General features: G+C 34.4%; 2 protein-coding genes, 2 long non-coding RNA genes and 2 pseudogenes across 8 annotated transcripts; 4 read left to right on the top strand and 2 right to left on the bottom strand.

Annotated features, from left to right (window-relative positions):
- Positions 1 to 33,073: 33,073 nt before the first annotated feature.
- On the bottom strand, positions 33,074 to 39,394 carry LOC117926531 (mitogen-activated protein kinase kinase kinase 1-like). 5 transcript variants are annotated; one of them, XR_004653150.1, is made up of 6 exons: positions 39,337 to 39,394; positions 39,041 to 39,115; positions 35,475 to 35,632; positions 34,169 to 34,630; positions 34,021 to 34,080; positions 33,539 to 33,860 (listed from the first exon to the last, which is right to left on the bottom strand). XR_004653150.1 is itself a non-coding variant. In XM_034845651.1 (5 exons), the coding sequence occupies exons 2-5, from the start codon at positions 35,103 to 35,105 to the stop codon at positions 33,267 to 33,269; spliced, it is 252 nt and encodes an 83-aa protein (XP_034701542.1). In that variant the 5' UTR covers positions 35,106 to 35,632; positions 39,041 to 39,166; the 3' UTR covers positions 33,074 to 33,266. The 5 variants fall into 5 exon arrangements, 1 of the variants encoding a protein (XP_034701542.1); XR_004653152.1 differs by having other exon boundaries at positions 34,169 to 34,225; XM_034845651.1 differs by lacking the exons at positions 33,539 to 33,860; positions 39,337 to 39,394 and adding an exon at positions 33,074 to 33,308 and having other exon boundaries at positions 34,169 to 34,225; positions 35,013 to 35,632; positions 39,041 to 39,166.
- On the top strand, positions 39,350 to 53,669 carry LOC117926530 (annotated as a pseudogene).
- Positions 53,670 to 56,317: 2,648 nt separating this feature from the next.
- On the bottom strand, positions 56,318 to 81,934 carry LOC117926529 (disease resistance protein RUN1-like). The gene is given in 10 exon segments (XM_034845650.1): positions 56,318 to 56,726; positions 57,918 to 57,986; positions 59,170 to 59,205; positions 59,207 to 59,904; positions 59,986 to 60,542; positions 60,966 to 61,608; positions 61,701 to 62,084; positions 62,189 to 62,727; positions 62,730 to 63,283; positions 81,320 to 81,934. Coding segments are annotated over 10 exon segments (4,005 nt in total). The 5' UTR covers positions 81,823 to 81,934; the 3' UTR covers positions 56,318 to 56,704.
- LOC117926532 lies at positions 64,229 to 64,606 on the top strand. The gene is made up of 2 exons (XR_004653153.1): positions 64,229 to 64,280; positions 64,463 to 64,606. It is a non-coding gene; the product is annotated as an uncharacterized LOC117926532 (long non-coding RNA).
- On the top strand, positions 77,136 to 77,513 carry LOC117926534. Its single transcript, XR_004653154.1, has 2 exons — positions 77,136 to 77,187; positions 77,370 to 77,513. It is a non-coding gene; the product is annotated as an uncharacterized LOC117926534 (long non-coding RNA).
- A 28,166-nt stretch (positions 81,935 to 110,100) lies between the features above and the next one.
- LOC117925945 lies at positions 110,101 to 122,031 on the top strand (annotated as a pseudogene).
- The last annotated feature ends 22,148 nt before the right edge of the window (positions 122,032 to 144,179 follow it).

Raw genomic sequence — 144,179 nt, 5'->3', positions numbered from 1 at the left:
GGCTGTGTGAACTGTCTAACTGGCCTCGACGGAGGTGGTGCTCTATACTGATGGAACTGCAAGGGTAGCCTCTGGGATGCCTGTGTAACATATACTGGTTGTGGCGACAGATGTAGATAAGCAGGCCCTGCTAACCTAATGGGATAGCTGGCCTATACTGATCATGTTGTATCATCTAATAAGAGATATCTGAAAACTGCCTCTAAGTTTGAGGCCGATGCGGGGACCTATGCCCCATCATACCAATGGTGCCAACATCTGATGGCCTAGGTCCTGACCCCGGCTTCTTCCTTTTTGAGTCTGAGGGGGAAGAATTTGCCCATAATCCTCTAGATATACCTCTTCGATGCCATAGATTCATGCCTAATTGGTGTTTCAGCTGATTTGTGTCCAGCTGGTGCTCCTTGATGGCGGGAGTAATCAACAAAATTTTTAACCTATAACACCATGAACTAGGGTAGCAAATAAAAAGCTACTATAGCATAGTGGCTCTAGGATCGTTCCACTGGGAAGGGTACTCAAGTTGAAAAGGATACTAATTCAAAGTGAATTGGTGCTGTTTCATTTCAAGATTAGCTTAAGAAATAAAACACAAACTTTGGTTGGAAAAGGTTTGGACTTAGATTAACAACACAACAAGTGATGAAAATAACTTAAGAAGAAAAGCATTCCTTGGAGATTCAGGTTTACAGGGGAGGTTCCTCATGCAAAAGCATAGCTCCGGTCAGTTGGTTCAATTCCTCACATTAGAGAATTAATGATTACTACCAAAAAGTGCTATTTTGTAGACCTAATTATAATGGTTTTAAGCACCTTTGTGTAGTAATCATATTCATTTAACCCAATTAATTCATTAAGGTCCTTAGTAATTGGTTTTAACCATTTTGTGGCAAGTTTACATGTTTTTATCAGCTTATGAATCAATTCAAGCATGCCAAATGATGGAGGAGCTAATTAGACAAGTTAAAGCAAGGATTTTGGAAGTTTACAGGCTTGAATTTCAAGTGGAAACACGAGCACAAGCAAAGAGAATGCAAAGAGGAAAAACAAGCAAAGTGAAGAGGAAAACAGAGGACAGCAGCTGCAGTCTTCTTTCGAACTTTTGGAGCACTTCCCGAAGTCCATTTTCTACATGCTATATACCATTTCAAAGCTCAGGAAGTCAAGAATCCAACGCTTCAAACCGTGTACAATTTGGAGCTGAAATGAGGAAGATATGGCCTTCGGAAGACAACTGCATCAAATCTTGTGAAATTTCGCAAGGTGAATTTCTCCTTGCGAAATTTCGCAAGGAGGATTTAGGCACATTGCGAAAATGCCGAATTTCCTCTGTTTTTCCACGCACGCACCACCGACTTCCCATATTTTTTAGCTTGATATTTTCTCATGTAAATTCCTTTTGTAACCTTGTAATCAACCAATGAAAAGGTTGCTTTTGTATTAGCTTTTGTAATTTAGCTTGTTATTGTCTTTAAATAGAGGTGAAGAGCCTTAGACAAAGGGGAAGCTTGTAACCCGTAACCTTAGAAATTATAAGAGCTCTTTTGTTCAAAAGCTTCTTTTCTCCTTTCTTTCTCATTTTCTTAGTAGCCAAACATCCCCCCCAAGGATGAGAGGCTAAAACCTTTTAGTTTCTTGAAGTAATGGATGCCATGTGAAGCTCCCGTGTGAGGATGGAGATTTCCAAGCCATAAATGTAAGTAGCCAAGCATCATAAATGTTTTCATTCAAAGTAAAGCTTTTAATCCCTCTGACTTGCTTTGAATGGCCAATACTTGATAACCTTTTGGTCTCAGTGGATTCTTATTGTTAGATCCATTGACGTTCATTAGTTATCTCCTACGAGCCATTGTATTGCAAGGGGAGGAGATGTCCTATATCAATAAAAGAGCATTTATGAGGTTCAGCTACCCTTTTTGTAAGTTTTCAAGGACTAAAACTTAGTTGTTAAACTCATACCGGTTCGGGAAGTAAGCATCACCTTAGTTGCTTCCCCAACTCGAGGTGAAAAGTCCCAAAATCTCCATTTTTACACCGTGAGTTAAGCATGGCTATCCAAAGCTTTGAGAAACTTCTTTTTCCATCTTTTAACCTATTTTCATGTTAGTTTAGTTTACAACACCTTCATCTTTTTATGTTTTCATCTTAACCTAATTTTTATTAAGAAAAGTTCACTCCATCCTCCGAACTTCACCAGTTAAAGTAAAAACCCATCCCAGTGTTCGATCCTAGAGCCACTATACTATAGTAGCTTTGCTACTTTAGTGTAAGGACGTTAGGTATAAATTTTGTTGATACCCTTACATGCCAAGCTACCAAGAGTCGGGTTATCAAATGGCGCCGTTGCCGGGGATGGTGCTACTTCACTGTGAATACATCAGCCGGAGGTAACTTGTGAGACTTCTCATGAGTAAGGTGAATTCTATCTCATTTTTCATTTACTAGCTTTTTATTTTAGTTTTAGAGCATTTTTAACTTAGTTTAGATAAGTTTCTTTTAGCTTTTAACTTTCATTTTTAGTTTATTTTCATACTCTGTTTTTCCTTCCGCATGCTCTGTTTTTTTTTTCTTTTTCTTTGTTTTGTTTATTTGTTTTGTTCCAGCTGAATCCGTGCATGCCCTATTGGATTAGAGACCAAGAGGGAAGGTTAGTGCGGATAGAGACTCCACGAGCTACTGAATTAGAGATTATTTTGAAGTCATGGAGAATCAGCCAGAGGACCAACATTCACAACACGGGCAGGGGAATGATCCGAACTTGTATAGGTCCATGAGGGACAGGATGCACCCTCCGAGGATGAGTGCACCATCTTGCATCATTCCTCCTACAGAGCAATTGATTATCAGGCCACACATCGTGCCTCTGCTTCCTACTTTCCATGGGATGGAAAGTGAAAATCCATATGCGCACATAAAGGAATTCGAAGATGTGTGCAATACTTTTCAAGAAGGGGGAACAGCTATTGAGCTTATGAGGTTGAAGCTCTTTCCATTCACATTAAAGGACAAAGCCAAGATATGGCTCAATTCTTTGAGGCCGAGAAGCATAAGAACATGGACAGAACTTCAAGCTGATTTTTTGAAGAAGTTTTTCCCTACTCACAGAACGAATGGATTGAAGAGACAAATCTCCAACTTCTCAGCACGTGAGAATGAAAAATTTTATGAATGCTGGGAGAGGTATATGGAGGCCATCAATGCATGTCCTCACCACGGCTTTGATACATGGCTTTTGGTGAGCTATTTTTATGATGGCATGTCATCTTCAATGAAGCAGATATTGGAGACAATGTGTGGGGGTGATTTCATGAGCAAGAACCCTGAGGAGGCTATGGATTTCCTAAGTTATGTCTCAGAGGTTTCCCGTGGATGGGATGAGCCCAATAGCAGAGAAATGGGGAAGAGGCCAGTTCAGCAAACGTCAAGAGGGGGAATGTACAATCTGAGTGAAGACATGGAGATGAAAGCCAAGGTGGCTGCCATGGCTAGAAAAATAGAGGAAATGGAGTTGAGAAAAGTTCACGAAGTCCAAGCTATTTCAGAACCTCAACAACAAGCCAATCCTTGCTCCATCTGTCAGTCATTTGAACATATGGTGGAAGAATGTCCCACTATTCCAGCAGCAAGAGAAATGTTCGGGGAACAAGCTAACTTGATTGGCCAATGGAAGCCAAATTCAAATGCTCCTTATGGCAACACGTACAACTCTAGCTGGAGGAACCACCCAAACTTTGCATGGAAGCCAAGGCCAAACCCATATCAGTCACCAGCCCAATCAAGCCAACAGAGTCAAGGTCAATCCTCAGTTGAGCAAGCACTCGTAAGCCTTAGCAAGGTTATGGGTGACTTTGTGAGTGAGCAAAAATCCATCAACTCTCAACTAAATCAGAAGATTGACAACGTAGAGAGTACATTGAACAAGAAGATAGATGGGATGCATAATGAGTTGTCTCAGAAAATTGACAACATCCAATATTCCATCTCAAGGCTCACAAATTTAAACACTGTCAATGAGAAAGGGAAGTTTCCCTCTCAGCCTCACCAAAATCCTAAGGGGATACATGAAGTGGAATCCAAGGATGAGGATTCTTCAAAGGTGAGGGACGTGCAAGCTATTATCACTTTGAGAAGTGGTAAGGAAGTGCATCAGCCGGAGCATGATCAGAGGAAAGCCAAAGAAGACAAGGCTGATAGAAAAGAAGAAAAGAAGAAAGAACAAAAGGGAAAGGAAGTTCAGATGAAAGAAAGCATCATTCCTAGCATGGGTGAGGAACCTCAAATTCTTTTAAAGGAAGGCATGATGAAGAAGCACATGCCTCCTCCATTTCCTCAAGCCTTGCGTGGGAAGAAACCGATCAAGAATGCTTCTGAGATTCTTGATGTGCTAAGACAAGTGAAGGTGAATATTCCTTTACTTGATATGATCAAGCAAGTACCCACATATGCAAAGTTTTTGAAGGACTTGTGCACTGTGAAAAGAGGACTCAATGTTACAAAGCAAGCCTTCCTAACCGAGCAAGTGAGTGCTATAATCCAATGCAAGTCTCCAATCAAATACAAAGATCCGGGGTGTCCTACAATCTCAGTCAATATTGGAGGAACCCAAGTGGAGAAGGCATTGCTTGATTTGGGGGCAAGTGTTAACTTGCTTCCATACTCTGTATACAAGGAGCTGGGGTTGGGAGAACTCAAGCCAACATCGATCACCCTATCCTTAGCTGACCGATCAGTGAAAATCCCCAGGGGGGTAATAGAGGATGTATTGGTTCAAGTTGACAAATTCTACTATCCAGTAGATTTTGTGGTGCTTGATACGGATCCCATTGTCAAAGGGATCAACTATGTTCCAATCATCCTTGGAAGACCATTCCTTGCAACATCCAATGCAATCATCAATTGTAGGAATGGGGTCATGCAACTCACTTTTGGGAATATGACATTGGAACTCAATATCTTCCATCTATGTCAAAAGCACATCCATCCTGAAGAAGATGAGGGCCCAGAAGAAGTGTGTATGATAGATACCCTGGTGGAGGAGCATTGTAATCAGAGTATGCTTGATCAGTTTGAAGAGAATCCAGATGAAAGCCATGAATATCTTGATGATGGGTTAGCTGAACCCATGGGAATGAATGCCGTTATGTCAAACTGGAGACAAAAGCCAGTGATCCTCCCTTTGTTCAAGGATGAGGAAGAGATGAAAGAAGCTAAGGATGCAATCCTTAAGCTTGAATTGAAGACCCTTCCTGCCGAGTTGAAGTATGCTTACTTGGAGGAAGGCAATAAAGCCCCGGTGGTAATTTCTTCTTCTTTAACCGTTTCACAAGAGGACAATCTTCTAAGAATCCTTAGAAAGCACAAGAAGGCCATCGGATGGCAAATTTCTGATTTGAAGGGGATAAGCCCATTGATTTGCACGCACCATATTTATATGGAGGAGGGAGCTAAGCCAACTCGTCAGCCACAGAGGAGATTGAATCCTCATATGCAAGAGGTAGTAAGGGCTGAAGTGTTGAAGCTTCTTCAAGCGGGCATCATTTACCCCATTTCAGATAGCACTTGGGTGAGTCCAACCCAAGTTGTTCCAAAGAAGTCCGGGATAACCGTAGTCAAGGGGGAAAATGGGGATGAAGTGTCCACACGCCTCACAACTGGTTGGAGGGTGTGCATTGACTACAGGAAGCTGAACACAGTAACGAGAAAGGATCACTTCCCTTTACCTTTCATGGATCAAGTCCTTGAGAGAGTATCTGGGCATCCTTTTTATTGCTTCTTGGATGGGTATTCCGGGTATTTTCAAATAGAGATTGATGTGGAGGACCAGGAGAAGACTACCTTCACTTGTCCATTCGGCACCTATGCTTATAGGCGGATGCCTTTTGGATTATGCAATGCTCCTGCTACCTTCCAAAGATGCATGCTTAGCATTTTCAGTGACATGGTTGAACGAATCATGGAAGTCTTCATGGATGACATAACTGTGTATGGGACTTCTTTTGAGGATTGTTTGTCACATCTTGAAGATGTTTTGAAAAGATGCATAGAGAAAGACCTCGTACTCAATTGGGAGAAGTGCCATTTTATGGTAAATCAAGGTATTGTTCTTGGGCACGTAATCTCAAAGAAGGGTATAGAGGTAGATAGAGCTAAGGTGGAACTAATTGTGAAGTTGCCACCTCCCACCAATGTAAAAGGAATAAGGCAATTCCTTGGGCATGCCGGGTTCTATAGGAGGTTTATAAAGGATTTTTCCAAGATTGCCAAACCTCTTTGTGAATTATTGGTGAAGGATGCCAAGTTGAGTGGGATGATAAATGTCAAGGAGTTTTGAGCTTCTTAAGCAATCTTGACATCAGCGCCCATTGTGAGAGCACCAAATTGGGAGTTGCCATTTGAAGTGATGTGTGACTCAAGTGATTATGCATTGGGGCTGTTTGGGACAAAGAGAAGATGGTAAACCTTATGTGATTACTATGCAAGCAAGTCTTGAATGATGCTCAAAGGAATTACACCACCACTGAGAAGGAATTACTTGCTGTGGTGTATGCTTTGGATAAGTTCAGAGCTTATTTGATAGGGTCTTCCATTGTGGTATTCACGGATCATTCAACTTTGAAGTATTTGCTAACCAAGCAAGATGCCAAGGCTAGGTTGATTAGGTGGATACTTTTGCTTCAAGAGTTCAACCTCCAGATCAGAGATAAGAAAGGTGTTGAGAATGTGGTAGCTGACCACTTGTCAAGGCTCAACATCGCTCATGACACCCATGGACTTCCCATAAATGATGATTTCCTGAGGAATCCTTGATACTTGTGGAGGAAGTGCCATGGTTTGCACACATTGCCAATTACTTGGTCACGGGAGAAATACCAAGTGAATGGAGCTCTCAGGATAAGAAAATTTCTTTGCCAAGGTCCATGCATATTATTGGGAGGAGCCTTTTCTCTTCAAGTATTGTGCGGACCAAATTATAAGGAAGTGTGTGCCTGAACAAGAGAAGCATGGGATCCTATCTCATTGCCATGAGAATGCATGTGGAGCCACTTTGCCTCTCAAAGACGGCGATGAGAGTTCTTCAATCGGGTTTTTGGTGGCCCTCACTTTTTAAGGATGCCCATGAGGTAAGTAAGGATGTGATAAGTGCCAAAGACTAGGCAAGCTTTCAAGGAGAAACATGATGCCTTTGAACCCCATCTTGATAGTGGATCTTTTTATGTTTGGGGCATAGACTTCATGGGACCTTTCCCTATGTCTTTTGGCCACTCCTACATCTTGGTAGGAGTTGATTATGTTTCAAAGTGGGTTGAAGCTATACCCTGTAGAACCAACGATCACAAAGTGGTTCTCAAGTTCCTAAAAGAAAACATCTTCTCGAGGTTTGGAGTGCCTAAAGCAATCATCAGTGATGGAGGCACTCACTTTTGCAACAAGCCCTTTGAAGCTCTTTTGGCCAAGTACGGAGTTAAGCATAAGGTAGCTACACCTTATCATCCTCAGACGAGTGGCCAAGTAGAGCTAGCCAACCGGGAAATTAAGAACATCTTGATGAAGGTGGTGAACACCAATAGGAAAGATTGGTCTGTTAAGCTCCTTGATTCCCTATGGGCGTATAGGACGGCTTATAAGACTATCCTTGGGATGTCACCGTACCGTCTTGTTTATGGCAAAGCTTGCCATCTTCCCGTTGAGATTGAGTTCAAGGCATGGTGGGCCATTAAAAAGCTCACATGGATTTAACTAAGGCTGGGCTAAAGAGGAGTTTGGATTTGAATGAGCTTGAGGAATTGAGAAATGATGCCTATCTCAACTCAAAATAGCTAAGGAAAAGCTAAAGAGATGGCATGATCAGTTGGTGATCAACAAAAATTCTTCAAGGGACAAAGAGTCTTGCTATATGACTCTAAGCTTCACCTATTTCCGGGAAAGCTCAAATCAAGGTGGGTAGGGCCTTTTGTCATCCACCAAGTACACTCACATGGAGTAATTGAGTTACTCAACTCAAAAAGTGAAAAGACCTTCAAGGTAAATGGGCAAAGACTCAAGCCCTACATCGAGCCATTTTCCCGTGACAAGGAGGTACTCATCCTCCATGACCCATCACATCCTTGAGAAAGTGTGGTAAGTTGATGAGCTTAGCATGAAAAGCTAAGTGCTCATCTCTTTTTGTTTTAATTTTAGTATTACATTCTTGTTTACTTTGCATTTTTAATACTTTTGCACATATTTTGTTTAGGTTTCTTAGTTTTGATTTTGATTTTTTTTATGTTTTTAATGGAGCTTTGATGTCCAATAGCAGGTACGAAAGCTCACAAGCTCACAAATGTGGAGAGAAAGGTGAAATAGGGGAGAAATATATCTAAGTCCAAGCTTAAAACCCCATTTCGCAACTCAACAAGTGAGTTGCAAAATTTTCGCAAGGTGAATTTCACATTGCGAAAATTTCGCAAGGTGAATTTCACATTGCGAAATGCACATTTTGGCAAGATGCAAAATGCAACCTCTCGGGATTGCACTTTCGCAAGGAGAGTAACCAGTGCGAAAATTTCGCAAGGTGAATTTCACATTGCGAAATTGTTTTCAAAGCAAATATCAAAATGCAACCTCTCGGGATTGGTTTTTAAAGGGGAGTAACCAGTGCGAAAATTTCGCAAGGTGAATTTTCCCCTTGCGAAATTTTTTCTTCATGCTTACCAAGGATTTGATTCTTTTTAAATTCATTTTCAAACTTCAATTTTCTAGTTTTAACACTCCTCAGTTCATCCCCGTACTTAGACAAAATTTTCAAAAATTTTTCATGGCCAAAAACCCTTTTTAAAGCCTTCTCAACTTCATTTTTCATGTGCAAAACACTATTCACCTTGCATTTCCTCTCTAGGCCGCGTGCTTCATAGTTCCAAGGTGAGTAATTTTTCACTTTTCTCCATTTTTGGGTCCTTAAATTGCTTGTTTATGTCATTTCTATGTTTTAGGAACCATAAACATGCATTTTCATCCATTAAAACCATTTCAAAAATCCATTTTTTCAAATCAAAGACCCATATGGCCGGCCACCATTTTTCCAAAAATCTCTATCTTGCAATGTGTTTTAGGCTCCCAAACTTACTCCATTGCATTTAGAATCATGTTTCCATTAAAACCATACCCTTTTTCTGAATTTTAAACCATTAAAAATGAAAACTCAAATTCAAAGTAAGCATTGGAGAAGAAGATGAATAGTGCTGCGTGAATAGTGCCCGTTGCCAAATTTAGCAACCACTATTCATGCCTTGCAAATTTTGCACTGGTTACCATTTCAACTGTATTTTTGACACTTTACCCCTGGGATGCTCTATTTTTCGTGCTTTTCAGTCTTATTTCAGTATTTATACCATGGCACGGACACGGGGGGCATCCTCTTCAGCTAGTCAGCGTGGGGCCCACTCACAGAGAGGTGGTCGTTCTACACCATCTCACCCTGCCCAGACCCCAGTTCCCTCTACTCAGCATAGGTACGGGACTAGACGATCATCTGGGTCTTTTAGGGCACCTGTGCCACCCCCTGTGAGCAGTCCTCCACCTAAGAGGACTCGGATTTCAGGACCAGGTGAGTCCTCCAGAGCCCCTCCATCACCGCCAGCATCTACTATCCCAGGCCCTTCACACCTAGCAGAGGTCCTCAAGCGGCCTATGATAGCAGGGCCACCCCTCCCAGGCAACACGGATATCAGAGATAGGCCATTTCACGAGGAGATCTGTATGCAGCATGAGACTCTCCGCCTATTACCAGAGCTACAGGAGTCATACCGCCTTTTGCAGAGGTACCACATCGAGCCATTTATGACTCCTAGGTCCTTCTATTACCCTAGGGTAGTCTTAGATTTCTACCAAACTATGACTACTAGAGGCATCCAGGACCCCATAGCCATTCATTTTGTGATTGATGGCCGGCATGGTATTTTAGAGGCCCGAGATATAGCCGCCTCTATGCATTTTCCGCCTATCCCTGAGGACCTTGGTTCCTTCCGGCATTGGTCTCCGTATTCAGAGCCCGACATGGTGTCTACCTTATCAGGAGGTCGAGTCACTCGTAGGACCATTTTGAGGAGGGAGCTTCCTCCACGGATGTTACTTGTGGATTTGGCGCTCCGTACCAATCTTTTTCCACTCCAGCATGTCGTCCAGAGGAGTGGTGCTATCCTAGATGCGCTTTACCGCATCTCTGAGGGATTCTACTTTGGACCCCACCATCTAGTCATGGCTGCTCTTACCTATTTTGAGGAGAAGGTGCATAGGAAGCGCCTACACAGAGCTAGTACTATTCCACTCTTATTTCCGAGGCTCATCTCTCAGGTCTTAGAGGATATGGGTTACCCTTCTCAGCCCCACCTAGAGCGTCGTCATCATTGTCGAGAGCTCTTTACCACTCAGAGTTGGACCCAGTTCTTAGATCGCTCACGCATGGACCAGGGTATCCCTAGACCATTAGCTCCCGCGCCTCCAGCTTCTCCAGCGCCTCTCGAGTTTCCAGCAGCCTCAGCACCTACAGTACAGACATCGCCAGAGCAGGACCCACATACCACAGAGCCTTCTTCTTCAGTTCCTGCTCCAGTGACTTGTGCTACTGATACTCTTGCACCACCAGTCATTCCTGCTCCAGCCTATGCTGAGTCTTCAGCCGGGCCATCCATCACTGTCTCAGCTACAGAGTTCAGAGCTCTCATCTCGTCCTTTCACTCATTGAGCGCCTCTCAGGCCACCTTAGTCCGTGAGATGCAAGCCATCAGACGACAGATGGATACCATACAGACACATCAGGCTCAGCATACAGCTATCCTGGACCAGCACTCCGCCATGCTCTCTCAGATCCACCATCACTTGGGCATATCACCTCCTCCACCTCAGGAGCCACATCCATGATTGGATATTTCTATCTCCATTTTGTATATCTTTTTTGTATATGTACATGTTTTATATTCTGAGATTGTATGTACCTCATGCTTATATCTTGTACTCAACTCTCTCAGTTTATATAAGCATTTTTTTTTGTATCTTATTTCCTCTCTCTCATTTCTTATGGTTTTTGAATCATGTGGATGCACTCACACGCTTTGAATACCACATCACCATAAGGTATATCATTCCTTCCTCGTCTTTTTCGATAGAAACATTGGGACAATGTTCATCTCGGTTGGGGGAGAGTTAAGGAAGTAAGTATTTCCTATTTTAGTTAGTTATTTTGTTGATTTAGTAGTTTTTGCCCTTTTTCCTTTTTCAAAATTTTTTTGTTTCATTCTCTATGGTTGTTTAAGATAATTTCTCAAAATAAAATAGGATAAGTCGAGTTTTAACTTAATTACTTAAGTCTTAGAGTTTGTTTTATGCTTTCAAAGTTGATAATCTATTGAAGCCCTCTTTGATTTCGAACTTATTTCTTCCATTTCAAGCTTTACACACACCGTGCACATTAGATCCCGGATATATGATGTAAAACTTTCTCACCCTCTAAGCTTAGGAAAATTTTGACTTGGTTCATTACTTAACTTCTTTTAATAGTGTTGGGACACCTCAAAAAGACCAATGAGTCTTAAAAAAAAAAAAAAAAAAAAAAAAAAAAAAAAAAAAAAAAAAGAATAAGCTTCTATTCTTTCCTTGAAACCTAAGCATGATCCGAAGGGGTGGCGAAAGCCTTTAAAACCCGATGCCCTAAACCTTGATTGGTTGGGAGTCATCGATCCTCTGCTTGCTACATAGGTGAATTGGTTAAGTTTAGTGAGTAAAAAGAATTGTGAATAAGAAGGTGCGTTCCTAACCTATTAAGAGTTGGTTAATTTTTCCAATGTTCGAGAAAAGCTTAGGTTGGGGGGAGAGGATAGTTGTCCATACTATATCCGGAAGCTAATCTCATTAACACTTAGCTCATTATGGAAGAGTTTGATCCGGAACCTTGAGAGTGGAGATTCTTTTGACACTTAATTGCATATTCTCCACTCTTTATACTTTTTGTTTAAGTTTTAGCTTTGACAACTCCTATTGCATTTTGAATCTTCATATCTTTAGTTCACCATGTGAGATGTGTTTTGATATCAGTCATGCCACTCAATTATTTTTTGGAGTGATTTGCATGATCCCTTTTATGTATATTATTATAGTTTACTTAGTTTTTATCTCCTCCATTGCTAAGGGACTAGCAATGAGTCGGTTGGGGGGTGTGATTACTACCAAAAAGTGCTATTTTATAGACCTAATTATAATGGTTTTAAGCACCTTTGTGTAGTAATCATATTCATTTAACCCAATTAATTCATTAAGGTCCTTAGTAATTGGTTTTAACCATTTTGTGGCAAGTTTACATGTTTTTATCAGCTTATGAATCAATTCAAGCATGCCAAATGATGGAGGAGCTACTTGGACAAGTTAAAGGGGGGATTTTGGAAGTTTACAGGCTTGAATTTCAAGTGGAAACACGAGCACAAGCAAAAAGAATGCAAAGAGGAAAAACAAGCAAAGTGAAGAAAACAGAGGACAACAGCTGCAGTCTTCTTTCGCACTTTTGGGGCACTTCCCGAAGTCCATTCTCTACATGCTATATACCTTTTCAAAGCTCAGGAAGTCAAGAATCCAACGCTTCAAACCGTGTACAATTTGGAGCTGAAATGAGGAAGATATGGCCTTCGGAAGACAACTGCATCAAATCTTGTGAAAATTTCGCAAGGTGAATTTCTCCTTGCGAAATTTCACAAGGAGGATTTAGGCACATTGCGAAAATGCTGAATTTCCTCTGTTTCTCCACGCACGCACTACCGACTTCCCATATTTTTTAGCTTGATATTTTCTCATGTAAATTCCTTTTGTAACCTTGTAATCAACCAATGAAAAGGTTGCTTTTGTATTAGCTTTTGTAATTTAGCTTGTTATTGTCTTTAAATAGAGGTGAAGAGCCTTAGAAAAAAAAAAAAAGCTTGTAACCCGTAACCTTAGAAATTATAAGAGCTCTTTTGTTCAAAAGCTTCTTTTCTCCTTTCTTTCTCATTTTCTTAGTAGCCAAACATCCCCCCAAGGATGAGAGGCTAAAACCTTTTAGTTTCTTGAAGTAATGGATGCCATGTGAAGCTCCCGTGTGAGGATGGAGATTTCCAAGCCATAAATGTAAGTAGCCAAGCATCATAAATGTTTTTATTCAAAGTAAAGCTTTTAATCCCTCTGACTTGCTTTGAATGGCCAATACTTGATAACCTTTTGGTCTCAGTGGATTCTTATTGTTAGATCCATTGACGTTCATTAGTTATCTCCTACGAGCCATTGTATTGCAAGGGGAGGAGATGTCCTATATCAATAAAAGAGCATTTATGAGGTTCAACTACCCTTTTTGTAAGTTTTCAAGGACTAAAACTTAGTTGTTAAACTCATACCGGTTCGGGAAGTAAGCATCACCTTAGTTGCTTCCCCAACTCGAGGTGAAAAGTCCCAAAATCTCCATTTTTACACCGTGAGTTAAGCATGGCTATCCAAAGCTTTGAGAAACTTCTTTTTCCATCTTTTAACCTATTTTCATGTTAGTTTAGTTTACAACACCTTCATCTTTTTATGTTTTCATCTTAACCTAATTTTTATTAAGAAAAGTTCACTCCATCCTCCGAACTTCACCAGTTAAAGTAAAAACCCATCCCAGTGTTCGATCCTAGAGCCACTATACTATAGTAGCTTTGCTACTTTAGTGTAAGGACGTTAGGTATAAATTTTGTTGATACCCTTACATGCCAAGCTACCAAGAGTCGGGTTATCATATCCCCAACACGAGAAGAAGATCTAGAATCTCCCCATTTGTCTAAGAAACCCAATCCTAGTGACCTAAAGCTCCAAGAGATCTTTTCTTTATAGCTAACTTCACTTATTGTTTTTGCTTAACTTAAAATCAATCTTTGCAACCACAATTCCATTTTCTTTAAAAGCTAATTTTTCATAAGAAAAAACACCATTTTATTTCCTTCATTTAAGTCAACTGTATGATGAAAACTCATCCCTGTGGACGATCATAGAGCCACTATACTATGTTAGTTATGCTACCCTAGTGTAAGGTGATTTAGGTTTTATAAATTTTGTTGATAACACCCATCTGGACCAGAATCAAATGGCACGACTGCAATGGGGACGAATCACTTAAAATTCATGGTAGGGATGGCTTTAAGCGATTCTTCAATTGTATTTCTTTGTTGAACTGATATCACTTTAGTGCTAACACTGTCCATTTTGATTGATATAGATAAGGACAGAAGGGGCCGACTGGTCGAGTGGGTGGAGAAAGCTTCGTTCGGCCTACTAAACAAGCTATTCATGATCACTTCCGATAAAAAGAACCACCAGACGCTTTTGACTGCCTAGAATTTGCTTGCGGTTATCCGTGAGTCCCAGCCTTATGTTATCCCCATTATCCCTAGGCAGCTCCTAAAGGTCATAGTGCTCAGGGAACATCATGTTTTGAAGGATCTCTCCTTCTACGAAGAAGCACACGAGGCGGACGCTAGAGCTCACCAGGAGCACCTTGATCAGAGGGAGGAGAAAAGACAAGAGGGGAAATTGAGGAAGGGTCGTAGTGAGAAACGCCATATTTTATCTTTCGTAGTCCGCCATCCAATTAAGAAGAAGAAGTCTTCCACCAAGGTGGTTAAGGTACTAGCCCCGGTATCTGAATCGTTTTCTGCTTCTACTTTTTCTGTACCTCTATAGACAAATAACTCTGTTCCAGATTCAGAAGGTGACTTAGACCCTCCAAGGTTTGAACGGAGTGACTTGGATCCTCAGAGTTCCGAATTCGAGCCTGTGATACTCGTCATCATATACAAACCGGAGGTGGAGGAGGATACGGAGACCGAATTGAGGGTCGGGCTTCAGGGAGAGACAATGCAAACGGCTATCTGATCCTATTCAGGTGGTTGCTTCTCCTGCCAAAAGATCCTATCCAGAGGAGGTTCACGAGGAGCCTATCATAGATGCTTCCTAGACGCCAATGCCCCATCTGGATGCTACAGGGTCCAACAACGCACTAGTTGCCGCGTCTCTTGCTAGGAATGAGACTTGTCCTGTTCAAGATGGGGCATTTGACGGTCCGGTTCCTACCAAGGAGGACTTAGACCAGAATGATGCCCCTACTTCCGTTCCTCTTCCGAGCTAGGAGGAAATGATAGAGATGCTGAGGCGAGTGCCTTGCTTCATTGATGTTGAGTCGCATTCGACAAAGATGTCAGATTTTTTTTCTTTCACTAACCAGGTTTCGGTGAGCTTAGGCGGCGACCTCCTCGTCTCTGTCACAACCCGACTTCCACTCGGAACGCCTGACTCTGCGGTTTCCCGTATTCAACTATTGCAGGATTGCATGACTCAAGAGACTGCAAAAGTGGTAAGCTACTATGCCTTCCTCCTTATGCTATAATGTGAACTTTAATCCCGAGCTTACTCTATTTTTGTTATCGCCTTTAGGTGGTGGTCGGAGTTCACAACCTGATGCGACAACGCGCTCTACTTTTTGAGCGGTTGGAGGTTGCTGAGGCTATGAGGGCGTTCATCACCCATCGCATGGGTGGCGGTGAAGAGCTCTGCATTAAGCTGGAACAGGTGGAGAGCGACCTTGCCACTGCATAGAAGGCTGTTGTAGAGGGAGCCGAGGCTTTGAAATTGGTGGAGGTGGAGAAGGAGTTGGTCCATGTTGAGGCTGATCGGTTAAGAGAGGAGGGCAACGCCGCTAAGGCCAAGTGCAAAGAGGTCGAGCAGGAGAATGCCCAACTGAAGAAAAAACTGGAGGAACTCTAGGCCGGATTCGCCGATCAAAAGAAGGAGTTGGAGGAGGAGTATCAAAAGCAAGTGGACGAGATGTTCTTCTATGGCTATCGATGTTGTATGAAGAAGAACGACATCACACAGGATACTCATTCCTTTCCTTCAGACGACAAGGGCGAGGTACCCGACGGTTCTTCTTGAGGAGATGAGATTCTTCCTATGGCCGACTCTTCGGTCGAGCCATAACACACATTTTTATTATTATTATTAAGTCATTTGTATTTCGCCGTGATTTGTCTAGCCAACACTTGTAAAGAACAATTTCTCACTTACGAATGTGAATGCAATATTTCACTATCTTTCTTGTGCACTTTTTCTTCTTTTACTTTACTGATAGTATTGTCTTAGGTTAGCTTGTTGTAATATGTGAGTTCAAGCTCTGGCCAAATACCAAAGATGAATTTGGCCAAGCAAAATTATTCTTAGTGGTGCTTTTGAATCTCTAGATCTAAAGTCAAAGGGGGATAGACATTCAACTCTTCCTACATGTCCTTCAATTCTAAGTAATAATGTAATATTGTTAGACTGATGCCTTTTTGGGTAAGCAAGATATTTGTGGAAAAATAACACATCTCTACCAATTACAAATATCCTTACTAAAAATGAGATAAGAGACACAATACCTCTAGTTCTATGTTGTTCCAAACACAAATCATGACTAGTGCATCCCTTATTTCCTAAGTTTCTATCAACTTTGCATATGTAGATTTATGTTACCAGATACAAGAAATCCTACCACATGCCTTGAAGAAAACCATGGAAGATAATTAGATCCATTTCATTTGAATGAGTCATAAAGCCATAGAAGAGTATGTCTTTAGTTGGAATGTTGTCACACATGATGTCTGAGAAAGAAATAAGTTTCAAGATCCAAACAAGAGATCAAGAAGAGGAATAGACATCCAAGAAATGAAAAAAAAAAAGCCGTGAAAAATAACATCAGCATAAGGAGACTTTAAGATGATAGTGAATAGCAAGGCATGAAGGAGGACTAATGACTTAAATGTGAGGGTTGAGGGTTAAGGACTGACAGATGGGAATAAGATGCTAGCATAATTAGGATGGAAGGATGGCAGCTGTAGGGCAACCATTCTTTGATACCATATTGAAGGCAAGAAAATTAATCTCATGTTCATGACGTTTTGAATGAGGTTACAAGGATATTTATAAGCCTATAACAATATGAAGAAAAAAAAGAAATAAATCAAAATATTCCTATAATCTCTTTTATAAATTTTCCTACAATCTCAATTGCATCCTACATGATCCACTCTAGTTGAAGCCCTAATAACAGGCAATTAAGGTCATATGCCAAAATTATAACTCAGAGCTTTTCCCTTAAAGAAGTCTATAACTCAAAAATGAAAAATGAAAGCTACAGATAGGAATAGCATGATACTAGCCTCTGTTTTTGGACCAGATGCACTGAAGCAAGGACTGGGTGGTTCTGATGATTCACTTATTATAATCGCAACTTCCATTACCTGCCCAGTGTTTCTTTGGCTTTCTAATTTGACTTTTCATAATAACTAATAGAGAATTTGATTCTTGTATTAGGTAATAGTAATACAACAGAAAATTACTGCATTTTATTTATCAATTTACTCTAAGTTGAAATTTCTTACTGTATTTCATAACAATATTTACTTACCTTACTAACAATGACATTGTTTCTCACTGCTTTACTTAAAGCATCAGTTATAGAGAAGTTTGAGTTTTGATTCTTAGGAATCATCTATTTAGTATGATATAATTACAAAGTCCAAATTCCCTACTCAAGATTGGAACCCTCCTTCCCTCCTAAATGCTATGCTGCCTAGCAAACAAGAAACTGGTTACATGATGGATAGTGTTGCCAGCGGCAAAGTATAATAAGATGTAATTGTTACCCTATATTGAACTTGATGTGCATTTGCTAGATTAGTTGACTAGTTGAGAAGTTATTTATGGTCATTTGCTAAGAAATGAAATAGAATGCAATGACACTCTAATGGAATCTGGCATCTATAGAAGAATGCTACTCTTTAAGTTTGCAAAAGCTGAGATCGATGCCATTGTTGCTGATATCAAAGCAGAGAAAGCAGCAGTTGAGGCTGCTAAGAAGGGTCTTCCCAAAGAAACCTAGTCTAGGCATCAATCATACTCCACCATGCTCTTACCATTGTTGTTAAGACATCCTCCTACTTCGTCAAGCAACATCTAGGTTTAGCCATAAATCTTTCCCTATCTGCAAATTCAATTGGAGGATCCTGTGATGCTCACAATTGAGGGATTTTTCTTTCTTTGGTAGTCCACAATCAAGAAACTTTTCAAACCTAGTAAATAAAAATTATGAGCTAGGTTGTAGAGAAGGCCATTTAAATATTGGAACTCTAGTATGGCCTGTTATGTAGGCTAATTGTAAGACCCAATAAATGGTCTTGTAGGTTTTAAAGGATACTAAACTTCCAGTTATACTCAATAGGATTATCAACTTGGAATTAGAAATGACAATCTTTTTTAATGATACACTTGTTTCTTTTGACCTATACAAGTTTTTTGATCCAAATACCTCAAAATGCACAAAGTATAGTAATATGATATTCTTCTTTTCTAGAAGCTTTAGTTTCCTTGACGTGCATTTTTTCAGGTTTCAATAGGGTAAAGTGGCAATAGGATTGAATTGGATCATCCCATTTTCTAGAAGAGTTTAAAAAAATTTTACTAATGGCGAAACTTGTGATTGAAGTGGTGAAAGTAGTTTTTTACTCCATTTTATTTATGCTTGCATATCCTGAATGATGGCTACAATCTGAAAACAAGCTTATTTTAAATATAAAATTTTTGGTCTACTGGTGATTATGGACTAAAGCTGTGGCTTTCATGTAATTTTCTTGCACAATAGAGAAGAATGTGTAAATGTGTTATATTAATGGTACATAAACTAAATGTTGGTGGAAGTATAGTCACAACAGTAATGGATGATGCATGTAGGACAAGGAGGTCTAAAATAATGGCCATGTACAATAGCTTGGGTGATCTTGGTAGGAAGAGATGATTGTTGTCATAAATTTTGAATTGTTATGCTAAACTATTCTCTTTTGATAAGTTTTCATAAGGTAATTAACCTTCTATCCAGATGAAAGGTGATATTGCTCAAGTTCTTGCTTTTAAGTATTTAATATTTATGCATAATTGTATGATCGCCAGATCACATACCTAAATGAAAACAAAAGGAAAGTCCAATTTCGGTCGACCATCAAATAAACCGGTTCCATTTTTTTTGCTACCGGTAGCCATTACCCATTTGGGTGTTGCATCAACACTCTAGTAGTATCTACCGGTAAAGATAATTAGTCAACCCGTTACATATAACCAGTCGACCGATTAATCTTTACTTTTAGAAGTTGTAATGTGATTGGCTTCCAGCATAGATTGTTGTATTGATACTCAATTTGGTCTTTTGCTACATCTAATTGCTCTTACTTTAAAGAGACATCATTTTGCTAATCCAACATCCATATAAACCAACATTTAGTTGGGTGGTAGCAGTTATATCTATTATGAGTAGGTGCATAGATAATAAAGTTGGAATTGAAGGCCTTAAGGTTGAATTGTTGTCCTCCAAACATGGAAGTTCTAATATAGTAGTACACAAGGTAGTAATAATCCTCTAGCAAAAAGTTCAAATATGATGGTGAATGCAATGACACTAGACTGACCTGGTGGCGAACTCTATCAGGTTATATATGTATAGGGAATAAATTTTTTTTGGGGTAAATGATATGAATCTTATAATTGAAAATGTATATTATTCGATTCGACAATCCCTATTTTGACATTGTGGTTTGATTAGACGTTTTACTCTTTTGTTAGAGCCTTGAGATAGGCCATTGTTTATGTAATAAACCTCATTTGTAGATGGGGAAATTTGTCTTATGCATTGAATTGGACCATGGCATTTTATCGAAGAGTTAATTTTTTTTCCTAATGACCAAACTTGTGATTGAGATGTTGAAAGTAGTTTCCATTTATTCTTGAAAATAACATGATAAATTAACTAAAAAAACCTTAAATAATTTACTTTGTTCATATAGATAGTCGTAATAAAATATATTACTTGAATGTGCAGGAGTCAAGCACAATCATGCAACAATGACATAGTACATGAATGTGCAGAGAAGTTGTGACAACAAATCAGTACTTGAATATGCTAATGTTGATGCATAGAGAGGTAGTGACAAAACATTAAGTACAGGTTGTGACCATGCTCCAATCAGTACAATAACAAAGAATATTGATGATAATGTTGTTCATGCCCATGATGATGAAGACGACTATATGGGCAAGTGGTTGGACCTTCTTTGCAAATTTATCCATTGGATAAGTTGTAGATGATATTAAACATTCATATCAAGCTTTTCGTAAGTCACATTTCTTTTCAATGGGCCCAAATTATTTCTAATGATTTTAAATGTTTTATTTTTCTTTTATTATTTTTCCTAGCTACCCTATTTTGAAAATCCAATTATACACTACAAGAAACATAAAATGTCCCAAGTAAAGATTATATGTAGGATCCACAAATCCAAATCCAAAAATACTAAAAAATTAGGAAAAGTACGAAGAATGTGAGAAATCCTCACATTCTTCGTACCCTCCAATTTCTTCACTTCTTTGAACTTTTTAAAAACTTTGGGGACTTCATATGGCTTGGATATTTTTTAAATAGGTTCATTACACATAGAAGGTGGTCAAATGATCTCTGAAAAAAAAACCAAATCCAAAAATGCCAAAAAATTAGGAAGGGTACGAAGAATGTGAGGATTCCTCACATTCTTCATACTCACCCATTTCTTCACTTCTTTGAACTTTATAACAATTTTGAGGACCTCATATGGCTTGGATATTGTTTAAATAGGTTCATTAAACTAAGGAGGTGGTTAAATGATCTTCAAACAAATCCAAATAAAAAAATACTAAAAAATTAGGAAGGGTACGAAGAATGTGAGGAATCCTCACATTCTTTGTACCCTCCCATTTCTTAACTTCTTTAAACTTTTTTAAACAAAATAGGGACATCATATGGCTTGAAGGTTGTCTAACTAGGTTCATTGCACTTAGGAGGTGGTCAACTGATATCCAAAAAAATCCAAATAAAAAAATACTAAAAAAATAGGAAGGGTATGAAGAATGTGAGGAATCCTCACATTCTTCGTACCCACCCATTTCTTCACTTCTTTGAACTTTTTAAAAATTTTGGGGACTTCATATTGCTTGGATATTGTTTAAATAGGTTCATTACACTTAGGAGGTGGTCAAATGATCTCCGAAAAAAATACAAATCCCAAGATACTAAAAATTTAGAAAGGGTACGAAGAATGTGAGGAATCCTCTCATTCTTCGTACCCTCTCATTTCTTCACTTCTTTGAACTTTTTAAAAAATTTAAGGACTTCATATGGTTTGGATATTGTTTAAATGGGTTCATTACACTTAGTAGGTGGTCAAATGATCTCCAAAAAAATCCAAATCAATAAATACTAAAAAATTAGGAAGGGTACGAAGAATGTCAGGAATCCTCACATTCTTCATACCCTCCCATTTCTTCACTTCTTAGAACTTTTTAAAAATTTTAGGGACTTCATATGGCTTGGATATAGTTTAAATAGGTTCATTCCACTCAGAATGTGCTCAAATAATCTCTGAAAAAATCCAAATAAAAAAATACTAAAAAATTAGGAAGGGTACGAAGAATGTGAGGAATCCTCACATTCTTCGTACTTTCCCATTTCTTCACTTCTTTGAACTTTTAAAAATTTTGGGGACTTCATATGGCTTGGATATTGTTTAAATAGGCTCATTACACTTAGAAGGTGGTTAAATGATTTCCGAAAAAATCCAAAGCCAAAAATGCTAAAAAATAGGAAGGGTACGAAAAATGTGAGGAATCCTCACATTGTTCATATCCACCCATTTCTTCACTTCTTTGAACTTTCTAAAAATTTTGGGGACTACATATGGCTTAGATATTCTTTAAATAGGTTCATTACACTTAGAAGGTGGTCAAATGATCTCCGAAAAAATCCAAATCCAAAAATACTAAAAAATTAGAAGGGGTACGAAAAATGTGAGGAATACTCACATTCTTCGTACCCTCTCATTTCTTCACTTCTTTGAACTTTTTAAAACTTTTGGGGACTTCATATGGATTGGATATTGTTTCAATAGGTTCATTACACTTAGGAAGTAATCAAATGATCTCCGAAAAAATCCAAATCCAAAAATTCTAAAAAAATTAGGAAGACTACGAAGAATGTGAGGAATGGAACGAAGAATGTGAGGAATCCATTCCTCACATTCTTCGTACCCACCCATTTCTTCGCTTCTTTGAACTTTTTAAAAAATTGGGGGACTTCATATGGATTGGATATTGTTTAAATAGGTTCATTACACTTAGGATGTGGTCAAATGATATCCGAAAAAATCCAAATCCAAAAGTACTAAAAATATTAGGAAGGGTAAAAATTTTGGGGACTTCATATTGCTTTGATATTGTTCAAATAGGTTCATTACACTTAGGAGGTAGTCAAATGATCTCCGAAAAAATCCAAATCCCAAAATACTAAAAAATTAGGAAGGGTACGAAGAATGAGAGAAACTTTAAAAATTTTTGGGGACTTCATATGGCTTGGATATTATTTAAATAGGTTCATTAAACTTAGGAAGTGGTCAAATGATCTCCAAAAATATCTAAATCCAAAAATACTAAAAAATTAGGAAGGGTACGAAGAATGTGAGGAATCCTCACATTCTTCGTATCCTCCCATTTCTTCACTTCTTTGAACTTTTTAAAAATTTTGGGGACTTCATATGGCTTGGATATTGTCTAAATAGGTTCATTACACTTAGGAGGTGGTCAAATGATATCCGAAAAAATCCAAATCCAAAAATACTAAAACAATTAGGAAGGGTACGAAGAGTGTGAGGAGTCCTCACATTCTTCGTACCCACCCATTTCTTCATTTTTTTGAACTTTTTAAAAAATTTTGGGACTTTATTTGGCTTGGATATTGTTTAAATAGGCTCATTACACTTAGGAGGTGGTCAAATGATCTCCGAAAAAATCCAAATCCAAAAATGCTAATAAATTAAGAAGGGTATGAAGAATGTGAGGAATCCTCACATTCTTCGTACCCACCTATTTCTTTGCTTCTTGGAACTTTTTAAAAATTTTGGGGACTTCATATGGCTTGGATATTGTTTAAATAGGTTCATTACAATTAGGAGGTGGTCAAATGATCTCCGAAAAAACCCAAATCCCAAAATACTAAAAACTTAGGAAGGGTACGAAGAATGTGAGGAATCCCATTTCTTCACTTCTTTGAACTTTTTAAAAATTTTGGGGACATCATATGGCTTGGATATTATTTAAATAGGTTTATTGCACTTTGGAGGTGGTCAAATGGTTTCCGAAAGAATTCCAAATCCAAAAATACTAAAAAATTAGAAAGGGTACCAAGAATGTGAGGATCCTTATATTCTTTGTACCCTCCCATTTTTTCACTTCTTTGAACTTTTTAAAAATTTTGGGGACTTCATATGGCTTGGATATTGTTTAAATAGGTTCATTACACTTAGGAGGTGGTCAAATGATCTCCGAAAAAAAATCCAAATCCAATAATGCTAAAAAATTAGGAAGAGTACAAAGAATGTGAGGAATCCTCATATTCTTCGTACCCTCCCATTTCTTCACTTCCCTTAACTTTTTAAAAATTTTGGGGACTTCATATGACTTGGATATTGTTTAAATAGGTTCATTACAATTAGGAGGTGGTCAAATGATCTTCAAAAAGATCCAAATCCAAAAATACTAAAAAAATTAGGAAAGTTACAAAGAATGTGAGGATTCCTCACATTCTTCGTACCCTCCCATTTCTTCACTTTTTTGAACTTTAAAAAAAAAATGGACTTCATATGGCTTGGATACTGTTTAAATAGGTTCATTATACTTAGGAGGTGGTCAAATGTTCTCCAAAAAAACTCAAATCCCAAAATACTAAAAACTTAGGAAGTGTACGAAGAATGTGAGGATTCCTCACATTCTTCGTACCCTCCCATTTCTTCACTTCTTTGAACTTTTTTAAAATTTTGGGGACATCATATGGCTTGGATATTGTTTAGATAGGTTCATTGCACTTATGAGGTTGTCAAATGATCTCCGAAAAAATTCAAATCCAAAAATACTAAAAAATTATGAAGGGTACGAAGAATGTGAGGAATCCTCACATTCTTCGTATCCTCCCATTTCTTCACTTCTTTGAATGTTTTAAAATTTTGTGGACTTCATATGGCTCGGATATTGTTTAAATAGGTTCATTACACTTACGAGGTGGTCAAATGATCTCTAAAAAAATCCAAGTCCAAAAATACTAAAAAATTAGGAAGGATGGGAAGAGTGTGAGGATTCCTCACATTCTTCGCACCCACCCATTTTTTCACTTCTTTGAACTTTTAAAAATTTTAGGGACTTCATATGGCTTGGATATCATTTAAATAGGTTCATTACACTTAGAAGGTAGTCAAATAATCTCCGAAAAAATCCAAATAAAAAATACTAAAAAATTAGGAAGGGTACAAAGAATGTGAGGAATCCTCACATTCTTCGTACCCTCTCAGTTATTCACTTCTTTGAACTTTTTAAAAATTTTAGGGACTTCATATGGCTTGGATATTGTTTAAATAGTTTCATTACACTTAGGAGGTGGTGAAATGATCTCCGAAAAAATCCAAATCCATAAATACTAAAAAATTAGGAAGGGTACGAAGAATATGAGGAATCCTCACATTCTTCATACCCTCCCATTTCTACACTTCTTTGAACTTTTAAAAAATTTTGGGTACTTCATATGGTTCAGATATAGTTTAAATAGGTTCATTACACTTAGAAGGTTGTCAAATGATTTTCGAAAAAATCCAAATCCAAAAATACTAAAAAATTAGGAAGGGTACGAAGAATGTGATGAGTCCTTACATTCTTCGTACCCTCCCATTTCTTCACTTCTTTGAACTTTTTAAAAATTTTGGCAACTTCATATGGCTTGGATGTTGTTTAAATAGGTTCATTACACTTAGGAAGTAGTGTAATGATTTTCGAAAGAATAAAAATCCAAAAATACTAAAAAAAATTAGCAAGGGTATGAGGAATATGAGGAGCCCTCTCCATTCTCCGATTATATGATATGTTAAATATGTTTAGGGACTTCGTATGGCTTAGACATTTTTTGAATTTTTTTCATTACACTTAGTAGGTGTTTAAATGATGTTCGAAAAAATCAAAATCAGTAAATACTAACAAATTAGTGAGGGAATCTCACATTCTTTGTGCCCTCCCTACTATCCATTTCTTTGATTTTTTTTTTTTTTTTTTTGGGATTTCATATGACTTAGATTTTGTTTAGATAAGTTCAGTCCATTTTTTGGGTGTTAAATGGATCCTTGAAAAATTCAGAATGGAAATTTACAAAAAAAATCAGCAAGGGGTTTGGATTTCCATATTGTTAGTAATTATACCTTTTTCGTATTTTCAATATTTCAACCAATTTTGTTGTGTAATTCAATTTAAACACTAAGAAATAATTTAGTCATATATTCTCAATTAATAATTAGTATACATATAATTAAATTTTAAGTTAATATATATTTTATAAAATTTCTTTCTATTTCTTCCCATTTTTTTCACTTCATAAACCAATTATATTGTTTTTCACACTTCAAATATTCATCAAATTTTATCAACAAATTATTTGATGTTAAAATAAATTAAATTTACTTTTCCTTAATTTATAAATTATATTACCAAATTATATTGTTTATCTTTTTCCAAAATTTTCTTTATTTTTCTGTTTCATAAAAGAAATTCTCCAAACGAAATAATTACATTAAACATGATTTTATAATTGGTCATTGAAATATAATTGGTTATTGTAATAAGTATAAAAATGTGTGTTGCATGGGATTAATTCCCATGGCAACCGGTTGGGTAACCTGAAGAATTGGTTTTCTTTAATTTTTTTTTTAATTTTGCATGCCATGTGTCTTAATCCTATTAGCCAAAAAAAGTGGGTATGGTACCGAAAAGTCGGTACCCTAGCATAACCCTAATATATATATATATATATATTTGAGGAAAATTACATGGATAACCCCTCGGCTATTTGACAATTACACTTAACCACCCTTAAATTTTTTAAATTACATTGACACCACTTGACCATAATGGAGCATAACAATCGCTTGAATGATGTTATCGAATCTTGAAAGATTTTCATGGTTGATTAATGATGTCATAGTTAAAAGAATTAAATAAAATGTCTAAAATATCCTTTAAAGTTCGTTTTATTTCATTTTATCTTACCACATTTTCTAATTAATTTTAACTAAAGTTTTTAATATAAAAATTTAATTAATTTTTATTAAATAGTTTACTACCATTTGGCAAAGAAGGAAAAAAGTACATTCTAGACTGCTTCTTAATAAATTTTCTTGATTTTGGCAAAGAAAGGTCTGAATCTCTTTCAAAAGCTTGTGATCCAGGAAGATCAAGCCCCAACTCTATGGCTTTCAAATTCAACCATGTGGACATAACCCAAATGGAACTACAACATCCTTGAAAATGCCCACCTTAGTAATGGCAGACCCCAAATGGTAATGACCCCCACAAGCTTCAACTCATTAGGATGTGCTTTCACAGCACCAAGAAACCATTGCAACTTTGCATTTCTAATTCCAAATTTGGAGTCTTTTTCCCAAATGAGCATAGCAGGTAACTATTCTTCATTCCATTTATCGGAAGATCTTTTTGTGTTTGAAATCACATGTCAAATTTGATGGAATGGACAAAGAAGAACATGGATAGTCTTTCTTATTATCATTTTCTGTAGGCAAAGGGCACTCACATATAACTCCCCATTTATCATCATCGCAAATGGAACAACTCCTTGGATGAGAAATATAGCTACTATTCTATATAAATTTCCAACCACAATTGAACTTATTGTGTCACAGGTTGGATTTCCTAGTCATATGTACAACGATTGGCAATGCTCCTATAATAATATGACCAGTAGTTGTAATGCTATCCTCTATCATAACTACAACAGATGTGGGATCAGGACCACACTAAGCATAATCTCTCACTTTCATTCCCTCTGCAGTTGCTCATGGCAACATGATTTCCCATTTTCTTCCATTGGGCTCTAGGATAATCCAATCACATATCTCTCAAGAGTGCAGATCACATGGACAAGCCAAGTACTATTTTTTTACAACCTAATAGTCATTGAGGGAGTACCTCATGCCTTCTCAGCTTGAATGTACACATTACTAGACTTTGCAAGACACCTTTTCCACTTACTTTCCAATGAAAATTGCATGCCTGGCTACTGAAGACTAAGGAAGCTAGAGCTCACATTAGAATCATTGAATATAGGAAAAGGTTTTAAACTCAAAGACAAGGCACTCTGAAAATTGTTATCAACCTAAACAAATTCTCGCTTTGTACTGTCCATGAAGTGTGAAGGTTGTGTTAGGATGGAACTCTTACAAGCATGACATGATGTAATAGATTTGGAATTCCTTATTTATTTAATGGTATTCCAATTTCACTTTTATCTATCCTTATTCCATGCATTACACTTTATGAGTATTCTTGTTTACATCTTTTGTAGTGTGTGTGACATGAGTGCATTTATGAGTTATAGGGAAGATCCAAGTCATGGGTTCCTTGCAAATAGGTGACTTGTTCAAAGTCGGTTTGTGGGTTTAGACAACTTATTAGAGGCTATAGTGCACCACCATCTTCTAATTGGAGGGATAACTGGTCTTGAATATCGAGATGAGTTTTCCATGGTGAGTACACTGGTGTGTATGGTTACATATTGGACAGGACTTATGGTGAGTCATGACTTAAGGCTATCAAGTATTCGTGACCTTACCAAGCTACTTCATTGTGTTGTCTCTCAACCTTGAGAAAATATTGAAACTTAAGCCAAATTTAGCAATGGTTTTGACCTATGGGTGAGATTGTAAGTTGATCATATATTCCTTATGGATTGGGTCACTATTGATGGAAGTTGGTAGCAATAGGTATTCTTAATAAAAGCATCATGATATCTCATAGGATGGAGACAATGTGTCCCCTTGGGTGGTTCTAAGGAGGTGTGTTAATGAAAACTATGGTTATAGAAGTTCCTTAAGTGGAACTTGACATAAGCTCTTTGAAAGCTAAGACATGTTAGTTGAACACATAATAGAAGGATCTGTAACTCAATGATAATAGAGGTAGTCTTAAAAGATTGACAATTTTTACCTTGTTAAACTATGGACATTAGTTCATAGGGAGACTGAACACAATGGATAGCAAGTCACGGACCCGAGTATACAGTGTCTTGTTGTTATTTACATAAAATACTGGAGTTATGGTCCCCAGTTTGAGCTCATATACCTTGTTGGCATAGGTTATGAGGATGGGATTGGTTTTAGGTTCACTTTTATGTATAAGGGCATTTTGGTAATAACATAAGGTTGCACAGGGGTAAGTGAATAAGGTCTTTGGATTAAGCTAATTGATTAATTAGTACACCTTATTAGGTTAATTAATCAATTAGAATCCAATTGGAGATTTGTTAGGCTCCCTCGTATGTGAGGGAGTGAGCCCCATATTCTTGGGGCCCAAGTTAGTTACAATAAAATAAATAAATAAATAAACAAAAATAGAAAAAATTAAAAAAAAAAAAAAAAAACAGAGAGAAGAGAAGAGAGAAAGAAAAAAAAACACATCTCGTTGCCCAGATTTCATCAAAGAGTCGATCCCGCTTCATCTATGGTTCGATCGAGTTGAAATTTGGAGGAGAGGTTCAAAACTCGAGTAGCTACAATCTAAAAGGTGGAGATCAGATTTTGAGCTCGGGAACTAGTGTTATTGCCCATGAACAGTAACAACGTGTTTTTGGGTATTCTTTCTCCATTTTTCCTTGTTTTTTTACCAAGAGAGATTATATAATCCAAGGCTATATATGCTCTTGATGTATTTGGTAGCCTCTAGAGATTATTCTAGAGAAGACAGGTGTAACCCAATATTGTTGATAGTGGAGTTTGAACTGGACTAGGTCCCGTGGTTTTTTCCTTCGCATTGAGGGGTTTTCCACGTAAAAATTTTGGTGTCTGATTTATTTTTCTGTTGCATGAGTTTATTTATTTATTACTGCTAATTGCTATTACCTATTTAATTTTACACAAAGAAATGGTAGAAAAATCCTAGTGTTTGTTGGAATATTGTGAATTCACCATAACAATTATGATAAATGAAAATGAATAGGGAACTCAAAATATCCATTCCTGGAAGGGTCCCATCTGCTTCCCTTCTCTTGATGCTATTCTTCTCCTCTACTCAAAACCAAAAACCACCAAAAGAAAGATATTTTACTCTCTCTAATGTCTCCTCTCTTACTCTTACCCAGAATAAAGAAGAATAATGCCTCCCCGAGATGGCCTGTAGCTAATGTCCCTCTTTTCTAAGACTCCCCATCAGAATAGATGGTGCCCCCTTGCAATGTCTTACTCTGCAGCCCACTCACCACCACAATGCCTCGCCCACAACTTTTCTTCTTCTGCTACTTTTCCCAAAAACTCCCCCAAACCCCTTGCTCTCTGTCTCACTCTCGCTATAAAAATCAATTCTCTGCCCCTTTTCCTTAGCTATAGAGAGCATCTCCACTACCCTTAAAAGGTGGCCAGCAAGCCCCCTCCAAGAAAACTTGAGCCGAAAGAGTGAAAAAAAAAACCTTCACTAAAGACCAAAAAGGCCTTTAAAAGAGACAAAGGAAGGCTAGAATGAGTACACGTGTCCTCATCCCAACCCAACTACTCAAAGGCTCTAAAATTTCAAAAGCAAACCCTAAAAAAAACTAATCCTAATGGGCGTCCGATAATCATGCTAGGACCTAAAATAGCCCTTTAAATGGTCTCCAAAATATAGCTCAAAAATCAATAATGTTAAACATGGACCGGGATGATGAAAAACTAGGCAAAAATGGATCTAAATACATGCTAAAAAAATAGTGGGGTGAGAGAAAAAATAATAATATATATATATATATATATGTGTGTGTGTGTGTGTGTGTGTTAGGGCCAAAATAGAGGGTCCATAGCGTTTTTGCTAAATAATAAAAACTATTTGCACATATGATTTACAAACAAATTTGTTTTTAAAAAAAATTGTACCACTATTTTATTATCGTGCTCTATAAACAAAGCAAAATAGAAAACCATTTTTTTTTACTAGAAATTCAAATTAAGGAAGACTTTGTATTAAATTTATTAATAAGTTTAATAATTTTTTTAAAGAAAATTTGAAACTCAAAAAATATATATAAGGACTATAAAAATAATGGAAATAATTAATATTTTGAATTTTTTAATAAATATTTTAATTTTTAATAATAATTTGAAATTCAAAAAACTGATTTATTAATTATAAATTAAATAAAAAATTTAAGAATACCATGTTTGAGTATTAAATGTATGATTTGACTCATTTATACTTAAAAAATTAAACTTTATTTAATTTTAAAATCATTTAAAATAAATTAGTATTAGCAATTATTAATTTTGAATTATTATTATTATTATTATTATTATTATTATTATTATTTATTAACAAAATAAATCAATTATGTTATCATATTTTTATAATATTTTAAAAAATATAATTTATGATTTTATTATAATATTACTATTAATATTTTATTTAAAATATTTATTTTTAATTTATTTATAAATACAAATTATTTTTTATTTTTGATAAGGCACAAATTAAATTTAGTTTATATTATATAACTTGAATTTACAATTCGTTTCTTATAAAATCAAAATAAAATATTTTTAAAAACAACTTATCAATAAAAGGTTTAGATTTTTAAATTTTTGAAAAATATCTTTAAAAACAAATTATTTATAGAATCAAAATACCTCATAGGATAAATTGAAATATCATTTATAAGTAACTTGAGTTATCTAAATATAAAAATAAATGTGAAAATGAATAAGATATCTATTATCACTCTTCATTCCCACATATCAAACATAACCTCAAGATATAACCATTTAGTTTTGTTTACATCATTTTCTTTAAAAGAGAAAATAAAAATAAATAAATAAAAATTATTTTTAAAAGAATGGATCCTAGTTTGTAGGTACTTGAAATAAAGATGGATTTTAGTCTCAAATTAATATAAATATATATTTTAATAATGTGATTTTAAACATCTTTTAAGTGTGTGATAATAAAGCATTTAATGGAACTAGCGCTAATGAATGGTAGTTATTTCATATAAAATAATACAAAACACATTTTTTATTATTATTTTTAATTTCTTTTGTTTTTTTTTTTTTTGTCACCAACAAATATTTAAGAAAAATATTTGATTTCTCAGGTTTCTCAGGTTTTTTAATCTTGATTTCTTATGATCAATATATTACATTTTTAAGAAAAATATTTGAAGTATAACAAATTTAGAACTTACAATGTTGATAAATATAATACAAATTTAATTTATAAAAAAAACTTTTTACCTTTTTCTATATCATATTGCATTTTGGTGGTCCAAATATAAACTATAATATTGTTTTGTATCAAAGAAATAAAAATAAAAGAAAAATCAAATTATTGTTTTGTACCAAAGATATTAAAATAAGATAAAATTATTATTATTATTATTATTATTATTATTTTAAAAGGAGACTACGAAGTAGAATACCTACAAATACAATTAAAAATGAGTCATAATAATCTTCAAAACTAATCTTTCTAATATCTTTCAAAAATTCAACCATCAAATGATTGATTCTAAATTGCAAATACTTTTTTAGTTATGCAATTGTTATTATCAACTTTTTTTTTTATTTTTTATCGGTTCATATTTTTTTCACCCATCCACTAACATTAGAATTTCTTCAATCGATGGAAATAAGTATATATAATTTACATAAATATATTTAAAAAATTAATATTCGATGTATTATGTTATTACTTCAAGAATTTTTATTAAAAATAATTTAATTATTCCTAAAAATGTTTACCAATAAAATTATTTAAGAATATTTTTATAGTATAAACACCTGCGACGACGTGACATTCATAAAGTTCCTAAATTTGTTCAAGAAAAAAAAATTAACTTTACTAATTTTGAAGTTGGGAATTTATCTCCAATTGGATATCATCAGGTTTCAAAAGCCATTTCAGTTACTTTCTTTATAATAAATAAAAATACCAATTGTACCCTTCCTTTACGTAAATTTTTAATTACCCATATCAATCCTATCACGTTTATACAAAGTAATTTTCATGGCCACCATACTCATCGTATTTTCATTATTTAAAGAAAATTAATAATTTTAGAATTTTTAAATTATATTAAAAATAAATATATTTTATAAATAAGTAAAATATTATAGTTTCTATAACTTATTTTATTTAAAAAATAATTTTTTAATATTTTCTATGTGTTAAAAATGGTAATAAAAAAAATCAATAAAATTATTTTTTAAAATTAATTTTATATATAATCGAGGTTGGATGGTCTCGGACAAGATAATATCTAAACCCTCACTTCCCTCTTTTTGATTCGATTTTGATTCCTAACATTGTTTTTTTATTCGACTTTAAAAGGAGGTTAAGGACAAGTACATCTCATTGCAGGGAATATACTCCATCAAAAACATGTTTTTTCCTATTAAGAGTTAAGACTTAGGACAAACACAAGATTATGAAAACAACGTCCAATATGCGGTCTCCCAATACTGCTTTACAGATATTGAATTAAATTTTATTTTCTTAATTTTATATTGTATATTTTAAAAGAGTGTTACAAATTTTTTTTTTTTTTTTTTTTTTTTTTTTTTTTTTTTTTTTTTTTTTTTTTTTTTTTTTTTTTTTGTTACTAAATTTAGTACATAAGACATTCATACTCTCAGTTCCACCAACATCCATTTTCATTTTCTCACCTCCCAAAACCTTATTGTGCAAATTCCTATTCAACCTTCAAATCCAACAGCTATTTGCAGGCTCCATTGACAACCCTAGGCTCATCTTTATACCATTCTCAACCCAAACCACACTTTTACCATTGGGCAAGTTGCTAATGCCAAATATTTAAGACCAGTATACATACCATTGAAATCAGTCCATTTCCCTCAAGCCATGTTTAGTATATGGGAATAAGGAATGAAAATAAAAACTTTGTTTTCATTCCTATATCTTCTTGAATAGAAATAGATTTGGTGATTCCAATTCTTATGTTTGGATGCATATAAGAATGTAATGTTGGAATGATTATTTGTTTCCATTGAAGCTTATACATACGGGCTCCAATTCGGGATATGGATGTTGCCGAGTTAACATCTCTAATACAGACACCACTATTTCATTTTTAGCCAGGGCTTTAACATCTCTTCACAAACCTGCAGTCCAGAAAGTTAAACAATTTGTTCCAATGCAGCAGCTTTGGAATGAAGTGTACTAAATGTACTAAATCGGGTTCTCAGGAAGAAGGATGGGTCACTCAGTTCCAATCCACTTCATTGCATCCCTAATTGTAGGATCCCCCTACCAATCTTCTGGTGATGTACAAATTTTTGTTACCAAATAATGAAGCAAGGGTTTAACCACCCTTAGAAGTAGAGAGAGTTAATGGAAAAAGGTAGCTTGATGCTTAAATTCTCAGATTTGAATGGAAAATCCTCATCAATTGAGCATTCAGTGGTTCCATGCATCTATTAGTGTCAGTATATTGGCAGTTGTACAGAAAGATACTAATGACTGATGCAAAATGAAAATGCATTGGTAATAAGACATGGCATTGACTAAATGCCTTGTAGGATAAAATCTTAGAAAGAGCAACAGTTTGGAAAACAACAACTTATCAATTTGTTAGTTGGGATAGCTCCAGTCCAATAATCGAGCTATTCAATAACCCAATTCAATCATGTCATTTCCTTTTCTGATGCAACCACCTGCTAAAAGACAAGGGTTTCAGAGCCTACATTTTAAGCATGCTTCTTCATGGTATAAGAAGATTCTACCGAGTACAGTTCCATAAAATATAGTTCTCAATTCAAAACCAAACATGATTTGTTAATTTAAGAAATGAAGGAATGAAAGAGAGGAAGATACCTCAGGGGCCATCCGGAATGCAGTCCCTTTAAAAGATTTTATGTTGTTCAATTTGCAAAACTGAAAAGATATACAACCAGAAATATAATATTTAGAAGTCTAGAATTTTGAAACAATAGAGAGATAACTCTAGGAAAAAGAAACTAACCTTTGCCAATCCAAAATCCACAAGTTTCACGGTTCCATTTACATCCACCAGATATCCCTCGAAGATGATACAGAACCAATTAGTCTTACAACAGAAACAATTTATGTGTAAGTAAATGTACAACATTGTGGCTTCAACTGTCATTCCAAATGTCTAATTTCCTGAAGTAACCTCAATTGATTCCCAATGTCCACCCATTTCTTCTTAACAATGCAATTATTGGCCTTTGTTGCGCATGACCAAATCAATAAGCCTAATTTCCCTTATGACCTACTTGTGGTACTTCTGAGTCCCATGATCACATCCCTCCATGGTTCTAGCCTTGCTAGTTATTCCATTTACCATCTCAATCACATGAGAGAGAGAGAGAGAGAGAGAGTTTGTAGCATTGTAAATGGCTTTTGCATTAGGATTCTTTCAATTTTCAGGTTTCCATTCTGTAATCATGACCCAAAAACTCTCCTGAAGAGACACTCAAATCAAGTGAATCAGAGAGATAGAGAGAAAGTTTGAATCATTATTATGTATTTTTTCTTATATGTTGCTTTTAAAGAAAATTTTGACTTACAAATTAAAAAAAAGAAAAAAAGAAAAAAGAAAAAAAAAAAGAGGATATTATAGCAAGATCAAGCACTGAGGCAGAATATACAAAGTGATATATAATACAGCTAATTGCATGAAGTCAAATGGAAGTGGACCACACCTCATATTATAACTGACATGGAGTTTTATGAAAGGATTAAACTATTAAGATACACAATAATCTCAAAACAAACAACGTAAACCCCACATGTGAAGACACGATGTAAGGTACACAGAAAATTGGGGATATCTATATCTATACCAAGGCTTTGGGTAGTTTCATCTTAGTTATCAGACAATGACCATGTTTAACATCCATGCTCCTAACTCTTCTTTTTGTTTTTGGTTTTTCCATTTTTCTTTTCCTGGAAGAGGGCAGGTGGGAGTGTTGAACTTTTCACTTCAAGCAGTCTGTAATCACAGAATTCAGTAAGTGGGCTAACCGGTGCAATCCAAATAATATTGAAGGTTTCAAGAAGATAAAAACAAAAATAAATTAATAAAATAAAAACTGAAGAACTTTCTCAACAGAGTGAACCAATTTTCCCCGAGTAAGAAGGCCGTTTAGTTCATGCATATGCAATTCTCTTGGTAGCAAAGGCAGATAATTGAAATAATCAGCACATGTTTCAAGCAGTAATGGCATGTGGATAGAGCAAGGTATAAACAAATAAAGCACAAGCAATATAACCAAAAAATGTAGTAGTAAGATCATTTGAATCACCTGTGAACTACATTATGCTCATGTAGATAATTCAAACCTTTCACAATCTGCCTTGTGTATTTAGAGGCTTGGGAGTCTGACAGTTTATGCTTTTGATAGAGATTTAAAAGTGAACCTTCAGTTGCAAGCTCAAGAAAGATATAAAGTTTGGTCTTGTCCTGGAATGGCAAGACATTTTGTGAGTAAGCAAGAAAAAAATATGACATGAACTCCAATCCTCTTGATGCAGTACCAGAACCAGATCATAAAGGAACAGACAACAACAAAAACATGAAAAATACTAATTCACCCCAAAGAACAGAAAAATGTAACTACTGAGTATTTAGACTGTCAATTAGACAGCCTGCGAGGAAATAAAAGATGCATATGATGCATGAATGTTTAGAAACATGCATTCAGAAGCAGACCTACAAGGCAAGAACATAGCTTGAAACAATAATAAGGCCAAATACCATGATAAAATAGCTGATACGATAAGTAGATGAGAGATTAAAAAAAGGTTCTTTAGAGGAAAAAGTGAACTTGAAAAATAACAGATGGGGAAGCTCAAGAGACCCCCTCATGAATTTTAGTCTAAGGTTTAGTTCTCATCAAGCAGCTAAAACAGAACATGCCGCTTTAAGAGTCATCCAGTCAGGGCAATCCTTCTATAGCCTCTGAAATAAAATTTTGTGATTAACATCCAAAAATATGATTGAAAATAATAACAACTCTAAAAGCAAAACCTTGGTTACTCAATATAGACTCAGAATCCCTATTAACTCTCTAACAGAGACATGTACTCAGTCAACCTCATGAAGATTGCAACAGTGCTGCTGTGGCCTCAGATTTAGGTCTTGTTTGAGGATATTATTTTGCCTTTAACTTTGGTGAGGAACTGAAGCTAAAGCTAAAACCATTATTTTAAAGGGCAATCTTGGCATTGGTGTGATTTCACTAAACATAAAACAATTTCCCACATAAACTGAAAAACAGCTTGCCCATACGTATGTGTTGAACTCCTTTTAAGGTTAGAAGTACTTCAGTGAAGCCAAAAACACATATTGAAGATCTTATTAGACTTAAAAAGGATCTTTTTGCTTCCAAAAAGTCAATCTAAACAGAGCTTTAGTACTGTTTATTTTTAGTTATGAAGAAATTAAGAAAATATACAAAGAATTTGTAAAAAGGAACAAGCAAACAAATCCATCAAAAAAATTGCACAGGCTTATAAAAAGACAAATACAGAAGTCCGCACACCAGAGAGCCTTTGGCTGCCCAACCTTAAGGAAATTAACCACCAAAACACGGGGCATGATATCCCTAGTTAAACCAACCAAGAACAGGATCCATTTTTGGCCGACCAATAGCCTTTCTAATTCAAGGGATCTAGGCTTCCAGGAAAAAGAGAACACAACTATCAAATTGCATGATCCTCAGCACCCAATGATTGTATCTCGCACAACACTCTCCGACTACTAGCCACCCAAGATAAAACTATTAGTTAATCCACCTCCACCATTAGAGCAAGAAATTTTTGCTTCAATAGTCAGCCCAAAACCAGCTTTCTTTGAGAACCTTGAATAAACTTGCCTGTGATCCCATATTAGATTGCCAATAGCCATCCAATCCCAATTTCCAAGGAACATCAGCAAAATTAAGCTTCAAAACACCAACTGTCAAAGTAGCTCACTACTATTCCAATTGGGAACGTAACTGATGTTGAAGGGAATTCTGATAAATTCTTGGTAACTAATATCCATAGTAATTCTCCTGAAATTCAGTAGACTAACTCTTCCTATCTTCAAATACCCAGGCATTCCTTTCTAGCTTCTTCTACCTGCCATAATTTATCCACCCAGTGAAACAATTTTGAGTAGCAATTACCCTCCCTGACCCATTTCAACCTAGACTCTTGTCTCTAGCTCTTCCCTCCCATAATTCCTCCAACCTTATTTTCCTTTTCATTCTAAGATATCAAAGTTCTTCCGTCATATGACCCATTCCTTCAAGTGTGATTATCACAGTGTTCCTCTTGCCAGAAATATCAAAAGTTTCTTTCTTCAATATTTCAAAGAAAGCTTTGATTGACTTAAGGCTACACAATAAATCTATCATTCCCATACTGAGACCTGAATCTCATGCAACATCCATAATAATATCACCAAATTTTGGGTGCAGCAACCACATATTTTCAATAGAAAAGAGGGTGAGAATCATCTAATTAGTTAACCTCCATATCATGGAGCCATAATCAAATACTAGCCTAGGTAAGATTCTTGAATGATGTTGTACTCTGTTGAGATCAAGAACCTACCAAACCTCTTCAAACTGGGGTTTCTTGCTTGTTTGACCATCGAAAGGCCTCACTCTAAGAGATGAATCAACTAAGCCACAACTTTTGATTAGCTCATCAGTGTCATTCACGCTACTGGGAATTCTAGACAAAATAGCTTTTCCCTAAAAGACCCAATAACATTGAACTCTCCTCAGTGCACCAAGTCAAAAGCTACCCTGAGCAGTTACTCAGCTTCTCCCTAAGCTGCAATTGATTTGGTCCAAAACCTCAAACACCTATGGATCTTCCAGATAAGTTTCAATCGAATTTTAATTGAACTTAAGACAGATACCACCAAAGATTCATGCCTTCTAAGGATTTTGAATCCCATAACATTAAGATCCTTTCTAAGTCCTCTTGAACATTGGGCCTTCACTAGAGTAGCCATTATACTAATAAGGACAAAGACTTTTGATGGTTATTCTATGAGGGAAAGACCTAACTAATGTTACTGCATGGGGGTTCCCAAGCGAGAGCAACAAATTATCAGTCCCAAGTTTTAGTTGGCACTCTAGATTTACTGCAGAGGAGGGACGTATGCCCACATTGATGCCATAATTCATGTCTTCTTCCTAAAGCCAGGAGCATTCTGAGGAATATTAGGACTAGTAATCTGCCACTTGAGCACAGATGTGGTTAAGAGAATGAGGTAACTCTTCAAAGCTAAAAATTTTCCCGTCCTTTTCACCGGTGTTAACAGCCATCAACTGCCTCCACCAATGTTTCTTCCCTATAAATTAGGCCCAACCCAGCACTAGCAGCGAGTTAAGTCCTCCGAGGTACAAAGATGCCAGAGGACTCATAACTCTACAAGACCCAGATCAAGTTCCTAAATTTGTGTCTTGCATGCAGCATTATGTACGGTTTTTTTTTTTAAATATATATCGATATATTCTCCCAAAGATTCAGGAATGAAATTGACAGGATTTCATGAATATACACACAAAATAAAAAGGGGAAAAAAAATCTAAGATTGCCACAATTTAAAAAAATGCAAAATTGCAAACGGTAGCCCTAATTCCAAGAGTGGTACATAATATTGAACAATGTGCTTATGTTGGAACTGACTTGAAAGAGAGATCTCCTGAACCATTACGAAAGAAATTAGGAAAGAACTCTCACGTATGCAGACTGGATCAATATGAAATTGCTTTTGACTGCATAATCTGAGTATGCAATTACTTAGAGGTTAATCAAGATGTATGGAAAATAGATTTAAAGAAGAATTGAACAAATACACAATCAGCACCTTTCATCCTTCTAACCTGTTGAAGTTCATCAATACTTTGCTGCCCGCCCGTCCTTGATCAGTCAACAAAACCTCCTTCACAGCAAAAAAGCGTCCATAAGCCAAAAATGTTTTTTCGGTAATTTGATTTGTTTTTTCCTTTCGGTGAAAATATTTTATATTATTAAAATACCAAATAATATCTTAATATTTTTTAAAATAATTCATTTAAAAAAAATGTTTTCGAAAATAAAATTTAAAAAACAGTGTCATTTTCCCAGTAGCCCATAGGCGGGAAAGAGAGATTCAGAATTCACAAGAACTCAGAAGAGAGAGAGACGCCCATCACAGCCAGGGATGAAAGCCACTAGCCGCCGCTGTCCGAAGGACTCCATCCGCCCACCGCCGCCACCACCTCCCTCCGTCGACCACCACTGCTAATTCAGCCGCAACTCTGACGCTAATTTCGCCAGCAGCCGCCCTTTCTCCCTTGGAATCAACCGCTCCTCCGCCGGCGATGCCCTCACCGACCGGTCCTACCAATTCTCCACCATCTGCACCATCAACTCCTTTCTCGCCTCCCATTCCTCTCCTCTCCCCCTCAAACCCCCTCTCCCCGGCCAAAGACATTTCTGAAACCCTAAAATTCCTCATCTCCCAACTCGATTTCCCCACAACCAAACTTGAAGATCTTCCTATCCTCAAGCACCTCAATTGCCCGATCAAGCTCAACAAGTCCGCTCTCAAAGCCCCCGGAACCCCACATTCTTGGCCTTCCCTTTTAGGCGTAATACATTGGTTGGTTCAAATCGCATTGTATAATGACCATCTTGTGTCGAATTTGGAGTGTTTTGACAATACTTTTGTGTATGCATTGGATAGTTACTTGCATTATATTCGCGGGGATAATGGTGGGATGGAGGCGGTGGATACGGAGTTTATGGGGAAGTTGGAAAGGGAGAGGGACGCAGTGGCGGAAGGTGTGAAGGCATTGGAGAAAGAGGTGGCAGAGAGGGAAGGGAGGTTGGAGGAATTGAGGTCGGGAAATTCGACTAAGGAAGTTGTGGAGAAGGAGAGGGGGGTGTTGGAGGAGGATGTGAAGAAATTTCATGCAATAATTGCAGAATTTTCAGGAAGGATTGCATCTGTGGAGAAGATTTTGGATGAGAAGGAGAAGGAGTTGGGGGTGGAGGTTGAAGAGAATAATAGAATTTGTGAGGAGAATGAAGAGCTGAAGAAGAGGGTTGAGTTGCAGACGTTTAATGCAAGAGATGCAGAGAGGATGAAGAGGGAGTTGTAGGCAGTTGAGAGAGATATCACGGAGTCTGAGGTTGCAAGGAATGGTTGGGAGGAGAAGTCTTGGGATCTTGACACGACAATTGGGCACAAGTTTTAGGAGCTTGAAGCTCTTTCAATTGAATGCAACCAGGCTCTCAGGAGGTTTTCTTTTCCTTATCCTCTTTGTTTGGCTTTCGTACCTCTATAATCCACTCCACTAGGATTTTCTTAATTTCTTAAGTTGCATACTCTAAAGTCTTTCTAGTAATCTTCAGTATGCTTTCTGATAATTAATGAACATGGTAGAATCGTGTTCTTTCTTAGGTTTGGTGTTGCTTGCAATTAATTTTCTCTATTCCATTGAAGTCTACTGTGATTCTTATCAACATTAGGTTATCTACCTCCATGAATTAGATTACAAAATATATATATATATTTTTTTTGTTTTGACTTGTCTGTCATTTATGGGTGATATGAAATATTTTCCTGTTCTTAGCAAATACATTAACATATACAACATTTTAGTATAACTTCAGTGAGAACATAGGATCTGGCTCTGTAGTTACAGCATGACTAGTTGGTGATTCCTAATAAGGATCCAGCTGCTGTTCTCTGCTTAAATTATTCCGGTGAACATGCCCTTGAGGCCTGGCTCAAGAGGTACAGGTTTGGGAGGGTTTGTGGAAGTTTCAGGTTCAAATCCCAATAGGGACAAAAAAATTTACCTAACAAAAAAATAAAATTTCAGTAGACAAAAATTCAGACCAGGTGAATGTAGTTGCTGAACCATTCAATCGCTTATGTCTTCTTGAGTCACATGCATTATTTGGGTGCATTACAGCTTTTGTATTGGTTTATGATTTCATGATTGTTCATCTTCTTTAACCTTTTGAGCTAAGTATTACTCTCAAACTGCTAAGCATTCGGAAGCTTTGTCAAAGTAAGAAAAATAAAAAGGTTTTTAAGGTTAGTTAATGTTCATTCTCGATTTGGCTTTTTAAAAAAAATCTCCATTTAACACTTCCATCCTCACAAGTTTTCTAATCATTTATTTAGAAAGAGATAGGTGATACAGTTGCCCTTGGCAACCTCTTTTTTTTAGGTAGCCTCCTCTCTCTCTCTCTTTCAGTATATGAATTTCAACTTGGAACCTTCCCATACCCACCCAACCCTTTGCCTCTTGAGCCTTGCCTTAGGAGCCTATTGTTTCCCTTGGGACCATGTTCTATTTAACTTTTTGAAGTAAACTAGTAGTCATGAAGAGGCAACACTAAATACTTAATTTTCAGGAGCATCTTTGAATTGAAAAATTAGCATGCCACCTCATGCAACTCTTTCAACCTATTAAACTACAATCTATTGTGAGATTGAAGTATTTTCTCTTGGATGGTTTTCAGGTTAAAGTTAGGAAATGGTTTGCAGTATGTGTTGAATGCCAAAGGGTCTTCGCCTGCTGAGGTTTTGGGAATTGATTACAAATCAACGCTTAAGCCTGCACTTGACTCCTTTGCTGATGACATAAATAAAAGCTCTATGTCAAAGTTGGAAGAGTTGATTTCTCTTCAGCAACAATCAGTTGAAAATGCTGCTAAAATTGAAGCAAAAAAAATCATCTTGCTGCACTTTAATCCAGTAGTGATGAAGTAAGTGAATTAGAACTCACTTTTCTTGTTCAGCAGCTATGCATTTATATAACTCTCACGAAGAATAAAAAACTATGCCTTTTTTATATGCTTTTTGGGTGTGAACAGGAGCATCCAGATTTTCACTTTGTTTTCCTAAAAATTTTGAAGAAGGGTAAAAGTATTGGTGATGTTAGATACAGATTAACTCCAGAAGACAAATTTTGGAGAGGATGATGAATCCTCTACTCATAAAATTCTCAAAGACATTCCTGAATATCTTAGGTACAAATAACAAGATTGATCATGTTACAAGAAAGAAGAACTCCACAGCACATAAAAATTTTGGAAAGAATGACAGACCCATAAAATTCTCAGACACACATACATAAGGATACAGACGGAGGGGGTGTGCACATAGTTGGAGCCAATGATCCCCTATTGAATATGCAATTAACTGAAGTACAAATTAACTCAACCTCTTTTGTTGCTCTCAGAAAAGGCCAAACTCTCTCTCTCTCTCTCTCTCTCTCTCTCTCTCTCTCTCTCTCTATCCAGCTATCCATCTGTCTATATAACAAATCAAAGCAGGTCTTCTTTACCTAGTGGTCTGACTTTGTTAGCAATACCATTTCTAAAGTACCAGCAGTAGCATATACAATTGCATGGTCATTATATTGCATGGATGCCACTCCAGGAAAACTAAAGTTGTAACCGTAAGCTTCTTTGGTATTTTCTTTGCAATCTAAAAGACAAAATTGTTTGGAATCTTGCTTTCCCCTTTGTTTAATTTGTTTTTTTAATTGTGATTTACCTATCCAAAAAAAAAAATGTTTTCTTGAATTGTTAGTAGTTGAATGCACATAAGAAAATTTCTTGGAAAATCAATTACCGCAGTTAAATTGATTGGACTACAATTAGAATTCAAAAATGTGATAATTTAGATGTATTCAAATTTTGACAGAAAAATGTTGTTCCTAGAAATTCCATTGGGATAGAATAGTGCTAAATTCCAGAATGACTCAAATGAAATATGGGAGGGAAAATAATTGGAAAGGAGTATAGTACCACCTCATGGTCAATCTAAAATTTGGTACAAAGGGCAAATGGTGTCAATTACATAAGTAGTTGTCACTCAAAATTTAATAGCAAGAGCTGCCTGGTCTAACCGGTTGTCTAATGGGTGATCATAGTTTTAAAAGGCATGCTTTAAGTGTGCCTAGGCTCAAGGCGCCACCACTCTCAAGTTATTGCTCTTGCTTGCCAAGATATGTGCCTTATTGAAAAAGTGTGCCTTGTTAGCTTTACTCTTCCTTTGTAAACACTTTTATTTTTGAAATTTCTAATTATATACTAAAATGTATATAATTTCATTACTTTTTTATTGAATGCTTCTTTTAAATGTTTCGAATCTTAAATTTTTTATTGATCAAATTAGATTTTGAATCATATTTTACAAAATTGATGTGTATTTTAGGTCACATTTCACTTCACTCAGACACACACCTTGTATTGTGCCTTGTGCTTAAGCAATAGGAGACTTTGCATCTTAGGTGCGTCTTGCACCTTTTAAAACTATGTGGGTGATGAAGGGGATAAATTGAGAGATAAGTTTGTTATTCCTCTTAGAAACACTTCCTGGGAAGGTTGCTTTTTGGGAAATCTGAGCCGGTTGTGGGTTGGGGGTTATTATTAAGCAAGGATGAAAATATTGGTAATCACAGATATATCGGTATTTCGATTTTACAGATGTATCAGATATATCGGAGATATATCGGCGGATATTCTGGAAAAAAATATCGGTAGGCTTAAAATTGTTAAAAACTCATGGAAATGCAAGGAAAACCTCATAATAATATAATTAGAAGTATAATAAACATTTTAAAGTTGTTTTATTGAAAAATTTGATATACATATGATATAATTTGCGATATTAGATGTAATTATATCATGTCGATCTATAAGAAACGTTAATTTTGTAATTGTTCTCATTATAAAGTCACATAAAATACTTCATTTCATTAAATATCAATAATTTGTACACATTACATTGGAATGTCCCTTTAGTACCAAAATGAGGATCGATGTGGTTCAATGGGATTGATAGATGAAGGAACCCCGGCTTGCTGTTGGAGACAATATTGGTACCAACTCAATGAGCCTCGATAATATTGGTTATAAATTCTAACATGCCATGCATATATCTCTTGAGTCCTACCTACTGCCTCTACATGGATAGGATACTCAAAGTTCATCCATGTGTGAGCGCCAAATCCTTCTTCCATCTGATATGGAACTTGGTATGGTATTTGTCTGGAAGGGGAATAACGCGACATACCATACTCTTCATCTGTTGAACTTGAAGGTTGACCATAACTCATCACATGAGGAGGGTAGACGTTAGCCTCATTCGAGGAGTCACTAAATTGAGTCTCTATACTCATAGATTCAAAACTTCCTGAAAGTAACTCCTCGTTATATGGTTCCATCATTCGTTCTCTTCCTTTATAAGGCTTCCCAATAGCTCCTATGTCTGGACCAGCTCTTCTAAAGCCATGGTCTTCATCCTATGTGCAGTGTGTGCAATCATTTTCACAAGTAAATTGGCTGATTGGATATTGACTATGTTGACGTTCATCAATATGTCCTTCCCCATTATCACCTCCATCATCAGTTCCACCTCTTGAACCATTGTAACCAGAAACAGAAGTACCTGTAGCACTAGATCTACTACTATGGCCAGCACTTGTGGAGTCAATCTCTTGGTGGGAATGCAATGCCGCATGAAGTGAGTCATCAGTATCTTTGCTAAAACTTTCAGAGTGAACTTCTTCGGACAACACACGTTCAACATTAACTCCAAATTCTCGAGCATGAGCGGCAATTCGTGGATCAGGATTTCCAACTTCGTCATCCAAGTGTATAGGCCTAACCCACTGGAACAACTGATTATTTTCTTCACCCACCTCGGCTGAAATGTCAAAAAGATCAAGGTAATTTTTTTCAGCAACTCGATCATTTTCTGCCTCCATATCCCGTAACTTTAGCCTCATATTATAGTAACAAAAAACTAATTGCTCCAATCGAGGGTAAGCCAAACGATTTCATTGCTTTGTGTGGATGAGAGCAAACGTGCTCCAATTTCTCTCACATGCAGAAGATGACGCAGTTTGTGAGAGAACTTTGATGGCTAACTTTCTCAATGTAGGTGTTTGATTCCCATACATAAACCACCATTCAGCTGCAACGAATTTGATAATCATATAAATACTTATGTGGTGCATTTACAATAATGATAATCAATTTTTTCCTATAAAGACTCACCAGGCACCATGGTTGACCTTGTTGCAATTGCCGCTCGATCACCGAATCCTCTTTTTGCATCTCTAAAAAGTACAAGCTATGTATTCAACATTTAATTTGTTAGTAAACGTTCAAATAAATTGATTAATGAAATTATTGTTTTATTGACAAAAATAACAATTTTTTATTCACCTCATTTCCAAATTGACCAAGCGATTCAGTAGTTGGATCTAATTTTGCAAAAACATCATGAACAGCTTGAAGTAGTTCCGGATCACTACCAACTCCACGCCTATATTGAAATCTTGGATTCAAGAAGTATGCTACAATAAAATTTAGTAGAGTTAGTATTTTTTTTTTTTAAAGAAACTCAAATACAAAGTAAAAACTTATAAAGATATATAGTACTTAAGTACCTGCTGCATGAAGTGGATGTTTTAGTGTTTTCTCCCAACGATCTTGTATTATTTTGAACATCCAATCTCCATCTCCTTGACGAATAAGGTTCTCTTTCATCACGTGCATAAGCTCGTACACAAATGGCATTGTGGGAACAACTTCAGAATCCACAAGTCGAAGCACCACGTATAATGGCTCATATAATGAAACTATATTTGTCAATCTGTCCCAATACGTATGGTCAAACAATAATTGCTCCAATTCTCGTCCAAGTTTTGTTCGACTGAGTTTGTGTTGTGCCCATTCATCACTCATAAACAATTTTTTCAAATCAACCCTTTTTTTGAGAAGACTGTCAAGAGCAATATAATTGGTAGCAAACCTTGTAGCTCCTAGTCGAACAATGTCTCCACCACAATACTTTCTCATTTGTGCTAGTAACCAACCATGATTGTAAATGAAGTTAGTTATCTTGCGAGCATTGTTTATCACCTCGATAACACTAGGTCTTTTACCAATGTCTTCAAAGATTAAGTCGATGCGGTGTGCCGCACACGGAGTCCAATATAAGTTATACTTCTTCATCAATTGTTTCCCTGCTTTCATGAATGCCGACCCATTATCTGTGACAATTTGGACCACATTTTCCTTACCGACTTCTTTGATAATAGTCTTCAAAAGCTCATATATATACTTGTGGTCTTTGATATAATTCGATACATCGACTGACTTAAGGAACACCGTGGTCCCTTTAGAATAAACCATGAAATTAATAATACTTAATTTCGTGGACCCTGTCCATCCATCTGACATTATTGTGCACCCATATGTCTTCCATTTTTCCCTTTGTTGGTTCACATAAGCTTCCATTTCTTTGTACTCCATTTCCAAGTATTTGTTCTTTATTTCATATGGAGATGGAGGTTCAATTCCCATTCCTGCACTTCATATGTAAAACATGTCACAAAATACTATACTTACTAAAAGTATAACACAATATAACATTTGATAAATTAGTAATTACCTACTTATTGTGCACTAATAATCATATTCTTGAAGTGATGAGACTTTGCTTTTGTCGGTGCGACACTCTCATAAATGAAGAATTTGCTGATTAAGCGTCCCATCGTTTCTTTAATTGCACCACCCTTGAATATATCTTTGATATTTTTTTGTCTTACTGCAAAAGACTTGTAAAGTGAAGGGGCAATAGGGGGTGAATGATGCGAATGTCGCATACTCTATGATTTTCGCATCATCGACGGTATACCAGTAGAAGACTCTCTCGATTTGCGTTTACTTCCTACAATATTCTCATGTTGTTCACGTTCCCAATTAGATGCTTTCGAGGCACGAACTGCAGATCGATATGCATCCCGCTCATCTGGGTGCATATCTATCGGATACATATACACATCTTCATCATCAGCATCTTCATCATCATCATCTTCATTTACCAAATGTGTATGATGAGTCCCCATTGTGCCACGTAATTGACTACGAATGTCTTCAATATCAGCATTTTTCTTTACTTTTGCTTTTTGTTTGTCATGCACCAACAATCGTATCTCTTCTTTCACTTCGGGCGACACTCTTGGACACTTTTTGGTGTTGTTATGCGGGTTCTTATGCGTTAAATGAGACTTGAATCGCGTGATGCCTCCACTTTTCATTACCAACCCACAGAAATTACAAATTGTTCCATTTCGATTACCCTCAATTGGTGAACAATACTTCCAAGCCGGATCTCGTCCTGGCACGGCAGAACCGCCTTCACTAGCCATGTTAAATTTATTGCAAGAAAAATGCACTTAAATTTAAATCTATGTTAATTAAACTAATTAAATAATTTAGCTAAGTTAATGTTTTAAATGTAAATTTAATTCTATTCTATGATAAATTTACTAAATATAGAAATTAATCATAATTGAATATGAAAATAAATCACGATAATAAAAAAAATTGAGCATATTTAATATTCCATATATAGTAATTCATGTTAATTTAACTAATTAAATAATTTAGCTAAGTTAATTTTTTAAATCTAAATGTAATTATATGATAAATTTACTAAATATAGAAATTAATCATAATTGAATATGAAAATAAATCGCGATAAAAAAAATTGAGCATATTTAATATTCCATATATAGTAGTTCATGTTAATTTAAATAATTAAATAATTTAGCTAAGTTAATTTTTTAAATCTAAATGTAATTCTATGACAAATTTACTAAATATTGAAATTAATCATAATTGAATATGAAAATAAATCACGATAATATAAAAAATTGAGCATATTTAATATTCCATATATAGTAGTTCATGTTAATTTAACTAATTAAATAATTTAGCTAAGTTAATTTTTTAAATCTAAATGTAATTCTATGATAAATTTACTAAATATAGAAATTAATCATAATTGAATATGAAAATAAATCGCGATAAAAAAAAATTGAGCATATTTAATATTCCATATATAGTAGTTCATGTTAATTTAAATAATTAAATAATTTAGCTAAGTTAATTTTTTAAATCTAAATGTAATTCTATGACAAATTTACTAAATATTGAAATTAATCATAATTGAATATGAAAATAAATCGCGATAATATAAAAAATTGAGCATATTTAATATTTCATATATAGTAGTTCATGTTAATTTAACTAATTAAATAATTTAGCTAAGTTAATTTTTTAAATCTAAATGTAATTCTATGATAAATTTACTAAATATTGAAATTAATCATAATTGAATATGAAAATAAATCGCGATAAAAAAAATTGAGCATATTTAATATTCCATATATATTAGTTCATGTTAATTTAACTAATTAAATAATTTAGCTAAGTTAATTTTTTAAATCTAAATGTAATTCTATGATAAATTTACTAAATATAGAAATTAATCATAATTGAATATGAAAATAAATCACGATAAAAAAAATTGAGCATATTTAATATTCCATATATAGTAGTTCATGTTAATTTAAATAATTAAATAATTAAATAATTTAGCTAAGTTAATTTTTTAAATCTAAATGTAATTCTATGACAAATTTACTAAATATTGAAATTAATCATAATTGAATATGAAAATAAATCGCGATAATATAAAAAATTGAGCATATTTAATATTCCATATATAGTAGTTCATGTTAATTTAAATAATTAAATAATTTAGCTAAGTTAATTTTTTAAATCTAAATGTAATTCTATGATAAATTTACTAAATATTGAAATTAATCATAATTGAATATGAAAATAAATCGCGATAAAAAAATTGAGCATATTTAATATTCCATATATATTAGTTCATGTTAATTTAACTAATTAAATAATTTAGCTAAGTTAATTTTTTAAATCTAAATGTAATTCTATGATAAATTTACTAAATATTGAAATTAATCATAATTGAATATGAAAATAAATCGCGATAAAAAAAAATTGAGCATATTTAATATTCCATATATATTAGTTTATGTTAATTTAACTAATTAAATAATTTAGCTAAGTTAATTTTTTAAATCTAAATGTAATTCTATGATAAATTTACTAAATATTGAAATTAATCACAATTGAATATGAAAACAAATCGCGATAAAAAAATTTGAGCATATTTAATATTCCATATATAGTAGTTCATGTTAATTTAACTAATTAAATAATTTAGCTAAGTTAATTTTTTAAATCTAAATGTAATTCTATGATAAATTTACTAAATATTGAAATTAATCATAATTGAATATGAAAATAAATCGCGATAAAAAAAAATTGAGCATATTTAATATTCCATATATATTAGTTCATGTTAATTTAACTAATTAAATAATTTAGCTAAGTTAATTTTTTAAATCTAAATGTAATTCTATGATAAATTTACGAAATATTGAAATTAATCATAATTGAATATGAAAATAAATCGCGATAAAAAAAAATTGAGCATATTTAATATTCCATATATATTAGTTCATGTTAATTTAACTAATTAAATAATTTAGCTAAGTTAATTTTTTAAATCTAAATGTAATTCTATGATAAATTTACTAAATATTGAAATTAATCATAATTGAATAATTTAGTAGTTCATATTAAATTAATTAAATTAATTACATAATTTACTATGTTAATTAAATTAATTAAATAATTTAGCTAAGTTAACTAGTTTAATGTAATTCTAAATGCGAATCTAAATCACAAATAATCATCTAAAATAAATATATCAATTTATAATTAAATAATCAAATTAACCTAAATTAATTCAATAAAAATATACAAATTAATTACAATTGAATGTAAACATACTAATTAATTAAAAATACATGAATTAATTATTGCAAACAAAATTAATTACAATTTCAAACAAACATACCTTAAAATGATTGAATAATTGAGCAATCTTAGAAAAAATTGGAGTAATAAGAGAGGAAATGAAGAATCAAAGCAAAAATGGATGAAATTGATGCAAAATGGGCTATTTATAGACGAAATTTGGACCAAAGTAGCTGTTGGAACCTTAAGTAACCGTTCAAATTTAATTTTGGCCGTTGGATCACAAGTTGGAAGCAATCTGGCCGTTGGATCTCTTTGTTAACGTTGGGATTCAAATCTGGCTGTCAGATCACAATTTGGAAGCAATTTGGCCGTTGGATCTCTTTGTTAAAGTTGGGATTCAAATCTGGCCGTCGGATCAACACGGGCGTGATCTGGGCCGTCAGATCACATTAGAGAGAGAGAGGCGATTTTTCGCCAAAAATCGCTAAAAAATCTGCGATAAAAGGGTTGCCCAGGCAATTTTTTGAATAAATCGCCGATTTATCGCCAATCGCCAATATATCGACGATATATCGCCAAAAATCGCCCCTCCGACATATCTCCTCAAAATGTCGCTTCGCTAGCCTCCGATAAGCGATATATCGCCAATATTTCACGACATTTTCTTCCTTATTATTAAGGGACAATCATGGGCATTTTGTATCCATTCAGCTTTAGGGGTTGTACTCTTCTGGTTGTAGATAAAATCTTAGCTTTTGGATGTCGTAGATAGACATCCATTTTGTATCCACTACTAAAAACAATTATTGTATATGAGCAGAGCATGTATTACCCACATTACAGCTTTTTGGCATCAATGGACAGCTCAGGTTGTAATGTTCCTTTGAACTAATACAAAGGGTGACCCAAAAAGTGTGCTACCATAGTTATGTCAAATTGGTCCAGAGGACTTGGAAATTAAATGTCCAATAGTATCTATCTAGGGTGCATGCCATTGTTTCTAAAGTCCATTGATCAGGGTCAGATGGATGCTGATCAAGGGCCAGCTTGTTGTATGGTTTTGATATGGTACCTAGGTGATGTGAAGATATGATAAATAACAAATATAGGGAAGAGGGAGAAGAAGAAAGAATAAGAAATAGGAATACGTGTTCATTTTCAGAATGCACATATCTTTAGGATGCCTTAGATGCACATACTCCAATTGCATAATTCTAGAACTGTGTCCACTTTTGGAAACCAGACATGTGCTTTAGAAAAGTGACCCAAATATGCTTTAGTATAATTCAATTGAGAATATGTGGTATTTTCAAATTGGATTAAAAGGGATGATTAAACTATTGGACATATTGACGTAGGACAACCCTATGATGGTTGCCTACAATCAAATAAGTGGGCTACGGTTTTTATTTTTTAGGGTTTAACCGTTTAAGGAGAGGAATAAAGGATAAAGTTTATGGTAAAGAAAAATAAAATGAAAAACCATTGAGAAAGAAGATACGGAGAAGAAGAGATAGAAACCTTTGAGTTTCACTAAGGCCTTCTAAGAGTCTCACCTAAAAGAAAATCAAGAGTCTTACCATTCAAAATTGCAAAGTATGCAAGAAAATGTTATATTATTAATTATCAATCTATTACTTTGATTTACATCAATTAGCTTTATTTATAGGCTTCTCTAAGAAATTCAAAGCCTACTAGAATTCTAATATGGAAGAGGAGCCGCATTCCCTTTTAGATTTCCTGGAGTGGGTTGCCTCCAGTTGAGGGGTGGTTTGTTTTTTGGCTTTTTGTTTGTTTGGCCTTTGTTGCCTTGTATATGCCCTGTATACGTTGGGGCCCTTTACCCTCTTTAATGAATTGTGTTTGCTTATAAAAAAAAAAGTCTCCTCTAAATTATTTAGCTATTCCTAATTTGATTCCAATAAATACTAATTCTAATTTTATTCTAACTAATACTAATCCCACTTAAAGTTTATTTGTGCCTTCCTTTCCTTTTTGAATATACTTCGAAAGGTTTTCCCCCATCACATGTCTTGGGATGTATGACATGTAGCTCCCTAAAACCCTGGATCTAGCTAGTAGCTTGGGTTGTTCCTTCTATTGGTCCCCTCATTTAGTGAATCAGGTTTCAGATTGATTGGCTAAATGTGGAGCCATGCAAATGGACTCTTTTGTAAGGTATGTTTTACCCCCTTCAAGTGTACATTGTCGTTATATTTTGTACAAGTTCTTGTATCGTCCTTGATTAGTATAGCTATCTTGCTACTTTTGTTAGATTTTTACTCAATTTTTAATCATCCTTTATATTTTGAAAGGGTTTCTCATCCTTGGTTTGTAATTAAATTCATATCAATGAATGATTTGTTTTGGACTAAAAATAAAATAAAATCTGCTGGAGACGTCAATTGTTATTGCACATAGGTTGTCAGGCCCCAAATTTTCAAAGTAGCTTTGATGGCTTATAAAACACTTAAGAAAAATTATTTTTGGATGATAATTAGTCCCTACAAAGGATTGACTACATTTGATTCTTTTTCCAAGTATATTTTTTAGCAAGTAATTTTGCAACTTGCTGATTGGAAATTTGACTATATTTGACATTAGCTTAAACAATGCTTGCATGACTATGCCATGTAAGGTTATTCCATTATTAAAGAACTCCTTTATTAGTGTCAAGAGCTATTGAGTAGAGTCTTTCTAATAATGTGATTTTATTAATAAGCATTGAATAGTATCATCCATCACAGAATCACTCTTTGTTTCTGATGTTTAACTTGATTCTGCAACATAAATTATTGGGTTACACACTGTTTAATCTAATTGTTTTTGGTTCATGGATATTTATCTTCTGGTTGATTTTTGACAAGGAATCAGAATGAATACTTTTTAGACTATTGTTGTATGAGGTTAACCATGGATGAATGATCAATTTGTCAGGTGGAAGCTCAATTAAATTTTTTGAAGAAGGAAACGCAAAACTACACCTCCAGATGTGCAACGGAAGCTAAGAAGTTGGTGGAGGATGTTGAGATAGAAACCCATAATGTAGATATTGTGGAAAGAGAAGTGGCAGATGTTCTGGAGGTATAATTTTGTTCTTCTTGTCTTAAATAGTTAGTTAAGGATATCAATATTGCCAGGGTGGATCTCGTAAACCTGAAAGAAACTTATTTTAGCATAAGTTGGTTTCCCTTTTCAGAGCTAAAAATTCCTACCTGGCTCTATAATTGTTCTTGATTAATGTGAATAATATTAAAAAATTCAAGGGATTCTGACTAGACTTTGTTGTTGTCATGAAGACGTCCAAATTGAAGATGCAGGAAGCAATCAAGCAAAATGAGGAAGAAATTCAGATATGTGCTTGGGAACTCTATGCTTTGGTTGATTCAGTTTCGAAATACAAAGAGCACATGGCATCAAAAATTTCAGAGATGAAGAGCAACCTTTCAGAAACAGCAGGAGCTGTATCAGATTCTTACAAAGGCTCCTTGTCAGCACAGTTGGTATCACTTTGGATACAAGCCACTGACACAAGTTCTTTTTCTTTTTCCTTTTCTTTTAGGGTAATGGACTGATTTGTATTGTATATATACTTATCTTAAATATTTGGTATTAGCAACTTGCCCTATGGTAACAGTGTGGCTCGGATTGAGAATGGTATAAAAGATGAGCCTAGGGTTGACAATGGAGCATGGGTTGGATCTGAAGGTTGAATGGAAATTTGTACAATAAGCTTTTGGCAGGTGAGAAAATGAAAATGGATGTTGATGGAACTGAGAGTCTGAATGCCCTATGCACTAAATTTAGAGCATCAATAATTTGGGAATCAATACTTTATGTGATTAGAGACCTAAAAACCCATGGAAATCATGTTTGTAACTCGGCCTATTGGTTTGCATTTATTATGAAAAATGTATGTCAAAACCAATTTAACAAATGTAAATTAAAGCATGTGCCAAGATAGAACTTTCCATTTTTCCAATTTAACCAATGAGATGCAAACATGAACAATGGGTTTCGGTTGGAAAATGTTTTTCATTTTTCATTTATTTTTATTCTCTAATAGCTTTTATTCCTTTTTTTTTTCTTATCTTGAAAATGCCTTAAGTCAAAAGAAGTGAAAATCAATTTTAAAAATGGAAACTATAAATCACTTTTTTGTTTAAATTGTTTTCTTTTGTGAAGAAAACATAAATCAATATTTCAGAAAATAAAGTTTTAAAAATAAAAAATCTGGAAACACCAATTTTGTGTTTTCATAATTTTCTTAGGAAATATTAAAATCGTTTTCTAAGAAGGTGAATAAAAAAGTAATGAAATAATGTGAAAGACTTTATGATGTATGTTTACCATGTTCCTTTTTATTTTATTTTTTATTATTTAATTTTTATTTTTAAAAATTTTTCTTTTGATTAAATAATTCATTTAAAAGCTATGTTTAAGTGGGCATTTGGTAAAACTTATTACTTATTACTTAATGATTTAAATTGATTTTAAGTTAAATGGTTCTTAACAGGTAAACTTAAAACTTTTATTCTGAATTATCAAATTGACATATTCATCCTTATTAATTTTAACTAATAATTATATTTTCACTAATCCTAAATAATAAATTTATTTGTTAAATATTCATATTTAAAGTATTAAAGATACAAGTACAATCATAAAAAATAAGTAATAAATGTAGACAAATAAGGTAAAAAAGATTTGAGATTAAGAATAAGTTAACTATTTTAACTTAGAGTTAATTTTATTGAGACTCTTCATGTTTAGTGTAAATACATTAAGTCATCATAAGTTTCAAATTTCAATTTCACCAATTAACATCCCTATAAATGTATTATGTATATAAATTTTATTTTTTAACGAATAAAATTTAGTTTTTAGTGAATTGTTAAACACTCCTATCTAAAATATTTTTACTTGAAATCTCTTAAAAAAATAAACTTTTTAAACAAAATAAATTCATAAGGGATTACCGAGTGTATTTATATCAAACCTCAAGGGGTCTCAATGAAATTAACTCTTTTGACTTATTTAAAAATAACTTTAAGTTGTAATATTAAGTTATTTTATTAAACATGCTTAATCTCTTTAATTAGTTAAATTAAATTATTAAATCATATTAAGTCATTAAGTTGATTTGCCAAACACCCTTAAGTTAACTATTTTGACTTAATGCTAATTTTATATTATAATATTAAATTATTTTTACCAAAAATAGTTAATCTACTTAATAACAAATTAAGTTATTATGTTATATTAAATTATTAAGTTGGTTTACCAAACACCATATAAAAGAGGTTTAAAATTATATTATCAAAGTATATTTTTTATATTAATTTTAGAATAAAATCCTTCTTTGCTTCAACTATATACTAGGATCCATCCCTTTTTAGTTTCTCTTTTAAAGAAAATAGCGCATACAAAACTAAATGACTTTATTTGGGTGTTTTAGAGTAAAAAAATTAAAGCTAAGAAAAGACAAAAGCTAGTTTACAAAATCTTAGCTTTAAAGCAAGTGAAAAAACATCTATAAAGGAGATAATTTGTATATCATTTGGTCTACAATTATCTTATAATCTATTACAATACTACACAAAACAAAGAAGCATCTAAAATACTTTAATAGATGATATTTAAAAGCAAATTAAAGTCAACTCACAAAGACCTTGATTAATCAAAGTAGAAATATTTGGAATATTGAGGTTTGACCAATTGAAATAATTCAACCATTTTAACTTAACTAAGAACATTTTGTTTGAAGAAAGATCATATCATTAATTCATAAAATTCAATTAGAATCCACAATTGTAAGATGGTGATAGTATTGAACCATGAATATCCCACACATGTATAAATGCCACATTAATAGATATGATTTTATCAAGAAGTATTATTGGTATCTTGAAACACAAAGACAAGTATTAAGTTATGTTTAGTTTCCAAAAAGCATTAAAAAAAATGTTAAGAAAAATATTTGTTTTATATTTGGTATCTCATGGAAAATAGGGAAAAAAATTAAATATTATTATAATTTTATGTGTAAAATGGGTTTGAAATAACAAATAAAAGTAATTTATTAATTTTAAATATAATTCTTTTATGTTTCTCCACATTTCCTTTCCTTGTACTTTTTCTCTTTATTTTATTTTCCTCAAATTTTTCAAAAAACAATCATAACATTAGAGAATTATTGACCATGAATCAATAACAATTACGTTGGATTGATTAAGTTGAAAGTTGGCTCTAGAAAGTAATAAACCATTGAAGTTGACAAACCAAGCCGAGTAAGATTAGGAAATGGTATTAATTTAATACTTTTAAAAAAGAGTTTAATGCAAAAGTATTTAAAAATAAAAACTTGAGTTAAAATGTGATGATTATAATGTGTGAAATGTGAAAAACCTTTGTCACAACATGAAAGACTTAGCAACTTCAATAGACTTGAATTGTCTAAGTGCCACATGAGAGCTTAAGAAATACTTAAATCCGTGACACTTGTCTTCCACCATCTATAGAAGCTCCAACCACTAACTTGAAGATACAGAGAGGGTGACATGCTTCATATGCTTCATCAAGGTCAATTACATACCCACAAGAATTGACCATAACCACACATCTTATGGGCAAAAACATATATCAATTCGAGTTTTCATTTTTTAACATTCCTAATTCACACTTTCAATACACAAATTGTACCATCTTTCTTGATGGTCATGATTGTAAGAGACTAATCCTATGCAAGAGTAGACCACCTTAGCAACATTTGGAATCTCACTTGCATCTTGAGATTAACTTCTCCTCATTATCCTTGTTTCCACCTGAAGCTAAAGAATAAAACACAACATTCCAATGTCATTAACATAGTACAACAAACACACTATAATTATTAACACAAGTATATTTCACAAGGTTGTGTCTGATTTCCAAAATTCATTTTCATTTTCCTTCGTACTTGGATTTTTTCATGAGAAAATAATTTTCATGAGGATTTTTCTTTCCTTATACTTTCTTGAAATCAAACATAGTGATAGGGAATCACATATCATTAGATACACTTCATGCTAATGAAGCTAAAATCATACCCCTAAAATGTTCAAATTATAACATAATCATCAAAGGAACTAATAACATAATTAATAGGTATTAATCATTGACTTAAGAATTAATTTAAACATATATAAATTATTGTTTACCTATAATAATAGTAAGGAATTTATAACTAACTATCATGCGGTAGATGGAGGATTTAATATAATGATACTTAGTGCCTTATACCAAGCACATGAGAAAAAATATATATCCTAGTTAATTGTCGATTGCACTACCACTTTTTTTTTTTTTTACCTCCTAAAACATTAAACTTATGTTTTATTTTATTTTTTAATAATTGAAAAACCTTCCATGGCTAAGCCTATAGGACTCTATGGGGAACCAAACCTCAAAGTGTTAATCGCGTCACAATAACTAGCACTAGATAAATTCAAAGTATCATTAGTGGCAGGATTCAAACTCAGGACCATGTGTCACTTAGTGGGACCACACTTCTCAATATTCGCCTTCACCAATTGGACCACTCTAGTAGGTTTAAACTTATGTTTGACTCCTAGTGAGTACCAAGGAAACAATAAAAAAATGTCAAGAAAAATGATAAATGTTTGGTTTCATTGTAAAAAATATGGAAAAATTAAATATAATTAAAATTAGTTAGAACTACATACATTTTAAAATTATTTAATTTTTATATCATGAAGCAAAATAATTGAAATAAGATTGAAGAAACATATGAAAATAATTGATTGACTTTAAATCTTGTTTTTATTCTTTTTCACTTTTTATTTCCTTTTAATTTTTTTTTCTCTATTTTCTTTCCCTTATATTTTCCTTCAAGTTTTCCAAAAACCAAACATAATCGCACAAAACAGGGATCAAGGGAAAGAGAAAATAGTAAAGAAGTTGAAGAGACTTTAATCAATTTTCTACATGTACTAAAAGGATAAATGAACAAAATGACTTACCAATAAGTTGTTAGGAAAAAACATGAAGTCCGCCTGCAGCTACCACATGTGATTTCGTTCTGATCGGTACTATCACAAATTTCACTTAAGATTAGTATGATCATTTGTTAAGTAAACTTCACGAGCACATCACAAATTTCACATAAGTAAATATAAGATTAATCCAAGACTTCCATCTCAAGAAATAGACAATAAGTATGCATGTTTAAAAATGTTTTAGCATACTTAAAGAAATTTAATTCTTAAATACAAAAACTATAAACAATTTGACTAATAAAACTATTCAAATCAATATATGGGAGTTTCATTATTTATTGCCATCAAGTAAGAATGTGTTTGAGAGTAATTCTAGAAAGCATTTATAATATTTCTAACACTTGAATGATAAAAAATTTCAAATATTAAAAATATTAAGAGTACGTTAGATCATGTTTGGCAGTGATTTTAGAAAGCACTTCCAACTTTTTTAACGCTTGAAAAATTTTATCATTCAAGTGTTAAAAATACTAAAAACATTTTCTAGAATTACTATCAAACACACTCTAAATTTTTACATATATCTACCTTATAATACATTCAAATTTAACTTCTAATTTGTGTACATGATCTTCTCTAACTAATTTTGATAACTTATTCAAATTTTATCTTAAAAACAAGTATAAAAAAATTAATTAAACAAATAATTAATTAATGTTATGTCTAATAAGGTAATGAAGAATCCCTACAACTTCATAATCACTTTGTAGAGGTTTTTATTTAACTAATTAAATAAATAAATAACGAAAAAAAAGAAAAGCAATTCACTCTACCATATCTATGCTATATATGTACAAAAAAAAAAAAAAAAAAACTATACATGTTTTTAAACTAATGATGACTTTCAAAGTTAGTTGAAGTTATTTTTCATATTTTTTGAAAATGAAGAAATTCTATAAAATGTGGTACATGCATAGTTATGATATCAATCACTATAAACTATGTTTGAATCTTAGAGAATACTTAGGAAATAAAAAAACACTGAGAAAAATTATTTTTTATACTTGGTTTTTCTATAGAAAATATGAAAGAAAATAAAATATATTTAAAATTGATTAGAGATGTATACATTTTTAAATTATTTAATTTTTATATAATAGAGAAAAATAAGTGAAATGAGTTAAAAGAAATATACAAAAATAGTTTATTAACTTTAAAAATAATTTAAAAAGGAGAGACGTTAGAATACATGAAAAAGGGTTGATAATGCACTTACTGATGGAGTTCAAAGCGAGAGATGGGTGTTGGGTGCTCCCAATCTTTTATAATGTGGCTCCTCCACTACATCGGGTAAGGAATCATCACGTCTTCTCTTACGGTTTCCATCTGTGCCTTCAAGTATTACTGATCCAATGTCACCAAAATTCCCAAGAAGATCTAACGTGGGAATATGGTAGTGTTCATCATCTTGATTAGCCCCATGAACATTACCATCGGTATCTTGTAATGCTGATCCATTGTCACCAGAATTCTGAGGATGCTCCAACATGGGCATATGATTTTGTTGATCTCCCGCAAATATAAGATTGATGCTGCATTTTTTTATGGTTGTCAAAACACCCCTAAATGAAGCATTAATATGTGTGTATTTATGGTGATGCTCTTTCGGAATAGCAATCTTAGGATACCACCAAACCCATACTTGATCTCTCAAATCTTTACAATTACCATGGGTCCAACACCCACACTGAAACCGGCAATCATCCTTGAATTCAAATCCATTGCCATGTAAATTCAATTCACACTCGAGATCAAGATAACAGTAATCAAAATCAGATCTAGGAATATGCCGACAAACACATGATACAACAAATCCTAGGAAGTCAGGATCTTCATACCAATTCGTTGGAAGCTCTGTTATTACTTCACTTCCGATGTTCTGATACCTTATCCACTCTGGAATTCCACTACTTTCAGGAATAACAGCTCTGAGTTTCCAGCATTTCAACTCCTGCACAAATTATTATGTAAATATTGACTTTATATAAAAAAAGGTTTAAGTGGCATAATTAAAAAAAAAATATTGCATTACCTCTGTTGTGGATTTCAACCAGTTGAGGTGGCAAAGCCAGAGCAGACCTGATAAATCTTCCTTGCTTGTGCAATGGTATGCGTCTATTTCTTGTAGACTTGAAGGAAGCACCAGAATTTGTCCAGCCATTTTGCATTGACTGATATTAAGTTTTTGCAGATTGCAAAGCTGATTGCTTATTAATCCTTCCCACAGGTCTGAGCAGCCACCGAGGATAAGTCTTTGAAGATTTTTCAACCTAGAAATGTTGGTGGGAAGATCCTTAATAGCAGTAATTTTCAAATGAAGCTCCTTTAAACTTTTCATGTTCCCTCCCTTCTCTGGAAATTTCTCAAACTTTGAGCAATCAGAGAGATCAAGAGTCTCAAGAGATTCCAAGTCTCCAATGCTATCAGGCAGATCCTTAATAGCAGTATTTTTTAAAGAAAGCTCCTTTAAACTTTTCATGTTCCCTCCCTTCTCCGGAAATTTCTCAAACTTTGAGCAATCGGAGAGATCAAGAGACTCAAGAGATTCCAAGTCTCCAATGCTATCAGGCAGATCCTTAATAGCAGTATTTTTTAAATCGAGGTCCCATAACCTTTTCATGTTCCCTCCCTTCTCCGGAAATTTCTCAAACTTTGAGCAATCAGAGAGATCAAGAACCCAAAGAGATTCCAAGTCTCCAATGCTGTCAGGCAGATCCTTAATAGCAGTATTTTTTAAATGAAGCTCCATTAAACTTTTCATGTTCCCTCCCTTCTCTGGAAATTTCTCAAACTTTGAGCAATCAGAGACATCAAGAATCACAAGAGATTCCAAGTATCCAATGCTATCAGGAAGACCCTTGATCGCAGTATTGTTTAAATGAAGCTCCGTTAAACTTTTCATGTTCCCTCCCTTCTCTGGAAATTTCTCAAACTTTGAGCATTTAGAAAGATCAAGCAACTCAAGAGATTCCAAGTCTCCAATGCTATCAGGCAGATCCTTAATAGCAGTATTTTTTAAAAGAAGCTTCTTTAAACTTCTCATATTTCCTTGGATCTCCGGAAATTTCTCAAACTTTGAGCATTTAGAAAGATCAAGAGTTGGAAGAGATTCCCAGTTAGCAATACCTGTTGGGAGTTCTTTAATAGCAGTATTGGTTAAAACAAGCCGCTGTAAACTTTTCATTTTTGCTCCATTCTCCGAAAATTTCTCAAACTCAAAACAATTAGAGAGATCAAGAATCTCAACAGATTCTAAGTCAATGCTGCTTGGAAGTTCTCTAATAGCAGTCTTGCACAAATATAGAAGCCGTAAACTTCTCATATTTTGTTGGTTCACCAGACATTTCTCTAAGTTTGAGAGTCCACAAGGATAAAGATCCCAATTGCAAAAGCTTGAACATTTGGAGAGATCGAGAAATTCAAGAGATTCCAATTTGCTAATGCTACTTGGCAAACCCTTGAGCTTATGACACCGCCTCAAATTTAAGGTAGTAAGCTTCTTGAGATCTCCAACAGATGGGTGAATATCAATCAAGCTTACACAACCGTTAAGAATTAGTCTCTCCAAATTTGACAGGCTTGAGAATTTTGGCATTTGATCGAGCTTCTTTGAGTAACTTAGATCAATGACCTTTAAACTTTCAAGATACTGCACCTAAAGAAAATAGTTTCAATAAAAGAAATAACTATTAGTAATTTTAAAATCAATATAAAGCAAAAGAAATCATTATTAAATGATAATAATACCTCATTCTCTGGCCATAGTTGTTTTATGTTGCTACACTTCAAGTGAAGTTCAACAAGGTTCTCTCCATCAAAATTTGATGGTAAAGAATCTAAAGGATACCCATGCCAATAAAGATACCTTAACTCATAAGAAGGAATTTTAAAATCTAGGCCAAGTTGCATTTTAGAAGCAATTTTCATTACAGAATAATGATAATCCTTACAAGCCATTATATCTTCTCCCTCTTCCTCAATGTCCTCATAAAAAGAATAATGATCTAGATTGACATTTGAATGAACTTTGAGCAATCGAAGACTAGTCATCTTTGAGAAAACATTTGAATTGAAGCGTACTCTTTTTAACTTAGACAAGTCCAAGTTAATTGTTTCAACTCCTTTTATTCCCTGAAAAATAACAAGGATAAGGCAAACATAAATATAAACTAACTCAACTTATATGGATATATCTTTAACTAGAGCTTAAGTGAATTTATGCATTAGGCTCTTACCTCATATGTTGTAAGCGCACGGTTAATATCATGGGGATCCCACAATCTGCTCCATTTGTTTGGCTCATCAGGAAATTTTTCACGAACAATTTCCCAGCCCATACGTTGTATCAAATCATGCATACGTATTTGGTTGTATGGGAGAGTTATAAGACACTTATCAATTAGATTTTTTATTCCAATTTCTGTAGGGAAATCACAAGCATCTAATATTCTTGACACAAAATCTCTACCTTCACCGTTAAAAAAACATGCAACATCAAGAAATATGCTTTTTTCTGTACGATCTAATCCATCATAGCTTCGTTTAAGCACATTGTGAATTTCCGCTTCAGGTTCTCTGTCCAATTTACGCAATTCACTTTCCCATTCAGGTATTGTCTTGTTGAATAAGAGAGAACCTAGAACTTTTAGAGCTAATGGAAGCCCTTGACAATAGCCTACAACACGACATGCGAGGTTTCTGTAATCTGATTTGGGAAGATTTTGTTTAAAGGCATACAAACTGAAAAGTTCACAAGCTTCTTCAGGATTCAAACCTCAACCTCATATAAGTCATCCACTTCTTGTACAGCTAACACATGTTTATTTCTAGTTGTTATGATGACACTACTTCCTTCTCCAAGACATTCACAATGTCTAAGTAGAGCTTTTAATTGATTTTGATCACCAACATCATCAAGAACGATAAAAACCCTTTTAGATGAGAGAATGATTTTTATCATACTTGCTCCTTGGTCAACATTGTTTATATTTTGACTTCCCTCTCCCTTTAGGATATCATCAAGAAGTTGACGTTGCAATTGACATAAACCTTCGGTATTGGGAACCTCTCCAATACTTTCGAGAAAGCTCATATATTCAAATTCACAAGAAAGTTCATTATAAACAACTTTTGCGATTGTTGTCTTACCTATCCCACCAACTCCACATATCCCAACAATACGAACATCACTTGATTCCATATGCAATCGCAAAATCATCTCTTTTACACGGGAACCTATACCAACTAAATTGGCACCAACATCAAGCCTCTTACATTTCAATTGACGGAATATGCTATTAGTTATTTCTTTAATTTGATTGGACTCATACCTGCCAATTATAAAAGGACAACATGTTAAGCAATGAGCCACAATTGTAAATAAAACACATTAAATTTGACATCTTTACGAGAAATAAATTAAAGTAGAATAGAATATATTAAAGATATTAGTTCATTTACATTTTTAGGACATTTTTCTTTGTATCAAGTATGCATGAGAAAAAAAATTAAAACATGAATTTTGTTAAAATAGAAATTTAGTGCCATAATGGAGGACAATGATTATGAATCGAGATATTACTTTATCATTCATGCACATTTCAAAAACTCTTTAACAGCCCATGGCAATTAGAAACCTTGTAGGAGCAAATATTTTTTTCTTTGACATTCGTTGTATACCTTGTAATGCATGAAGCCTCATTGTAGATATAGTACTCAACCTCTTAATATAAGAAGTTTTAGATTAAAAACCCCATGTTCAATTCCTCAAGCTTCAAAACTTATTTATCCCACAACATCATCACCTTATTATTCATTTATATGATAAAAATTAAAAATTAAAGGCTTGTAAACAAGTTATTCATTTGTATTTTATTTTGAGTTGAGTTGATTTCCTTTAGCATCATCTATAAAGAATTAACTTCCTAACCTATGTTCTTTATTGTCTATATATATACACACACAAACTCTCTGGGAAGTTGAATACCTACTAAACAATTTACGTTACTGTAGACCCCCCCCCCCCCCGGTTGGTTAGGACCCCAAGGCAAAGTATGGTTTTTATTATTTTTTATTATGAGAGTGGGTGAGATGGGAAAGAATGGAGGTGGGGGTTGTTGGTGGCAGGAAGGGTGGCAGAGAACAAGGGGCAGGGAAAGAAAAAAAAAAGAAAAGAAAAGGAGGAGTTACACAGGAGGGGGGGTCCGGAGCTTGAGCGGGGGGTTTTTTTTTGAAGAAGTGACAAGAGAGGGATTTTTGTGGGAGGATAGAGGGGGGCGTCTCAAGCTGAGTTGAGGAGAAGCTGCTACTGGAGAGAGGTATTTCCAGGTACGATTACTAAGGCTCCATGTTCTCCTATTTTCAGATTGTTTCCTTTTGGTTTCTGCATATTATTTTGTTGGCTGAATCTGAATATCAGAAACCATCATGTTATTGTTGAGCCTGAGATTGTTTTTATGCCTCCACTGTTTGGGTTATGCTCTGGTTTCTTTGTCTCTGTTTTATACCAGATTTGCAGCATTTAGAGGTATTATTTACATTCCTATTTTGGACCCCATTGTGAGGTTTATGTACATTGGCTCTCAAGTTCACTGGTAACTCATGAAGTACAGATTCACTTATTGACCCAATGATTTATGTTTATGTCTTGTTTCTATGGTTGTTATTTTTGCTGTGATTTTCCTATGTTCCTGTTGACTGTCCATGGTGTGCATCAAGTGGTGCGCTTCCACCTAGGGCTGCTCTGATTTGTTGGATAACATACCATTAATTCGAGGAGCTGTGAAAAGAAAAGAAATTTGGATCAGTTACAAAATGTTTTGAAAAGGCTAGTTACAATTGGGTTGAAGTTCCAGGGCATGTAAGTTGCTCCATGTCTAGGAATTATTATATGGCAGGAGGACTTTTGGTGGGCCATATTGGGGCATACATGCCCATTTTCCTTTTTTAAAAGCCTTTACGCTCACACGTTTCCACCAATCTTTTTTTTTTAATAAAAAATCAACTTTCAAAATTCTTGATTTTCAATCACTTCAATCTTTAAATTAATTTTTCAAAAATTCAATCTTCAAATGACACTTCAAAATTCAGTTTTTTTTAACGTTTAATTCCAATTTTCTGAAAATTCCAATATTCACATTAATTTATTTAATTATTATTATTATTTTATTTATTCATTCAAAAATTCCATTTTAAAACAATTTATTGAAATTTTCGACTTTTCGATTTTAATTTCTAATTCCAATATTTCCATTAATCTGTTTAATTATTTTATTCTATTTATTTATTCTAAAATTCCATTTTAAACAATTCATTAAAATTTCTGATTACCGAATTAAATTCCAAAAATTCCAATATTTCCATTAATCTATTTAATTATTTTATTCTATTTATTTATTCTAAAATTCCATTTTAAACAATTCATTAAAATTTCTGATTACCGAATTAAATTCCAAAAATTCCAATATTTCCATTAATCTATTTAATTATTTTATTCTATTTATTTATTCTAAAATTCCATTTTAAACAATTCATTAAAATTTCCGACTTCCGAATTAAATTTTTATTTCTGAAAATTCCAATATTCACATTAATTTATTTAATTATTATTATTATTTTATTCATTCCAAAATTCCATTTTAAAACAATTTATTGAAATTTCCGACTTTTCGATTTTAATTTCTAATTCCAATATTTCCATTAATCTATTTAATTATTTTATTTATTTATTTATTCTAAAATCCCATTTTAAACAATTCATTAAAATTTCTGATTACCGAATTAAATTCCAAAAATTCCAATATTTCCATTAATCTATTTAATTATTTTATTCTATTTATTTATTCTAAAATTCCATTTTAAACAATTCATTAAAATTTCTGATTACCGAATTAAATTCCAAAAATTCCAATATTTCCATTAATCTATTTAATTATTTTATTCTATTTATTTATTCTAAAATTCCATTTTAAACAATTCATTAAAATTTCTGATTACCGAATTAAATTCCAAAAATTCCAATATTTCCATTAATCTATTTAATTATTTTATTTTATTTATTTATTCTAAAAATTCCATTTTAAACAATTCATTAAAACTTTCGATTTCTATTTCTGAAAATTCCAATATTTCCATTAATCTATTTAATTATTATTATTTTAGTTATTTTGAAATTCCATTTTAAACAATTCTTCAAAATTCCAATTTCTGAACTTAATTTCCAATTTCCAAAATTCTAATTTCTTCTAAATTTAATTTCCAAAATTCCAATTATTATATTTAATTCCTAATACTCAAATTTTCAAACAAATTTCAAAAATCCGGTCTTCACTCGAACAATCTTAATTCCATTCCGGTTTTCAAATAATCTTTTGTTCCTCTTGACTTTATATAAGCATGAATGTCATTTTCATAATTTCAGAATAATGGAATTTGTGAGATTAATTCGTGCAAGATCAATCGAGCTTTGGTGGGGGCCCCACATAAGTGAATTTATAATTGATTGATTTAATTGCCATGAATGATAGATTTTATTATGCCCTGTGATATATCTCGTGATTGTTATTATGCACTAACCTCCTTTCTTGATAGCGCATGGTGGCTCGTTGCCCAGGTACGCATCCACATCCGCTCAGGTCATTTTCTGTATGCATGTTTAGATTCTCGCATGTGCATGATCACTCTGAGTATTCATTGATTCCCTCATCAATTGCCATGATTGCTTCATTTTATTAGTAGAGACCCGACTTTAGGGACTTAAAGGGGTGCTACGGTTTGTACCGTACCTTCCCGATAAGTAACCTGACCCCCGAACCCGATCCGGTTTTTCCCGCAGACCACCTTTTCCAAAATAAGGAGTCACACTTAGGGTTTTTCTTTCTTATTTTGTTTACCCTTTTAAAAATAAAACAAAAATAAGTGGCGACTCCAAGTCATTTTCTTAATCAAATAAAATCAATTTTTCAAAAATAAAAATCGAGCTCGCCATCGAGTGGGAAACGCATTGAGCCGAAATGCGGGGTCCACAAAATGGCGACTCCACTGGGGACGACTAGAGGGTTAAACTTGAACTTAGGATGAAGCAAATGTGGCGTTTGATAGGTCGATCAGTGGGTACCTTTCTTGTGATTGCACATTTAGAGTTTTTGATATCATTGGAGACATGCATGGATATTATATTCATTTGGGCTTTGACATGCTGATTGATTATCTTGATTGGGGCTTCCGATGCCATGATTTTTTTTTGTGCTTCATCGCTATATTTGTTTGAGACATTGACATGTTGGACTGTTGTTGATTGTTTATCTTACCTTGCTTAGCATAGTGACCCTAATTTTGCCATGTTTGTTCTGATCACCTCACATGTATAGACTTGCCATTGTATATCACTTGATTTGACATGATTGATTCTCTCGATTATATATTATCTTGATTATCATGGAGCATGCTATCATTTGCCAGATATTCTTCTCGATTAGCTTGTGTGTAGATTTGGGTGATATATACCTGTTTTGCATGACTGTCTGTTGCATGACACCTCTCATTCTGATGTGACTGCGTGAGTTGCATGTCTATGTGGGACACACACTTATCCCCTTATCTCCAAATCCTTAGTCTCGGTCGACATCATTTTCCTTGGTCTCATATTTGATACGGGTTTGTTTGCTTTGTTTGCTCTTCGACCGAGCTAGTGATTAGGAGTAGGGTCTAGCGACAGGCTATATCGATGCACGGGAGCATTCTGGAGGTGGTCGACATATTGATGCTGATTGGAGTCCGAACTTTGAAGACCTGTATAGCCCAGAGCTAGATTTCAGGGATATTTGTGTAGCCAGTGTGTTTCCTTTCTGTTTTAGCTTCCTAGGATTATCGGATGCACCCACACCATTCACTGTGCACTCTAGTTGACCGTTGAGCGTTGAGAGTTTGAGAGGTTTCACCATAGGACACCCCCTGGGATGTCGAGGTAGTGCATGTGTGGAGGTGATGACCACCTTGCATGGAAGCGCCCCGTCTCTTTGGAGGCGTGCAGAGGGTTGCGTACCACCGGAGGGTATGATCGCTTCTGCTAGGAATCTTTAAAGTCCACCCATATCCGTTTAGAGCCACCTTCACCTTGTAGGATTGAGCTATAGATCCTTTGATTAGGATTCCTTCCTCACACGTGGGTGCATCTGAGAGCCTTCAGAGCCTCTGTAGTCACAGTTTGGATTTGTTACTTCTTCTTTTTTTTAGTCTCCATTTGAGAGTGCTCAGAGATCGGTTTGAGTTTGAGTATCAGTCGGATCACCTTTATTGTGTCACCTTGGATTACGTTTTTCGCTCGATGGGCTTGTCATGTTTTTCCTTAGGGCTTTCGTTTTTCTTTCTTGGCTCGACACATCCTTTCACTTTGCTGACACTTACTTGATACTTCGAGATATGTTCATCGATCATGATCATCTTATTTTAGCATTGTACACCTATCACGAGCCCGATACCTCATTCTTTGTTTGATCCTTGATTCAATTTTCGACTCGATGCTCATATTTTCATTACGGAAAGGTGAAAGGCACGTTTTCATGTTCACACTTTTTTTCGAGAGAGTCGCCTTGATCACCTTATTATTTTTCTCTTATGGAGCTCGAGTTGAAGGTTGATTCAAGGATATGTGGTTATAGATGGAGTATTGATCTTGTGATAGCGTGTTTTTTTTCACACCTCTTTTATCTCGGATCATTGATAGGAATTCTCTGGTCACATTTGTAGCCATCTCACAGTGGACACCTTTATGACTCTAAAGTTTTCGTCATACATCCAGATTTCGGATTGCCATCTCAGGACCATGTGCTTGCATGTTGTATTGTTGTATTTTAGAGTTTTATCTCGTGTCCTTCATATGTTTTGTTTGCATTGTAGGGAGTCAGTTTAGGAGTCGTTTGAGTCTGGAGTCACATTCTTGGAGGAGAGTTGGAGGACGATTGATCAGAGCAGATTCATATCCGAGTTCAGACAGTTCAGTTGAGATGTCGGACGAGCTAGCTTCCACACTTGCTTCCTTTCAGGAGTTCATGGTCGGAGTCAGTAGACGCTTGGATCAGATAGAGAGTTCTCGCCAGGATCCTCATCCGGCTGGCATGGTCACTGACGAGACGATTCCTCATGCATCTCAGACAGCACAGACTCGTCCACCTGGGGTTTCACTTGGTACTCCGTTCCATCTGGCAGATCATTATGAGACCATTCCACCACCTACTGTCACAGTGCCACCTCCCATTGTTCCCATTATTGAGGATACTCGTTTAGCCGAGCAGGAGGCCAAGCTTGAGAGGCTTGAGTCCATGATGAGACGGATCAGATTGCAGGACGGGGGTTTGACTTGGGATGACAGAGATGGCATACCGGTGGCTAGCTTGCCCGCCAAGTTTCGCATGCCGGACATCGAGCGTTACAGTGGGATTGGTTGTCCCAAGATCCACTTGAGATTGTTCAGCACGATCATGAGGGCACATGGTATCGATGATGCGCAGTTGGTGGCCCTCTTTCCTATGTCACTTAGTGGAGCAGCTCAGAGGTGGTTTGCTTCGGTTGAGCCTTCGAGACTCCGCACCTGGGGGGATGTGGCTCATGAGTTCCTGACTCAGTTTGCTTTCAGTGCTGATATTGACGTGTCTAGACGAGAGTTGGAGGCCACCAGGCAGAGACCAGACGAGTCTATTTCTTCCTTTGTCACTCGTTGGAGGGCAAAGGTGGCTGGTATGATAGACCGGCCTAAGGAGCAGGATCAGATTGATATGGTTCTTCGGAACCTACAGCCGAGGTTCGCGAGACGTCTTGTGGGCGTCCCATTTCAGGACCTCAAGAGTCTGGTTCAGGCGGCTTTTAGTGTTGAGGAGGCTATTGCTCGAGGATTATGGACAGATACTGCTATTTCCCCTGACAGTAAGGGGAAGAGGCCGATTGGATCATCTACCAGATCTGGAGAGGTTGGTGCTATTAGTTATCAGCACCAGAGGCCCGCGCGTCACTCAGCTTATAGGCTTCCTACAGTCAGAGCTCCTTTCTCTCTTCCACAGTATCAGTATCAGCTGGATTATGCTCAGGAGCCTTACATTGCTCAGACTAGCATGCAGCCGCGACCACCACATCCGAGAGCCGCTACTCACCCACCGCCTAGACCATATGCACAGAGGCCCGCGAGACAGTTCACTCCGTTGGGCATGACTTTGACTAGAGCTTTTGAGAAGCTTAGGGACGCTGGAGTGATTGTTCCTTTGGCGCCGAGGCCTTTGCCCATCCTATTCCTCCTCATTTCCGTTCACATGAGCACTGCTTGTATCATCAGATTCCGGGGCACGATACTGAGCGTTGTTCAGCACTCCATCATGCGATACAGGATTTGATCGATTCAGGGTTGGTCAACTTGGTTGGGCCAAGTGTGACCACCAATCCTCTGCCTACGCATTCTACACATGCAGTTCCTCCTCCTCCTGGTCTTCAATAGATTGATTTGGATGTTGATGGTATCGACGATCGCATAGTATTTTGGGGACATCTCGTGTTGGGGACTTGTTTCAGTTGACATGGGTACATCATTTTGCAGCGGTTTAGCTCAGAGCACCTTTCATTTTGATTTATGGTCGTCGTCAGAGTCGTTCCCGTTCTGTCGAGTCCAGTTTGGTTCAGAGTTGTTGTTTATAGTTCATGCTGGGAGTCTAGTCTTTTGTAGTCCTCTATCGCTTCACACATGATGTACTCGTTTGGTTCATTTAGTGATATGATCTTTTTATTTTGAGTGTGTGTTATTCTCTTTTCTAATGAGTATGTTTTGCATACCTTGCGTTGATGTGTGCTATGCTTTCGATATGAGACATATTTTCACTTATGCATCATGATCACTTTGGCCTGACTTATCATGGAGGATATTGAGCCTATTGGCCTAGGATTAGGAGATTGACCTAGGGAGTTCGAGACTGTGACCCATTTCACCTTCCGTTCAGAGCATTACCATATCCATATTCATACCCTGACTCTATGGACTTGGCGACCTACCCATTTTAAGCCTGACATGACACCACCCTTTGGTACCATCGTACGACTTTACTACCCTCGTTCGCCTTATCATGCTACAGTACCATCGCATTTCCTTTCCATCATTTCCTTGATCTGACTAGGTAGAGTCCGAGATGGTTAGACCCGAGGTGAGCCTTACTCGATGATAGATGGATCGTGATGAGATAGTGGCTTGACCGTTTGGCGATACTGTTGAGATGGAGGGGTTATCATGGAGCATCCAGATTTGAGTCGTTACATGTGATTTGAGAGAGTTGGGATGATTAGAGATGGTGATTTTATGAGATGACGGTGAGTGGCTTGTGATGATAGAGTGAGTTGATTTTCATAGTACATTGATGGTTGTCATGGAGCATCAGTGGGAGTTTTCGCACGATTTCAGAGGAGTCGCCATGACTATGTTGGATGGATGCCAGTTTTTAGTATTGGCCATGTGAGATCTCGAAAGCACGATGTTTGAGGTTTTGGTCAAAGGATGGGTGGCCATCATTTCATGAGCCTATTTACTTTATCACCCTCACATATAGAGTTACCTGTTGCTAGCCCTTTGAGCCTCACACGAGCACATAGCCTTTTCTTTCATCACCTCGTTTACCTATTACACCGGGTTGGGGACCCTATAGTGCTTGCATGCTATGATTGGATACGTCATGAGTTCCAGACCTGACATACATATTCAGGCCTCATTCCTCACTCTTCATTGTGATGTTTTCCTCTTTGACATCATCTCATCACTTTTTCCGACATCACATATCACTACTTGTGATATTCGTTCCGTCTTTTCTCTCATCATTGATTACTCGACATTATCTTGTTTCACCTTGAGTGGTGGTTTTTCACACGTCACTGCATGGAGGATTGTCACATTCTTTCCTATCATTCACCCCACGGGCAGTGGTTCAGAGATGTTATTTTGAGAGGTTGTCTTGTTGGTGAGGATTCATGTTACATTCGTATGTGGAGAGGGTTTGATCATTTGGGTATGTATTTTCATGGGAGTTCATTCATTATTGATCAGAGTATGCGCAAAAAAAAAAAAAAAAAAAAAAAAAAAAAGATAAAAAAAAAGAAAAGATAAAGATAAAATAAAAAAATGATGATAGCGCATTATTCATCGTATCATTCTTCATTGGGCATGTGTATGGACGTGCCAGGTTGCTTCATTGAGTTCATATGATAGAGAGAGTTCGTATGAGAGCTCCTTTCTGGGATTCATCTTGATGTATATTTTGGGTGAGAGTATGAGTCATCCATTCGATTTTTGTGAGAGAGGCGAGCGACCTTTTCTTTAGTATCTCTGGATCCTTGCTCTATCCATCATTCCATCTATTTCAGATGTGACTATTTTCCATGTTTTGATGCAAGTTGACCATCACTCACTTTTCTATCTCTTCGTCTTCTTCTATCTTTATTTTATTCCTCCATTCCACTCTACCTCATTTGATTTCTTTCTTTTCTCATCATGCTTGATGTTTGACTTGGGTTCAGCATCCACACATCATACTTGTTCATTCGATGTGACCATTCATTTATCATCACTTTTCATATGGGGACGCCTAGGTTTGGGACTCATGACGCTTTCTACGCATTGCATCTCATGCACGAGGGGTATGGGGATTATATCATTGGGATCTTTGAGCCTAGTTTCCTTTCATTTCTTTCACCCTATTACCTTGGCCTACGTTACGTCCCGTGTCTGAAGACCACCCTGAGGCCATTACTTCACATTGTGTTTGATGGCTCACACATGGGTAATACTCGAGCTTGGTTGGTGATTATTTCTCGGAGCGTGGTGGATGAGGAGTTGAGATGATGATTTACATTGGGGCATACCTTTCTTATCAGTGATGGATCTTCAGAGGCGGCGTTATCTATACTGGGGCATACCCCGCTCATCGATGACGTTTTCTTTCGGGATGATGTCTTGCACTAAGGCATAGTCAGTTCGCTTCTTCACTTGGATTATGATGTCACTTGGATTATGATGGATTAGCAGTTGTTGGATGACCCTACACTGGGGCATAGCCATTTCAGAGAGCGCTTTTATTGGAGATACAGTCACTCTACTCATTGATGGTTGATTTTTGAGATCACGATTTATTTTGGGGCGTAGCCCTCTCATCGGTGATGGACTTTGATTTATCTTGGAGCATAGTCACTTTAGATGGTTTATACCGGGGCATAGCCAGTTCATTCGTACTCATAGAGCTCGGGGATTCTGATTCATATGGATTATGTTGAGACGTTTCCATTTTTGGCGTCAGGAGTGGAGATCGATTGATTTATTGATATGCACTATGCGTGGTCATTTTTAGCAATTGTTGACTTGGATGCACTGATTTACATTGGGGCATAGCCGGGATGGAGGTCATTTTTCATTGGAGCATCGCCACCCTATTGGATCCCGTACACTGGGGCATATCCATCTTTTGGAGAGAGATCAGATTGGTTCTTTACATTGGACTATTTCATATTGTCCTCATTACATACTGGGGCATAGCCACCTAGTTGGATGTTTCGACACCGAGATTTGACTTTCTGTTTGTGATTGCTGTTTCCGATGGATTATAGAGTTATTGACGCCTTGGGTCTAGTCTTCTTGGCATACTTGGATGATCTTGGATATCTCCCTACCTTTCATTTCATACTCAGACATTTCACCCTTGATACTCTCATGCCTTCTATCATACCAGAGCCTGATCATTACCTTATTTTATCCTACACATCCCATCGTGACACATGACCTCACCCTTTTCTCGATTAGGAGGAGATGTAGATCAGTCCTCGATCACCTTGGTTGTGTTTTCATACATCTTTTGGACTTTAGGTTCAACATCTTCCATGATGGCAGGGCCTAACAGATTGTTGACTTATTAGTGACGATGTTTTCATTTTGATAGTTGGCATGTTGAGTGTTGATTTGCTTGCTCTTTTCATTTTGAGCACTGGTCATCATTATTGTTGTTATTCATCAGTTAGTTTTGTTTTGTCAGCATGGTGTCACGATACATGGTCCTGTTTGGCATTACCTATTTGAGGTTGGACATTTTCATTACATGATGGATGAGCATATTTCAGAGTACAGTAGTTTTGAGGCATTTTGCATCTCTGTCTGTTCATCATTGCATACTGGGGCATACCCCCTTCTCTGAGAGCATTAGACCTTCCATAGGTTTCATTCACTTTTCGATCTAGTTGTTAACCTCTGCGAGTCACATACTGGGGCATACCCTCCTTCCTTGGATCACTAGACCTTCCACATGTTTCATTCACTTTTGGATCTAGTTGTTGACTCCCTTGAGTTGCATACTGGTGCATACCCCCATTCCCTAGGATCATTGGACCTTCCATAGGTCTCATTCACTTTTTGGTCTAGTTGTTGACCCTCACCGTTACATATTGGGGCATTCCCCCTCCTCTCAGAGCACCGAACTTTTCATAGGTTTCATTCACCTTTTTGACCTAGTTATTAACCCCTGCGAGTTGCATACTGGGGCATACCCTCCTTTTCTAGCCTTCTTTAGGATCATCGGACCTTTCACTTGCTTCACTATTTTTTGACCTAGTTGTCGATCCTCATGAGTTGTCATACTAGGGCATATCCCCTCCTTCCGAATTTGCTTGCATCGTTATCCTGGATATCCTTTGGCTTTGGGCCACTTGATTAGATCACCATCATGTCAGTTTAGTTTTTGGACCGCACCTATATCGATCGGTCATTATCGTGTCAGTTTGAGTCGGGGCCGCACCTATATCGATCGGCCATCTCATTATCATGTCAGTTCAGTTTCTGGGACCGCACCTATATCGATCAGTCATTATCGTGTCAGTTTGAGTCAGGGCCGCACCCATATCGATCGGCCATCTCCTTGTCATGTCAGTTCAGTTTCTGGGACCGCACCCATATCGATCGGTCATTATCGTGTCAGTTTGAGTCGGGGCCGCACCTATATCGATCGGCCATCTCCTTGTCATGTCAGTTCAGTTTCTAGGACCGCACCTATATCGATCGGTCATTATCGTGTCAGTCTGAGTCGGGACCGCACCTATATCGATCGGTCATTATTGTGTCAGTTTGAGTCGGGGCCGCACCTATATCGATCGGCCATGTCCCTGTCATGTCAGTTTTCGAGTCGGGACCGCACCTATATCGATCGGTCATCTCCCTCTCATGTCAGTTTTCGAGTCGGGGCCGCACCTATATCGATCGGCCATCTCCCTGTCATGTCAGTTTTCGAGTCGAGACCGCACCTATATCGATCGGCCATCTCCTTGTCATGTCAGTTTGTGTTTCTAGGACCGCACCTATATCGATCGGTCATTATCGTGTCAGTTTGAGTCGGGGCCGCACCTATATCGATCGGCCATCTCCTTGTCATGACAGTTCAGTTTCTGGGACCGCACCTATATCGATCGGTCATCATCCTATCAGTTTGAGTTCGAGTCGGGGCCGCACCTATATCGATCGGCCATCTCCCTATCATGTCAGTTTTCGAGTCGGGACCGCACCTATATCGATCGGTCATCATCCTATCAGTTTGAGTTCGAGTCGGGGCCGCACCTATATCGATCGGCCATCTCCCTGTCATGTCAGTTTTCGAGTCGGGACCACACCTATATCGATCGATCATCTCTCTCTCATGTCAGTTTTCGAGTCCGGACCGCACCTATATCGATCGGTCATCATCCTATCAGTTTGAGTTCGAGTCGGGGCCGCACCTATATTGATCGGCCATCTCCCTGTCATGTCAGTTTTCGAGTCGGGACCGCACCTATATCGATCGGTCATCATCCTATCAGTTTGTGTTTCTGGGACCGCACCTATATCGATCGGCCATCTCCCTGTCATGTCAGTTTTCGAGTCGGGACCGTACCTATATCAATCGGTCATTCGTCATGTCAGTCTGAGTCGGGGCCGCACCTATATCGATCGGTCATCTTCCTATCACTTCAGTTCGATTCGGGACCGCACCTATATCAATCGGTCATTCGTCGTGTCAGTCTGAGTCGGGGCCGCACCTATATCGATCGGTCATCTTCCTATCAGTTTCAGTTCGAGTCGAGACCGCACCTATATCAATCGGTCATTCGTCGTGTCAGTCTGAGTCGGGGCCGCACCCATATCAATCGGCCATCTTCCTATCAGTTCAGTTTCTGGGACCGCGCCTATATCGATCGGTCATTTTCATTCATCGTGTCAGTTCGAGTTCTGTTTGAGTCGGGGCTGCACCTATATCGATCGGCCATTTTCCTATCAGTTTGTGTTTAGTTTGAGTCGGGACCGCACCCATATAGATCGGTCATTCGTTCTTCCTATCAGGTCAGTTCAACGTCCAGATCTTTGTTTCAGTATGACATTTAGAGTCACTTTCCTCACCTGGCTACTCTGGAGCTTATTGCTTATTCATATGGCTCTTCTAGATTTCCCCTTTCACTACACATGGCATAGTTCTTTGAGTTCGTGACGCATACTTTTTTTCATGTTGTTGGGCACCCTACACCTAGTCTTCTCATGTAGTCCACATAGGGCAGTCTCCTTTAGACGCGTTTTATCCGTACTCTAAGGTGGTTCGACCATTATTCATCTTTGACATCGATCTTTGAGTCACTTTTGGAGACGTCTTAGAGGGAGCTTGGATCCTTAGTGTGGCTGCGGTGGCGGTTTGAGACATCATTTCCTTTTAGGATCAGAGCCTCGTTGTTCATCTATTAGTCTGAGTGAGTTTATATCTCACTACTGTCCCTATGGGGGTCTCCTTGATTCTTCGGTAGAGTCCACTTCATTACACTCACTTTTCACACTTACTTTTCACTCTAGTGTTCATATTCCTTACACTCGTGAGCTCTACCGAAGAGGGGCATATTTGTAGACCCCCCCCCCCCCGGTTGGTTAGGACCCCAAGGCAAAGTATGGTTTTTATTATTTTTTATTATGAGAGTGGGTGAGATGGGAAAGAATGGAGGTGGGGGTTGTTGGTGGCAGGAAGGGTGGCAGAGAACAAGGGGCAGGGAAAGAAAAAAAAAAGAAAAGAAAAGGAGGAGTTACACAGGAGGGGGGGTCCAGAGCTTGAGCGGGGGGTTTTTTTTTGAAGAAGTGACAAGAGAGGGATTTTTGTGGGAGGATAGAGGGGGGCGTCTCAAGCTGAGTTGAGGAGAAGCTGCTACTGGAGAGAGGTATTTCCAGGTACGATTACTAAGGCTCCATGTTCTCCTATTTTCAGATTGTTTCCTTTTGGTTTCTGCATATTATTTTGTTGGCTGAATCTGAATATCAGAAACCATCATGTTATTGTTGAGCCTGAGATTGTTTTTATGCCTCCACTGTTTGGGTTATGCTCTGGTTTCTTTGTCTCTGTTTTATACCAGATTTGCAGCATTTAGAGGTATTATTTACATTCCTATTTTGGACCCCATTGTGAGGTTTATGTACATTGGCTCTCAAGTTCACTGGTAACTCATGAAGTACAGATTCACTTATTGACCCAATGATTTATGTTTATGTCTTGTTTCTATGGTTGTTATTTTTGCTGTGATTTTCCTATGTTCCTGTTGACTGTCCATGGTGTGCATCAAGTGGTGCGCTTCCACCTAGGGCTGCTCTGATTTGTTGGATAACATACCATTAATTCGAGGAGCTGTGAAAAGAAAAGAAATTTGGATCAGTTACAAAATGTTTTGAAAAGGCTAGTTACAATTGGGTTGAAGTTCCAGGGCATGTAAGTTGCTCCATGTCTAGGAATTATTATATGGCAGGAGGACTTTTGGTGGGCCATATTGGGGCATACATGCCCATTTTCCTTTTTTTAAAAGCCTTTACGCTCACACGTTTCCACCAATCTTTTTTTTTTAATAAAAAAATCAACTTTCAAAATTCTTGATTTTCAATAACTTCAATCTTTAAATTAATTTTTCAAAAATTCAATCTTCAAATGACACTTCAAAATTCAGTTTTTTTTAACGTTTAATTCCAATTTTCTGAAAATTCCAATATTCACATTAATTTATTTAATTATTATTATTATTTTATTTATTCCTTCAAAAATTCCATTTTAAAACAATTTATTGAAATTTTCGACTTTTCGATTTTAATTTCTAATTCCAATATTTCCATTAATCTGTTTAATTATTTTATTCTATTTATTTATTCTAAAATTCCATTTTAAACAATTCATTAAAATTTCTGATTACCGAATTAAATTCCAAAAATTCCAATATTTCCATTAATCTATTTAATTATTTTATTCTATTTATTTATTCTAAAATTCCATTTTAAACAATTCATTAAAATTTCTGATTACCGAATTAAATTCCAAAAATTCCAATATTTCCATTAATCTATTTAATTATTTTATTCTATTTATTTATTCTAAAATTCCATTTTAAACAATTCATTAAAATTTCCGACTTCCGAATTAAATTTTTATTTCTGAAAATTCCAATATTCACATTAATTTATTTAATTATTATTATTATTTTATTCATTCCAAAATTCCATTTTAAAACAATTTATTGAAATTTCCGACTTTTCGATTTTAATTTCTAATTCCAATATTTCCATTAATCTATTTAATTATTTTATTTTATTTATTTATTCTAAAATCCCATTTTAAACAATTCATTAAAATTTCTGATTACCGAATTAAATTCCAAAAATTCCAATATTTCCATTAATCTATTTAATTATTTTATTATATTTATTTATTCTAAAATTCCATTTTAAACAATTCATTAAAATTTCTGATTACCGAATTAAATTCCAAAAATTCCAATATTTCCATTAATCTATTTAATTATTTTATTCTATTTATTTATTCTAAAATTCCATTTTAAACAATTCATTAAAATTTCTGATTACCGAATTAAATTCCAAAATTCCAATATTTCCATTAATCTATTTAATTATTTTATTTTATTTATTTATTCTAAAAATTCCATTTTAAACAATTCATTAAAACTTTCGATTTCTATTTCTGAAAATTCCAATATTTCCATTAATCTATTTAATTATTATTATTTTAGTTATTTTGAAATTCCATTTTAAACAATTCTTCAAAATTCCAATTTCTGAACTTAATTTCCAATTTCCAAAATTCTAATTTCTTCTAAATTTAATTTCCAAAATTCCAATTATTATATTTAATTCCTAATACTCCAATTTTCAAACAAATTTCAAAAATCCGGTCTTCACTCGAACAATCTTAATTCCATTCCGGTTTTCAAATAATCTTTTGTTCCTCTTGACTTTATATAAGCATGAATGTCATTTTCATAATTTCAGAATAATGGAATTTGTGAGATTAATTCGTGCAAGATCAATCGGGCTTTGGTGGGAGCCCCACATAAGTGAATTTATAATTGATTGATTTAATTGTCATGAATGATAGATTTTATTATGCCCTGTGATATATCTCGTGATTGTTATTATGCACTAACCTCCTTTCTTGATAGCGCATGGTGGCTCGTTGCCCAGGTACGCATCCACATCCGCTCAGGTCATTTTCTGTATGCATGTTTAGATTCTCGCATGTGCATGATCACTCTGAGTATTCATTGATTCCCTCATCAATTGCCATGATTGCTTCATTTTATTAGTAGAGACCCGACTTTAGGGACTTAAAGGGGTGCTACGGTTTGTACCGTACCTTCCCGATAAGTAACCTGACCCCCGAACCCGATCCGGTTTTTCCCGCAGACCACCTTTTCCAAAATAAGGAGTCACACTTAGGGTTTTTCTTTCTTATTTTGTTTACCCTTTTAAAAATAAAACAAAAATAAGTGGCGACTCCAAGTCATTTTCTTAATTAAATAAAATCAATTTTTCAAAAATAAAAATCGAGCTCGCCATCGAGTGGGAAACGCATTGAGCCGAAATGCGGGGTCCACAGTTACATAATTTTGTTATTGGTAGTTGTTACATAATTAATCAAACTATTTGATCAACTTGTTCTCAAATAAAATTGGTTAAATAATTTTGTTGCTTGTTACTTGTTACTTAATTAATCAAATTATTTTTAGAATTTGATTAAGTTGTTCTATTGATACACAAGAGATTGGTTAATTGAAATTTTTGGAGCTCGTTAATAGATAGTAATAGTCATTAATTTTATTGTTACTTGTTATATAATTATTCACACAAAATTTCAAATAAATTGATTAATTTTTGTAACATTAATGCGGATTGAATCTTGAAAATTGAAAAATTAGTAATAAATTTTGATTAAATTATTTTAGATATAGATTCTCATAAATTGATCTAAAATAGTAAAACTCATTAATTGGGTTTTAATAAGTTCATTCTACCATTTATCATAAATTCTAACTCAATATAATTGTTACTCTACTATTCTTTTTATACTAATGTCATTGCAACTACTATAAACAACAACAAAAAACAATAATATTAGTAATAAACGACAATAATAACAATAATATTAATAATTTAATTTGTAAATAAAACCCACTAATGAATGAAAAGTGAAAGAAACTTAAATTGCATGCCCATTAAATTAATATAGATGTCATCCATATAAATTGACTGCTTATTTGGTCAAATCAATACTCGAATTTCCTATTTTCTCCTTATTCATGACACATAGTCGGCTGCCCAAATGATGTACTTGAATAAAACCAACTTATAAAGCCCTAGAAAGCAATAGTTTATTTTTATTTTGAGCAAACAAATATATGCCCGTTGTTCTAATATGTTAACAACCTCAAGTAATGTTACAGTTTGTTTGGGAAGTATAAAATGTGTCTTTATAAAAATAAAAAAATAAAAAAATAAAAATTAAGGCGTTTGATAAAGAATTTAGAATTACTTATAAAAAGTAAAAAAAAAAAAAAAACACTTATAGTAATTCTTTGAGAAATACTTGATAATTTTCCCAAAAATATTTTAAAAAAAAACTTTTACTAAAAGCATTTAAATAGAATTGTCTGCTAAAAACACTCTAAAAATACTTTTAGAAAGTACTTATAGTCTAAAAAATGTTTTTGAAGAAAAAATAAAATTAACAAAATTTTGAAATTACTATAAAAAAGGTTAGAAAAAACAAATTCGTGGAAAAGAAAGCTAATTTTCTAAAAAAACACTTATACTGAGAACATTTCCTATAAAAGAATATCAAACACATGTACACATAAAAGACTTCAACTAAAAGCGTTTTGAGGAGAATTTGTGCTGAAGTAGTAGACCTCCAAATAAAAAAATTTGAGCTTATGTATTTTTATAAATATTTCAATCAACATCATCACTCTATAAATGCAAAACTAATCATTCCTATACTTACAAATAGTTGAAAAGAAATTAAAGTTACCCATCTAGTATATGCCATCCAGAAAGATTGGCTGCTTCCGTCAAGGCCGTCCTCCACCTTGGTATCTTGTCCTTCCAGTTTTCTTCATAACCGGCAAAGGCCTCTCCAAAACTACCTTCTTGCTTTCGTACATGGGATGGATCCACATGATAGAAAATTGGGAAAACAACATGTGCCGGATCTTTCTGGCACTCCATGATCTTTACCAACTCATCCAAACACCATCTCGAATGAGCATAGTTTTCAGAGAAAACAATTACGGAAGACCTTGATTCTTCAATGGCTTTCAAGAGTTCTGGAGCAATCGCTTCTCCTCTCCTGAGTTTATCGTCTCTGAAGGTGTGAATCCCTCTCCTACCCAAAGCACTGTAGAGGTGATCAGTGAAATTATAGCGGGTGTCTTCGCCTCTAAAACTCAAGAAAACATCATAAGTACTTGTTCGAGGGATGGCAGGAGTAGAAGAAGAAGAAGAAGAGGCTCTGAAGTAGCTTGTGGAAGCCATTCTGGGTTTCTATCTCAAAACTACAAAGACAGTTTAGAGGGGTTGATTTCCCTTCAGGATAGTGAGTGAATGAGGAGATTGTGCAACCCTAACTTAAAATCTAAGAAATTGGGAAGGCGCCTTCCAGGAAGTGAAGAGGAAAGTTAGGGACAGCTCTGTGTCTCTCGGGTCATTCAATCTTGAATTAAAGCAGCTGACCAACTCTCTCTCTCTCTCTCGGGCCATTCAATCGTCATCATTACGCTCCTCTACTTCACCTCCCCACCAAGTTTTTCATTTTATTTAATATTTTATTTTTTCTTTAAGCACATAAAAAAATATTAATAAAAAGTTAAAGTAGACAGAAACTATATGTGCTGGCCCACAATATGAAAATGAAAATATATTAAAAGAAAGAGGAATGGATTGATATATTTATTTTAAAGATGAATCTTATTATTATTATTGATAATATTATAATTTATAATAAATAAATAAAAATAAACTAAAATAAAAGGAAATGATTTTATTAACTTGAACTAGTCCATTTATATTGGAAGAGCTTTATCTTTGAAGTACAAATATTTTTGGAAGAAGGAAGAATAAAAATGTAACCATTAATTCTAATAAAAATCGTGATAATATTCTAAAGAGATTATTATTAAAATAAAATTTGAAATATTAAATATTAGAAAATAATCTTTTTTATACGCATATATCTAAATATAATTAAAAAATAATTTAAATCTAAATTAAAAATACTTTTATTAAAAATTAATTCATGTTATGAATGATTTAAGAGATATCAAATATTTAAAAAAAAATCAGTAAAATTATTATTTTTTTAAAATAAAATGAATTTTCACATGAAAATCAATCCAAGAAATAAAATGAATAAATTAAAAAAAAAAAAAAAACTTTATAAGACATCCTGTGAGTATAGAAAAGCATGTGAAAGTAGGTAAAGTAGGTAGAATATAAAAAAGGACATTACAATATAAAAAGTTGGGAAGACAGGTAGCTTCCTATGGCTTTCGGAAAACTGACAAGGAAAATTAAGGATAACTCTCTCTCTATTGACTTAGATATTTGTAGACCCCTTTAGTGGTGAGACCCATGCTTGCTACAGATGAAGAGGGTCAGAGACCCATGCTTGCTGATGTGATGAACAGGAAATGTAGAGACATACAGATGAAGAGGGTTAGACGCCCCATGCTTGCTGATGTGATGAACAGGAAATGGAGGGTTGGCATGCTAAAGAAGACATCAACAGAGGAACAAAAGGAGGAGACTGGGACAGAGGGGTACAGGGATCTTGGGGAAAAATGAGCCCGGTGGCCGCAAAGGGAGGACAGGTATTTTCCGGTATCACCATTTATAGCTTTTTCGAGGCTCCCTCATATTTCAATTTCTCCTTGTTTTTGTTCTCCGTGAGCTCAACCCTACTTGTGGAGCTGCTGTGTTTTTGATAATTATCAGTTTGACCTTTAAAGAATTTGTTATATTTTAATGTTTCACCTCAGCAAGCATCTTCTACTTTAATCCATTGGATGTCAGATTCATGAATGAGATAGTAAAACGGGTTTGGCATGCTTGTAAAACGTTTCAGGCTCTATGTTCCTTCCTATTTTCTTTGCTTCTTTGTTTTCGCCATGATGAAGCACTCCATCAGGCTTCGTGCTGAGAAGACTGGAAACCCGGTTTTCCTCTCGTTCCTCTTCTCGTGGGTAATGTGGGTCTGATCTTCACAAAGGGTGATTTGAAGGAGATCGACGAAGAGGTGGCCAAATACAAGGTTGGAGCTCTTGCCCGTGCTGCATTAGTTGCTCATATTGATGTCATTGTCCCACCTGATAACACTGGACTCGACCTTGCCCACACCCGAGCCTCCATCAAACCCATCTCCCCAACCTTTTCCCAACCTCTCCATCAAGGTCACTCTCCATCACCGCTAGCCGTCTATGCTGTCAATAGCACCCCCCACTCATCTTCATGCCCATCTCTCACACATTCTTGAATTCCCATGCAAACAAAGTCCCATGCATGTCGTCACCTTTCCTCTCTCTATCACCACCTTTTCATCTCTCTAAAGCACCTCTCCATTTCGCTCCTTCTATATCTTCCTCTCTGTGGATCCTCTCTCTAAGTTATCAATGGGTACGCGAATCCCATCTCACCAGCCCAGCAATGGCCTTCGCGTGTCTAAGCGACGGGATCAGCACCAGGAGGGGCAGCCGACGATAGGGCCACGTGCAGCACCGATCACCAGAGACAACGTGAAGAGATCCATGGCGGTGTGGGCAGTGGCAGCGCACACGCGCGACGCGGCGGCGAGGCGGCGCGGAGCTTCGGCAGCTTGGACCAGCTTCGAGAACCCCCGGTGACGCCTCTCATCTCCGGTTACTCCGTCGTCGCTGCCTGAAGTGGAGAGGAACATGTGTTTGAACAGCCCAAAGGGAGATGAGAGTGGATTTGGGCTTTAGAGGATGGGTCCCAGCTGAAAGGCCCAGGTTTGTGAAGGCAGTGGATGCTTTGGGCTTGCCCATAGCATCAGATATGGGCTCATTTTTGGAGCCCAAGTCCAAGCCTATGCTGGAGAGGGTGTTTGTATTGGGCTTGCCCATGAAGACTTTGGGCTCAGATTTGAGGTGCATCCTAGACCCAATTCGTGTGGGTGAATGGCTCTATGCCAATCCTTCAAAAAAAAAATCCTAGGTTTAATTTAATACTTCAAAATATTTGCTCAAATCATATTTTCATAATTCGAATTATTATTCTCATATTCATTATTTATTCAAAGTCCAATCTATAAAAGAAAATCAAGTTCACATGTTTTAATTTAATTCTTCAAATACTCTTTTAAATCTCATATTTATCAACTAGAATTATTATCTTATATTCTCCTATCTATCCATGTCAATCCCTCAAAAATCCTAGGTTTTAATTTAATACTTCAAAATACTTGCTTAAATCATATTTTCATAATTCGAATTATTATTCTCATATTCATTATTTATTCAAAGTCCAATCTATAAAAGAAAATCAAGTTCACATGTTTTAATTTAATTCTTCAAATACTCTTTTAAATCTCATATTTATCAACTAGAATTATTATCTTATATTCTCCTATCTATCCAAGCCAATCCCAAAAAAATCCTAGGTTTTAATTTAATACTTCAAAATATTTGCTCAAATCATATTTTCATAATTCGAATTATTATTCTCATATTCATTATTTATTCAAAGTCCAATCTATAAAAGAAAATCAAGTTCACATGTTTTAATTTAATTCTTCAAATACTCTTTTAAATATCATATTTATCAACTAGAATTATTATATTATATTCTCCTATCTATCCATGTCAATCCCTCAAAAATCCTAGGTTTTAATTTAATACTTCAAAATACTTGCTTAAATCATATTTTCATAATTCGAATTATTATTCCCGTATTTATTATTTATTCAAAGTCCAATCTATAAAAGAAAATCAAGTTCACATGTTTTAATTTAATTCTTCAAATACTCTTTTAAATCTCATATTTATCAACTAGAATTATTATCTTATATTCTCCTATCTATCCATGCCAATCCCTAAAAAATCCTAGGTTTTAATTTAATACTTCAAAATACTTGCTTAAATCATATTTTCATAATTCGAATTATTATTCCCGTATTTATTATTTATTCAAAGTCCAATCTATAAAAGAAAATCAAGTTCACATGTTTTAATTTAATTCTTCAAATACTCTTTTAAATATCATATTTATCAACTAGAATTATTATCTTATATTCTCCAATCTATCTATGCCAATCCTTCAAAAATCCTAAGTTTTAATTTAATTCTTCAAATACGTATTTAAATCTTATTTTCATAAATCGAATCATCATCCCGTATTATTAGTTGTTCGAATTCTAATCCCTTAAGAAGATCCCATGCCGTAATTCAGTTTTTCAAATACTCGTTTAAACTTTATGTTCATCAATGGGAATTATTATCCTATACATTCACCTATTTTATTTATACCAATCCTTCAAAAATCTCATGTTTTAATTTAATTCTTCAAATACTTGCTTAAATCACATTTTCATAAATCGAATTATTATCCCATGTTTATTTAGCTATTTAAAATCTAATCCTTCAAAAATCCCCTGTCTTAATTTAGTTTCTTCAAATACTTGTTTAAATCTTATTTTCATCAATTAGGATTATTATCTCATATTCGTCTATTTATTTAGAACCTAGTCCTTCAAAAATCTCTTGTCTTAACTCAAATTTTCAAATCCTAAAAATTCTACAGTTCGTCTAAATTTTATCCTCATTATTCCATGTCTATTCGAAGTCCAATCTTCCGAAAACCCCATGCCTTAATTAAAACTTCAATCCCAAAAATTCTACCATCCATCTTTATTCGCCTAAATATTATTCTCGTTAATTAGTATTATAACCCCCTACCTACCTATTTATTCAAAGTCATATCCTTTAAAAATCCAATGCCCTAATTCAAATTCTCAATTAGAAAAATTCCACTATTCTCCTTTTTATTCGTTTAAACATTATTTTTGTTAATTAGTATCATTATTCCGTGTTTATTTATTTATTTATTTCAATCATTAAAATTCAATTCTTCAAAACCGGATTTTCATATTTAACCTTGAGACTCAAAAATTCCGTCATCCACTTTCATTCATTCAAATATCATCTTTGTTATCATTGTTATAAATTTCACGTTTGCTTATTTCTTTCTTCTAAAAATTCCAATAATTAGAGTCCATTTGTTCAAAGATCCGACTTCCAAACTTAATTTTCAAAATCTCACCATCCACTTTCATTCGTTCGAATATCACTTTTGTCAAAAATCCGATTTTCCAATTCAATTTTTAATCTCACAGACCCCACTATTTGCTATTCATCCGTCCAAATATCATTTTGATTAATTAATAACATTATTCCATACTTACCCATTTATTTCTCTTAAAAATTTCAATCGTTAAAGTCTAATTCTTTAAAATTCCAATTTCTAAATGTAGCTATTTGAAAATCCGATTGTCCTATCTCCGAACTTAATTTTCAGTTTCCCGTGCTTTAATTCCCGTATTTACCCCACTACTTATTATTATCATTATCATTATCATTATCACCTTATGCATTATTTCTATAAATTCTACCTTCAAATGATTTCTAAGATCTCCGATTTTTATACATCAACTTTCATAATTTCTACGTCTCAAATAACTTACGAATCCCTTTCAAAATTTAACTCCTATAATCCTAATTTTCGTAACTTAATTTTTCTTAACAATCCCGAACTTTCAAATAATTCTTCGAAATCCCAATTTTCTTTCAAATTTAATTTCTAAAAGTTCTCATTCTTACATCTAATTCCTAAGAATCCAATTTTCAAATAATCTCTAAGATTCCGATTCTCAATTGAATTTCAAAAATCTAGTTTTCCTTCGAACAATTTTAATCCCTGTTTAGTGATGCATGTGATATGTTTTGTGCTCTATATGGTGTACTAACCCTCTCTATTGATAGCGCATGGTGGCTCGTGGCCCAGGTATGTACCCATTTTCCCTCTAATCGTTGTCTATGCATGTCTCGATTCTTATGTGTGCATGATCATTCAAGATATCCATTGATTTACTCATCAATTGCCACGTCAGCTTCATTTTATTAGTAGAGACCCGACTTTAGGGACTTAGAGGGGTGCTATGGTCTTCACCGTGCCTTCCCGATAAGTAACCTGACCCCCGAGCCCGATCCGATTTTTCGCAGATCACCTTTTCCAAAATAAGGAGTCGCACTTAGGGTTTTCTTTCTTATTTTGTTACCCTTTAAAAATAAAACAAAAATAAGTGGCGACTCCAAGTCAATTCTTTTTAATAAATAAAATCATTTTTAAACCAAAATCGAGCTCACCATCGAGTGAAAAACGCATGAACCGAAATGCGGGGTCCACAATATTCTTTTCTCACTTTTTTCTTTTTCTTATTACCTTCGTTTTTTTTTTTTTTTTCTATTTTCAAGTGGGACACCACCAAGTTTTTTATTTTATTTAACATTTTTTTTCTTCACTATATTCATGCTCTCCTATCTTACTATTATCTTTAATATATTTTGTTATTATTATTATTTTATTTTATTTTCTTCATATATTTTTTAAGCTGCCATCCTTTCATTTGGAAGATTAGAATATTGATGGCAATTTAGTGATTTCATCCGATTCCAAGGCACCTTCCTGTAAAAAGTAAAACTGATTTCTACTTAAGTTTGGGTGCAGTTGGTGGGCCCGAGGCTTCCTCTTTTAAATATTTTATAATCCTACATTTAATACAAGGGCTCGAGCCCAATAACTCTTTTCTCAAATTTGTCGATTCCTTTTTAGAAATGCTTCAAACTTGTTTGCACAATTGTCAATATCTCCTTCAATTACTATGCGAAAATTGTATTTCAATGAACTTTTGAAACATTAGGATATTTTTTTTATGAGGGTATTTAGTAAAATCCTTAAAAAGAGTTTATCTCCTTTTTGTTTTTTGTAAATAACTTTTTTATTTATATAGAATTATAGATAAGAAGTATGCTTAGATAATGATTTTTAATAATTTTTTTTACTATTATGAATAATTATAGAATTCATATAAATAATTCAATTTTTTCTTTACAATTAGAATTTTTTTTGGCGTTTGAAGAGTGAAAAATAAAGAAATTGTAGGGTATAAAATAATTACACTTATTTGAATGAAAATAATAAATTTAAAAAGAAATTCCAATCACATCCTCTTTTCCATTTCCATTTTTTAATTAAAAGAAAAATAAAAAAGATATTCATCACAAACAAATACTAATGATGATAAAATTATTATTTATTAAATATATAAATTAAAATATAAACTTTTTGGTAATCTAAATTATTATTTTTTATTTTTTAAAAATTCAATTTATGAAATGAAATATATATATATATATAGGACAAAAAATAATAATTGTTTTACTTCATTTTCCTAATGAAGATATTGTTCTTTTGATAGATTTGTTGATGACTAATTATCCTCACAACAAAACTAGAAAATACTATCCAACTCTTTTTTTCTTTTCCTTTTTCACTCTAAATAATTTCTGTATTTATATAAAATTATAGATAATGATACATTGATTTCAAAATTCAAATAATTATCTAACTTAAAATTAAAGTTTCTTTTTAATTTAAAACTTACTTATTTTCTAATTACGATATGTGTCACAAAGGTCTATTCTTTTTTTCAATATTCATAAATGTCCCCACTTCCATATTTGGAAGAAAACTATGATTAAAGTATACTTTTTCTTGATTTAATTTTATAAAATTTATAAATCTTATTTGAATAGGTATTTTACTTTTCAAAATTCTACAAATAATAAAATATGCTTGTTTATTTAATAGTAAACAATAAATTAAATTAATTATAATTATATTCATTATGACTAATTAATTTAATAAGAAATAATTAATTACTTATTATGTATGATCTAAACTTTTTATTCCAAATATTAATATTAGAAGATATGTATAGACATATGATAATCCTTCTAATTTCAATATCTTAAAAACAATCATTATATATTTGAATTCATATTTTAATTTATTGATAAAAAAAGAAGAAAAAAATTAATAAGAGCAAATTTATTAAATTATTATAATACTTAACCTCAAATTTAAACAAAGTTAGCTATTAATAAAAATAAATATAGGAAATAAATAAATAATGTATTAATTTATTATAAAACTTGATATAGATTGTATGTCTTTGAATTACAATTTGAAATGTTATGTTTTTTTAAACAAATAATAAAATTTAATCTTATGCTCTCTCTAAGAAAACAAATATGATTTTACCAATTAATATAATTATTTAAATAAATATAAATGTTTTAAAATAAAATCATAAAATAGGTAGATATTAATTGTTTATTAAATAATTATAATAAAATTTATTAAAGAAGAATGGGTTCATCTATTTAGAATTAATAATATATTTATTTTCTAATATTCTATCGATAAAACTTATTATTGACCAATTGTAGTAAACTAAAATAAGAAGAAATGATTTTATTAATTTGAAGTAGTCAATTTAGTATTGGAAGGGCTTTATTTTTAAAGCAAAAAAATAGTTTTATTTTTTGGAAGAAGGAAGAATAAGAAAGTAGCAATTAATTCCAATAAAAATCGTGATAATATTTTAAAGAGATCATTACTAAAATAAATTTCAAATATTAAATATTAAAAAATAATCTTTTCTATATACATATATAACTGAGGAATAATTTAAATAAAAAATTACTTTTATTAAAAAAATTAATTTATTTTGTGAATGATTTAAGAGAGATCAAATACTCTTTTTTAAACTAGAAAAAATATAATTATTTAAATAAAATGAATGACATGAAAAAAAAAAAAAACTTTGTAACTTGTCCTTCTTAATATTAGTATAGTAAAGCACATGAAAAAACTATACATATCTTCTTCATCATTCCCAAAATTCAACAAATGTCATTCAAAAATAAGTCTTGAATTGGATGTCAACTTGAAGAAGAAACTGGTATCATCATTCTTGGATTGTGATTAAAATCATCCAATAAAAGAATATTCTTTTTATAAAAAAATATTACTTCAAACAATTGTACCTCATAATTTGAGACTTGATTTTTATTGAGGATAGTGAGCAACCCTAATTTATAATATAAAAAGTTGGGAAGGAGGTGGCTTTTTGTCAACTTTTGAAAAGTGACGAGGAAAGTAATTGAATTTCGATTATTCAATTACTTCTCCACCAAGTTTTTTTTTTTTTTTTTTTTTTTTTTTTGTATTTAACATTTTTTTCCTTCACTTAATTTATTCATGCTCTCCTATTTTATTATTATGTTTTATATATTTTTTCGAATATATATATAAGGACATCAACAAGAAATAATAATAAAAAAATTAAAGTAAATAAAAAAGAACATTTATGATCGAGAAGTGAAAAATAAATATAAAACTAAAAATAAAAAATATAAATATAAATTTTAAAAATTAAAAATTAAAATAATTTAAAGAATAAGGGGATGGATTGATATATTTAGAATTAGTGATGTATTTATTTTTTAATATTTTATAGACAAATTTCATTATTGATAAATATTGTAACTTAAAATAAATAAATAAAAGATAACTGGAATAAGAGGAAATGGTTTTATTAACTTGAAGTAGTGAATTCAGTGTGGGAAGAAACTTAGTTTTTAAAAAGAAAAAAATTTTATTTTGGAAAAATAACAACATAGCAATTAATTCTGATAAAAACCTTGATAATATTATAATGAGATCATTAATAACATAAAATTGAAATATTAAATATTAAACAATGTTTTTGGAATCGGATCGGATAATAAATCGAAAAAATTATTGGTTCATGATTCACTAGTTGGACTAATAGTTAAATCACCTAGAATTGATAATATGGTAAATATATAATTTATAAATTATTAAAAATAAAAATAAAAAAATTTAAAATATATATAACCAAATTAAAAATCAATAATATTTATTTTTATCTTTAATATTATTAAATTAAATCATGCATAAGTATAAATATAATAATATTTTAAATATTATTAAATGAAATATATATGGTATTTAAATGTAAATATATTGAAACTAAAGTAAAATTAAATTATTTAATTTTAACTAATTTATAATTTTTTAAAATATTATTTTATTTTATATTATAAATTTTTAGAAAAAGAATATGTTTTTTTTGTTTTCCATACTTAGCGTCAAAATGCATATATCTTAGTGGTTCTCTGTGGTATTCCTTGAGCTCTAGGGCTTTGAGCAATAAAGTATTTGAGATCTCAAATTTAAAAGAGAATGAAAAAGAGGTTTCATAAGATATTCTTGTAAATTTGGGGAAGCATACAAAATACTAAATATGTATTCAAAGTTCAACAAAAGTAATTTGATAATAAGCCAAAAACTTTACCTTAAAATTTTTTTAATACAAATAATTTTGTTTATATATTTTTCTGGATTGTGATCAAATAAGAAAAAAAAATTATTATTTTGTAAAGAATATTACTCTAGAAAATTGTACCTTAAAAATTTTCTAATACAAATAATTTTGTTTATATATTTTTCTCATCTTTTTACTTATTTTTTATAAGACTTTCAAATTTTTCGCCTACAAATTTCTAGTATGCACAGTTAAGGCACAACACCTCTATTAGTCCTATGACTATAGCAAAGCAAAGACATTCATTGCATTTTCAGCAAAGCAAGTAAGCGAGCACATTCACTTGCTAAAACTAGTAGAGATATGCAATCACCAACTAGTCATCACTTTAGCCTTATTAGAGGCAAAAGGTCAAGGTCCTCATGGTAGTGCTTTTATAAAGCACTTATAGCATAAAAAATGTTTTTGAAGAAAATCAAATATTTGATAAAATTTAAAAAATCACTTCTAGTATAAAACCAAAAACCATTTTTTTTTTTTTTTTGAAGAAAAACCAAGTATTTAATAAAATTTAGATGACATATTTTAAATTTTAAAAAATCACTTGTAATGTTTCCTAAAACACTTACAAGTGATTCTTCCAAAAATATTTCTAGAAAAAACACATTCACTAAAAGTACTTCAAATGAAAACATTACTAAACACACTCTTAATGTTGTTTGAAACAAATTGAACTTTTTGTAGTTTCCTCTATCCTTCCAAAATATTTCTTCACCAATTCTTGTTGCCATCCAAAAAAATTCTCAACCTAATTATCCACCTTTAAGAAATTTCCCCATCAATTCTTGTTATCATGGAAGAAATTTCTCAACTTGATTGAAAATTTTTCCACCAATTTTCGTCACCTTCCAAGAAACTTTTCCTCCTATTCACATTCAATGATTGTGGTCATCCAAGAAAATTCTCACCTAGCAATTCATGTAACCATCTAAGAAATTGTCCACCTATTCATATTCAATTACTGTGACAATAGAAGAAAATTCTCTATCTACTAATTTGTGTGACCATCTAAGAAATTTGTCCACCTATTCACATTTAATTATTATGGCCAGCCAAGAAAATTCTCTACCTACTAATCATGTGATTATTTAATAAATTTCTCCATTACATCCAACAAATTTCTTTACCAATTCATCTAAGAAATTTTTGTGTTACATTCAACAAATTTCTTTTCTAATTCTTTCGCCATCCTATAAACATTTCTACTTACTTACACCTAAAAATTATCTCTACCAAGTCCTCTCATCTGACCAACCAAAGAATTTCTACCTTCACTTCTATTTTCACTTGCATTTTTATAGTTGTGTGGTTTAAATTGCTAACCTCATATTAAATTAGTTATTATTTCACATTATCTCTTTGACTTTGCAAAAAAATATCAACAAAAGGAAACATTATGACAAAAAGATAAAATTTTAGAAAATTTCACATTAAAAACTCTTAAAACAATCGTCATTGGAAACTTGTTTTATTTAAAATAACAAGGATATATAAAATGATCTATCCAAAAAAAAAATTATTTAGAAAAAATACCTCAAAACAAAAAACCGAAAAGAAATAAAACATTTGTAAAAAAAACATATCAGAATGAACGGTTTCTTTGGCAAAGAAATTGAGTAAGTATTTCATTCACTAAATTGGCATGATTTCTCAAAGCTAAAAGAGACCGTTTGAGGCTTGATTTCTCTTGAAGATAGTGAGCAACCCTAGTTTACAATATAAAAAGTTCGGGAAGACAGATGGCTTCCTGTGAACTTTGTAAAGTGATGAGGAAAGTTAGGGGCCACTCACTCTCCCTCTCTCTCTCTCTCTCTATATTGATCGAGAAGTAAAGTGTAGGAGTTTGAAGGATGAATGTAAACAAGAAAAATTAAATGAATGTAAAAATTTTGATCGAGAAGTGAAAAATAAATATAAGACTAAAAAGAAAAAAAATAAAAGCAAAAATTAAATGATAAATATATATATATATATATATATATATATATATATATATATATATATATATATATATATATATATATATAAAGTAAAAATTAAATTCACTGGATTGATATATTTATTTTCTAACATTTTATAGATAAATCTTATTATTAATAAATATTATCATTTATATATACATAAAGAGTTGGGAAGGCAGGTGGCTTCCTATGACCTTCTGAAAAGTGATGAGGAAAATTAGGGGCATCTCTCTATAAGTTGGGATGGCAGGTGACTTCCGATGACCTTCAGGACAGTAATGAAGAAAGTTAAAAGCAACTCTCTCTTCTTATTTATTCTTTTCTCACTTTTCTCTTTTTTCTTATCACCTTTTGCTTTTCTTCGGGTTTGGTGGGGTTATTCCATCATCATCATCATTAGACATCAGACTCTTGCACTTCACTTCTCCACCAAGTTTTTTAATTTTTTTTTTGTGAAAATAAATATTAAAAATAAACATAAAACTAAAATTAAAATATAAATACAAAAAAGTAAAAATAAAAAATAAGTTAAATAATGACAGGATGATTTTTTTTTTTTTTAAACATTTTATAGACAAATCTTATTATTGATAAATATTATAATTTAAAATAAATAAATAAAAGGAAACCAAAAAAAGAAGAAATGATTTTATTAACTTAAAGTAGCGAATTTAGTGTTCGAAGAAATTTATTTTTTAAGCAAAAAAAATTATTTTTGGAAGAATAACAACATAGCAATTAATTCCAACAAATAATATTCTAAAGAGATTATGAATAAAATAAAATTCAAATAATAAATATTAAAAAAAAAAACCTTGTGTATGCTCATATATCTATATATAACCGAGAAATAACTTAAAGCCAAATTAAAATTATTTTCATTGAAAAATTAATAGATTTCCAATTTAAATGAGTAAGTTAAAACATGATACGCAACACCATCGGAGAATAGTATGGTGGATTGTCATGAAGTATACTTGTGTGCTTTAAACCTTACGGTACGAAAATTGATAACCTACAAATACCTATGAGTTATTAACCTCTAAAGTTTCAATAATTTGATGGAAAAGGAATTCCAAAGCAATGCAATGGCTTATTCATCCAAACTTGCAACAATGCTAGCATGAGGGTGACCTCTTACTCAAACAATTCGTGTGTTCCCTCCAAATGTGTGCTTTTGATTGGTACATGGATCTTGAGCCTAAGCCTATTGACAGTTGTGATCAAATGAAGCATGAAGACAATTACTTTTCCCAACCAACGATAAGTATAATGGAGTTCACAAATATCAAGCAGTAGAAAGATGAGTCAATGATTGACTATATCGACTCACGTTTTTTAACCCTTGGCAACAAGAATAGATTATATAATATTTAGTAGTGGAGATGAACATATAAGGTATGCATTGAGAGCTTCTATATATCCTCCAAGGCAAGTGACTCTACACCTTTGAAGAGTTGTCCACATGAGCACATGACATAAAGTCTTATATAAAAGCTTAATATAAAAACAATTGCAAGTGAAAACATGTTATCCATTGGATTGTGATGAAAGTGATCAAATAAAAGGAAAATATTATTTTTTTAATGAGTATTATTCCAAAGAATTGTACCCTACAAAATTTCTATTTCATAAAATTTTGTTTGCATATTTTCTTATCTTTTTGTTTATTTTTTACAAGATTTTAAAATTTTGCACATATAAGATTACTTTAACAATTATTATTATATTCATAAAATTAAGTATTCTTATCAAAATTGATTTAACTAATAGAATAATATTTTCTTTTTACAAATTAAAATAAATTCACAAATTACAACCAAAAGCATCATTTTTTCAATTAAAAAGACATGAAAACTATCTTATTTTCCCTATTAACATGGATTACAAATTAAAATTAAATTAACAAGAAAAAAATTCATTTTCTAATTAAATCAAATTATAATTTTATTTTTAATCAAAATGAATATCCAACTTATATTTTTCTATTAAAACTGATTTTTAATAAAGCGCTCCTTAATTTATTTATTATTCTACATAAATTATTGAGTAAAAAACTGTCTTATTATGATGAATTAAATATAATGCCAAAAAACTTCAAACAATAAATCAATATTTCATGTAAGTGATGTAGCAAGTCAATTGTTTTTTAATTATCAAAATTTTATCTTCACTATTTGATTTTAAAACAATCATCAAATTATTGATCAAGGATGCATTTACTAAAATAAAGTTAAAAAAGGAAATAAATAAAATACTGAGTTCAAGTAGACATTCCCATATTATAAATTAATTCATTTGATTGAAAAGGAAAAATAAAAACACAAGCATACAAACCCATTTAAAGTTAAAGTAAAAACAAGTTGTAAAATTTAATGAAAAATATTTATAAGAAAATCAATATATATTAATAATTCTTTTCTAGAAACGTGATACATTTTTTTTTTCAAAAAAAAAAAATCAATAAAATATTGAGATGCTTTGAATAATTTTAAATAAATAAATGCAAGTAGATTTTAATAAATTTGACATAATTTTAATGGAATGTTAACCACAAGTGGATCAAGAAGTATTTGGATTGTTTTGAATTAGTTATCTGATTGCAAGACATTATTTTTCTTTTTTCTTGGAGCTTTTCTAGCTTTTGAGATAATTAAAATTGGATATTTAATTTTAGAAAATATGAAAAAAAATTATATAAAATACTCTTATTTAAAATTTTTTATTTTTATATTTTAAATTTCTTAACAAAATTTTATTTCTATAGTTCTTGGGGGCAAAATAACTTCATTTTTCTTGAAACACATGTGAATGGCTACAAGGGCATTAACCTTTAGAAAGGAGAGACAACACTTGATAATGAGTTACAATGAGTCAATGATTCTCTTTTATACTTTATATGACAAAGAAGCTTGAAATTTCTAGGAAACTTTATGAAAGGAGAGAAGAGGTAGGATTTTTAATGTAATGGGTTAAGAGTGATTCTTTTTTATACTTTATATGATAAAGAATCTTGAAATTTCTAAGAAATTTCATGAAAGAAGAAGAGAGAGGTAGCCTTTTTTAGATAATGGGCTAAGTAGAGTCAATGATTCTCTTCTATACTTTCAATTCCCATTTGTTAGACAATTTAATATTGGATGGTAGTGGAATTGGTTTGGGAAGAGTCAAGAGTCAATGATTCTCTTCTATGCTTTCAATTCCCATTTGTTAGACAATTTAGCATTAGATGGTAGTGGGATTGGTTTGGCAAGAGTCAAGAGTCGATGATAATTTTTTTCTTCACATTTCTATTTTGGATTTTACTTCGTATTATAGATGAAATCTACTTATTTGAATGGTTTTCTCTAGTTCCTATTTATTACCATTTGATGCTTTTTAAAGGAGTTTAACATCTTTAAGAACTACAAATTTTTTAAATCAAACCCTTGTTGGACTCAAGTGGCTAAAGTGTAAGTTTGGGAGTATATATCTTCATATTTATATATATCAAATTAAAGTCGTTTCATTAGAATTAGTTTTTGTAAGGAATATTATATGAAAAAGAATTCTTAAAAAACAAAGATGTTAAGTTAAATTGTTGTGTAAATATAAAGAATTTTTGTATTTGGGAATATGAGTGAGTTCTAAAGTAGAACAAATAAACAAATTAAAAAGTGAATGTTAAAAATGAGAGTATGAAGAGTTGAAAAGATTACCAAAAAAAGAAAAAAAGAAAAAAGAAAAAAGAAAAATAATGAGAGGTGCAGGCCAACTTTTAGGGGTCATTGTTTTTTGGGAACTTGGTGACAATTATTTTGGGTTTTAGGGTGGTTGGCCAGCATACTTAAAAACATCTAATAAAACTCTCTACATATCCCCTTAAAATATAAATCCTATTAATCTATTTAATTATTTTTTAATTATCCTTTTCCATTTTTTTTATCCTCTCCAAACCTAAGCTTCTTTATCATAAAAAGTTGTTTGATATGAAGTTGAAAGTTAATTTTAATATATTGTTATAAAATCCATACAATAATATTGATCAGTTAGTTCTACATGAAAAAAAAAATAGATTTTATTACTTATATAATTTTTTATAATTATTTTTTTGTAAAATAATTAGAAAATATTTAGAATGAATTTAGATGTAATTAGACATGAGAAATATATGAAAAAGTGGAAAAGACGTAAAAGTGTTTTATTTTACCTCTATGTATTTGATGCTCCGTAGCAAGATCAAAAGCTTTTAAGGTCGTATTCCATTTGTACGAGGAGATTGAGGGCCAGAGAAAGTGTGTTGTGGGCTCCTGACAAATGAATGGTCCAGTAACTGACCAGCAGTAGGCCCATCACCAGGGTTGACTTGCAAGCATTTGAGGATAAAATCTCGGGCATCTGATGACAAGGAATTAGAAAGAGGATCGGAGGAGGTTCACCCTTGCCAATCCTAAATAACGCTTGCATCTGCCAAGCCACATAGAGATATTCCCTTATTAGAACTCAAAATATAATATCATAGATGCGGGTAGAATCCTTTGCAGATGACTTAAATACGCGACGGGGTATTATAAGTGGCAGAGTGGCCTTGCTACCATGATCTACTGAGATTCAATCCTATGTTGCTCTGATTCGTCCCTCCCCACACCAAGCACACTCCCCTCTCCCCTTTCCCCGACCCCGGCCCTGAGGTTTCAACCCCCTTAGGAACATACCCGCTATGCCCCCACCCTTCGACGAGTCTACTGGTCGGGATCCAAGCCCCCTCCCCTCGTCTTAGAGGCATACATGGCAAAGGCATGCTGCATTCCAAGTTGTAAGATTGATTATCAGGTGACACAATTTTTTTCCCTTAGATACCAAAGGCATGTTTGGTACTCTGGAATAGGAATGGGAATGGAAGCTGGAAATCCATTTCATTTTTCATTCATAAATGTGCTTAGTCTACTCATTCATAAATGTGCTTAGTCTACCTATATTAGAAATACGAATAGGAATAAAAAACCATTCTCATGGAAACAAAAACGCACTTTTGTCAGGAGGTTTTATTCCTCTCTTTCACAGAATATTGTGATCCACCCCTCCATTCCCATTTCTAAACAGAAACCTTCCAATTAACTTTGCATAGGACTTGAATAGATAACACTAAAACTTGATTTCTTAAGTGGCAAGATCTACAGCAATATCAAGAAGCATATTAACACAAGTCTGGTTATCATATCTTATGAATACAAGAATAGAGCATTCATGGAATATAAGGTTGAGTAATGATGCAGGACAACACAAAGCAAGATGTACGGTCAATATTTGCATACACAAAGTACTTGATCTGAAGGAAGAGTGCAAATCTACAAGTCTAAAATCTTGCTTTTCAAACTTAGCTGGAAGAAAAATTAATATCAAACCTTATGCCAAGGATGTTTCTGTAAAACCTGTTTTCTAACCCAAAGATGAGTCATCGGTCAAGTTTCAAGAAAGAAAAGTTCCAGAGGCAGTCTGGGTGCCTTTAGAGCTTCCTAGATAACACAAACAATAATCAAGTCAAAACCTTATTCAGAAACATTCAACTTCCAATTCGGTGATAAAATGACTGGTGTTTCAAAACGTTATCAATTGGAAATTCAACAAGATTTTGAATCTGCTACCATGAGTTCCAGTGTCATCTGCACTGTCCTTCATCAGGGAAGGTCACACAATCAGGAATGTGAGGCTCCTTCACCCAGATTATATGACAAACTGAAGTTACAAAAGAAGAAATTTAAAAGAAGGAAAAATCTGGAGTGACTACAAAATGTCATCTGACAACTGAGAAAAGTTGTTGCCAATGATTCGAGCCTATTTAGTCCTGCACTTGTAAATTGGAGTGTTCGATAACATAAAAGAAAATATTGATAAATCCATGGTATTCATACATGACAGCCAAGACAAGACAGATATTGAGTGGCATTCTCTAAACAAAGTTGATTGAAGAAATTACAAATGGAACTATAGAGAAAAAGAAAGAAACTTAGCAGTCTTGCATGAAATAACAATACATAAAAATGAAAAATATAATCCATAATTGCAAATTATCCAAAGATAAATGGATTCAGATTGAACCTTCTTTCCACTTAAACCCATGTGCTGATAATCACCAAATGATAAGGTGCGTGGATCTGAGAAGCTCTTGGATTCAATCAACCAAATAATTTCAGACATGTTTTTTATTTTAGTGTTTTTATGTTGAATCCTTCAAAAAGGGGTAGACTTTGGGTCAAGATCTTCACCATTACTTTAAAATCATCAACATTTTCAAAGTCAGAGCCAAACACAACCAATTTCCATATCATCAATTTGAATAACAAGTAATTGAAGAGCACAGACTGAAGAACAAAACAAGAAAAAATATTAAAGAAAATAATGTTGTATATCTACGAAATGTCATACCTACGCCTTCCAAGTGGGAATATGGGGGTCAACGAGTCAATATCTCTAACACATTGCATCCAAGGCTCCATATATCAGCTGCAAGCTCATAGCCCTTATTTGAGTTTTGAATCCCAACTGCTATATGTTTTTTGAATAAAATGCTGTATTGTTATTGAAAATTCATAGATCCATGGTTTTAACATCTTTATGGGGCTCAAAAAAGTTCAAGGTCCACATTTTGGGACTTAACACCAAATGTAATCCAAGATTCCAATAACCACTTAAAATAGTTAAAAATGCTTCCAGAAGAAACTAGCAAATATCCATTACTGCATGAGTGAAAGAAACAACAAAGTTGAAAGAGTGTTGCAAGTAGTTAAATTTGAACTTTGTTCCCAGAAATATTACCATGCTTATCAGTCAGCCACAACATGCCATAGTCGGGCTGTAACTTTGTTATGGGTGATACAAGTATCAATAACAGGCCCACCCAAATCAATAATCAAGTGAAATAGAGGGTATGTAAAAGAATATATCTCTATAATTCTTTCATCTTGATCACAATTTGAATAATAATGATGAAAATACTTCCTTGGTTTTAGAGATCAATCGAAGGCCTCAAGTGGCTTATTTTTGAATGAACTCGTTGAAAGACGAGGATCGCATGTGTAGTACTTCTATCGTTTCTTGGACTTGCAAGAAGATTTTGTGAGGCTTTTTCTTCTTTGTGAAGTCTATTTTCCCATCTAAAACCATTTTTGCAGATCCCAAGAAATCCCCTCATTGAAGAAAGTCACTCCTATTTATAGGTGAAATTAAAGAATTCCCCAAGATTTAGTTACTTAATTCAAATAATTTGGTTTCTTGATTTTAGCAATTTGTCTTTCTCAATAGGAAAATTTGTCAATAAATATTCATTTATTTTATTTTCTTTGGACTTCATTGGGAATATTTGTTTCTTTTATAATTAAATTTGTCAATGAGAAAATATTTATTTATTTTTAATTCTCTTTGTGGTGTTGTCCTGCTGCCGGGTTGGAACTTGGGCAGGTGGATGGATGGATGGGCTTATGCAAGCCTAATTCAAGTTGCCGGAGATTTTCCACTCTTGGCCAATTTTGATTAATTTTGATCATGGGTGAAAATTTCAATACCAATTGATAGGATATTTCAATGGAAATATCTAATTTGTTGGTTTTTGTTAATTTTGACCAATATTTCGCTTTTTTCGCCAATATTTTGGGATTTTTCAACATGATTTTAGAAAACACTTTAAACTGTTTGACAATGATTTTAGAAAGCGTTTTAGCCTAAAAATTGTTTTTGAAAACAAAAATTGGTATTTGACAAAATTTAGGAAACACTTTTAAAAATGTGAAAAATCACTCTAGTATTGAAAAATCTCTTCTAGTGCTTTTTAAAGAAACATTTGATAAGTGATAATAATTAGAAGATTTATGTTTTTAACTAGATTATTATTTATGTCGGGTTTGGGTTGATCTATATAGTAGAATGTTAAGGTTTTGACATGACACAAACATAACCATGACCCACCAATACAAATTGTTTATATATATCTAACATCTCCTTTGTCTTTTATGCGAAATAAAAGAAAACTCTTTTTCTTTTTCTCAACTTTGACCTTGACCAATCAAACTCCAACTGGCTTAACCAAAGCCTTGACTGAAATATCCATATGAAAATCACCAAATTTTGATGAAAATCTGAAATTATCAAACCCATAGAAAAATTGATTGAAAGGGTTTGGTTGACATTTCTCCATCATTTACCGTGTGGCTAGTGTTTGACAACTAATATTATTACTTTGATATGTTTTCAATTAAAATGAAATAATTTATTCTTATGAAACACATTTGATAAGCGATTAATTTGAATCTAAAATACATGAGCTCAAAATGAAAAATATTTTAGTTATATTAACAAGTTATATTTCCAATCAATCTATTATGTTGTTATTGTAGTTAATATAATTATGAATACATTTATAATGTTATATAATATACAGTTTCGAGGGACCGAGTGTATATATTAAAAATGTAACTAAATAAGTTTAGGGGTAGAGTGAGATATGGTTACTACTTTTTACTCTTTAATTTTGGGGTTGAGCTATTATGTATCTCTAACAAGTATATAAGTTTATAACTCTTAAATTGCATATGTGCTCATCACATGATGTATTTGTTTGTATAAATGACCCTTAAAAGTGAAATATGTATGAATGATCACCTTTAATAGCAAAATATGATAGACTTGGATGTTATTGATTGAGCTATTTCAATTCATCTTGCACGAGTGAAAGATGTTAGAAATGAGTTGGGTGTCAAAGTGACTAGACCTAATAAATGAAAAAACATAGGGAAAGAGGAGTTTTATAAATACCCAAATACTGCCATTATATATAGAAGAAATATAAAGAGGACAAATAGTTTTTCTTCTAAGAAGATCTTCTCTTGAAGTTTTTAGTTTTCTTCATGAAAATGAAGATGAAAGCTTTTAAAACATGAAAAAATTATAGTAATTCTTGTTTTTGTAGTTTCATTCATGACTTAAGGTAAATGAAGGTTAAAGCTTTTATACCGTGAAAAAAATTATAGTAATTTTTGTATTTGTATTATTCATTCATGACTTGAGGTAGAAAATTTGTTAGTAAAATAATCAAAATGTGGTGCTTCCATAAAAAAGAAACTTGGACTTTCCCATAAATGACACCAACTGAAAAAAGGATTTTTTTTTTCATAAAAAATGAAAGAAGAAGATTGAAGTTAGATTCCCCTCACATAGTTCATTTGGATGTTAGGGGTATCACTTAAAGGATGATTCTCATACAGAGGATTGCATTTCTAGGTGGTGTGCCTCTTGCTTAACTTTCTACATGTTACTTTTGACATATAATGGGTACATAAGGAAAACACTCAAAATTTGTATGATCATCAAGTGTCAAAGACAACAATAGAAGAAAAAGAAAAAAAAAATTATAGTGGATATCCGTACGTTAATAAAAGAGGTAGTATGAAGAGGCCAACAACATGAGTGAAGCTAAGATGACCCTAGGTGACTTTTATTAGTTCAAGGATGTACTAAATAAACAAATTTCACCTAACCCAAACCAAACAAACACAAACAAACAAGAATCAAAATACAAAAATAGAATACTTATTGAAATAAGTTGGTTGAGGCATGACAAGATACCATGAGGATTCAACAGCCAAAGTATCTCGCCTTAGGTGCACTTCATAGGCGAGATGTTATACAATGTAGATGATATTTTATACAACTCAATTTAAAATATATTCCTCGATAGGTGAATCACTAAGGCTGCAATAAGGAAGTAGAGAGTCTGTAATAAGCACGCACCACAAGTGGATGCAATAGGGAAGTGCAATCATAGTAGGTGTTGTCTTGGGCTACAAGTGAATTGTTGTAGAGAACACTTGGTATAAGAATGCTACTGTAGTGGGGTCGGATGCAACAAAATGTTCTCAAGTATGTAGCATAAGTCTGGTTTCAAATTGCAACACAAGAAAAGATGAGTGAGTGTATGGCAGCAACACCAACATTAATGGATGCAACTAGGTGGATATAACATAGGATTGCAATTCAGTGAAGGGTGCATGACAAGGCTGCTGCAACTAATGAACCTTAGAAAGGGGTTGCTAGCAGAAGTGCAAAGAGAAGGGAGAACTACAAAAAGAGCAACAGTTAAGAAGAAGTGGTGTGAAACTCTAAAAGGGGGTTGGCCTTTTATAGGTAGAGTCCAATATGACTCTCCTATAAATGCTAAACTAATCAATAAAATTAATTAAAAAAAACTAAAAAAGTACACATGTTGGCTTATGATAGAATCAATTAGCTAGTTTAGTTAATTAGTTAAGCTTAATCTATTAGAATACAACTCAACATCATTAATAGAATATAATCTCTAATAAATTGTAACAGAGTAATAGTTTTTTTTTTTTTTTTGTCTAAATTCAATGTATAGATTGCATATAAATAATAATAGAGCTCACATAATAAAGCATTCTTTGTGATTCCAAAACCTTCCGGTTATCTTTGTGAAATCTGATGTTCTCCATTAACATCTTCGATCCCTAAGTTTCTTAGCATGGTATAAATTGCAAGAAGACTATTTTTGCTTCAAATTTTGTGTGAAATGGGTAGATCCATGTGATCCTAGTAAATCATCCATAAAATGAATATAGTAACTAAATCATTCATTTGATAAAAGATTAAGTGTATACAAATTGATTAAGGGGGGAGGGGGGTGAGTACGGAAGCCTATTACCTTATCTTAATCAAGTTGGCATCGCTTTTAGACATCCTTGTCCCCACACACATCAACAAAATCAGAAAACCCAGAGGAAACACAAACATATAGTTGAAGTAGGCTTAACTCTTTTAGCTTAAGCTCATATGCCTCTTCAATATTGATGAGATTCATTCTCAACTGTTGTGTATTTGATAAATTGACTTCCAACTCCAATTCTCAACCACCTCTCACCTTTTGACGTCTTGTTTAAACAAAAACCAAATTACCATTTCCTAAAATATTTTGGTTGTGCTTGCTATCCACTCCTCTAACCTTACTACAAACATAAATTTGACTTTCAGACATCTAAATATGTCTTTCTAGTATAGTTCAAACCAAAAAGGGTATAAGTGCCTTCATTCATCAACTGACCTCTTCATTTTTTCATCAACTTCCAAATGTGATACATCTTTATCTCAGATCCCTTTTGTAATTCCAGCTCATTCTCATAACTTCCATTCAACTACATCTCATTTTTCAGATTGTGTAACTAGTACAATAATTAAAGAAACCATTACAAGAGAAATCCTTGCATATGAGCAAGTTCCTCACAATCAACATATAAAATTTGTTTTGTCCATTGTTAGAATTTCTTCCCCTGCATCTGAACCTAATGTTGAGCTTATTTTTGCTTCTCCTTCATCCCATCCTCATTCAACCTCCATTCATCCCATGCAAACAAGGTCACAAATTGATATATATAAACCCAAGGTCTTTAACTCCACTACCACAACACCAACATGTAATCCATCATCTCAATCAAAACCAATTAATATTGCTTAGGCCCTAAATAATCCAAATAGGAAATCTGTTATGATGGATGAATATAAAGCTTTTATTAAGACTTGGAGTTTGGTGCCTTATTTAACAGGAATGAATGTGGTTAAGGATAAATGTGTGTTTCAAGTTAGATATAAACCAGATGGAACCATGCATTCAAAGATATAAAACACAGTTGGTGGCAAAAGGGTTTTAAGAAACACATAGTTTAGACTATTTTGAAACTTTTAGTCCAGTGGTTAAGCCTTCTACCATCAGAATTATTTTAACATTGATGTTACAAAGGGTTGGAACATTCAATAGATTCATATCAACAATGCATTTCTTAATGGTGATTTTCAAGAGGTGGTATATATGGCACAACTTGTAGGCTTTGTTGATGCAACCAAACCAAGTTATGTTTGTAGGTTACATAAGGCCTTGTATGGGTTAAAACAAGCCCCAAGAGTTGCATTACTTGGTTGTGGATTTCAAAATTCTATAGTTGACACTAGCTTATTTATTCACAAGGCAACACACTTATCAATTTGGTAGTGTACTTTGATGACATCTTAATCATGAGCACTAATGTTTCTCATGTCAATAAAGTGGTTAAAGACTTTAATAGAAAGTTTGCTCTCGAGACATGGTCATTGGATTAATTTCTTGGTTTTGAAGTTCATAGGGATTCTTCTTGTCTCTATCTTACTTAGACCAAGTATATTACAAATTTATTGAAAAAAACTGGCATGAATGGAGTAAAAAACATTCTACCCTTATGCTTTTTGAAAATAAATTGTTTTTATCTTAAGGAGAGCCATTAGAAGATCATTCCCTATACTGTAGCACAAATGGTGCTTTACAATATCTAACTATGAGCAGGCTAGACATCTCATTTGTTGTTAATAAACTAAGTTAGTTTTACATGCTCCAACCATTGATCATTGGAAGGCTTGCAAGAGAGTCCTTAGATATCTTCATGGGACAATTGGTTATAACTTACATTTCGCACCAGCTAAAGGTTTATTTCTTGAAGGGCTTGTAGATATAGATTTTCATAGTAGCTTAGATGATTGAAGGTTGACTAGTGGCGATTGTGCGTACTTGGGTGGAAATTTGATTCAATGGATCTCAAGGAAACAAAAGGTTGTTGCTCGCTCTAGCACATAATTAGAATACAAGTCGTTAGCTTAAGCTGCCATTGAGATTCTTTGGCTTCAGTCTTTGTTTCATTAAGTTGGAAATTAAAATTACAGGTTGCCCTATACTATGGTGCAATAATATTGGAGTAAGTTCATTAGCTTTCAACCCTGTGTTTTAAGCCAAGACAAAACATATCAGGATAGATGTGCATTTTATCCATGAAAATGTATTGGCCAAAGAGTTAGATGTTAGATATATTTCCACTAAAGAGAAAATTGCAGATATGCTCACTAAGCCATTTTCAAAAGCACGGTTTGAACAACTTTGAAACGAGGTGATAGTGACTTTATCCCTATTCAGCTTGAGATGGAGTGTTAGAATCAATTAGCTAGTTTAATTAATTGGTTAAGCTTAATATGTTAGAATAGAATTCATCAACTTTAATAAAATATAATCTCTAACAAACTGTAGTAGAGTAGTAGAGTTTTTCTTATCTAAATTCAAAGTATAGATTGTATATAAATAATAACAGAGCTCACATAATAGAGCATTTTTTTTTTGTGATTCCAAAACCTTCTAATTATCTCTGTGAAATATGATGTTCACCATTAATATCTTCCCTAAGTTTCTTAGCAGTTCACAAGCTCTTGATTCGTTCCACACATGCTCTTCCTGTTGGGAATGCGTGTGACCTATTAAATATTACAAGTAATATTTGAGTGGCAATACCAATCCATAGGAAATTAAATAAGCAAGTTAGGTGGCTATGCCAACCTTCATAAATTTAAATAAGCAATTGGGTGGCCATGCCAATCTTTAGAAATTTAAATAAGTAAATGGGTGGCAGTGCCAATCAATAAAAAATGAAGTGCAAGAAAGAAAACACCCAATTTACATGGTAAACCACTCAAAATGGGGGAAACCTCTACAAGGCAAAGTTGAGAAAAGAATCCATTATGTGATAAAAATTAGGACAAAATATTACTCAAGTATTGCCCTTACTTGAATTTCACATACCCAAGGATATGCTCACAATCCTCATAATTTTATCACTCAATACTCTTTCTGTGGAACACTAATTTTTCTCTCTTACATTCTCCCTAGTGTGTACTTTTCCTGGTGTGACACCTCCTACTCTTTTCTCACTTTTTTGCACAACTCTCTGTAGTTGGAAAATTTTTTCTATCTAAAATAATCCATGGTAGCTTGTATTTATAGGCAATTTCAAGGCTGAAGATGACCTTCATTGGTGGGAACTTAGGCAATTTTTAATTGGAAAAAAAACAACATTTTATTGGCATGAATAGAGGCTTGGGCAATGGTGGCAACAAGTGAATTTGGAGAGAAGAAACAACAACAAATTGAATGTTTAGTTTCTCAAGAAAAAGAAAAAAACAGTTGCTTGCCATAATCGTCTTCATAATGGGGATGGATCCCACCAAATCTCCTATTCCAAACCCATGCATCTGTAGAAGGTGAGAAATCTCCTGACTTCTAGTAGGAGCCCATACCAACATTCCTAACACATCGTGCAAGTTTTTATTTTGTAACGACCTTCGTCATCATATCAACAATTTTCTTATCTGCGTAGATTTTTCTTATTTGGAATAGTTGCTATTCAATAGGCTTCCTGATTTAGTGACATTTCACATCTATGTGTTTCATCCTTGCATGATACATAGTGTTCTTGCTTAAGTTTATAGCATTTTGATTGTCGCAATATACTATGTAGTTTTTCTATCTCAAACCTAGTTCTAAAGAAACCGTTTCCTCCAAAGCATGTCTTTCCTAGCTTTAATAGCTACTATGTACTCTATTTTTGTAGTAGATAATGAAAAATACTTTTGTAACTTTGAATGCCAAGACATAGCTCCCTTTGCAAATGTAAATAAGTACCTAGAAATAGATTTTCTACTATCTAGGTTTCTAGCCATATCAGAATCTGTATACCCTTCAAGAAATGGTTTTGATCCCCCAAAGCTTAGACATACCTTTGATGTTCCCATAAGATATCTGAAGATTCATTTCACTACTTCCCAATGTATTTTACCAAGATTTGCTAGAAATCTGCTCATGAATCCTACTGCATGAGAAATATGTGGACGTGTACACACCATGGCATACATCAAACTTCTAACTGCTGATGAATATGGATGATTGGCATTTCATCTTTTTCTTTCACTGTAGATGGACAAGGCTTCTTAATTCATTTGAAATGTCCAGCAAGTGGAGTAGAGACTGGCTTCACATATTTCATATTGTACTTTTGTAGCGTTTGTTCAATATATCTCTCCTGTGATAGCCATAGTTTTCCCACCTTCTTATCTCGTAGGATCTCTATCCCAAGATATGCTTTGTAGTACCCATATCCTTAATGCCAAATGCCTTTAATAATTCTATTTTAGTTTTTGGATCATATCTGCATCTTGTCCTACAATCAACATATAATAAGAGAATGATGAAATTACCATCAAAGAATCTCTGAACATATACACATGGATCTGAAAATGTTCTCTTGTACTCTTGACTCATCATGAAAAAGTCAAATTTCTTATAACATTGTCGTAGTGCCTGTTTTAGTCCATACAGACTTTTCTTTAATCTCCAGACCATGTTCTCATTTTCTTTAACCTTGAAGTCTTCTGGTTGCTCTATAAAGATCTCTTCATCAAGATCATCATGCAGAAATGCAGTCTTTATGTCAAGTTGCTCTAATTTGAGATTCATACTTGTTGCTAATCCCAGTATAACTCAAATTGAACACATTTTCACAATAGGTGAAAATATTTCATCAAAGTTAATACCTTGTTTTTGACCGAATCATTTCACTACTAATCGAGCCTTGTACTTCAATAGCTTCTCGTCGTCTTTTTTTAGTTTGAACAGTTATTATTCTTGAGTGCTTTCCTCCCCTTTGGTAGTTTTGTCAACTCGTATGTATTGTTCTTCCACAAGGAATTCATCTCTTCTTGCATGACTTTTATCTGACAGTCTTTATCTTTGTAAGACTACACTTTCTGGAAGCTTTTAGGCTTTTTCTCATCAGTAATTAAAATATATTCAGAATTAGGATACCTTGTAAATGGTAGATGTTCTCTGGTAGTTAGTCTCAATTGAGGTCCTTATTTTGGTGGAGGGGTTTGCTCCCCTTGATCAACACCTCCTATGTTATTGTCATCTATATTTTTCTCATCCCCAATGGCTTGTTCTTCAATTTTGTCCTTTGTTATGATCCTGACATCTTTATTTCATATGTGGCACCCTTTAATGGAGTCTGTCCAGGTGTTAAATCTGCAATACCTTCATATGTGAGTTTTGCACCATCCACATTTTTCACCATATCTTCAATATCTTCATATCTCTACTTTTCTAGATCCCATAGCCTGTAGTTGAATTTCTCATCCCCATATCCGACAAAGATGCAAGGAATTGCTTTATCATCAAGCTTTGATCTTTGCTCCTTAGGTACATGCATAAATGCTTTGCATCCAAACACCTTCAAGTGAGAGTGTGAAACATTTTTTACAATCTAAACTTTCTTAGGAATATCAAAGTCCTAAGGAACTGATGGTGATCTATTAATTAGGTAAAATGTGGTCTTGACAGCTTCATCCCAAAATGGCTTAGGAAGTTTAACCATTTTCAAAATACACTAGACTTTTTTCACAATAGTCTGATTCATCCGTTCAGCAATGTCGTTGTTTTGTGGCTTACCAGGAATTGTCTTTTCCTGTCTGATTCCATACTTTGAGCAATATTCTTTAAATTCTTTGGAGATGTACTTTCCACCATTATATGTTCGAAGATGCTTTAGTGGATTTCATATCTCTCTTTCTACCATGACATGAAATAGTTGAAAATACTAGAGTGCTTGGTTTTTTGTATGCATCAGGTATATCCACATCTTTTGTGAAACGTCGTCAATAAAAGTAACAAAGTATTTATTACAGCCTAATGAGTTTGTTTCCATGGGTCCGCAAACATCAGAATACACCAATTCCAATTTCTTTAATTTTCAATTGGAATTCTTCTAGAATGAAACTCTATGATGCTTTCCAAATAATACTTTGACCCTCCAATTTGCAGAGACAGCAATTGTTAATTCAAATTCTTGGAAGAGTCTTGGAAGGCGTGTCTTTGATATTTATATCCAGGTTAGTATTGAAACAAGGACTTGTGCAAGAAACTGTGTTTCGACAGTTCTTTGTTAAACTCAAGCTTCAAAGTAACCAACATTGTGATTATTTCCTAGTAGTAGGTTGTAATTCATCATTACTTCGAATCAATTTGTAATTATTTTGAAAAATTTCGACAGATCTTGATATTGCAATTTATTTTTATTTCTTTTTTTTTTTCTTGGTGATTTATTGATTCAATAGGTACTTAAAGTGCCAGAATATTGAGAATAACTCCTAAAAGTTTTCTTAACAATAACAATTATAGAATGAAAATTCCAGCTTCTTTCTTATACAAAATATGTTCCCTCAACTATCAATATCCTGATTCCTTCATGATATAATCTCAGGTTGTGGCATAGTGAATGAAACTTAAATGAATTCTTCTATTCCCAAATTCCTATGAAGACATTCTCCAATATGTTTCCCTTTTTTTTTAATTTTTTTTTTATCTATGTTTTAATTCATTTATTCCAGGGAGATTTAATTTTAAAAGATTTTGACATAAGAAAGGAGGCAGGAGGGGTCTCTTTCCAAGCTGTTAAGAAAGAATTCACGGCTCAGGTATTGGAAAATTACATTGAAATCCATCTCTTTTGGGCTGGAAAAGGGACTTGCTGTGTACCTGCTCAAGGGACATATGGACCTTCTATTTCAGCAATGAGTGCTACCCCAAGTAATGTAATTAGAAACTATTTGATGCAAATCAGTAACTAAAATGTTGATCTACTTTCATACTGATACTGACTGATTGCTAAATTTACACAGATTTTGAGCCTACTGTGCCTAACACTGCTCCAAATGGGAAGAAGAATAGGACTGGTTTGATAGTTGGAATTGCTGTTGCCCTTGGACTTGTGTGCTTTCTAGCTGTTTTCTCTGTTTATTATTTCGTTCTAAGAAGAAAAAAGCCATATGAAAACCAAGACGAAGGTAATGCAAAACGTTATGTTGTGTTCATATTGTTAGTGCTCTGACTTCTGAATTGGGTTTCAGAGCCCACTATGACGTTATTTGCAAGTACTTTTTCTTGTTTTCCCTAGTGTTGGTGTATAGATGCCCGTTATTTGAAAGTGCTTTTCATGTTTTCACTGGTGTTGGTGTATAGATGCTTGCTTAGGACATTTAACATCTAGTGTATACCTATGTTTTTTTTTTCTTTTCTAATTATCGTATTAGATATAAAACAGAGGTGTAAACCACTACTGTCTTTGTGGAGCATTTCTTTTTTTTTTTTTCTTTCTTGGGAAAATCATCTAACCATACACCAATTACAAAAAATATGAGATTTTGGAACTTTACTTTTTTCTTTTTAATTTTAGTGTAAAATGGAAAAAAGTATTGTCTATTCATGCACTCCAATAGTGCTTTCAAATTTGTTCCATAATTACCCTCAAAAGTAAAGGACAAGGTACACACCAATTTAATACTATCTGCTAACAAGTACATGGGTTATTTAATTTTATTATTTTTCTCACATCAATATATCTCTCTTACTACTTGTCTCGTTTCCAATTTTTTCTTTTTTCTTTTTTCTTTTTTTTCTTTTTTTTTCCTCTCCTACCACCATAATCCATTGTCACCTATTATAGTTTTTATTATTATTTTTCTTTTTTTCCTTTATATTCTTTTTAATATGCTCGTGCATTTTCTCATAAAACTTCTTTAATTTTATTTTATTTTTACTCTTTAATTTGTCTATATTTATTGATTTTAATTATTTTTTTGACATATTAAACTTAAAATGATAACATGTAATAAATAATTAATATAACAAATAATATATATATATATATATATATATATATATATATATATATATAATGGACAAAAATGAAATTATCATCCCACAAATAATAATGATTTTAAATATTAATTATAATAATACATTTTATAAATTAAGGTTTAAATTTAAAATTTCCATTTTATTATTTAGAAGTTTATGATATAAGATTTTTTATATTAATACTAAACAAAAGATTTATTTATTTTGTAAATTCTATCACATGTAAAAGTAAAAATATCATTGTAATACTATTTTATTATTTACATTATTTTTCTTTTAATTTTCATTTTAAATTTATCATACCAAAATCATAATAAGTGATGGTGCTTTTATCATTTTTCTTATGATTTTAAATTGATTCTGGATCTAACTTTTTTTTGGTTAAAATATTTAATTTTTAATTAAAATAAAATATAAAAGAAAATATATTTTTCATAAAACATTGTATTTATATTTTATATTAATTTCATAAAAAATAGGTACATCCTTAAAAAAAAAAAAAAGGTAAATTAATGCTTAGGAGAACCGGAAATACTATCGTACTTATCATGGTGTATATATTCCTTTAGAACCCTTGATAAGCAATTAAAGGTTTTTGCCCACCTCAAAAAGAACTTTGGGATCCTAGGCATATCCATTCTTAGAGGAACCAAGACCCCTATTTTCATTTTCATAGTTCATATATTCTTTTGGGGACCCTTGAAAAGGAATTAGAGGTTATTCTCCACCCTAAAACAAACATTGGAACCCACGGTACATCCTAAAGACAATTTGGTACATTATTTATAAAATTTGGTACATATTTCATAAAATTTGGCACATCCTTAAAACAATTTTGTACATCCAATCCATGAGCTACCAGGACCTTTATATTATTACCCGTGGTTCGTTTATTTCTTCAGGGATCTTTAGGAAGTAATTAGAGGTCGTTCCCTACTCTGAAACAAACTTTGGAACCCTAGGTACATCCTTAAGGAAATTTGGTACATCGTTAAGAAATTTTGGTACATCCAATCATCGGGCTATCAAGACCCCTGTCTATCTTCTCATGGTCCATATTATCCTTTGAGGACCCTTAGATAGTGATTGAAGGTCATTCCCCACATCGGAACGAACTTTGGCACTCTTAGTACATCATTTACAAAATTTGGTACATCCTTAAAAATATTTGGTACATACTTGAGCTATTGAAACTTTTATCTTATTACCCATGGTCCGTTTATTCCTTTAGGGATCTTTGGGAAGTGATTAGAGATCGTTTCCTACTCCGAAATGGATTTTGGAACACTTATCTCCATTTCCATAGTCCATTTCTTCCTTTGGAGACCCTCAAAAAGTTATTGAAGGTCGTTTCCCACCTCATAACGGACTTTGGCAACATTGGTACATCCTTTATAAAATTTGGTACATTATTTACAAAATTTGGTACATCCTTCACAAAATTTGATACATTATGAAGGATGTACCAAATTTTGTGAATGATGTACGAAGGGTTCTAAAGTGCATTTCAAGGTGGGGATCAGCCCCCAATCACTTTCTTATGGGTTTCAAAATGAAATCATGTGTCATCTATGTTCAGATGGGGGACCCGAAAACAATATGATCGGATGTACCAAATTTAATGAAGGATGTACCAAATTTTGTGAAGGATGTACCAAGCGTTCAAAAGTGCGTTCTAAGGTAGGGATCAGCCCCCAATCACTTCCTTATGGGTGCCAAAATGAAATCATGGACCATCCATGTTCAAATGGGGGTCCCAGAAACAATAGGATCGGATGCATCAAATTTAATGAAGGATGTATCAAATTTTGTGAAGAATGTACCAAGGGTTCCAAAGTGCATTCTGAGGTGGGGATCGGCCCCCAATCACATCCTTATGGGTTCCAAAATGAAATCATGGACCATCCATGTCTAGATGGGGGACTCGGAAGCAATAAGATTGAATGTACCAAATTTAATAAAATATGTACCAAATTTTGCGAATGACGTACCAAATTTTGTGAAGGATGTACCAAGGGTTCCAAAGTGCGTTCCAAGGTGGGGATCGGCCCCCAAACACTTCCTTATGGGTTCCAAAATAAAATTATGGACCATCCATGTTCAGATGGGGGTGCCGGAAGTGATAGGATCGGATGTACCAAATTTAATAAAGGATGTACCAAATTTTGGGAAGGATGTACCAAGGGTTCCAAAGTGCGTTCCGAGGTGGGGATCGGCCCCTAATCACTTTCTTATGGGTTTCTAAATGAAATTATGGACCATCCATGTTTAGATGGGGGCCCTAGAAGTGATAGGATCGGATATACCAAATTTAATGAAAGATGTACCAAATTTTGTGAAATATGTACTAAGGGTTCCAAAGTGCGTTTTAAGGAGGAGATCGGCCCCCAATCACTTCCTTATGGGTTTCTAAATGAAATTATGGATCATCCATGTTCAAATGGGGGTCCCGGAAGCAATAGGATCAGATGTACCCAATTTAATGAAGGATGTATCAAATTTTGTGAAGGATGTGCCAAGGATTCCAAACTACTACGTTCCAAGGTGGGGATCGGCCCCCAATCACTTCCTTATGGGTTCCCAAAATGAAATCATTGATCATCCATGTTCAGATGGGGTCCCATAAGTAATAGGATCGAATGTACCAAATTTAATGAAGGATGTACCAGATTTTGTGAAGGATGTACTAAAGGTTCCAAAGTTTGTTTCGAAGTAGGGAACGATCTCAAATCACTTCTCAAAGACCCCTAAAGGAATAAACAAACCATGGGTAATAAGATAGAGGTTTTGATAGCTTAAGGATTGGATGTACCAAATTTTTTTAACGATGTACCAAATTTTGTAAATGATGTACCAAAAGGGCCAATGTCCATTCCGAAGTGGGGAACGACCTCCAATCACTTTCTAAGGTTGTCCAAAGAAATAAATGAACCATAGGAAGAAATTTAGGTGTGCCATTAGCTCAAGGATTTGATGTATCAAATTTTCTTAAGAATGTACCTAGGGTTCCAAAGTTTGTTTCAGAGTAGGAAACAACCTCCAATCACTTTCCAAAGATCCTTAAAGAAATTAATGGACCATGGTTATAAGATAGGGATCCTGGTAGCTCAAGGATTAGATGTACCAAATTTTTGGTATAGAGATTCAACTGGTACCATTTTATAATGCAGATTCAAATTTATGTGAATGAAACAAAATATACTAGCTAGTTTCCTATAATGAGCTAAATAAAAAAAGTAGTTAAAAATAAAAAGATAATATAAAATAAAATGATAATATAGATTTAAAATAAATAAAAAAATTAAAAATGAACAATTAAAATTTTTAAAAAAATGATAAATACTTAAAAAAAAATTCTTTCAAAAAAATCTATGATTTTAAATCAACAAGCAATCATTTCCATCGCTTATTTCATATGAACGTTAAGGGCCAACCTTTCAAGCTATCGGCATGCCTCCATTTGCCTTACTGACCAACCCACACCTCAAATCTAGTCATCCTAAAGGCATGCCTCGATCGAGAGTCATGCCTATCTTTTTCTTATTGCACATAGCTTAACAAAAATAATTTTTTCACCCATATTCATGTGTCTTCCATGAAGGTTGTGCTCTTGACTAGTGCACATAGCCTACCAATATAATGGTTTTAACAATAGGCATGCCTCTAAAATCAAGGGTGTGCCCCTAGTTTGCATACTACATTTAGTATACCAAAATAATGTTATCATACCCATGGACATGCCTATACAACTAAGGGTGCACCCCTACTTTGCCTTTTGTATGTAGCATAGTAATATAATGTCATTCAACCATAGACATGTCTTTGAAATGGAAGGTGTGCCCCTAGATTGCCTTTTGCACATAACATACCAAACTCATGTTATTGTATATAAAAAAATTCATTTATTCTAAGGATAAGGTGTAAATGTTCAAATGCCTTCCCAATGTTTTAATGGGTCAACCTCCCTTTTACCGACTCCTCACATAACACGAAGTCAATCCCCACCTCAAGGATTTGGCACATCCTTCACAAAATTGGGTACATCCTTCATTAAATTTGGTACATCCGATCCTATCACTTTCGGGACCCCCATCTAAACATGAATGATCCATAATTTCATTTAGAAACCCATAAGAAAGTGATTGGAGACCAATCCCCACCTCGGAACGCACTTTGGAACCCTTGGTACATCCTTAACAAAATTTGGTACATCCTTATAAAAATTTGGTACATCTGATCCTTTGCTTATGGGACCCCCATCTGAACATGGATGGTCCATGATTTCATTTTGGAACCCATAAGAAAGTGTTTGGGGGCCGATCCCCACCTCGAAATGTACTTTGGAACCCTTGGTACATCCTTTACAAAATTTGATACACCCTTCATTAAATTTGGTACATCCTATCCTATTGCTTCCGGGACCCCCATCTGAACATGGATGGTCCATAATTTCATTTAGAAACCCATAAGGAAGTGATTGGGGGCTGATCCCCACCTTAAAACGCACTTTGGAACCCTTGGTACATCCTTAACAAAATTTGGTATATCCGATCCTATTGCTTATGGGACCCCCATCTAAACTTCGATGGTCCATGATTTCATTTTGGAACCCATAAGAAAGTGTTAGGGGGTCAATCCCCACCTCAAAACACACTTTGGAACCCTTGGTACATTCTTCACAAAATTTGGTACATCCTTCATTAAATTTGGTACATTCTTCATTAAATTTTTGTTCATCCCATCCTATCGCTTCCGGGACCTCCATCTGAACATGGATGGTCCATAATTTCATTTAGAAATCCATAAAGAAGTGTTTGGGGGCTGATTTTCATCTTGAAACGCACTCTGGAACCCTTTGTACATCCTTCACAAAATTTGGTATATCTTTCATTAAATTTGGTACATCCGATCTTATTGTTTTCGAGATCCCCAACTGAACATGAATGGTCCATGATTTCATTTTGAAACCCATAAGGAAGTGATTGGGAGCCGATCCCCACATCGAAACGCACTTTTGAACCCTTGGTACATTCTTCATTAAATTTGATGCATCCGAACCTATTGCTTTCAGGACCCCCATCTGAACATGGATGGTTCGTGATTTCATTTTGGAACCCATAAGGAAGTGATTGGGGGCTGATCCCCATTTTGGAACGCACTTTGGAACCCTTGGTATATCCTTCACAAAATTTGGTACATCTTTCATTAAATTTGGTACATTCTTCATTAAATTTGGTACATCCCATCCTATCGCTTCTAGGACCCTCATCTGAACATGATGATCCATAATTTCATTTAGAAACCTATAAGGAAGTGATTGGGGGTCGATCCTCGCCTCAGAACGCACTTTGGAACGCTTGGTACATCCTTTTCAAAATTTGGTACATCATTCATTAAATTTTGTACATCTGATCCTATTGTTTTTAGGTCCCCCATCTGAACATGGATGATACATGATTTCATTTTAAAACCAATAAGTGATTGGGGGTCGATCTCCACCTCAGAATGTACTTTGGAACCCTTGGTACATCCTTCACAAAATTTGGTATATCCTTCACAATGTACCAAATTTTGTGAAAGAAGTACCAAATTTTGTCAAAGATGTACCAAATTTTGAAAAGGATGTACCAATGTTGCCAAAGTCCGTTATGAGATGGGGAACGACCTTCAATAACTTCCTAAGGGTCTCCAAATGAAGAAATGGACTATGGAAATGGAGATAAGTGTTCCGTTAGCTCAAGGATTGAATGTATCAAATTTTCTCAATGATGTACCTAGGGTTTCATAGTCCATTTCGGAGTGGGGAACAATCTCCAATCACTTCTCAAAGATCCCTAAAGGAATAATCGAACCATGGGTAATAAGATAGAGGTTTCAATAACTCAAGTATGTACAAAATATTTTTAAGGACGTACCAAATTTTGTAAAGGATGTACCAAGAGTGCCAAAGTTCGTTCCGATGTGGGGAATGACCTTCAATCACTACCTAAAGGTCCTCAAAGGATAATATAGACCATAGGAAGATAGATAAGGGTCTCAATAGCCTGAGGATTGGATGTACCAAAATTTCTTAACGATGTACCAAATTTCCTTAAGGATGTACCTAAGGTTCCAAAGTTCGTTTCTAAGTAGGGAACGACCTCTAATTACTTCCTAAAGATCCCTAAAGAAATAAACAAACCATGGGTAATAATATAGAGGTCCTGGTAGCTCATGGATTGGATGTACAAAATTGTTTTAAGGATGTGCCAAATTTTATTAAATATGTACCAAATTTTATAAATGATGTACCAAATTGTTTTTGGATGTACCTTGGGTTCCAATATCCGTTTTAGGGTGGAGAATAACCTCTAATTCCTTCTCAAGGGTCCCCAAAGGAATATATGAACCATGAAAATGAAAATAGGGGTCTTGGTTACTCTAAGAATGGATATACATAGAATCCCAAAGTTATTTTTGGGGTGGGCAAAGACCTCCAATTACTTATCAAGAGTCCCAAAGGAATATATACACCATGATAAGTATGATAGTGTTTTCGGTTCTCCTAAACATTAATTTACCTTTTTTTTTAAGGATGTACCTATTTTTTATTAAATTAATATAAAAGGTTAAATACAATTTTTTATGAAAAATATATTTTCTTTTATATTTTATTTTAACTAAAAATTAAAGATTTTAACAAAAAAAAAAAAAAAAAGTTAGATCCACAATCAATTTAAAATCATAAGAAAAATGATAAAAGCACCGTCACTTATTGTGATTTTGATATGATAAATTTAAAATAAAAATTAAAAGAAAAATAATGTAAATAATAAAATAGTATTACGATGATATTTTTACTTTTACATGTGATAGAATTTACAAAATAAATAAATCTTTTGTTTAGTTTTAATATAAAAAATCTTATATCATAAACTTCTAAATAATAAAATGGAGTTTTTAAATTTAAACCTTAATTTATAAAATGTATTATTATAATTAATATTTAAAATCATTATTATTTGTGGGATAATATTTTCATTTTTGTACATTATATATTTTGTTTTTATTTAATTTTTTATATTAATTATTTATTATATATTATCATTTTAAGTTTAATATGTCAAAAAAATAATTAAAATCAATAAATATAGACAAATTAGAGAGTAAAAATAAATTAAAATTAAAGAAGTTTTATTAAAAAATGCACGAGCATATTAAAAAAAATATAAAGACAAAAAATAAAAATAATAATAAAAACTATAATAGGTGATAATGGATTATGGTGGTAGGAGAGGAAAAAAAAAATGGAAACGTGACAAGTGGTAAGGGAGATATATTGATGTGAGAAAAATAATAAAAATAAATTACACATGTACTTGTTAACAGGTGGTAGTAAATTGGTGTGTACTTTGTCCTTTACTTTTGAGGGTAATTGTGAAACAAATTTGAAAGCACTATTGAAGTGCATGAATAGACAATATTTTTTCCCATTTTACACCAAAATCAAAAAGAAAAAAGTAAAGTTCCAAAATCTCATATTTTTTGTAGTTGGTGTATGGTTAGATGATTTTCCCTTTTTTCTTTACCAAAAGTCGGAGATAAAAGGCAGTTTAAAGAACCCACTTGTTTTTTGACAATTAGAGAAGGACATTAGTTACTTCTATCTATTTATCTCCTATTGAACTACATTTAAGCTAAAGATCAGTTCTAGAATTAAAATATTTTGCAATAACGTGTATTCTGATGCATGTTAAAAAGAGGCATCCAAACATCTTGCCAAAGAATATACAAGTTCTTGCAGATCAACATCCAGTTGTCAAAGATAATTTTGCATTTGCAAAGACATGTTGATTAGGTAAGAAATCAGTGAACAGATTCACAATTGATTGTGCTTTGTTTGAAATTTGCAGAGCTTCTAGGTATGGAGGCTAGGCCATACACTTTTAGTTATGCTGAACTAAAAAATGCCACTGGAGACTTCAGTCCTTCTAATAAGCTTGGAGAGGGTGGATTTGGACCTGTCTATAAGGTAGGTCATTATCCTATTGAGCCTATATATTTTTTTATGATTATGAGTATGATTACAAACATGGGATTTTTCTCAATCATTCTTTTTTTTTTTTGTAATAATTTTATATTCAATTTTTTAGGGGACACTTTCTGATGGAAGAGTTGTTGCTGTAAAGCAACTATCTGTATCATCCCACCAAGGAAAGAATCAGTTTGTAACAGAGATTGCAACCATATCAGCTGTGCAACATCGTAACCTTGTGAAATTGTATGGGTGCTGCATTGAAGGAGTAAACCAATCACTTGTCTATGAGTATCTTGAAAACAAGAGCCTTGATCAAGCACTATTTGGTAAGAGTTAGCACCTTAGCAGCTCTAGCCATCGTGACATTTTCTTAAGAAAACAAAATGAATACAGTTATGGTTGTTATTCATGAACAGGAGAGGGAAATTTGGACCTTGTTTGGCGAACCCGTTATGATATATGCTTGGGTGTAGCCAGGGGTCTAGCCTATCTTCATGAGGAATCGCGACTTCGCATTGTACACAGAGATGTGAAGGCCAGCAATATTCTGCTTGACTATTATCTCAACCCTAAGATTTCAGATTTTGGTTTGGCCAAACTGTATGATGATACGAAGACTCACATAAGCACCCGTGTTGCAGGCACAATGTAAGATCCTTGAGAGTCAAGGCCCTTAGTCCCTTTTTTGTTCTGTTTTTTTTTTTTTTTTTTGGATTTTTTTTTTCAGGTATCATCAAAGTTTTAAAACTGAGATTTTATGCTACTGATGTAGTGGGTATCTTGCACCGGAGTATGCAATGCGTGGTCACCTCACAGAAAAGGCCGATGTGTTTGGTTTTGGTGTTGTAACTCTAGAGATTGTCAGTGGAAGGCCAAATTCTGATACAAGCTTGGAAGAAGAAAAGACTTATCTTCTTGAATGGGTATGATATTTTTACCCCTTGGACTCTGTTTTATCTTATGAAATGTCTTCATACCAGTAATTGTTATGGTACTCATAGTGATTAGGGGCTCTACCATACTTAAGCATACATGTTCTGATTCCCTGATAATTTATAAAGAAAATTAGGCTTCATTAGATCTCTTGGACATGTTAAGGTCATTTCTAGACAGATTGTGGAAATTGGATCTTTCCATTTTGGTTCAGAGATCATTTGAATTTAGTCCCTTTTCAAATTTAATAGGATCTAAGAACTAGTTCTTTTCCTTATTCATAGGCTTGGCAGCTACATGAAACCAACCGTGAACTTGAACTGGTAGACTCAAGATTATCAGAATTCAGTGAAGAAGAAGCAACAAGAATGAATAGGAGTCGCTCTTCTGTGCACTCAGACATCACCGACACTACGGCCACCAATGTCCCGTGTGGTGGCAATGCTTTCAGGAGATATTGAAGTGTCCAGAGTTACAACAAAGCCCGGATACTTAACAGATTGGAAGTTCAATGATGTATCCAGCTTTATGAGTGAAAATAGCGATTTGAATTCACCAAGTATCAGCATGGCAGTTGATACAGACTGTTCTGCATTAACTGCCAATAAAACTGAATCCATGAGATTATTGGAGAGGGCAGGTGAAGAATAGTGTTTCTTTTCTGCTTTAGTGTGATTTTTGCTGTTTCACACAACTCTGATAAATTCTCTGATTTCTTACCATGTATGTGTGTTTAGTATACAAGTATGTATAGGTTGTCTCTTAAGTCAGTTCTTTATATTTTCATACTTTTAAGATAGAATGTTTTTGTATGAACTTTGGTTGAAGTTGTGGGTTTTGTTTTGCTCATCATTCATGTAATGAAGTGGTCCGTGCAGTGGCCAAATGCACCAAAGAAATACAAACCAGAAATGAGCAAGTTAAACTTAATTTATCTTGTGGATATGTGAATGGAACTGATTAAGGTGAAAATTAATATATATGGTAACTAATCATACTAAGAATGTGTTTGATAGTATTTCTATTCAAAGTGTTTGTAATAGAATTATATTTTCTATTCAAATGTTTCTTTAGAAAATATTTGAAGTGATTTTTCAATATTATGGGTGATTTTTCACATTTTTAAAAGTGTTTCCTAAATTTTGTCAAATATCTATTTTTTTTTCTTTTCAAAAACGCTTTTTAGGTTAAAAATACTTTTTATAATCATGCTGAAAAATCCCAAAATATTGGTGAAAAAAGTGAAATATTGGTCAAAATTAACAAAAACCAACAAATTAGATATTTCCATTGAAATATCCTATCAATTGCTATCGAAATTTTCACCCATGATCAAAACTAATCAAAATTTTATTGATAAATAAATATTTTCTCATTGACAAATTTATAAAAGAAATAAATATTGCCAATGAAGTCCAAAGAAAAATAAAATATGAATATTCTTTTATTGATAAATTTTCTTAATGGAAAAGACAAATTTCTAAATTCAAGGAACCAAATTATTTGAATTAAACAACTAAATGGAATTTCAAAATTTAATTTCTTAATTTCACCTATAAATAGGGGTAACTTCTTTCTGTGAGGGGACTTATTGGGATTAGTAAAAAATGACTCTACACAGGAAAAGAGACTTCACAAAGAAGAAAAATCCTCAAAAAATCTTCTTATTGCAAGTCTAAGAAACGATAGAAGTACTACGCACGCAATCTTCGTCTTTCAATGAGTTCATTCAAGAATAAGCCACTTGTAGCCTTCAATTGATCTCTAAAATCAATGAAGTATTTTCATCATCGTTATTCAAATTGTGATCAAGGTGAAAGAATTATAAGGATATATTCTTTTGTAAAAGAATATAACCATAAAGATCGTACCTGACAATTTATCAATTTTAATAAAATTTTTGTTTCGCATTATTTTTCCTATTGTTTTGCTTGTATTGCAAGACTTCATGAAATTTGTGCATGCATAGAATTATAAGGATTGCGTAAGTTATAATTTATATTTATCACATGTAATTAGATCATTATTATTTTGATATACAATACTCTATCCGTGATAAAATGAGATGAGTATTTGTTATTCATATTATTAAATATGAAATTAGTGTTTACACAAATATACACTTAAAAGTATGTCATTAGGAACAAGTTGACTCTCTCACTTGAGCAAGCATCTTAATCAATGTGTTTACGAGACTCAATAATAAATAAGTGAAAAGTATACAAAGATGATGATTGTCACCTTGATTAATTATATCAATATGAGATGTAAAATAAATGATATCTTAACCAAATTTAATTAACTATAATTATTTTTGTTTCTTTAAATCAGGCTTGAGTTTTAGTATAAAAGGTTTAAGGAGAGTGATAGATGCGGAAGTTATGCAAGATGCTAATATAGAGTTTTAGATTAAGGTTCATGTGGTGGAAGCTTGACATATACTTTCAAAGTAAATAAAAACCACCATAACATGTATTTCATACTACATATGTTTGAACCTGACGGATAAAAAAAGTGATTGATTAATCTTTATATCCTTACTATGTAAGATCCCTATGTCTAATTACAATTATAATAGTCGATATAAATATTCTTTGTACTTTTGACAAATGATCAAAATATTGATTTTTACGAAAATTTCAATTTAATAAATATTTTATCTTGATAATATTTTTAAAGAATTTATTTCTATTAAATTACCTTTATTTCTATTTTTAATGTAGATTTTATGGATACATAAAAAAAATATATCATAAACTATCAACGAATTTTTTTTTTTTTTTTAAATTCTCGATGATACGTAAATTAATTAATAAAAATATTGAAAAATAAAACTCCAAAAAGATGAAAAAATAATATACATATATATATATATATATATATTAAAGTTGTTTTGTTAAAGAAATCAATATATATAATTTGTGACTTTCAACAATAATTTTGTATAACTTGAAAATAGATTTAAAATAATTGGTTTGAATGTATTAAAAAATAGGGATGATAAAGTTTGATATGATTAACCAATACGACTTGAGCATGACACATTTTTTATGGTTTGGGTTGAGTATAATTGGTTTTGGGTCAAATTTGTGTCAAACCATATAACTCCTTTAATAAATAGATAGTTTTTAATCAACCTATGTAACACGAAGTCAATTAGAATTGACTCAATAATTATGTTGATTAACTTAATTATCACGTTAAACCATTTAATTTATATTTAATTCATTTTAATTTTTTTGACATAAAGATGTTTGGATAAGACATTAATGAAGAATTTGAAGACTAAAATATGAAGAATTTGAAGACAAACTATGGAGGAACACAGACTCAATTCATTCTGTGATACCTTTTTTTTTTTTACAATGAATGAAAGCATAAAGAAATAGCCTATAGATATGAGACAATTCCGGAATGGTACACTATCACCGGACGGAATTTCCCTTACATGGAAAGTGAATAAACTACCTTGCTAGAATTACTCCTAAATCAATTATAATAAAGGTTGTACATTACACTAATTCAGGGAAGTAAACAGAGGATGCTAAATATGGGGAGGAACATGCACAGGCAGGAAGGCGACGTGGGCTTGATTTCCAACACTCCCCCTCAAGCCGCGTTGTAGATGTTGATCATTCCAAGTTTTTCTGTCAGATCTTCAAAGTTAACTCGAGCAAGAGCTTTTGTGAGAATGTCAGTCGTTTGACAATTTGTCGGAGTGTAGCTGACTTTGAAAACTCCTTCTTCAATCTTTTCCTTGATAAAGTGTCGATCTGTCTCCACGTGCTTTGTTCGATCATGATGAACCGGATTCTTAGCGATACTGATGGCAGCTTGATTGTCGCAGTATAACACCATGGGATGCTTCAATGGAACCCGTAATTCTTCTAACAGCCCGTTCAACCAGATTCCCTCGCAGATACCTTGTGCCATAGCATGAAATTCTGCCTCAGCACTGCTACGGGCTACCACTGACTGTTTCTTGCTTCGCCATGTAACCAAGTTCCCCTAGACAAATGAACAATAGCCTGAAGTTGATCTCCGATCAGTCACTGAACCTGCCCAATCTGCATCTGAAAAAATCTCAATCTCTTTCTTTGTTGTTCTTTGAAAGAAGAGACCCTTTCCCAGTGTCATCTTGAGGAACCTCAATATTCTGATCACAGCAGTCATGTGTTTTTCGGTTGGATTATTCATGAATTGACTTACCACACTAACGGAGAAGCCGATGTCTGGCCTTGTATGAGAAAGATAGATGAGTTTCCCCACAAGACGTTGATATCTTCCTTTATCAACTGGCGCACTTCCATCACTTTCTTCCAGTTTGACAGTTGTATCCATAAGTGTTTCTGCCGGCTTGCATCCTAGCATTCCTGCTTCACTCAATAAGTCCAGAATGTATTTGCGTTGTGAGATTGCTATACCTTTCTTTGACCTAGCAATCTCCATTCCGAGAAAGTACTTGAGGTTTCCAAGATCCTTGATCTCAAATTCCTTTGTCAGTAATTTTTTAAGTAAGTCAATTTTCTCTTCATGATCACTTGTCAAAATTATGTCGTCCACATATACAATGATAATTGCCAGCTTCCCTTCTGGGAAGTGTTTCACAAATAATGTGTGATCGGATTGACATTGAACGAATCCGTACCCTTTCACTACCTTAGTGAACCGTTCAAACCAGGCCCTGGGAGATTGTTTGAGACCATACAAGGATTTTCGGAGTTTGCAAACCTTGTTGAAATTTGAAGTCGTCTCAAGTCCAACAGGAATGTCCATGTAAACTTCTTCCTCTAAGTCACCATTGAGGAAGACATTCTTCACATCAAGTTGGTGAAGCGACCAATCGAGATTAGCTGCCAAGGATAAAAGTACACGAACAGTATTGAGCTTGGCAACTGGAGCAAAAGTTTCTTGATAGTCAATGCCATAGGATTGGGTGAATCCTTTGGCGACCAACCGAGCCTTATACCTGTCCACATTACCATCTGCCTTGTACTTTACTGTGAAAATCCACTTACACCCAACTGGTTTCTTACCTCTTGGGAGGTCAGTAATTTCCCACGTACCATTCTTTTCCAGTGCCTGAACTTCCTCATCGACTGCCGCCTTCCACTTAGGATACTTGAAAGCTTCCTGAATATTCCGAGGAACTTGTATCTCTGTGATGCTAGAAGTGAATGCACGAAACGTAGGTGATAGCTTATCATAAGAAATAAAATTTCCAATGGGATGCTGAGTGCATGATCTAACTCCTTTCTTCCAAGCTATGGGCATATTAAGAATATCATTTTCTAACTCGGAATCAATAGTACCATCAGGAGCGTTGTTACCTGGAAGTTTGCTTGGATTAGGACCCGGTTCAGCCTCATGGGTTTGTTGAGAAAGTGCTCCTTCCTCCGTTTCCTCTTGGATGTGCTCCTTATCCCACAAGTCAACAATGGACTCGGGCTGATTAAATGACTCTAGAGGAATGTGATTTTCAGTGGTGATGGGTGACTCACTGAATGACTCAAGATCCCAAAATTGATATTCCTGAGTTGAATTCTCCCCCTGAATATCGTTTTTGGGATAGTAAGGCTGGGTTTCAAAAAAGGTGACATCCATTGAATTGTAGAATTTTCTTGTGACCGGAGAGTAACACTTATACCCTTTTTGATTTGAAGAATACCCAAGAAAGATGCACTTGAGTGACCTAGGATCAAGTTTACTTCTATGTTGTTGATTGATATGAACAAAGACAGAGCACCCGAAAATTTTGGGTGGGACGGTGGAGATGAGACGAGTAGTCAGAAAGGATTTTAGGAGTGTTTGACAAGGTGTTTGGAATTTTAGAACCCTAGACGGCATCCTATTGATGAGGTAGACTGCCGTAAGGACAGCTTGCCCCCAGAATAATTTTGGAACATTCATGGAGAACATTAGTGATCTAGCCACCTCTAACAAATGCCTATTTTTCCTTTCAGTGATTCCGTTTTGTTGTGGGGTATCAACACATGAACTTAAGTGAACTATCCCTTCTTGTGCTAGAAATTCTCCTAGAGTGGAGTTGAAATAATCCCTAGCATTATCAGACTTTAGAATTTGTATTTTTGACTGGAATTGGGTCTAAATCATATTTTTAAAATTTTTGAAAATTTGACTCGTTTCAGATTTTTCTTTCATGAGGAATACCCAAGTTAATCTAGTGTGATCATCTATGAATGAGACAAACCACCTAGTACCAGTTACATTTTTTATTCTTGACGGACCCCAGATATCGCTATGAATCATTGAGAATGGACTAGACTCTTTATAGGGTTGAATGGGAAAATGAGACCGGACTTGCTTTGATAATTGACAGATTTCACACTCAAAGGATTTTGGATTTTTATTAAATAATGAAGGAAATAAATGCTTGAGATACATAACATTTGGATGACCTAAGCGATAGTGCCATAACCTAATTGCACTATCGTTATTTTGACATGAAACCGAAAAAGAATTACTACCAACTGCCATTTGAGGTCGTTCTTGTGGATCGTGGCGCTCCTTAAGGATGTAGAGTCCAGAGCATTCCTCAGCATTGCCAATCGTCTTCCCCGAATCCAAATCCTGAAATTCACAGTGAGTGGAGGAAAAATTAGTAATACACCTATTTTCCTTAGTGAGTTTACTAATTGACAATAGATTATAGTCCAAGTTAAGAACAAGGAGAACAGAGTTGAGAGTAAGATCCCTTGATAGCACAACTGAACCTGTTCCGGCAACCTTTGATAGTGAACCATCTGCTATTCGGACTGTTAAATTATTTGGACATGAGCTATATGTATCAAAAATTGTCGCATCTCTCGTCATATGATCAGATGCTCCTGAGTCCACGATCCAAGGTTTTTTACGTTTCTTACCAGCAGTGAAGGCACTCAAAAAATTACCTTTGTGAGCCAAGGTTCCGGAACCAATGACCTGGTTGGAAGATGAGCCAGTTTGTGACTGTACTGACAAAAGAGGAGACAGTAGTTTCTGAAGCATCTCCATTTGCTCCTTATTAAAAGGGCTAGCTTCAGGTTGTGGCGATTGTTCATCGGTAGCCACATGATTGCCTTGTCCTTCTTTCTCAAGTGGTTGACGTGGCTTCCAATCTACTGGCTTTCCATGAATCTTCCAGCAAGTTTCTCTTGAGTGTCCCAGCTTTCTGCAATGATCACACCAAGGTCTACCTCCTTTAATTTTTTGACGGTTGTCAAAAGGAGCGAATTGAGTCTTAAGAGCCGAGCTTTCTGCCATATTCAGTTGTTGATAGGATCCCATCATGAGATTTTTCCGACTTTCTTCTCGACGGACTTCAGAGAATGCCTCTCTGAGGCTAGGTAGAGGTTTTACTCCCATGATTCTTCCTCTGATTTCATCAAGATTTTTGTTCAAGCCTAACAAAAATTTAAACACACGTTTCCCTTCGACAATCTTTTTATACAACAAACCATCTGTAACACAATTCCAGTTATGAACCTCAAACGTATCAAGTTGATGCCATAGACGAGTAAGAGTATTGAAATATTCAGTTACCATAAGGTTTCCTTGACGCAAATCGTGGAGGATGCCTTCAATCTGGATGATTTTAGATGTGTTTTCCTTGTCTAAGAAAGTTTCTTTTACACTGTCCCAGATTTCTTTGGCAGTATCAAATGACAGAAAATTTTCACCAATGTCAGTGGTCATAGAGTTGACTAGCCAGGACATGACCATATTATTTTCTGCTATCCACTTTTTGTAGGTTGATGTTGTGGTTTCTGGTGCCGCCGAAGCTCCGGTGATGTAGTCATCTTTCTCCTTTCCCCGTATAAACATTAATATGGACTGAGACCATTGCAAATAATTTTGCCCATTCAGTTTATGGGCTGTGATTGGAATATGAGAGGTTTCCATTTGATGAGAGGATGAAGACGATGAGATGATGATATCAGAAGTAGAGGATGATGAGTTGGTAGCCATTCCAAAGGTTGGACCGTATTTAGGCATAAACTAGAAGAATAGAATTGAGTAGGAAAAAAAAATACTGACTAAAGATGAAGACGATGAGACAGGATTAAACCTGCTCTGATACCATGAAGAATTTGAAGACTAAAATATGAAGAATTTGAAGAAAAACTATAGAGGAACACAGACTCAATTCATTCTGTGATACTTTTTTTTTTTTTTTTACAATGAATGAAAGCATAAATAAATAGCCTACAGATATGAGACAATTCCGGAATGGTACACTATCATCGGACGGAATTTCCCTTACATGGAAAGTGAATAAACTACCTTGCTAGAATTACTCCTAAATCAATTATAATAAAAGCTGTACATTACACTAATTCAGGGAAGTAAACAGAGGATGCTAAATATGGGGAGGAACATGCACAGGCAGGAAGGCGACGTGGGCTTGATTTCCAACAATTAATAATATAGAATAATAAAAGATTTAACTCAACTTGATTATTAAGTAGGAGAGACTAATTATTAAATATGGGTAAAGGGGTTACACGACGTATTACTTATCTAATAATTAAATAGCATTTAGATTTATGTTTTTAACTAGATTATTATTTATGTTGGGTTTGGGTTGACCTATATAGTAGAATGTCAAGGTTTTGACATGACACAAACACGACTATGACCCACCAATATGAATTGTTTATATATATATATATATATATATATAACAACTCTTTTTTCTTTCATGCAAAATAAAAGAAAACTCTTATTTGAGCCTCAATCCTTCTTTTTTTTTTTTTTTTTTTTTTTTGGAGTTTTATCAACTTTGACCTTGACTAGTCAAACTCCAATTGGCTTAGCCAAAGTCTTGACTGATATATCCATATGAAAATCACCAAATTTTGATGAAAATCCAAAATTATTGAACCCATAGAAGAATTGATTAAAAGGGTTTGGTGGACATGGCTAGTGTTTGACATACAAAATTTCGTTGAAATTTCCATGATATTTTGAGAAATCCTTGCTTTTTACTATGTTTTAAGGTGACAAACTAATATTATTATTTTGACACGTTTTCAATGAAAATTAAATCATTTATTCTTATGAAACATATTTGATAAGGGATTAATTTGAATCTAAAAGATATGAGCTCAAAATGAAAAATATTTTAGTAATATTGACAAGTTATATTTCCAATCAATTTATTATATTGTTATTGTAGTTAATATATTATGAATACATTTATAATATTATATAGAATATAGTTTCGAGGGACTAAGTGTATTTATTAAAAATGTAACTAAATAAGTTTGGGGGTAGAGTGAGATATGATTATTACTTTTTTACTCTTCAATTTTGGGGTTGAGCTATTATGTATCTCTAACAAACGTGTAAGTTTGTAACTCTTAAATTGCAGATATGCCCCCTTAAAAGTGAAATAAGTATGAATGGCCTTCAAAAGCAAAATATGATAGACTTGGATGTTATTGATTGAGCTATTTCAATTCATCTTGCATGAGTGAAAGATGTTGGCAATGAGTTGGGTATCAAAGTAACCCGACCCAATAAATGAAAAAAACATGGGGAAACTAGAGTTTTATAATTACCCAAATAGTGCCATTATATATATAGAAGAAATATAAAGAGGACAAAGTGTCTTCATCTTTGAAAAATGATAGAACATAGTTTTTCTTCTAAAAAGGACTTCTCTTGAAGTTTTTAGTTTTCTTCATGAAAATGAAGGTTAAAGCTTTTATAACATGAAAAATTAGAGCAAATTTCATATTTGTAGTTTCATTCATGACTTGAAGATTAAAGCTTATATACTATGAAAAAAATTAGAATAATTTTTGTATTTGTATTATTTATCCATGACTTGAGGTAGAAAATTTGTAAATAAAATAATCAAATTGCGGTGCTTCCATAAAAAAGAAACGTGGACTTTCCCAAAAATAATACCAACTGAAAAGAGAATGTTTTTTTTTTTCATTAAAAATGATAGAAGAAGATTAAAGTTGAATCCTTCTCTTAGGGGTGTCACTTAAAGGATGATCTTAATACAGAGGGTTGCATTTCTAGGTGGTGTGCCACTCGCTTAACTTTCTACATGTTACTTTCGACATATAACTGGTGCATAAGACAAAAATGTCCAAAATGTGTACGATCACCAAGTGTCAAAGACAACAATAGAATAAAAACAAAAAAGAACTATAATGGACAACTGTACGTTAAGAAAAGAGGTGGTATGAAGAGGCCAACAACATGAGTGAAGTAGATGACCCTAGGTGACTCTTATTAGTTTAAGGATGTAATAAATAAACAAATTTGACTTAACCTAAAACAAACAAACACCAACAAATAGGAATCAAAAAGCAGAAATAGAATACTTATCAAAATAAATTGGCTGAGGCGTGACAAGACACTATCCTTAAAATAGATTTACTCTCCTAAAAAATGAACTCGGTGCATAAGGAAACCAACATTCTACCTCCAAGATTCAATAGCCAAAGAAATCTCGCCTTAGGTGCACTTCATAGGTGAGATGTTATACAACTCAGTTTAAAATATATACCTCCACAAGTAGATCACTAGGGCTACAACAAGGATGTAGAGAGTCTGCAAGCATGCACCATAAGTGGATGCGACAAGGAAGTACAGTAATAGTAGGTGTTGCCTCGAGCTACAAGTGAATAGTTATAGAAAACACTTAGTATGAGAGTGCTACTATAGTGTGGTTGGAAGTACCAAACTGTTCTCAGGTATGTGGCATAAATCTAGTTTCAAATTACAACACAAGAAAAGATGAGTGAGTGAATGGCAGCAACACCAACACTAGTGGATGCAGCATGGTGGATATAGCACAGGATGGCAACTCGGTGAAAGATACATGATTCATGCCTAATTGGTGTCTCAGCTGATTCGTGTCCAGCTGGTGCTCCTTGATTGAGGGAGTAATCAACAAAATTTATAACCTATTACACCATATACTAGGGTAGCAAAGACAAAGCTACTATAGCATAGTGGCTCTAGGATCGTTCACTGGGATGGGTTTTCACTTCACAAATGATATTAATTCAAAGCTGAATTGGTGTCTTTTCATTTCAAGGTTAGCTTTAAAAGAAAACATAAAGATGTTTGAATGAAAAAGATTCAATTTTAAACTAACCAAAAATAGTAACTGATTTTACTTAGAAAGAAAAGTGTTTCTTGGAGTTTCAGATCACTAGGCTCAGATTCCTCATACAAAAAGGGAGTTCCGGTCACTTGTTTCTTTTCCTCGCATTAGAGAATTAACATATAGTTAATTCTCTAACCGGTGTTGTACAGATGCTTCCCTTTAATGGGTTCAAACACTAAATCCCTCTCATTGATGCATCTTGCAATGGCTCATACCTTTCACCTAGCACTTGCCATTCAAGGTGATCTTTAACCTTGGATTTCCCTTCACAAGCTCGCAAGAGATAACTAATGGATGTCTCCTTGGAGTCCAAAAGCTTACCAAGTGTTGGCAATTCTAGAAAATCCTACCTTCAAGTCACCTCCCAGAGGCTCGCAAGAGGTAAACTAGTGCATCTCCATGGACGGAGATCACTTGCCTTACCAAGTGTTGGCCCAGGTGATTTAAAGGCGTTTTAAGTTAACTAAAAAGATAAAAACCATTAACGGGTCACACTTTCTCTTCATTAAAAACTAAAACAATAAAACTTCCAATTTATGCATGTGGAAACTTACCCGGTTACCTTAGCTCCAAGAGACGAAGAGCCTGGCCTCTCACCCTTTGAGGAAAAATCCTCAGAGTTTGATTGGCTAGAAAGAAAAAGAATGAGAAAACAAAAATATATATGAAAAGCAGAGCAAGTGCTCTATATTTTACTTCCTTGCAAATTTGTACAAAGGATCCTCTGTCACCCAACCGTCCATCTCGAGAACAAGCTCCCGAGAGTTTATATAGGAAGGTAATTTACCCTTCCTTGGATACTTCCTAGCTAAGGAATTACATGAGTGGTTGATTACAAGGAGAAGAATGGAAATTTATACAAAAATATCTGAAGAAAGATCTAAAAGAGTCGGTGCACAACTATTGGGAAGCTTCAAGACAGTTGCATTGTGCAAAATGAGGTCTGCGAGATTTCGCAGATGAACAAAAAGGGCTGCGAAATTACTTCGCAGCAACCGGTTGGTTTCGCACCACTGCGAAGTGGTCTTCCAGCTTGTGGCTATCGGCTTCCAACTTGACGTGAAACTTTAGGGGGAATTCACAGCACTGTGCAAAAAGGCTGCGAAATATCTCACAACAAAAGGGTGATTTCGCAGCACTTTGCAAAATCTTCCTTCAACTTGGAGTGATCGGCTTCCAACGGCTGTAACTTCCTCATTTCGACTCCAAATTGCATACCGTTTGAAGCATTGGATTTTTGACTTCCTAAGATTTAAAATGACATATAGCATGTAGAAAATGGACTTCGGGAAGTGCTCCAAAAGTGCGAAAGAAGACTGCAGCTGCTGTCCTCTGTTTTCTTCACTCTGTTTTTCCTCTCTCCTTGCTTCTCTCCTTGCATACTTTGAACGACTTTGGCAAAGGGCTATGGAGCTCCAAATCTTGGTTCTTCATGAATTTGAGCTCTTCATTGCTTTGCCATGGATTCCAAATAACTCTCCTCAATCTTGGATTGCTTTGGTGATCAAAAAGCTATCAAAAACACCAAAACTTACACAATTTGATTAGAATTGATTGCAAGGGTCCTTAACATGTTAATTGGATTAAAAGGCAATAATTACTACTCAAGAGTGTTTAAAAGAGTTAATCACAAGCTACAAAATAGCATGTTTTGAGTAGTAATCAATACATGACAAGGCTATTGCAACTAATGAACCTTGAAAAGGGATTGCAAGCAGAAATGCAAAGAGAAGGGAAAACTACAGAGAGAGCAGCAGTGGCTAAGAAGAAGCAATGTGAAACTCTAAAAGGGGTTCGCCTTTTATTGGCAGAGTTCAATAGGACTCTCCTATAAATGTTAAACTGATCAACAAAATTAATTTAAAAAAAAAAACAACTAAAAAAATACACATGTTGGCTCATGTTAGAATCACTTAGCTAGTTCAGTTAATTGGTTAGACTTAATTTATTAGAATACAACTCATCATTTTTAACATAATATAATCTCTAATAAACTGTAATAGAGCAGTAAAGTTTTTCTTGTCCAGATTCAGTGTATAAATTGCATATAAATAATAATAGAGCTCACATAATAGAGTATTCTTTGTGATTTTAAAACCTTATGGTTGTCCTTATGAAATTTGATGCTCTCCATTAACATCATCCATAAGTTTCTTAGCATGGTATAAAATGCAAGAAGGTTGTTTTTTGTTTTGGATTTTGTATGTAAGGGGTAGATCCATGTGAACCAAGTAAAATCGTCCACAAAATGAATATAATAACAGAATCATTTGATAAAAGAGGAAGTGTTTATAAACAAATTGGGGGGTGAGTATTGAAGTCTATCACTTTATCTTAATCAAGTTGACATAGTTTTTAGACACCCTTGTCCCCACACACATCAACAAAATAGGAAAGCCAAAAGGAAACACAAACATATAGTTGAAGTAGGCTTGACTCTTTTAGCTCAAGCTCATATGCCTCTTTACTATTGGTGGGATTCATTCTCAACTACTGTGTATTTGATAAACCAACTTCCAACTCTGGTTCTCAACCTCCTTTCACATTTTGAGTCTTTTTTAAATAAAAATCAAATTAGCATTTCCTAAATTTTTTTTTTTTTTTTTTTTGTGCTTGCTATCCATTCCTCTAACCTTACAACAAACATAAATTTGACTTTCACACATCCAAATGTATCTTTCTAGGATATAGTTCAAACCACAAAGGGTATAAGTGCCTTCATTCATCTGGTCATCTTTACATTGCAAAGAATGTTAATTTTAATGAGTTTGAATTTTCTTTTTCCACTAGCCTCTTCATTTCTTCATCAACTCCCAAACCTGATACATCCTTATCTCAAATTCCTTTTATAATTCCAACTCATTCTCATAACTTCCATTTAGCTACATCTCATTTTTCAAATTGTGTAACTGGTACAATGACTAAAGCAACCATTCTAAGAGAAGTCCTTGCATATGAGTAGGTTCCTCACAATCAGCATACAAAATTTGTTTCGTCCACTATCAAAATTTCTTCTCCTGCATTTGAACCTAATTTTGAGCTTATTTTTGTTTCTAATTCATCCCATCCTTCTTCAACCTCCATTCATCTCATGCAAACAAAGTCAAATATTGGTATCTACAAACCCAAGGTCTTTAACTCCACTACCACAACACCAACATGTAAGCCATCATCTCGATCAAAACCAACTAATATTGCTCAGGCCCCAAGGTCTTTAACTCCACTACCACAATAAATATGTGTTTCAAGTTAAATACAAACAAGATGGAACCATTCAGAGATATAAAGCGAGGTTGGTGGCAAAAGGTTTTCAACAAACACATGGTTTAGACTATTTTGAAACTTTGAGTCTTGTGGTTAAGCCTTCTACCATCAAAGTTATTTTAACATTGGTTGTTACAAAGGGTTGGGGCATTCAATAGATTGATATCAACAATACATTTCTTAATGGTGATTCGCAAGAAGCGGTATACATAGCACAACATATAGGCTTTGTTGATGCAACCAAACCAAGTTATGTTTGCAGATTACACAAGGCCTTGTATGAGTTAAAACAAGCTCCAAGAGATTGGTTCGATAAGTTAAAGAATGCATTACTTGATTGGGGATTTCAAAATTTTGTATCTGACACTAGCTTATTTATTCACTAGAAAGGTAACACACTTATCATTTTGCTAGTGTACATTGATGACATCCTAATCACGAGCACTAATGCTTCTCAGGTCAATCAAGTGGTTAAAGAATTAAACAAAACGTTTGCTCTCAAGACACTTGGGTCATTGAATTACTTTCTTGGTTTTGAAGTTCATCGGGATTTTTCTGGTATCTACCTTACTCAAACCAAGTATGTTACAGATATATTGAAGAAAATTGCTATGAATGGAGCAAATAGCATTTCTAATTTTATGCTTTTTGGAAATAAATTATCTTTATCTCAAGAAGAGCTATTTGAAGATCATTCCCTATACCATAACACAATTGGTGCTTTACAATATCTAACTATGACTAGGCTAGACATCTTATTTTTCGTTAATAAAGTAAGTCAATTTTTACATACTCTAACCATTGATCATTGGAAGGCTTGGAAGAGATTCCTTTAGATATCTTCATGGGATAGTTGGTTATGGCTTACATTTCAAACCAATTAAAGGTTTATTTCTTGAAGGGTTTGCAAATGTAGATTGGGCCAGTAGCTTAGATGATTGAAAGTCAACTAGTGGCTATTATGTGTACTTAGGTGGAAATTTGATTCAATGGACCTGAAAGAAACAAAAGGTTGTTTTTTTTGCTTTAGCACAAAATTAGAATACAAGTTGTTAGCTCAAGATACCATTGAGATTCTTTGGCTTCAGTCTTTGTTTCATGAGTTGGAAATTAAAATTGTAGGTTGCCCTATACTATGGTGCGATAGTATTGGAGTAGGTTCATTAGCTTTCAACCTTGTGTTTCACTCCAGGACAAAGCATATCAAGATAGATGTGCATTTTATTTGTGAAAAAGTATTGGCTAAAGAGTTAGATGTTAGATATATTTCCACTGAAGAGCAAATTGCAGATGTGCTCACTAAGCCACTTTCAGAGTCACGGTTTGACCAACTTCAAAATAAGTTGATAGTGACTCTATTCCCATTCAACTTTAGAGGGAGTGATAGAATTAGTTAGCTATTTTAGTTAATTGGTTAAGCTTAATATGTTAGAATACAACTTAGCATCTTTAACATAATATAATTTCTAACAAACTGTAATAGAGTAGTAGAGTTTTTCTTGTATGGATTCAATATGTAGATTGCATATAAATAATAACAAAGCTCACATAATAGAGCATTCTTTGTGATTCCAAAACCTTCTGGTTATCTTTGTGAAATTTGATGTTCTCCATTATCATCCTCCCTAAGTTTCTTAGCAGTTCACAAGCTCTTGACTTGTTCCACACAAGCTCCTCCTTGTATTGGTTAAGGAATTTCAGCTACATAACTCAATCAACCTAAATTGAATCAAAGCATACTAATGTTCCCGTTTATCAGCCAAACCGGGATGATCAAAATTGGCTCGTTTCCTTGAGAACCCAGGAAACCATTTCTAATAGGAAACAAGAGTTTGAACATTGGATCAACATGAAAGGGAATCTTTTTCTATTAGTTAAGCATACCTTCCAAGGTGATCCGTGTGTCCAATTTACAAAACTATAAATAAGAAACCTTATCCAGGGAAAAAATCAAGCAAAATTATAACGAAAACATTCGGTGTCATCTATGGGAACCATTTGAACAAAAAAGCTAGAAAGCCATGGAAAATAGGAAGGAAGGAGAAGGATCGCGGTCATGGGAGGACCATTTATCCACAATGGAGTAGTGGATGAAAGAATGGCAGGAAGAACATCAACAACAAATTGAAGTAATTCTTGCAGCAACTGTAGCACTCCAGTAGGAAAATGAAACTCTCCAAGAGGCCACAATTGTTCATACTCCTCAATGTACACCAATGGCACCATCAACTCCAGATTCTCTATCGTTTTTTCAGCTACCTATCCCGATGGCAGAGTCGGTCCCACCGCAATCACCATTAGTGGAGACAATTGACGACACTTACTCAAGTGATGAACAAGAGTATGCGAGTGCTACCAAAACTACCTCTAAGATTTGAGCCCCGAGTTTCCTCAGGCAACTAGATTTTTAACAAGGTATGCGATAGGCGAATACCACTTTTTGCATCCTAGATGATATAGCTGAAACACCGTCCATGCACCCTATATTATGTCAAAAGGCTTTAAGACACTTCTCTATGCCTAAATTCAACATGTACGATGAATCGGAAGATCCTTTTGATTACCTCATGTATTTTTGATAGGCAATGACTCTAGAAAGCCATAATGGCTCGTCTTAATGCAAAAAAATTTTGTCTAGCCTTCAAGGGCCCGCTTTGTCTTGGTTTCATCGTCTACCAGCTAACTCGGTTCCATCATTTAGAATGTTGTTCGAAATTTTTGCTACTAATTACTTATGTTCAATTAGAAGAAAGTAGAGTGTAACAACCATCTTCCATGTAAAAATGGAACGGGAAGAGTCGATCAGAAGTTTCATGAAACGATTCGGGGAAGCCATCTTTCGTTTAGATGAAGCAAGCACGGATATAATCATGCAAGCAATCAAGAAAGCAATCTTCCTTAACACTTCTTTTTTAATTCAATATCCTTCGATTCTCCTATGTCAATGGATGAATTGTTTCAAAGAGCAAACAAGTATTCTATACTGGAAGATGATCTCCATGCAACCTCTCATCAAGCTATAAATAAGGTGCATGGTAACGATTTTCATGGTATGAGAAGAGGTAGCAGTAGAAGTTCATCCATATCAAATGAATGGTGCTGAACGAAATATGATCACGTAGTCAGAAGAGGACACCCTTTCACTCTCATTACACTTTCTTATCTTTAGTTGTTCCTCCTAATTCAAGCAGTCGTAGGATTTGGGTGGCCTCAACCAATGAGAAGCGAACTAGAACAAATGGTCTAGACTTGGTTATGCAAATTCCATAAAGATCATGGTGTCACAAACTTAGTCGTTTCCTAAGCTCGTGCGGCACTTAGACAAGTCAAGACGCTTGATCTTGCTAAGTCAGCCTTACTCTCAACGCTTAACTTGCTAGGCTAAGATGCTCACGACTCGGAAGCTTGAGAAGGCGTAGTAGGCAACTCTTAAGGAATGGAAGCTTTTGTTACTCAAGGAAGCCTTTACAAGTGCTTTAGGAACTCACTTGCTTGGTGCCTTGGCCAAATGAGGCTCTCACCTATTTATAGGCACCAATGGAACTCTTTGGAACCTTGGAGGGTTCCTTACAATTCAAGAATATTCTAGAACACCCTATACCATTCTATATACAAACCTATGTACAAGAATATACAAGAGACCTCTGGAATTCTCTAGAAAGCTTTGGATTACTCTCATGTCTTCCACCATAGTGTAGAGTGTGGATTTCTCTAGGCATTTCTAAAACCTTCCACACTCTTCCCACTAATGGCTAAGTGTAGAAGTCTCTAGAAGCTTCTTAGGCTCTATATAAACCCATAGGGAGACTCATTTGAAACATCCTGTGACACTCTCTCTCACCTAAGCCGCAAAAGTCCTAGTCATGTCTTCTGCCCGGAACCGCTCAATCTGCTCCTGGAACTGTCATAGTACATTTGCTGGCTCCCAACTAGCCTCGTTCTTTGGTAGTCCCTTCCATTTCACTAAGTACTCTATAGCAAGAGGCACACTTCGTCTCTTGATGACTCGGTCTGCAATGATGTGTTCCACCTCCTTGTCATATGAGGTCACAATCGTTGTATCTTAGAAAACCCTCGGCTTGGATTATCCTTGTCTTCGTGATATGGTTTCAAGTAACTTGCGTGGAAAACGGGATGAATCTTCAACCTTAGTGGTAACTCAACTCTATAGGACACCTTGCCAACCTTCCCAAGTATGGGGAAGGGTCCTTCATACCTCCTCACAAGGCCCTTATGCACCGACCTTAGGGATTTGAATTGTTGAGGAAGAAGCTTGACAAGTACCATGTCTCCAACCTTGTACTCCGTGTGACATCGCTTTTTGTTAGCCCACTTCTTCATTTTCTTAGTGGCCTTGTCCAAGTATAAGCGTGATATATCAACTTGCTTGTGACACCCCTTCGCAAACTTGAAAGTCGTTGGACTTCTCCCCATATAGTCTATCGTTAAAGTATGAGGAGTTAACGGTTGCTGCCCTGTGGCTAGCTCGAACGGGCTCTTATTGGTTGCCTCACTCATTTGCAGGTTGTATGAGAACTGGGCTATGTCTAGCAACTTAGCCCAATCTTTCTGGTTGACACTCACGAAGTGCCTCAAGTATAGCTTCAGTAAGGCGTTTACCCTCTCAGTTTGCCCATCAGTTTATGGGTGAAAGCTTGTGGAGAAGTGAAGCTCCAAACCCATAAGCTTGAAGAGCTCCGTCCAAAACTTCCCAGTGAATCGTGGGTCACGATCACTAATGATATACTTAGGCAACCCCCAATACTTGACTACGTGCTTTAAGAATAGCCTTGTCGTCTCCTCCGCAGTGTAGTCAGTCGAGGCAGCTATGAAGGTTGCATACTTAGAGAATTTGTCCACTACAACTATGATGGAGTCGTTGTCCTCCAACTTGGGTAGCCCGATGATGAAGTCCATAGTGACACTATCCCATGGGCGCTCTGCTATCGGTAATGGTTCCAACAAGCCTTTAGGTTGTTGTTGCTCCACCTTGTCTTGTTAGCACACAAGACAAGTCCTCACATAGGCCTCAACTTCATCCCGTATTTGAGGCCAATACTAAGCTGACTCAAGTAGTGCCCTTATGTTTCGTTGCCCGGGGTGCCCAGCCCACTTGGTGTCATGGCACTCCTTAATCAGATTCCACTTTATGTTCCCCCACTTAGGCACATAGAGTCGTCTTCCTTTAGTGTAGAATAGGTCGTCCTCCACCCAGAACCGCTTAGTTTTCCCTTCATGAGCTAGGGTTATAAGGCTTTTAGCCATTGGATCATGTTGTAGTCTCTCCCTAAGAAGATTCATTATGTCTCCTTGGGGCTGGCTCGTCACGGATGCTAGCTCCACTTTACGGCTTAGAGCGTCGGCCACATGATTAACACTTCCTGGCTTATACTCCAGCGTATAGTCGAACTCGGCTAAAAAGTCTTATCACCTAGCTTGTTTAGGACTTAGCTTCTTCTGCGTCTAGAAGTAGCTAGTGGCCACATTATCGGTCTTCACTATGAAGTGAGACCCTAGAAGATAGTGCCTCCAAGTGCGCAAGCAATGGACGATGGCGGTTATCTCTTTTTCTTGCACCGTGTAGCGCCTCTCCGTGTCATTTAGCTTGCGACTCTCGAAGGTGATCAGGTGCCTTTCTTGCATAAGGACTCCCCCTATAGCGAAGTTTGAGGCATTCGTGTGTACCTCAAAAACCTTGGTGTGGTCTGGTAATGCCAACACCGGCTCCTTAATCACAGCCTTCTTCAGATCCTCAAAGGCTTATTGGCATCTTTTGTCCCATTCCCATGCCTTATTCTTAAGAAGATCAGTGGGTGGAGCTGTCCTTGCCAAATAACCCTTGATGAACCGCCGTTAGTAATTAACTAAACCAAGGAAAGATTTGAGTTGAGGTACCTTGGTTGGTGGATCCCATTCCTGGATGGCTTTCACCTTGCTGTCATCCATCATCAGCTTACCATCTCTAATGCGATGCCCTAGGAAGCTTACTTTTTCCTTAGAAAATGAGCACTTCTCCCTCTTTACATATAACTCGTTCTGCCTTAAGATCTTAAAGACCTTCCTTAAATGCTTTACGTGTTCCTTCAAGGTGTTACTGTAGATGGCTATGTCATCCAAGTACACCACCACGAACTTGTCTAAGTATGGGTGGAAGATCTTATTCATGAGTGTGCAGAACATTGTTGGGGCATTGGTTAAGTTGAAAGGCATCACTAAGAATTCGTATGAGTTGTACCTGGTCACGCATGTAGTCTTTGGCTCGTCTTCCTCCTCAATCCTTGATAGTAGCCCGACTTTAAGTCTAGCTTTGTGAAGTATCTCGCCCTACCAAGTTGATCGAATAAGTCAGCGATGAGCGGAATAGGGTACTTGTTCTTTACCGTCACCTTGTTGAGTGTCCGGTAGTCGATACACATCCATAGAGACCCATCATGTTTCTTCTGAAATAGGACCGGCGTGCCATAGGGAACCTTGGATGGTTGGATGAATCCTAGGTCTAACAACTCCTTAAGTTGTCTCCTTAGCTTCTCCAGCTCAGGCGGTGCCATCCTGTATGGCCACATAGCAAGGGACTTGGTTCCCGGCTCCAACTCAATCTTGTGATCTTCCTCTCTCCTAGGAGGAAGTCTCTTAGGCAACTAGGATGGCATCACGTCCTTGAACTCATTAAAGACCCCCTTGATTTCCTTAGGTATGGGTTCTCCCGACTCGTCATCCCTTTCTTCCTTAAGGGTGGCTAGATAGGTCACCCATTTTCTTTGTAACCCCTTCTTTACTTGCATAGCTGATAACATAGGGGTCTTGAGCGTACCTTCGGTGGCCATAGGGACCATGCATGGCTTCTCCTTATCTAGGATAGCCATTGAGGGTAGGAAAGGTAGTGGCACGACCTTGACCCTTTGTAGGAAGTTCATCCCTAGTACCATCTTGAAGTCATCCATGGGTGCCACTGTGAAGTCGACCCTTCCTTCCCATGAGCTGATGTGCATAGTTACCTCACGAGCTACTCCATGTGATGGCTTGGCAGTTGAATTGACTGTCTTGAGCCAACCTCCTTCCTTGGATGCTTGGAGCTCCAGCCTTTTTGCCTCATCTTCCAAGACAAAGTTATGAGTAGCACCAGTGTCCACTAAGGCCTTGGTGGCCTTTCCATTCATAAGGGTCTCCACATACATCAGCTCTTTGCTTTGAGGTGTCTTAGGTATCGGCTTGGCCTTAAGGGCGTTTAGGAGTTGTAACAATCCCACATGAGCATCATCCTCTTCTCCTTTTCCTCAATCATAGCATTTAGGGTTTTCCTTTTGGGATAGTCTCATGCCCAGTGTGGACCATCACATAGGAAGCAATTGGTCCTGGGCGTGAACTCCTTCTGCTTATCCTTGTCTTTTCCATCCTTGCCACTAGGGCCTTTGCTCGATCATTCCTTAGAAGTGTAGCCTCATGATCCCATGTCTCCCCCACCTTTGGCCTAGTTACCCTTGGATGATGGCTTGGGCTTGGAGGAGTCTCCCCTTCTATAATCTACCAAGGACTTTGCTACCGCCATGGTCGTGGCTAGGTCTTGGACACCACGTCTCCTCAACTCTTGCTCAGCCCAGCTTTGCAAGTTGTCCATGAAGTTGAATAGTAGCTCCTCCTCGGACATGTTAGGTATCTCAAGCATAAGCGTAGAGAACTCTTTGACATACTCACGAATCGAACCCGTGTGCTTGATACGCTTCATATTCTTCCTTGCTAGGTAAGCCACATCTTCAGGGTAGAATTGCCTTTTGATTTCTCGTTTAAAGCCATCCCATGTGTTTATGGTGCACGTCCATATTTCTATGTCAGCAAACCTTCGACGCCACCATAGAGTAGCATTGTCATTGAGGTAAAGGGCCGCGGTGCATACCTTAGTGGCTTCATCCGTCAGTGTGATAGCCTCAAAATAGCGCTCCATGTGCCACAAGAAGTTATCCAGCTCTTTGGCATCCTTCTTGCCACTGAACGTGTGTGGCTTGGGCACCTCCACCCTTAGTGCCTCATGAGTGGCCATGACTCGTGTTGATATCGCAGTCTTGTAGATGGCTAGCTCTTGTCGAATCTCTTGGTCTCGGGCCTCCATGCGTGCAGCCAGGGCCTCCACCATTGACTTCACATTAGCGAACATGTTCATGACCTTGTCTTGGAAGGACATGAACTCCTCATGTGACACCGGCTAAACTTGCGAGCCTAGCACTCCTTCACGAAGGTTTTGGATTTGCTCCCTTAGATCCTCTAAGCCCTTCTCCATGCCTTGCTCGATCAAGTCCACCCCTTCTCGGGTGTCCGCCATGTCGGTTATGGTGTCACGAGAGTTATGCTTCCTGTCCTTGCCCCGTGCAGTAGGCTCAATCTCCCTTCCATGGGTTTATTCGCTAGTCTCCTCCACGTTAGAGCTCGACATGCGGCCTTTTCTATGCCCGCTTCGTAGCCATGCTCTA

Source organism: Vitis riparia, chromosome 12, assembly GCF_004353265.1.
Source record: "Vitis riparia cultivar Riparia Gloire de Montpellier isolate 1030 chromosome 12, EGFV_Vit.rip_1.0, whole genome shotgun sequence".
Lineage (NCBI taxonomy): Eukaryota > Viridiplantae > Streptophyta > Magnoliopsida > Vitales > Vitaceae > Vitis > Vitis riparia.
The sequence above is the reverse complement of the archived record's forward strand: the minus strand, read 5'-3'. Positions and strand labels throughout refer to the sequence as shown.

Excerpts from the sequence above, each read along its gene's own strand:
- LOC117926531 (XM_034845651.1), bottom strand. The coding sequence starts at position 35,105 with ATGGAAAAACCAAAAACAAAAAGAAGAGTTAGGAGCATGGATGTTAAA. Across the intron at positions 34,226-35,012 it reads TGAAACTACCCAAAGCCTTG|GGATATCTGGTGGATGTAAA; the intron begins GTATAGATATAG and ends ATCATCTTCGAG. Across the intron at positions 33,309-34,020 it reads CATTCCGGATGGCCCCTGAG|GTTTGTGAAGAGATGTTAAA; the intron begins GTATCTTCCTCT and ends TCTGGACTGCAG.